Source organism: Myotis nattereri, assembly GCF_964212035.1.
Source record: "Myotis nattereri genome assembly, chromosome: 6".
Classification (NCBI taxonomy): Eukaryota; Metazoa; Chordata; class Mammalia; order Chiroptera; family Vespertilionidae; genus Myotis; species Myotis nattereri.
The window spans coordinates 45,268,723-45,373,402 of NC_138081.1; the positions used below are offsets into that span (position 1 = coordinate 45,268,723).

General features: G+C 44.8%; 2 protein-coding genes, 1 long non-coding RNA gene and 1 pseudogene across 6 annotated transcripts in view; 2 read left to right on the top strand and 2 right to left on the bottom strand.

Moving 5' to 3' along the window:
- LOC308521397 overlaps positions 1–1,962 on the bottom strand; it is a 51,345-nt gene extending 49,383 nt beyond the window's left edge. For both annotated transcript variants that reach the window (XR_013996173.1, XR_013996174.1), the window contains exon 1: positions 435–1,962. This is a non-coding gene — a long non-coding RNA (uncharacterized lncRNA). The remainder of the gene's footprint in view (positions 1–434) is intronic.
- Positions 1,963–3,706: 1,744 nt separating this feature from the next.
- Positions 3,707–4,163, bottom strand: LOC308521380 (cytochrome c oxidase subunit NDUFA4-like; the record flags this gene model as incomplete). Its single annotated transcript, XM_081094380.1, has 1 exon — positions 3,707–4,163. The coding sequence occupies one exon, from the start codon at positions 4,161–4,163 to the stop codon at positions 3,843–3,845; it is 321 nt and encodes a 106-aa protein (XP_080950506.1). The 3' UTR covers positions 3,707–3,842.
- Positions 4,164–32,712: 28,549 nt separating this feature from the next.
- Positions 32,713–33,230, top strand: LOC308521633 (ferritin light chain-like; annotated as a pseudogene). Its single transcript has one exon. The product of its transcript is annotated as a ferritin light chain-like (transcript).
- Positions 33,231–35,948: 2,718 nt separating this feature from the next.
- NT5E (5'-nucleotidase ecto) lies at positions 35,949–101,468 on the top strand. Of its 2 annotated transcripts, XM_081094408.1 has the most exons (9): positions 35,949–36,403; positions 64,707–64,929; positions 68,724–68,912; positions 88,619–88,816; positions 89,814–89,968; positions 91,774–91,879; positions 92,729–92,878; positions 94,248–94,448; positions 99,442–101,468. In XM_081094408.1, exons 1-9 carry the CDS (start codon positions 36,044–36,046, stop codon positions 99,603–99,605), a joined length of 1,746 nt encoding a protein of 581 aa, XP_080950534.1. In that variant the 5' UTR covers positions 35,949–36,043; the 3' UTR covers positions 99,606–101,468. The 2 variants fall into 2 exon arrangements, with proteins under 2 accessions (XP_080950534.1, XP_080950533.1); XM_081094407.1 differs by lacking the exon at positions 99,442–101,468 and having other exon boundaries at positions 94,248–94,793.
- The last annotated feature ends 3,212 nt before the right edge of the window (positions 101,469–104,680 follow it).

Below are 104,680 nucleotides of genomic sequence, written 5' to 3' on the forward strand. Positions count from 1 at the left end.
TTTGGCCCATAGCTGGCATTTAACAAATATTGGTGGAATATATAAGGGAGTGGATGGATGAATGAATGAATGAATGAATGAATAAATGGAACCTAGTCATGGGTATGGCTAAATCAAGCTGAATTCCAGGTTGAGGTGGAGCCAAGCATTCTTACAGAATACATAAAAATGGGCATGTCGGCACAAGGCATCTGGCTGCCCTAAAACTTCCTAGTCAGAGAAAATAAAGCCTATGTGGCCCAGAGGTTTCCTGTAGACTGGAATGTTCTCTAAACAAAGGAATAGACGCCATGCCTACGAAGGAAACACAACGCTGGAGCCAGGAGCCAGGGAAGGGAGATAGTGAGGAGACTGGATTCCAGAGCAGGCCCCACCCCAGCTGCCCTGGGTCCCCATGGACGGCTTTGGGACAGGACACAGAAACATGGCTTTACCTGAGAATCCTCAGTCAGGAAACATATGTCCCCAACTCCGAAAAGGCCCTATGCCTGTCTTCACTGAGCAGAAAGTCCCTCTTTTCTTGCGGCCTTGGGCTGGGCAGGAGGGAGCTGTCCTCACACTCCCATTTGCAGCCTCAATAACGTCATCTCCAACACTGGACACATAGAGAAATGCAAGAGACAGGTTTGCCAGAAAAGTAGAGTTTCATCCACTTGTCCGTATGTGTGTTTTCAGATGTTGTTCTTTCCCCTCTGCTGGGTATGAATGAATCACATCCTCAGGAAGTGGGAACCAGTGGAGTAAGCCAGCACTCTGGAACGTCTTAAAAACAAAGCCAGTTCGATTGACTCACTGGATTGATGCAGCTTTAACCAAACACTTGAGGTCTTGAAGCAGGCATGCTCTGTTAGTGATTCAAGATGGATTAGTTTGGTGCCCAGGGTTTGTCCAGGCAGAAGGCAGGCTGACCTTACTGAGAGCCCTTACTCAGTGGGGTTACTCATTTATCAGAATAAATGAAGAAATCCAAGGCACTCTGGGAACCCAGCTTTAAGAATAGCATAGCTAGTGTTACCCTTCAACCACTTTTCTTTTAAGGGGACTATATGAGACAGTACCAAAGAGCATTCTTTAGAGCAGGAGTCCTCAAACTTTTTAAACAGGGGGCCAGCTCACTGTCCCTCAGGCCGTTGGAGGGCCGGACTATAGTTTTAAAAAAAAACTATGAACAAATTCCTATGCACACTGCACATATCTTATTTTGAAGTAAAAAAACAAAACGGGAACAAATACAATATTTGTATTCGCATGTGGCCCGCAGGCCATAGTTGAAGGACTCCTGCTTTAGAGCATCTTTCATCAATACATCAGAAAAAGTAAAGCAATTTAGAACTCTGAATTCAAAGATAACTCCAAAAGAAAGAACATCCTAATCTTTTTACAGTCACACAATTGGCCCAGTGCTCTAGCCTTGATGGAATAATAGGGCATTATGGGGGAGGTGAGTCGAGCTGAGTTCAGGAAATTGGGTAAGGCCCATCTGTGCTATGCAAATAAATAGATGCAGGAGGAATTTTCATTTATCTTCCAAAATTGGAATGAACTCGAAGGCCTAAAAATGACGGGCAGATGACTTACACCCAGTTACTTCCCTCTGCTTTTGTTGGTCATACCCAAAAGATAACCTTCTGCAAACTTGAATGAAGGGGTCTCAGACACCAGGACGCAGGCGAGAGCTCATCGGTGCCCCCTACTTGATGGAAGGGAATCGTGGGTATGACTCCTCACCAGGCACAGAGAACACACCAGTTACAAGTGGAAATTTCATTTCTTTCTCTAAGCTAAAACAATACATCGCTCCAGACCGCAAGCCCTCAAATGTCATTCCAATCCATGTCCTGTCAGACCAATTTAAGCTGCGGCTATGAATTCTAAATAAACTGTGCTGATTTTGAGAGCCACAATGCTTTGCACAGAAAATGAAAGCCAGTTGTTATAGTTAAGGGAAACACACATCTTTGATTTAAACCAGAGGAAAGGTGGGACTAAAGCCAAGCTGTTTAAAATGTGAAAACTTCCTCTTTCTAAGGGTGGGTGCTTGTCTCAATAAGTTAATGCCTGATAAGCCTGTGCAAAGTCCAGGGTGAATGGCTGCCCCAGCTCCAAGCAGGTCAAGCCGGCCTTGATTCTGGCCTGGAGAACTCTGTGACCTGGGTGGGCCCTGCCCTTTAGAGACAACCTCCAATGTCCTCCTCTTTCTGGCCTTTCTCCACTTGAACGGTCCACACTAAAGCTCCTTTGTCCATCTGTTCTCTCTTCAGCGAGACGCTCCCTCACAGGGAAGCCACCGTCCTATTCAGTCCCTTTGTGTAGCCCAGCCGGTGTGGCTCAAAGATTGAGTGTCCACCTATGAACCAAGAGGTCACTGGTTTGATTCCTGGTCAGGGCGCATGCCCAGGTTGCAGGTTCCATCCCCAGTAGGGGACGTGCAGGAGGCAAGGGATGTGCAGGAGGCAGCCCATCAATGTTTCTCTCTCTCTCTCTCTCTCTCTTTCCCTTCTTCTCTCTCTCTAAAAATCAATACAACATAATTTTTTAAAATATACCTCACAGCAGGACTGACAGATGGCAGCTCTGAGGGGCAGGGAGCAGCTCTTACAGAGCCACGCTGGGCTCCCCTCACCCTCAGAGGGGTGCAGGTGAGCACAGCGAGACAAGACATGGCCTCTCCTCATGGTCTCCCGCCTCTAACCAGCAACCCAACAGGGGAACTGCCTTAAGCCATGTCCCAGATCACCTCAGCTTTGCCATTTCCAAAGAACCCAGATAACAATTTCCTAACCTCCTTGCTGGAAGGCTGATAGGGATGGCTAAGAAGAAAGCCTTACCCAGGGCCCTCCTTTCTCAGACATTGTTTTTTCATGTTGCTTATTTGATTTTAAAGTGATGCCTGCTTATCGTACAAAGTATAAAAGCTTTTTTCTAACTTTCTTTTTTTGCAAGTTACTAAATAGAAAATTTGGGCTTTTGCATAATAAATTACACTTATTTTCCTACACCATTGAAAACTTTTGAAACGTACTAGAGTTTTAAGTGTAGATGGAAAAGGGGGCTACATACTAAACCTAACAAGCTCAGGGGAGGCCTACATGGCAGGCTGTTGGGGTCCAGCCCCAGCAGATCCAGGGGTTCCCAAAGGTGTGGATGGAGTCGGCGAAGAAGGAATGACACAGAGGCAGCGTTCAGTTAACCAGCATGGTTGGGTTCTCTCGCCTGGTTCTAGCCAGTATCTCCAGCCAGGTTCTGTGTTTATTGTCTTGTTACATCTGTATTTATACCAGTTGATTTTAATCCTGTCAATTCTATTCCAAAGGTTAGGATGTTTCTTATCTCCATTCCACAGTTACTCTATTGTTCTATTAAGCTACAAGAAAGTAACTGAAGAAGATTATCCTAAGTAAAGATTATGTAGCTTAAGGGTGATTGTTCATAGTTAAAGTGATTAATTACCCACCTGGCACTTAGTTAAGGGGTTTCATTCCCTCCCTAACTCCAGGGAAAAATCCCCATCTGGGGAAACAACCTTTCTCGGAGAGGTGACCTTGGTTAAAACACATAGCGCTAAGAAGGGGAACAAACATATTAAGAACAGTATGCCATATATGCCAGATCCCTTGAAACATATGCTGTGCAGATGTTTCTTCCCTGCAGCAACTGTGTCAAGCAGTAAGGATGGACTGGCTTCTGGCAGCAGGCCTTAAAAACCCAGAGACCAACACAACCACACAGGGTGGTTTTATTTTTATTTTTTTTTTGAAGTTTCAGATATTTATTAATCGGTGTAAAGCCCAACACGATACTCCAACATGTCTTCGAGCATTTGGAGGGGAAATAGTTCCCCATTAAGTGGACAATGGTGCAGATGGCCTCTGGAAGACCTTCATTCTAAGCAGCTGTTCAGTGAAACATTTCATTAAGAAGTCTAGACCTTCTCTCTTCAGTTTGCTGTAACCTAAATTCATTGAGTAGAACTTGTATTGATCATTGGGACCCAGCTTGTTCCAGGATTCTGGGTTACTCTCTCTGTCCAAGCAGACATCTGGATTGAACAATGCCAGGTGCAAGATACACAGCGCTGCCCCAGTACTTTCGTCTCCAATAAATACAAAGTGGAGGTTCAAGCTTGGATACTTCTTGGCCTGACCAAGGATCTGATGGAGCATGATTTTGGCAGAGGGATCAGGCCCAGAAGCAGAGAAATACAAAAGAACAAGAGGCAGGACCGGGTAGTCTCTATGTAAAAATTCCTAACTAAATGTGGGTCATGGAGGGTAGTCCCATCCTAAGGCTGTAGATTCCTTGACAAAGGTCAGTATTTACCTTTAAAATCATGTATTGTCATTTCACAAATTAGAACAAACTCTCCAAAAATTTATATGGAACCAAAAAAGATCCCGAAATAGCCACAGCAATCTTGAGAAAGAAGAACAAAGTTGGAGGAATCACAAGACAAGATATCAAGTTATACTACAAAGCCACTGTACTCAAAACAGCCTGGTTCTGGCACAAGAACAGACACACAGATCAATGGAACAGAATAGAGAACCCAGAAATTGAGCCAAGCCATTATGCTCAATTAATATTTGACAAAAGAGGTAAAGTATACAATGGAGTAAAGGAATTCTCTTCAATAAATCGTGCTGGGAAAATTGAACAGGAACAAATAAAAAAATGAAATCAGACCACCAACGTACACCATACACAAGGATAAACTCAAAATGGATAAAACACTTAAATGTAAGTCATCAAATCATAAAAATCTTAGAAGAAACCATAGGCAGCAAAATCTCAGACATCTCTTGTAGCAATATGTTTACCAATACATCTCCTAGGGCAAATGAAAACTAATGAGAAAATAAACAAATGGGACTACTAGTACATCAAAATAAAATCTTCTGTACAGCAAAAAAAGAAAAAAAATCAACAAAATGACAAGAGAGCGCACTGCATGGGAGAACATATTAGCCAATGATACATCCAATAAGGGGTTAATTTTCAAAATATATAGGAAACTCATACGGCTGAACAAAAGGAAGACAAACTATCCACTCAAATAATGTGCAAAGGACCTAAATAGACACTTCTTCAGAGTGGACATACAGAAGGCCAAGGAGCACATGAAAAAAATGCTCAAAGTGTAGGAAGCATGCCTCTATGATTCATCTTCATAGAAAAGAAACAGCATGTGGCCAGGTCATTACTGAATTTCCCCGGAGCAAAGAGGTTGTTGCGGGTGGGGAGAAGGTATGAGCTATACACATGGCTGAGAGCCCATATCCTTGGAAGATTCCCTTCGACCAGTGGTTGGCAAACTGCGGCTCGCAAGCCACATGTGGTTCTTTGGCCCCTTGAGTGTGGCTCTTCCACAAAAGACCATGTGCGGGCAACAACATACAAACCTGACTTACCCAAACTTTCCAAGGAGATGCAAGGCCATTGTTCACATTAGTGTTTGTCAGTCATTGTCATGATTTAATTTTATGGATATTGTAAGGTAAATTGTAAGGAATTTAATTTTATCAATAAATAATATTGTTATTAAGTATGATATCAAGTTTTATTCAATGTACCTATAGTTTAACTAAGACTTAAAACTTTAAGTAAAGTTTATTAGGGAACATTGTGGAGTGAAAGAAGATGTAGTGTCGAGGATCGAGAAAGGTATGTTGAGATGGTTTGGACATATAGAGAGGATGAACGAAAGGAGATAGACGAAACAAGTATACACGACGAGTGTGGATGGGAGAGTTGGAAGGGGTCGACCTCAGCGAATGTACCTCAATCAGATTGAGGACGTTTTTAGCAAAGGCCAGCTTAGGAGTACCCTAATTAAGTTAATAACAATGTACCTACCTATATAGTTTAAGTTTAAAAAATTTGGCTCTCAAAAGAAATTTCAATCGTTGTACTGTTGGTATTTGGCTCTGTTGACTAATGAGTTTGCCGACCACTGGCTTAGACAAATGGAGGTGGGGGCGACTAGAAAAGGCCCCAGCCCATTTTTTTTAAGTAACCCAATGGGAGACAGCAAGACCTAGGCGACCTATTAGGAAATAGGTGGCCAAATAGTACTCAGCCGATGAGGAACTGGAGGAGGGTCTAAATAAATAGACTATGTCCCCTGCCCCACGTGTGTTCATGTACAATGGGCACCCGCTCTTGAGAGTGTTATTAAAAGTCTCATTTTCGCCATGTTTCTGTTTCCTAGTCCATCATTTGAAATTTGGACAGGTGAGCCATTTCTCACAAAAGTTAGTAATCATGTGAGAGTTGCACATCAAACCAACAATGAGGTATCACCTCACACCTGTCAGAATGGCTATCATAAAAAAAAATCAACAAACGACAAGTGCTGGAGAGGATGTGGAGAAAAAGGAACCCTCTTACACAGCTGGTGGGAATGCAGACTGGTGCAGTCACTGTGAAGAACAATATGGGGAGTTCCCTCAGAAAATTAAAAATGAGAATTACAATTTCACCCAGTAATCCCACTTCTAGGAATATATCCTAAGAAATCAGAAACACCAATCGGAAATAATATATGGACCCCTGTGTTCATAGCAGTGTACTAGGGCAACCCCTCTGCACCTGGAAATGCTTTGTATCGTATAATTGCTTATTGTATGTTTTCCCAACTAGAGCAGAGATTTTGTCTATCATTTATTTATTTTCAGCACCTAGAACATTTCCAGGAACCTAGTAGTTCAACAAATATTGTCTGAATGAAGGCAGGAAGAAAGCCTCCTAACCCTTCTTATAATCACTATTAAGTCATATGTGCCTCCAAGTTAGAGAGGCCAGGGAAATTTGAAACTGAAGCTCAAATGGGTCCATGTCATTTTGCCTTTCAGAAGTTTCAGATGCTTCTGTGCTTCTAACTGGCTTGGTATAAATGCTATAGTCAACCTCTTTAAAAGGTAGTGGGGAAGTATCCTTGATTTTCCCCTGCTTGCATGCTGACCCCATATGCCACCATTCCTGCTGTCATATTTTACCCCTCATGGGTGTCCCTTCCTTCAAGTCTCTGTTCACACTGTCCCCCTGCACTCTTCCCCACCCTCATCTCCCTCCTACTCACTTATCCTTTGAGGGCTTCCTCAGCGCTTATGTCTTCTATCAATTCTCTCCTGTCACCTTAACCCCTACCAGGTTTGGGAACATGTTCCAGGCCTTGAGACAAGGTCTGGGGAACTTAAATACCTGGGCAAGTTGTAAGGGTAGAGATTCGGGTATGCGGAATAAGGGCCCCTTAATCACTGAGGGGAGGAGGAATCACAGGGCAAGGGGTCAAAGAGATCCCAGTAGCAGGTTTGGTCTTCATCTTCTATTCTCATTTGTCTATTATTATTTTGACAGCATCTCTGTGTAATTTTTTAGTGGTTTCTTTAGAGATTATAAATGCATTTTTAACTTTTCACAATCTATCTATAAGCAATATTTTGTCACTTCAGTTAGAATAGAGAAACCTTAAAAACATAAAGTTCCCCTTACCTTGCCCCTTTTTATGTTAGAGGTATTTATTACATTTATGTATACTGGAAGCTTAATTAGACAATATTACGCTTTTGTTTTCAACCATAAGACATAATTTAAAAAACTCAAGAGGAGAAGAATAGTCTATTGTAATTACCCCAAGATTTACCAATTCTGTTGCTCTTTCTTTATTTTGATGTTCCAAGTTTCTTTCTGGTATTATTTCCCTTTCATTTGTAGAATTCCCTTTAGCAATTCTTTTAAAGTAGGCCTGGTGGGTACAAATTCTCTTAGCTTTTCTTCATCTGAGGATGTCTTTATTTTACTTTTATTTCCAAAAGATATTTTTGCTGTATACAGAATTCTGGGCTGACAGTTCTTTTCTTTCAAACCTTGAAAAATGTTGTTCTACTTCCTTTTGACCTCTACAGTTTTGTTTTATTTTTTTAATCCTCACCCAAGGAGGTGCTTAGAGAGAGAAAGGGTGGGGGTGGGGGAGAGAGAGAGAGAGAGAGAGAGAGAGAGAGAGAGAGAGAGAGAGAGAGAGACATCAATGTGAAAGTTGTGAGAAACATCAATCGGTTGCCTTCCATACATGCCCCAACTGGGGATTGAGCTCACAGCCTAGGTATGTGCCCTGACTAGGATTCGAACCAACAACCTTTCAGTGCATGGGATGACACTCCAACCAATGAAGCCACTCCTGGGGCTGACCTCTGCAGTTTCTAACGAGAGAATCATTGTCACCAAATCATTATTTTCCTAGAGACAATGCATTGTTTCTCTCTAGCTGTTTCAATAATTTTTCTTTGACATTGATGGTTTGGGAATTTGAGTATGATGTGTTTGGGCATGGATTTATTTGATTTTATCTTATTTGGGGTTTGCTCCACTTCTAAAATTTATAGTTATCTGTCTTTTTCCAAAGATGCAGTTTTCAACTATTATTTTTTCAGATTTTTTTCTAGCATCACATGCCTCTTCTCTCCAAATAATTTCCATTAATCTGGCATAATTTCCATTTTCTGTCATCTTCATTCTGCTATTGAGTCCTTCCAGTTAATTTTTCAATTTGGTTAATGTGTTTTTGGTTCTAAAATTTCCATTTGGTTCACCTTTATATCTTCTATTTTAACTTTCTATTTTAATCTTGTTTCAGAACTTATTTACAATTCTTCCTTTGAGAATTTTTATAATGTCTGTTTTAAAGTCTTTGTCAAATAATTCCAACATCTGTGCTCTATCTCATATTGGCATCTATTGATTATCTTTTGAGAATTTCGTAGCTCTTCAAATGCCAAGTAATTTTGGATTGTGTCCTGGAAATTTTGAATATCACTTTAGGAGACTTGGGGTCTTGTTTAAATCCCAGATAGAATGTTTGTATTTTTATCTTAGCAGGTCCTTGACCTGGTTAGGTTCAAGCAATAAGTTCCAGCTCACTTTTTGTGTGCTGTGGTAATAATGTCAGTTCAAGTTTCAAAGGCTTTAAATGGTGTTCAGAACTGTCCTGTGAGTGTGTCACCTATTGATTAATCTGAGACCTGGTAAGAGGTCTACCTGTTAGCTCAGTCCTCATAGTCTTTGGAATGCTAATTAGGAGCAGAGCAACCATGACAGGTTGGATTAGCCCAGATGTTTCCAAACAGTTTTATGGGATCCATTTCCTAATCTCTTCCTTCTCTCCTACTTCCCTAGTACTTTCTGGGTGCTTGGGCCTCCTTTAGTCAGCCCATCAGCCCCAAACCACTCACTTCAGTGATTAAGTCTCATCTGGGGTCCAAATGAGTAAAGAACAGGAAAGGGGGAGGATGGGAGCTTGGGGAGAGTTGTTTGGCTCTGACTCTTGGAACTGCAGCTACACCAAATGAAAAATGAAAAATTCCCTCCGAATTTTGGCTTCTGCAGTTTTCCATGCTAGCTCCTTTGCTGCCACTACCTCCAGCACAAGATCCTGAGGTGGAAGTGAATGGAGAAAAAGGAAAAGGGAGGGAAATACAAAACTCAGGATGATTCTCTCAATCTCTGAGCTTTAAGAGTTCTCATTTCTGCTCCTCAAGTCAAAACGAAAGGGATTTTTCTGGGTCTCTGTCGGTTTTATAGGATTGACTTCCAGATTTTGACTATGTTGAGATCAGGTTGGAGATACCTGAAGAAGAAAAAAATACGGTAAATTCCCTGCTAGCTTGGTGGCACTTCAAATTCTGATATTCTTTCCCAATCTGCCTACTACTGCAGTGGCGCCATCTTTTGAAGAAACTAGCTACTGGGTGGCAATTTGATTATTCAGTTCCTCAACCCTCAAGGGGGTAGCAATTCTTCCTGATTCTAGCCTTCCTTTTGTAAATTTCCCAGGAGCACAAAACAATCAGAATCCTGGAGGAGCTCTTCCCAGAGCATATCAATCAAAGAAAGCAGACCCAAATAGATCAAGAGATAAAACGCAATGTGTGTTGCGATGTGCTGCCCAGATCCCCACACTTTGAGACCAGAACATCCATTCCTCCAGCTACTAGGAGTTTTGATGATGGATGGCTCTCAGCTGAGTCCCTCTCTAGGAACTGCCCTGGACAGGCAAGCCGAAGACAGCGAACTTGCTCAAGGCCACACGGTATCCCTGCAGGCAGCTACGTCCAGTGACTGGTCAAGTGGAGGTGTAAAGCTGGGCAGTCTTCATGCGAGAAAGGACAGCTCTGAAGGGGCATCACAGCTCGAGAGTTCCCTGTGGAACCAAGTTTTTAACTCTGTCCTTTGTCCAGTGCTACCTCCTTCATTCCCCAGCAAGTGTGGATTGGAAAGCATTTTCCAATAAACCTCATGCACACAAATTGTCTCAGAGTTTGCTTCCCGGGGAACACACCCTAAAATAACAGGGTCTAAGCATGGCACTCTCCCTATGACAGGACTTGGTTCAGAAATGGGCAAATGACTCAATTCAGGGCACATGACTTGTTCTGGAAATTTTTCCTGGCACTCGAGAGAACCATAGGAAAAGATGGTCGCTCTTCCAAATTTTTTATAAACCTGAACAGGACTTCCATGGCTCCAATTGCTACTGTCAAGTATATTTTGACCCCCAAGAGCAGCCAGCCTTAAAACAAAGTTCATACTGTGATTAGCACAATGGTGAGATGGAAAGAACCTGAGTCCCTCATGACATCATCGGTCACAAGAGTAATGTGCCTTGAAGGCCACACCACTTTTAGATTCCTTATTATGTGAGCCAATAAACTTTATTATTTAAAGTGGTCTGGAGGTTTATTTTTTTTTTACTTGTTTCTGCTCCTTACAGCCAAAACATCTGATACAAATGTGTATCTACTGACTCTTCCTTCCTTCACTGCTCCTGGAAAAGACTTTCATAAACATTGGAAAGAGCTTGAAAAATCACAACCTAAACAATTGGTCAAAATATTAAACTGTGACTAAGTTTAAGTGGTTGATGTTTTTTTAATCTTTTTCCTTCCTTCCTTTCTATAGGGAACAGAAGATATATTTTTAACTTAAAAAAAACAGAGATCTGTAGAACAAATATATTTTATGTACAAAAATAAAACCACAGCAATATTTGTAACTTGGTTGAGAAAAATTACCTTAAAAATTCTATTTTTAAGATCCAAGTACAATCTAGGGCTAGGCCATGATCTGAAATTTGGTATAGTTGGAACTTCTGAAAACTCCCTCTGTAATAGACAGGTAAAGGCAGACACCTGGTCATTGCAAATGATATTTATATGCCTGTGGAGGAGGAAGAGAGAGATTTTTGCAAAATTACTTCAGAAGGAGAATGCCTGTTTAAAAAAAAACAAAAACCACATAGTTCCAAAAATGATTCAGTTTGCAATTTATAAAACAACTAATCCATTACAGCAATCCAAGAAAATGTTTCCTATCCCCAAACACATAGTGTCTTGACTCAAACTCTGAAGGTCAAAAGCCTATGATTTTGACAGACCAGTAAGGAAAGAGTTTTTAAGAAGCAAAGCACTCTTGCCCGTCCATAGAGAATGCCACATTGTCATGTTTGAAGGTCAAGGATATGGGAGCAGAACACGCTTCTCATTTTAACATATTGGGGGCAGATCACGAGCATTCGTGTGTTTTCATATTACACGTGTTTTACATAAATGTTAAAGGCACACCTTAAAATTAAATACCTATTGCATTTTGAAGTTATTTATTAGATGTTCTTACAAGCTAATATCTTCTTAAAGTATGATACTTTGTAAAGCGTTTTTTGTACTCATGCAATAGAAACTTATCTGGCCACTGGGTAAAGCTAGCAATAAAACTACTGGTGCACAATGGGTTCGCTATGAGAGACTCTCACATCTGCTGAATTAATCTTCTCCCCCAGCATTTGCCATTTCACACTTTTTTCTCAGGCATCTAAATGCAAAAGCTAATGGCTCCATATGTGTGGGTAACAGGCAAAACACAGGGCTGGATTTAGGGGACAAGCTTAAATCTCAGGTCTGCCCACCAACCAGCTGGATGGCATTGGGCAAATCACCTTCTCTCTCTGGGGCTCATTTCCTCATCTGCGAAATGATCCCTCCGTCTCCACGATTATAGGTTCCTGGGGAAATAAGAGGACCTGTGTAAATGCTGGGGACACTCGTGGCCATGACAGCCCAGTTTTTTGTCCTCTTCGCTCGCCCAACATTTCATAGCTCAGTCTTAGCTAGCCCTGTCTACAGCCTACAGTGGGTGAGTCTGTTATGGTCAAGCCGCAGGGGGAGAAGATTTCTTCACAGGTACTCAAGCCAGAAACAACAAATCCTCTTCCAAATCTGCATTCAACCCCTACTGTGCCTTTGGCGCCTTGAGAGTGAGCCCACATCATCACTGCAGATGAAAACTGAATCAAACACCCCTGCTCCTTTTCTGCTTCACATTTTAGAAATGACCCAGAGGTCGTGGTGTAGGAAACCCGACTGATTTTGTGGTAAACCTAGGTTAAGGGTGGTGGGAAATAGGGATTGAGTGAACCTGGAGTCCTTTGGAGGCTTACCCTTAGTTCACACCCAGGTCCTTGGGCTACAGCATCGAAGCCAACCATGACTCATAAGACCAGGGCTAGAAGGGCTGACTAAGAAATACAACACAACAAAGAAATAGTAACAGACACAAAGTACTCTGCAGGAAGTTTGGCCTAAGCATGTCAAAGATTCTGTAAGGAAGAACAGAGGGCCAAGGAGAGACTTCTATAAAGTCTGTGAAAGAAACAGCAGGCAGCCTGCCGGGTGTGGCTGAGTGGTTTAGGGTCAACCTATGAACCAGGAGGTCACAGTTTGATTCCCGGTCAGGGCAGATGCCTGGGTTGCTGGCTCGATCCCCAGTGTGGGATGTGCAGGAGGCAGCCAATCAGTGATTCTCTCTCATCATTGATGCTTCTATTTCTCTCTCCCTCTCTTTTCCTCTCTGAAATCAATAAAAATATTTTTTAAAATAAAAACAACAGCAGGCAAGTGTAATGCATTTACCTTGACTCTGACAACCTTCTGGAAACAATTTAGAAAATTTGCTTATTGACTGTGTGTTGGATGTCAATAAATGATGTTCCCTTGGTTATGGAAATATTAGGATTATTGAATAGGAAAGTGGAAAATGTCTTTGTGGCCTGGATGGTGTGCTCAGTGGTTAGAGCGTAGGCCTGCACACCAGAGATTCTCAGGTTTGATTCTCAATCAAAGGACACATATCTCAGTTGCAGGTTCGATCCCTGCCCTTGGTCAGGGTGCGTGTAGGAGGCAACCATTTGATGGGTCTCTCTCATGTTGATGTTTCTCTCTCTCCTCTCTCTCTCCATCTCCCCTCTTTTCCACTCTCTTTAAAAATCAATGGAAAAAATATCCTCACTCTTTGGATGAGGATTTTTTAAATGTCTTTATTTATGCATTATTTAGAATCATATGGAAGTGAAGTGTCATGATGCCAACATATTACTTGCAGATGGCTTATAAAACTAGTGTGCGTGTGTGTGTGCGCGCGCGCGCGCACATGTGCACACACACACACACACACTAATAGCTGGTGAGTCTAGAAGTACAGTATTTGTGTGTTAATTATTCTGTTCTTTCAACTTTCCTGGGGTTGGAATTTTTTAATTTAAGAATATGATCAGAGAATATGGCCTCCGGGGGTCTCACAGCTACAGGTCCTTGGGATGTTTCCCTTTTCCAGGAGCCACTTGGCTTCCTGGGCTGCTAGCAAAAATAATCACTGGCATCTGTCATGACCAACCACAGAAGTTACCATTGCTAAGAAAAGGTCCTGGGGGGAATATTTTCATCCCTATTTTACAAAGGAGAAAGCTAAAGTACATTCAAGTGAGCCAACTTGTGAGAAGTCACTGCAGCAGCCATATCGACATCCTCCCTAGACTCCTGCTTCTGTTTCCTTCACTCCAACAGCTCACCTGCACCCTTCCTCAGAGGACAGCCCTTGGCTATCAGCACCCCTTCACCTGGACACCATACTCGGAGAATTTATGTCCCTCCGAGTGACTCATAGCAATGGCCGCCTCATCCATAGCAGGAGACTAGGAATTCCTTCCATTTCAGTTTCATCCCAGAAGATAAATCCTCCTTTCATTGTGCCTTGTACTTGCAAAGCTCAACTGCTTATTCCTGAAATCAAACCATTCCCCTCCCAGCATCCTGATAGCCCCCACACATGCTTGTCATTTCATTCCCTGTCCTCTTGGTTGCCATGGATGAGCAATGCTCCAGGATAAAGGCCCATAATTACAGGCTGACACTGTATTCAGTTGACTCTTGCAGCCACCAGATGTCTAAACAGAGAACAGACAAACAGAGGCCTTAAGGTAGCACCTGGCTCTATACTTATTTAGCTCCTACGTGTTTCATGTGACATACTAGGTATGCACTTCATAGAAGAATTTGTTATGTTGACTAATTTTTAAATATCATTTGCTTGGCAAGGGCCTTGGAAGTTGTTCAAGTCTGCTTCTAGTGACAGGAAGCTCACACTTCAGCAAGATAGCTGGGTCCATATGGTGACCATCTAAAATTGTCACAAAGTTCTTCCTTAAGAGGAAAGCGTGTGATCATTGGTGCCTGAACTTTGTGGAATCTATTCTTGCTGTTCGGAGATTCCTTGTGCTTCCTTCAAAGATCTTGGCTGAATTTCAGAACTAAAATTGGCTGAATAACCATATACTCTCTGAGTTAAGTGCTTTTTTTTCGAGGAGGTAGCAATCAAAATAATGTAATAACTGGTATAGCCAAACTAAGCAGAATGGGTGCAGGCAGAAGTATATCAAAGAAGTACTCATATTCTGCTGTCAGCTGTGCAGGTATGAACCTGGATTGGGAGAGATCTGGGGGATCCCTTGGCACAGAGGAGCACTCGGGTGGGGTTTGTGGCAACAGTTATTTGTCATCAGATGCAGAGCATTTCTGTATTTTGACAATCATCACAGCCGTACCTCTGTGGACTGCCTGACCACCAGTTCTGGTGTTTTAATGGTAGGAGTAATAGAAAAAAATTACACTGAACTATGTAAAGGAGAGTGAGACAGAATAGATGGATGAAAGAAAGAAAAAAAAGAAAGAAAGAAAGAAAGAAAGAAAGAAAGAAAGAAAGAAAGAGGGAGGGAGGGAAGGAGGGAGGGAGGGAGGGAGGAAGGAAGGAAGGAAGGAAGGAAGGAAGGAAGGAAGGAAAGAAAGAAAGAAAGAAAGAAAGAAAGAAAGAAAGAAAGAAAGAAAGAAAGAAAGAGGGAGGGAGGGAGGGAGGGAGGGAGGGAGGGAGGGAGGGAGGAAGGAAGGAAGGAAAGAAAGAAAGAAAGAAAGAAAGAAAGAAAGAAAGAAAGAAAGAAAGAAAGAAAATATAGAGTATAAAAGAACCAACACATCACACACACACACACACACACACACACACACACACAATCAGAAAACAAGTGAAACTCTACATCCATGGCAACAAGAATTTGTGGTCAAACCCTTTTAGTACTCAGCTTTAAAACGTCAGTCCTCCCAAGTTATGTTTTAAAGACTTTCTGTGAAAAGGCTATTTTGGTGCTTTTTAGTTGCTGAGGTTCCTGGCCAGTGAGCCAGGCACTGACCTCAGGAAAATGTGAGAGATATTCAGCAAACAAGGAGGAAACTGGTCAAAACAGGGAAAGGAGCACTAAAGACAAGCAATAATATTATTCAGGAGAATGTCCAAGGGGTAAAAGCAACCCTGGGCAAGATAAGCAAGGTGAAACCCAGAGGTCCAAGAGGACACGGCGTTCCCTTCCAGGTTATCCAGGTAGTTTTCCGAGTCCTTCGGCCCTAAAATCATCCTTGATCAACAGAGTCTACGCTGACCAACACCAACACCTTACTCCTTAGTCAGCAGCTATATGAACAAAGCAGCACTGAGGGACCAAAAGGAAAAAGAACATTGACTTTGAGAGATAAACTTAATCAAGCTTCCCCACTTACTTTAATAAAGAGTTGTACTTTGTTACTCACTCAGAGGCAATTTGAAACCCATTCACAGTGAGAGATTAGAATGACCTTTCTGGTCTTGAAGTAGAAAATTGCTGCAAATTGCAGGTGGGGATTTCCAACCCATTAGTCAACACAGAAGGCAAACCCAGCCAAATGGAAAGCTCAAAAATTGCATGGAGTGAGAAAGTTAACTTTTTTCTTTCATGACTCTCCATCACACCATCCATTCGCATGGATCTAAGGTTTATATCTAACAGAACTTGTCACCAGAAATCTTCCTGATTTGATTATGATGCTTGTATGATAAGAAAAATAAAGTATCTGTTACAAAAGATATTTGTTTGTTTGTTTCAGATGACCTCAGAGGCAGGAAAAATAGCAAGTGCAGATAACAAAATCTGTACTTAGGGTGATCACATTAATAGAGATGAACCTAAAACAAACTTAACTGGCCAGTAGTTATATGTGTCAGTAGACAACCTGGAGAGGATAAGTGTAGGAAAAACAGTCAAGGAAATATGATGAAAAATGGGATTGCTTAACCTTCTAGCCTTCTCTTCCTTTCAGGAAAGTGAAATGAAGTTCATGCATGAGGAAGCAGATCAATTGTCAAATCAAAGCCAATTAAAGCCAGGGTGAGAAGAAGAAAGGGCAAGACCTTTCAACCTTGACCGTTCTAAGATGCAGAGGTTGTGCCAAGACTTACACAGATGGGCAAAAGCTGATACATAATTGACTTTTGGGGAAACTTTTCACAGCCCTGCTGATAATGAGATAATTGTACAGGAACTTGCCACAATATTTACTTTTGTTTCTGGGGGGTCCTTAGGGAAGAACATAACTGCTCTGATTTTTCACCACACCCAAGTCTTAACAGGAAGATATTCAGTGAATGCATAGTTGTTTCCAATAGTTTAATATATTCAAGTGCTCAGAACCTTTCATCACACTTTGTTTAGATAAGAGAGAACAGTAGAGTTAGTGACACAACTAACTTGGACTTTTTAAAAATATTTTCTCACAATTTTATTAATATGTTTTTACTGGTTTTTAGAGAGAGGGGAAGTGAGAGGGATAGAAATATCAATGAGAAAGAAACTTCATCAGTAGGCTGCCTCCTACATGCCCCCTACTGGGCATCAAGCCTGAAATCCTGGGCAAGTGCCCTGACTAGGAATCGAACTGGTGACCTCTTGGTTCCTGGGTTGATGCTCAACCATTGAGCCACACTGGCCAGGCCTAACTTGGACTTTAGAGAGGATGCTTCCTACAAGTTCAAGTGAATCAGCATACGCTTGGAAATTTAGGTTTAGATACTCAAATTGCCATGAAAATTATTAACATTTATAGATAATATTTATTCTATAGATACTACGTTAAGAAAACATCTGAATAATGAAAATCTGTTCCAGAAGTTCCGTATTCACTTTGAACTAGAAATAGCTTTTTTTCCCAAAGTATAGGTCCAGAAGAACTAGTCCAGGGCTCAGCAGCACTTGTTTGTTTTTCTTGAAGAAACATCAATAAGATTACATGAGCTAATAATTCCTCATTATTCCTCAAGTCCCCCAGCCCTGGAAAGTCCTTTCCCCTGATCCTTTGAGACAACGATGATCTCTCCTTGCCTGAATTTCTGCAGTACTTGTATTTATAACATAGTACTGCCTGTGTGAGACTATATTTATGTTTGTCTATGCTTATTTCTCTAGCTAAGCTGTAAGTTCATCAAGGACAAATACATGCTGCGTTCATCTTTGTATCTACCACAGTGCCCAGCACCATGCCTGATGCATAGAAGATGTCTATTGGATAATTGATTAATTAATGTTACTGGGGCTCCCAGACATAGGCCAAGGAGCAATAAAAAGCGAGGAGTTGGAAGACAAGAAAGGGGAAAAGGAAGGAGAAGGGGGGAGAGGAGGAGAAAAGCGGTGGGTGGCGGAGCCTGATGCAGTGCCTGGTATGCTATCTCAAGTCCATTTAGTGACGCCATGTACAGGAAGCCTAATCCAGTCCAAGGCAATCCCCTGACTCCAGAAAGTTATGACTCTAAAACAACCCAAGAAACACCTCTCTGATTGATATAAGTTAAAGGAGTTACATTACTCAAAACCTGCTCTCAGAACTTTTCAGATGTCTGTTGAAACAAGGCATTGCCTGTTTCTCAAATGCATGTCAATTGAGTAGAGTTTTCATGCCAGGCTTTATCAGCATGAGGGTTCAGGCTCATCCAGGCTATTGATTAGACCAGGAATCAGAGAATAATCCCACTTCTTTCTTTCCTGGAATAAGTGGGATTTAAGTCTTTGCTGAAGTGCTCCTGATACTGTATATGATTAAGTTGTCTGACTGGGTAATTTGAGAGGCCCTGCAAGAGCGACTGATGTGGTCCACCCACTCCTTTTGAAATTCTCACCTGCCAGAGATAAACCCAGACTTATTGGTTCTACAAAAATAAAATGCAACATCCTGGGAAACATAGAATACTTGTCGTGTTTTCAGGTGTAAGACAATTCCCTCAAGAAAGGTTCTTATGATCTGGCTATAATGAATTCTGATGAATTACATCTGAAAAGCCCTAATTCCTGAGATGTCTGGTACCATTGGCTTGACTTGGACCCAATCCTAACCCTTTAAGATCTTCAGTGCCTACCAGATTGTTGATTTGTCCTTCCATCCTTCTCCCAAACCCCCCCGCACTCCCCTACCCAACCCCACCCCTGCTTCCTAAGGTTTCCTGGAATTGCTAGGCTGCAAAAAGGGGAAGATGTGCTGCTTGTTTCTCTCATTTGATGTCCAGCATGCGGCCTGGCACCACTGCTACTGGCTTAGCTCACACCCGAGCTTCACAGAAAAACTATACAGACAAAAGCATTGCTATTACTTTTGATTTTGTAGTCCAGTGAGAGTGTAACCATGTCCCTCAAGTCTGCAGAGCCAAAATCCTTGGGTCCTAATCAGTTCTTGAGCAGTGGGAGGAAGGGGGATATGAAAGGATGCATGATATCAGAATGCGGTCAGGAGCCAGCCCCAGCTGTCATTATATCCTCAGAAAAGGGGTGGCAATTTTACACTGTATTTAGTGTCTTATAAAACTTATCTCTGTTAGATTTAATAAAAGGTTCAATTCATTTAAAAAGAGCAAGATTAATAAATAACATGATTCAAAGGACATTCATAACTAAATTAAGTGTTATGATTTAAAGCATGAAATTCTCCAGAATTTTACTGTGCACATGGATGACCAGTAGATCTTGTTAAAATGAGATTCTGGGGTGGGGCCTGAATTCTGCATTTCCGAGGATCCCCTAGCCAGCTCCATGCTGCTGGTCTTGGGAGCACACTTTTAAATAGGGCTCTACCCTGTAGTGGTTAAGAAAGAGTATGGACTTGAAAGATAGGACATCTCAAACCCTTACTCTTTAAGATTTAAGGGGTTGAATGAGGAATCAGAAAACCATGTGACTCTTTTCAAAGACAGCTATTGTGATCAAAACTGAACAGTAGACGTGGGAGGTGAGAGATAAACAAAAAAAGAGTAGAGTTTCTGTTTCTCTTCTGAACAAGTTTTAGTATAATTGCTTTTTGCTGGGAAAAAATATATATCTTTTTTTCCAAAGCTTCCAAAATAGCAGAAAAGAAAAAAGCTTCCCAAATGTGCTTCTCCATAGAAACAATAAGCATATGGGCAAAAAAATGGTCAAAGTCAACATCTTCAGAATTCTGGCAATTAATCAAAGGCTTGTAACACGCCAATTTTCCTTTGTTTCCTCAAGAAAAATAGCTAAATCTCTGTAATAAAAGAAAACATTTGAAATTTTAATTTGTCCCACTATAGTCTTAAAACCTAACAGTCTTATAATCATAGCAGCTGTTAGACCAGCAACCTAGAAGTCACTGAGGGTGGTGATACAGATTTGGCACTTTCCAAAATTTCTTTTCTCAAAGAATTGTCATTATGTGACCTGTTTGGCAGCTCCCTGGAGATATCCACTCGCAAGGTTTATGTTTATTTGACCTAACTCAGCACTTGCTCAGTACACTAGCCTTTTCCCCACCATGCTTGTCAAAAACAATTCATGGTCCAGCCGGCCTGGCTCAATGGCTGAGTGTCCATCTATGACCCAGGAGGTCATGGTTTGATTCCTGGACATGGCATATGCCCAGGCTATGGGCTCAATCCTCAGTGTGGAGCATGCAGGAGACAGCCAATCAATGATTCTCTCTCATTATTGATGTTTCTATCTCTCTCTCCCTCTCCCTTCCTCTCTGAAATAAATAAATAAATACATATATATATATTTTAATCCATGGCACCTTGGCCAAGTGGCTCAGTTGGCTAGAGTGTTGTCCCATACATCCAAAGGTTGTGGGTTTGATTCCCAGTCAGGGCACGTACCTATGTTGTGAGTTCAATCACTGGTTGGGGCATGTATGAGAGGCCATCGATTAATGTTTCTCTCTCACATCAATGTTTCTCTCTCTTTCTTCCTCTCTCTCTCTCTCGCAAATCAATAAAAATATATCCTCAGGTGAGGATTAAGAAAAAAAAACCAATCCATGGCAATTACTGCTGCCTAACATAGCAAGACCAGTTGGGTAACATAAGAAGCTGACCAAAAATATGTAAAAAGAAAAGCTGGTGAATAAGAAGTTCCTAGAGTACTTTGAAAAGCTCAACATACTCCTAGAAATTTTTTTTATTTTTTTTTATTGATTTCAGAGATGAAGGGAGAAATAGAAACATCAATGAAGAGAGAGAATCATTGATCGCTGCTTCCTGCATACCCCACACTGGGGGGTCGAGCCCGCTACCCTAGGCATGTGCCCTGACCGGTAATCAAATTGTGACCTCCTGGTTCATGGTCAACACTCAACCACTGAGCTATGCTGGCCGGACTATTCCTAGAAATTTTAAATGCCATGTGCATGTACAGAGCTCTGAGTATGCCCGGGAAATATCTGAGAAAGTCCTAATTTTTTCACCTCTGGCCAGCCTTGAGATTCTGCACAAGCATAAAGTGAAGGCGAGGGTAGAGTTGTAAATTGCCTGTCAACACATTGAATTATGTCCTAATATGCACAGAAAATCCCTCTGCAAAGTTTGGAAGACTTACTGGTTCAAGGCATTTAAAGACATGTCTGTCCAATCATTAACTGATTACTAAGTTAACTGAGCAAAGACTTTAGAAGCCATACATCACAAAGAATATTGACTGTGTAATGTTTATGTGTTTGTTTTCCCCCCACATCCCGCGTGGTTCAGGGTTCAGGATCTGGAAGAGGGGCCGCACACAAATGAGATACAAGACAAGAGACAATTTGGAAATATTGGGGGGGGGGGGGGGGCAGGCGGGCAAGTCCCATTCAATGGGAAGGACTTCCACTGGTGCTCAGGCCTCGCCAACCTTTTATTGGTTTGGGATACACCCATAGCCCTTAGGCAGGCAATTTCCAGTAACAGGCAGACTAGCCTATCAGCAAGGATTTACATAATAATAAATGGGGAAGTTGCTTCAGCTACCATTGTCTGGACGAACAGTGGGTGCACAGCCCTGACCTTTGCCAGGGCTTCAAGGGTCACCAGCCTTCCGGGTTCCTTGTCCATACCTCTCTGCTAGTGAAGACAATAGGTGGCTTCCCACAATTGACCTTGTAGAATTGGTTCAGGAAAGTCACTAAACAAACAAACAGCAACAATGATGATAACCACAATCACAAACAGAACAATAACAAGGTTGTCTGATTTTCAGAGTTGCTACATTATATTATTTTAAATGTAGTGTTACCAAAAAAAGATTATAAGACACACAAAGAAACAGGAAAGAATGGTCCCTTCTCAGGGGATAAAAAGCAGTTAATGAAAACTGTCTCTGAGGGGGCTCAAATGTTGGATTTATTAGACACAGACTTTAAATCAGCTATCATAAATACATTCATGAAACTAAAGAAAATCATGTCTAAGAAATTTAAAGAACATATGAGAACAATATCTCAGCAGATAGTAATACCAATAATGAGAAATTATTTAAAATAAATAAATAAAAGAACCAAACAGAAATTCTGAAGTTGAAAGGGACAATACTAAAAAGAAAAATCAATAGAAATAAATTGCAATTGTGACCATATATGCCATAAGTACAGAACCTAAAAATTCATGAAGTAAAAACTAACAGAATTGCAAGGAGAAACGGCCAATTCATCAATAACAATTAGAGACTTCTATATTTTACTTTCGATAATGGATAGAACAACTAGGAAGAAGATTAAAGAAGAAATAAAAGACCTGAACAGCACTATAAATTGACTAGACAAAATAGACATCTAAATAACATTCCACCCAACTGCTACAGAATATAAACTCTTTTTCAGGTTTATGCATAACATTCTCCAGGATAGGCAATTACCAGACCATAAAACAAACCTCCATAAATAAACAAAGATTTAAATTATACAAAGGGTGTTCTCCAACCATAATGAAATAAAATTAGAAATAAATAAATGAAGAAAATGTGGGGAAACTCACAAATATGTGGAAATTAAGCAAGCATTACAGCCTTATAGAAATCACACGAGAAATTAAAAATTACTCTGAGATGAATGAAAATGGAACATACCAAAAATGGGGTGTAGTAATGTTGTAATGTACCCCGCGAATCACAGAAGGACGCCTCAAGAAGTCGAATTAAAGAGTCACGTTTATTGCAATCCGGGACTATGAGGGGCCATTCCCAAATCTCATAACCCTAAGATGGTGGCAAAACCAGACTTATATAGGCAAAAATCACAAAGGTATTGATTACATCCCAGGGTTTGGAATGTGGCACCTGGCTCCCAAAAAAGCAGATTACAGAAGCAGAATTAAGCATGTTAATTACAGTTTCGGGTCTCGGGGTCACTGAATTGACAGAAATACATTATCTAGAGTCCTTGGGTAACCTGGGTTAAACTTAGGCATGTTATCTAAATTACAGTTTTGGGTCTCCGGATCACTGAGTTGTCAGGACAGTTTAGAGTAATTGTGCTGTCCTGGTCTCGGGACCACTGAGTCAGCTGGAACGCACCACCTGTGGCCACTAAAACAATTTAGGGTAATTGTGCTGTCCTCTTTCCCAGGTACAGAAGAATGTGCTCTCTAAGACCAGTATGATAACAATCAATGGAATAGTCATTCAACCGATAAGGCATTCAATCGAATGGGATGACTTATACAATTTAGAAAATCAAAGTAACCTGTCCATTGTTAAACAAAGCAAATGGGTACCATACTTCAGTAAAAGCTGCATTTAGAGGAAAATTTATAGTTGTAAATGATTGTATTAAGTCAACAACCTAATCTTTCAACTTAAGAAACTGGGAAAATAAGAGCAAACTAAACTTAAAGCAAGCAGAAAGAAGATAATGAAGAGTACAGTAGAAATAAAATACAGAATAGAAAAAAAATTGTTCATTGGTTTTTTTAAAAAATCCACAAAATTGACAAACTTTAGCTAGACTGATCAAGAAAAAAAAAAGACATATTAAATACTTAAATTTGGAATGAAAGGGGATATTACTACCAACCTTATAAAAATAAAAGCGTTATAAAGGAATACTATGAACAATTGCATGCTAACAAATTAGATATCTAGATGAAATAATACATTCCTAGTAAGGCACAAACTACTGAAACATATTCAAGGGGAAAAAAGAAAATCTAAATAGACCTATAAGAAATAAAGAGATGGAATTTATAATCCAAAATCTTCATTGGTCAGTTCTACCAAATGTTTAAAGAGGAATTAACAGCAAACTTCCACAAACTCTTCTATAAAATAAAAGGGGGAAGAAGACTTCTCAATTAAATCTAAAAGATTGATATCTCAACCAAAGACATGACAAAATAAGAAAACTACAAATATCCCTTATGAATATAGACATAAAAATTCTCAACAAAATGCTATCAAACAGAATCCAAAAATAATTATATGCCATGACCCAGTGGGTTTTATCACACTTTTTAAGGCCTGAGTTGACAGGCACAGTTAAAATATAACTCTTGGGAGGTTGGTTCTGGGTCAGATTGAAGTTTAAAGGACTGAGACAATAAAATCAGTTTGATCCTATGTTAGTAATTCTGATGAAAATGGGGTTGAGTTCCTCAGAGCATTCCTGACCTATTTAAGCTTCTCAACTGGGAAGCCTCTCAGCTAAGTGAAATCCAGGGTTCACAATTGTGGAAAAACACAAAAGCCAATGGAAGTGGTACAAATAGGTTAGTGATCAAAAGCAGGGTTGTTCTTAATCTACCAGCTCTATGATCTTGAGCAAGAAACTTACTAGTACACTCTCAAGTCCTCGGTTGCCCTTTCTGCAAAACGAAGACAACAAAAGTATTTACTTTATAGGGTTGTTGTAATCATTAAATGAGACTTAAAAGGTTGGTCTGCAATTCTAGGCACATGGAAAGGGTTTGATGGACGCTGGCTGCTACTGGCTGCCCTTGAAGATTTGGTAACTACCGGCATTCTGCAAAGGGAAGGGACAGCGTGAGCATGCTAATATCAGTCTTCCCTACCTTGTAAGTCTGGTGTTCTTTAATGGGAGTGAATGGGCCTCAGCTCTCCACAGAAATGACACTTGAGCTCCAGTTACTACCTACCACTTCCTCTGCCACCTCCCTGTCAATCATTCTAGGGGCCCGTTGTGGTTCCCCAGCGCTCCCACCGTCCTACAAGGAAGCACAGGCTTGCATCAGCCACCACCATGTCACCAATGGCAATCCCTCCAGAACCTGTTGTGCAAGCTTTGGAGAGCAGACTATTACATTGTTTCTTCTTACAAACAATGAGAAATTATACCACAGTGGAACCAAGAGTCTTGACAAAGGTCTCAGTGTGATCGTTCCAATCCACCCTGCTTCCCATTCAAAAGAGATAAAAATCTGTTCAATTTTGAGTCAGACCTGGCCATCCTGAACTAGACAAGTGCTTCTCATCTCTCCGTGCCTTATTATCCTCAACATTGAAAAGGCTGCTGTGAGAATTAAATGAAATGGTTAAGATAAAGACCAATGGCAAGCCCTGTGGTCTTCCTAAAATGCTTACCTTTCTTGTAATTTTTTAAAAGTATGTATTATTTGTATTGTTTTTCTTTAAAAACACAGCTATAAATATGTAGCTTTTTTTCCCACACAAATGGTTACACTCTTCCAAATTTCAGGATTTCTGATGGGAGGAAAAAAGAGGGCATTACAGAGCAAAAGGCAACTTTGCTTAGAAACATAAATTGGAGCATTACTAATTATAACAAAAACATGAGGAAAACTCTGGAGACATTGTGAAGAAATACAGCCTCAGGAACCTCATCCCTCTGGAAAGCAAGGGAGTGATTCAAAAGTAGCAATAAAAATGCAAAAGCATTTAGTAACCTTTGGAGTCCCAGTCCAAAGGTATCGCTGAGCCAGGAGGTGGCTGGTCTGTCCTTGGAACGAACACTGGATTCCTAACCCTGTCTCCAGGACAACTGGAATTCTCATTTTTCTGCAGGAGCTTTGGGGCAGCCAAACCTGTAAACTTCTTTTTAAATAATTACCGAGTCAATTACAGAGAATTTTACATTTGTTAGACAGCGCAGCCCACATGTGTTCTTGGGAGAGCACGGTACACTGTGATTATCTGGCTTCTAAAGAACTCATACAGCCCTACCCCATTTGGCTCAGTGGATAGAGAGTTGGCCTGCAAACTGAAAGGTCTGAGGTTTGATTCTGGTCAAGGCTTGTGGGCTCGATCCCAGTGGGGTACTTGTAGGAGGCAGCCGATCCATGATTCTCTCTCATCACGGATGTTTCTATCTCTCTCTCCCTCTTCCTTCCTCTCTGAAATCAATAAAAAAAATATATATATATTTTTTTTAAAAAGAACTCATACAATGTCCCACCAAGCACGATGATTTAAGCTTTCTGAAACCTCCCTGTCTGTACTGGGGGAAAGCCTAGAAGCAGTGCTGTCAAATATGTGATGTTCTTTTAAACATTGGAAGCATACTGTTGAAGAATTGGCAACCTCGAGCTTCCCCTTCAGGAGGCAACTGGTGGAAACTACCTTGTTTTGTTCCTTATATGCTTGCTGATGCCATCAGAGAAAAATGCTTACACCTTTTTTTTAGTCCTTGTTAAAAACTACAAAAACTGGATGTTTTTTGAATGACTTTTTAAATAAAGAAAAGAAGAAGAAAAATTGCCAAACAGAACTTTGTCTGAAAAGAAACACATCTCATTCTTCGCACAGGGAGAACTCCTGCCTCGCTGTGTCGTACATCTGTTTCTACTTTCATGAAGAAGGGCCCTCCTTGGGTCAGAGTCACCCTTGCTCGCTACACGGACGGGCACTGTTACAGAGCCCCCTCATGTAGCCCTGAACAAGTTTTTCCACGGCCACAGAGCCAACAGCCTCATCAGAAGCAGATCTCTGAAACGTGGCTTTTTTTTTTTTTAATTTTGGTCAAAAAATTGGAACATCATGGAGAGTACTCCTCTGCCACTCAGAAGAAGGAAATCTTTAAAAGTAGGTGGAATTATGAGCAGACGTACTCTCTTAGCAACTTTCAAATATGCAATACAGTTTTAACTATAGTCACTATGTTGTACATGACATCCTCACGACTTAGTTTACAGCTGCAAGCTTGTACCTTTTGACCCCCTTCACTCGTTTTGCCCAACCCCCCACCCTGCTCCCCTCTGGCAAGCCACCAACTCTTCTCTGCATTTGCCGGCTTGGTTTGTTGTTGTTTGCTTTTTTTAGAGTCCACATATAAGTGAGATCATACAATATTTTTATTTCTCTGCCTGACTTATTTCACTTAGCATAATGCCCTCAAGTTTCATCCATGTTATAAAGTTGCAAATGGCAAGACTCCATTCTTCTTATGACGGTATAATATTCCATTCACACTTAACGTTGTTCCCATATAGTGGCTATTGTAAATAATACTGCAATGAACATGGGGGTGCAAATATCTTTTTGAATCCATGTTTTCATTTTCTTTGGATAAATCCCACAGAAGTGGAATTATTGGGTCATACGATAATTCCACTTTTTAAATTTTTTCAGGACCCTTCAGGCTATTTCCATAGTGGCTGTACCAATTCACATTCCCACCAATAGAAGACAAGAGTTTTCTGTTCTTCACATCCTCACCAACACTTGTAATTTCTTGTCTTTTTTTATGATAGCCATTCCCACAAGTGTAAAGTGATATCTCATTGTGGTTTTGATTTGCATTTCCCTGATGATTATTGATGTTGAACATCTTTCCATGTGTCTGTTGTTCATCTGTAGAGCTCCTTTGGGAAAATGTCTGTTCAGGTCCTCCGCCCATTTTTTAATTAAGTTGTTTGGGTTTTTTGCTACTGAGTTTTATGAGCATTTTTAATTACAATTGAACTATCGTATTTTATCACATTTGCATAGACTTTAGCTATTTTTGTTTTTATACAGAAATCCAAATTCTTGCCATGCTGCAAGTTCACAATTTTGTACTGTGTAATAACTACATGTATCAGTACAAAATGAAACATAGAATTATGTTCTTTAAAATCAAGGTAAATCCATATATTTTCCAGTTTTTTGCATATTTTGAAATTTAAAAGACATTTAATACAAAAATCCCCAAATTTAGAAAATAAATATTTGGCAAAATATAAATATCATTAAAAAATGATCATAGCCCTGGCCAGTGTGGCTCAGTGGGTTGGAGCATTGTCCTGTGCACCAAAAGTCGTTGGTCTGATTCCCAGTCTACTCCTGGTCTGGGCACATACCCAGGTTGCAGATTTGATGCCTGGTTGGGGCAAGTGCAGGAGGCAACAGATCAATGTTTCTGTGTCACATAGATGTTTCTCTCTCTCTCCCTCTCCTTTCCTCTCTCTCGAAAATCAATAAAATAAAAATATTAAAAATGAGCATGTTACTAAAGAAAAGATTTGTTTGTGGCCCTGGCCATATAGCTCAGTTGGTTAGAGTGTCCTCCAGATTAACCAAGGTTGTGGGTTTGATCCCTGGTCAGAGTCAACCAATGAATGCATAAATAAGTAGAACAATAAAAATCTCCTCTCTCTCTCTCTCTCTCTCTCTCTCTCTCTCTCTCTCTCTCTCTGTCGTCTCTATCCTCTCTTTCTCTACGATCAGTGAATAAAAATTAAAAACCAAAAACAGAAAAAGAAAAGGTTCGTTCACACTTTCTGCCACTCTCTGGAATCTAGACATTTTGTCCGTGAAAGGTCCTGGCCTCCAGACAAACTTCTTATCAATTCTTTGGCTTCTTCTTATCAACCCAAACACAAATTTCCTTCTTGATCTTTAAACTCAGCTAGAAGAAAGAAAGAAAGAAGAAAGAAAGAAAGAAAGAAAGAAAGAAAGAAAGAAAGAAAGAAAGAAAGAAAGGGAATTATTGCTTTTAAAAGCAGTTTAAGTCACATAACATTTATAATTTCATTCACAGGCATTCTGGCTAAAAATCAGCAGGTACATGAAATCAAAATGGTCCATCCATGGTTTCCATCCCACAGCAGCTTAATGTGGCCTGGGTGGCATCCGGAGCACACCAACAGGAGGGCGGCTGGATGAGGCCAAGTGCTCGGCGTAGGATTCCCCCACCGCTAACCTTCACGTCCTCCTCTGTACCTTCCCTCTGCTGCCCAGGATCCCGAGGCTTTGCTCCCACTGTAAGGCTTCCCAGCTGAGAAAGCCTCTATCCTGTCAGAAAAAGCAAATTGGGAAAGGGAAGAATACGCCCTCTTCTGTAGTTTAAAAACATAAAAAGAAACTCTCTGTGCCTGGGCCAGCTGGCTAGCCTCAGGTCTTGTCTCTCCAATATCTTCTTCCCTTTGACCCAGGGACAAATCTGAACTCCTTACATGGGCCCATCATGTGGCTTCTGATCACCCCTTCAGCATCACATACATGTGCCTATACAGCAGGGTCTCAAATAATGTAGCTTTGCTCCATTTCATTTCGTTATAATGTTGGTGTATGTGCGTGAGGGGTGAGAGGGGGTGATGAGAATTAATTCCAGGCCGGGCCACTGTCTGTTGAGTTTGCAGGTTCTCCCCAAGTCTGTGTGGATTTCCTCTGGATACTCAGGTTCCCTCCTACATCCCAAAGATGAACTGGCATGGCTAAACTGTCCCAGTCTGAGTGAGTGTGAGTGCGGGTGTGCGTGGCCCTGCGATGGGATGGCGGTCTGTACAGGGTGGGTCTCACCTTGAGCCTGAGCTGAGCTGCCCAGATAAGTGGGCACAACCCTGAACTGGAATAAGTGGGTTGGGAAAGAATTATCTTACTTGTTTATATTAACCTCTTTTAAATGTATACAATGTATTGCTCACCTGGTTTAAATGTGTTGCTCACCTGGTTTGGCCTGTGGACTGATAGGTCCCAGGCTCAATCCTGGATAGGGGTCATGCAGGAGGCGGCTGATCAATGATTCTCTCTCATCATTGATGTTTCTCTCTCTCCCTCTCCCTTCCCCTCTAGAATCAATAAAAATGTATTAAAATATACATATATTACTAGTAAATGTGTTTTAGGTCATTATTTAGAAGTTTCATGATCATTTTGTAACCAGAAATATGCCAAAGGAACTTAAATGATTTTTTATGTCAATTAGCCTATGGTGAAATTGGTTTCATTATACATCACTTTGCTTAAAATCACAGTTTCAAGAACCTGGATGACGTCACACAGCTTTGTGATTGCTTCATTTTGTCTTCATCTATTACTTTCCTAGGGCTGCCATAACAAAATACCACAAACTGGGTGGCTTAAATAACAGAAATTTACTAGCTCAGGGGTCTGGGGGTTAGAAGAATGAGATTTCAACAGGATTAGTTCTAAGGGCTGTGATGAAAAATTTTGTTCCATGACCTTCTCCTAGTTTCTGATGGTTTGCTGGCAATCTTTAGCATTCCTTGATAGCTGCTTTCCAGTTACAGGATGTTCTCCCTGTGTGTGTCTTATTAAGGAACAAATTCAACTGAGTATAAAAATCACAGTGGCTTTATTCAAAGATTCATGATCCAGGCAGCATCCAATCTACCAGCTAAAAAGGAGCTCAAAGAGATACACAAAGCAAGAGATTTTATACCCAGAAGAAAGCAGGAATAAAGAAGTTGTCTTAGGGAAAAAAAAAAAAAAAAAGCAGATTGGTTACTGCAAGGTTACTTTCCTTAGAGGGGCTGGCAGGCATCTATCAGCAGATTGCCCATCTTATGCTGATCAGGTGTTCCTGATTGACTGGGCTAAGGCTGCATTTAAATTTATGTCTGTCTCTGTGTCCAATTTCCCTTGAGTCATACTGGATGAGGGCCCACTCTAATGATTTCATTTTATCTCGATTACCTCTGTAGAGACCCTATTTCCAAATAAGGCCACATTCTGAGGCACCGGGTGTTAGGACTGCAACATATCTTGTTGCTAGGACACAGTTCAACCCGTAAACACTTTGGCCTCCTCTACACGGTAAGAGCTTTAAGGACAGGTCTGTCCGGTAACCCATTTTAGCCCCGGAGCCTGACTGACTGTCCCCCAGATGCTAAGTGTTCAACAAATATTTGCTGAATGAACAAACAGGTGACGATCCCACCTTCTTTGGACTTTTCTCACATCAAATAAAATATGAACTGTGTACATACTACAGGCAAAGCACTAAATTATTTTATTTGTTATTCAATGATGTGAACAATTCTCCCTAATTCTAAAGCATGAGTGCTTGCATACTTGGGAAACAGACACCAATGTATGTTCAAGAATTTGAAGCAAAATTTAACTTTTAACCCAGCATGTTAAGGATTTCATGTGAAAGTAAGCACCTTGGAAGTGTTTCTGAAGAGCTAGGATATGAATATCTAGGGCTCATGGTAAATGGAAACTGCTGAGCAAAAGCAGTGCTTGAGTTGCTGCCTGCTCACCAGAGAACAAGGCTTTCGGAGTCTCCCCTTTGAGAGTCACAGCAGCTCTCAAGGTGACCCTCCACTATAAACCGGAGTAAGGACTTACCTAGTTTTCTGTGCACCTTTCTTTTTCTTCCTGGTGGTTGGTGGGATCCAACAGAATCATGTATTTGAATTCTTTGGACTTAGAACCCAGCAACATGGCTCCATCATGTGATGGCAGAAAGGGGCTTAGAAGGTAACAGTGATTACCAAACCTGCCCACTCAGGAGTGATATAGGTCCTCCTGCCTGCGAGAAGCATCACCATCTCACCTGGAGGGAGGGAGACCCAAATCCCATGTCACCTCTGATGAGGCTGGGAGGAGGGTGGGCCTCCACTGTGTGAAGGGGGCAAGGCCTGATTTGCGTGGGAGGGGAGATGCTGGGGCTACTTCTGCTGGGTGGTCGAGTGGCTGTGAGGGAGGCTGCAGGCTGAACTTCTGTCTGCCCCAGCGGTGGAGCTGGTGGGTCTGAGCTGAGGTAGCAGAGTGGATGAGTGGGCAAGAAGAACTGTCTCCACACACTCTGTACATTCTATGTGTCCCCAGTAACTCAGACCTAACCCTCTTTATTAGGTCTGGTTTATGAAAGGGGCAGATATACACTGATTTTTCTGCTGTGGCCACCAGGAGACTGTGGCAAAAGTGAGAGAGGCCGAAACCGGTTTGGCTCAGTGGATAGAGCGTCGGCCTGCGGACTGAAGGGTCCCAGGTTCGATTCCGGTCAAGGGCATGTACCTGGGTTGCGGGCATATCCCCAGTAGGAGATGTGCAGGAGGCAGCTGATCGATGTTTCTCTCTCATCAATGTTTCTGACTCTCTGTCTCTCTCCCTTCCTCTCTGTAAAAGATCAATAAAATATATTTAAAAAAAAAAAAAGTGAGAGAGGATGCCCAGCTTCTTGAGTCTCCTCAGAAATCCCCAGACCAAGAACTGCTCCTGTCAAATATGATAGATTGGCAAGAGGAAGGGCAGCAAGATATAAACATTGTGAGTAGGCAGAGAATTTGTGTGAAATATCATTTCACTAGAGGCCTGGTGCACGAAATTCGTACGGGGAGGGGGGGGGTGTCCCTCATCCTGGCCTGCACCCTCTCGCAATCCGGGACCCCTGGGTGGATATCCAACTGCCAGTTTAGGCCCTATCCCTGCAGTCGGACATCCCTCTTACAATGTGGGACCACTGGCTCCTAATTACTCGCCTGCCTGATCGCCCCTAACCACTCTGCATGCCTGCCTGATTGCCCCTAACTGCTCACCTGCCTGCCTCATCACCCCTAACCGCCTCTGCCTTGGCCCCTGCCACTACAGCTTCATCCGGAAGGATGTCTGGAATTATGTCCAGAAGGTCGTTTGGCTGTCTGGTCTAATTAGCATATGACGCTTTTATTATTATAGATGTGCCCTGAGCAGTGTGGCTCAGTTGGTTGGAGCATCATTCTCTACACCAAAAGGTGGTGGGTTCACTTCCCAGTCAGGGCACGTACCCAGGTTACAGGTTCGATCACCAGTTTGGTCATATGAGAGGGAACCAATCAATGTCTCTCTATCAAATCAATTAAGAAAAAGAAATAAAGGTAGTTACATGTATAAAAGAGGGGGAACCTGTTCAACTGTGAAATCTTGAACAATTAATTTAACATGTGGAACCTCAGTTTTATTACAATAAAAGTGGACTAATAACTTCTATCCCTTTATACTTTTGTGACCACTTAATAATTTAACAAGAGTGGAGAACCAGCTCTGGGATCAGCCAACACACAGGTGTTTGTTTTCCTACCTTACCTCCTTATTGCCGAACAACCATGAGCTCCCAAATTCGTCAGAATTATTCCATCGAGGTGGAGGCTGCGGTCAACCCCCCTGGCAACCAGGCATCTGCGGGCCTCCCACACCTACCTCTCTCTGGGCTTCTATTTCCACCCTGACGATGTGGCTCTGGAGGGCGTGGGCCACTTCCGAGTTGGCGGAGAAGCGAGAGGGCGCCCAGCGTCTCTTAAAGTTGCAAAACCAGGACAGTGGCTGCTTTCTCTTCCAGGACGTGTGGAAGCCTCCCCAAGATGAGTGGGCCAAACTCAGGACACCATGGAAGCCGCCCTGGCCTTGCAGAGGAACCCGAACCAGGCCCTGGTGGAGCCGCAGGCCCTGGTTCTACCTGTGCAGACCCTCTTCTCTGTGACTTCCTGGAGAACCACTTCCGGGATGAGGGGGTGAAACTCATCAAGAAGATGGGCGACACCTGACTCACCTCCACAAGCTGGCGGGCCCTCAGGGTGGGCTAAGGGAGTATCTCTTCAAAAGGCTCACCCTCAAGCAGGACTAGGAGTCTGTGGAGCCCAGAGGCCTTTGAGGGGGCCCTCTGAATTACCTGGTGTCTGGCTTTTACCTGAGCCTCTTCCCTAAACTCCTAGCCATTTTTTTAACCGCCCTGAGGCCCTCTCCCGTGCATTGGACCAAATGAAACAATAAAGCTTTTGGGGGAAAAAAAAAAATTTAACAAGAGTGTTGGAATTCAGTTGTATTCAAAATCTGCCTTCCACCTACAAGTTGAATGTTCTTGGATAAATTATTTAGCCAGGTTAAATAACATGTTAAGTGTTCTCATCAGTAAAAGAAAAATACACTGTGAACTGTGTAGCCCAAGCGTGGCAGGGTGCCTATGGGCAATTACAGTGAGTGCCCAGATTATTATGACCACCCCATCAGTACAATGAAAATGAAGTGAATTAGTTATGCAAATAATAATAATAATAAAACCTTGAGAGTATTTGCTTAGGAAGTTTTCAATATTCAGTATTTTGGGAAGTACTGATGGGGTGGTCATAATAATCTGGCCACTCAGTGTAGATTTCTCCTGCTCTCACCTCAAAGCAGGCCTCAGATTTTTAATTAAGTTTACCTAAATAAGTGTGTGTGTTTTAAAATAGCCTCATGACATCAGATTTGGCAATGATTTACCAGATATGACACTAAACCATAGGCAACAAAAGATAAAAATAGATAAATTGCACTTCATCAAAATATTAAAAAGTTTGGGTGCACTCTCCCTCTTGGGAACACGCCCGGCCTTCCCTCCCTTTGCCTTTCTCTCTCCTAAGCTCCAAGGGTCCTTCTTTTGCTTCTGTAACAAATTAAAAAGATAGTTGTACACCAGGTTCAAGTAGCACTATTTACAGTAGCCAAAAGGTGGATCAGCCAATGTCCATCGATGGATGAATGAACAAACAAGATATGATATATACATACAAAGGAAGGAAATTCTGCTCCCTCTCCTTCTCCCTCTCCCTCTTTCTCTCTCTCCCCACCCTTCCCACCCTCCCTCCCTTCTACCGATATATCAATCAATAAATAAAACTTTTAAAAAGACTGCTGTTTGAATTAAATAAATAAAAAGTAGGAACTTCTGACATGATACAACGTGAATGAATCTTGAGGACATCATGCAAAGTGAAGTAAGTCAGTTGCCACAGACAAATATTGTATGAGAAGCCTAAAGTACTCAGATTCATAGAGACAGAGTACAGTGGTGGTTGCCAAGGTCTGAGGGAAAGGGGGGATGGGGAGTTATTGTTTCATGGCTACCGAGTTTCAGTCTGGGAAGATGAAAGAGTTCTGGAGATGGATGGTGGTGAGGGTTGTAAAACAATGTGAATAAACTTAACGCTACCAAGTTGTCCACTTAAAAATGGTTGAAGTAGTAAATCTTATGTATATTTTATCCTAAGATGCTTTTTAAAAAATGCTTGATGCATGTGGACACGTGTAAGGACTACATCTGCTGTTCTGTAAAGCATACACGATGGGACACCTAGCAGGGGCGCCAAACTAATTCCCCCCTTCCCTTCCCAAAGTGGCTACATTATTTTCTAGTTATAGCTGCTATTCGATATTCTATTCATGTACAACTTAGTGACAGTCACTTACATACCCTGTGAAGTGACCACCACGATGTGGCTCGCACACCTCTGACCCTCTCCAGAGTTATTACACGATTACTGACGATACCCCCTATGCTGTACTGATTTTATAACTGGCAGTTTGCACTTCTCAATCCCCTTCACCTTTTCCACCCACCCACCCCAATCCGGCAACCCAAGCGGCTAGATTACTGATTGCACAAAGAAATCAATCTGTTCAACAGAGGGAAACACTGCCATTTTCAATTCTATTAGAACGATGACTACTTTATTGTAGGCATTCCTATTACCTTCCTTGCCAAAAGCTTTGGCTTAAAACGCGCGTTCGCCATCCTTAACACATTAAACCCTCAAAAATAGGGCAGACAGAGAAAGAATGCCTACAAAAGCAACAAAAGGCGGCATCCCTCCCTCACCGCTGCTCATTTCACTGCTCAGGGTTTGTTTTAGCTGCCAATAGCCGTCTACGCACCGCACCGCTGCAGTTGTATCATTACGGTTTTAATCACAAATAACCCCGGGCTGGATTCGAATGATTTCTTAGCTTCTGAGGTTCCACGTCTGAACAAAGTAGCCTCAGTGAGTTCTCACGGCGACTGGAAGGAGAGCGCTGGTTGTCCCAGAACCCGCTGTTTGTTCCCGCCGCCCCCAAAGCAAAGCGCTGCTCTCCGCTGCGCTCGCTCCCTCTTTGCTCTTCTCCCCCCACTCCCCACGTCGCCGTCTTTCTTGGCACCTCCTTTCTTCACCCTCTTTCCCTTCTTCCGGGGACCCGCTCGCACAGCCACAGGTCCAACACGAACCGTGCGATTTCTCTTTAGAAAAACTCGTGCCTCAAGGCGAGAATCCGCGAGGACGCGGCCGCAGGATGGACGCTCCCACTCCACCAGCAGCGGGACTGCGCGCCCGGGCTCTCGGGTCGGGTGGGGCCGGGATCGCGGCCGGGGATCGCTCCTCGCCCGGAACAGCCTCCCACTGTTACTGCGGGAGCGGGTGCCAGCCGCCAGCGCCGCCCGGGCGCCCGGGTGCCTGGGTCGGATCGGGTGACCGAGCGGGCGTGCGCCTGGCCGCGGGGCTGGGCTCCCGGCGGACAGAAGGCCCGCCCCGTCCCGCCCCGCCCCGCTCTCCAAAGAGCCGAACTCCTGCGCTCGCCCGCACTCCCGCCGCTCCGCGCCGCCCGCCCGGCTCGCCTGCTCCCGCGCCCACTCCACGCGCCGCAGCCATGTGTCCCCGAGCCGCAGCCATGTGTCCCCGAGCCGCACGGGCCCTGGCACCGCGACTCCTCGCGCTGGGCGCGCTGCTGTGGCCGGCGGCCGGCGCCTGGACACTCACCATCCTGCACACCAACGACGTGCACAGCCGGCTGGAGCAGACCAGCGAGGACTCCAGCAAGTGCATGCACCCCGACCGCTGCGTGGGCGGCGTGGCGCGGCTGTACACCCAGGTGCAGCGGCTGCGCCGCGCCGAGCCCCACGTGCTGCTGCTCGACGCCGGCGACCAGTACCAGGGCACCATCTGGTTCACCGTGTACAAGGGGGCGGAGGTGGCGCACTTCATGAACGCCCTGGGCTACGACGCCATGGTAAGCGGGTGGCCCCGGAGCCCCGGGAGGAGTGGGAACTGAGAGGGAAGCCGGGGTGGAGGAGGAGCCCGTGGCCTGGCACCGGGTGGCCAGCCAGCGCCTGGGCGCGAGGTAGGGAGAAAGGCCAGGGTGCCAAGTAGGTACAGACGCGGAAGTCTCTCGGATGATGCATCTAAACGTGTTGAAGTTGGCGCTCCCACCATGAGATGTGCGTAGTTAGGGGAGCAGGAACCAGCCCTGCCTATCAGAGGAATAAGCTGGGGCACGTCGGAGTTGGGCAGCCCTCAAGTAGACCTGTCACGCATCGCGCTCACTTGCTGCTCCCGCTGTCTTAGAATGCTTCATCTCGGTTTTACTGGAAGGAAAACTCAGGTCAAAGTCCTTGGGTACATGATCCTGGGCACCAGCTCCAAAGGAGGAGACCTGTTATGTATGGATTCCAGAGCCCTTTGACCCCAACTTGACCTTGATGAAGTTCCCAGCCTCAGGTTAGGTGCTCTGCTCAGCTACCTTAAGTGTTGCAAGCTGTTTACTGTCTCCGTGTTTCCGTTCTGGCAGCTAAAAAGTGGGGATAAGAACTCTATGTACCTCGCAGAGTTGCCTGACACGAAGTGCATGCAGCTTCTATACATGTTAGTTCTTCTTCTTACCAGACACTGCTGTGTAAATCTAAGAAACGAAAGAAATTTCCACAGAGGACCAGAATGCTGAAAACGCTGGGGTTTCAGAGGACTTCAATAAAACCAGTTTGGCAGCAGAGATTTAGGAAGCATCCAGCTTAAGAGATAAGGGACTCCTAGAACACGTGCAAGAGTTTAAGTCCAAGCTCCCAAGTTCTGTGTTAAAGATGCTGCCTTATTTGTTGTACTGAATTTTGGAGAAGGAGCAGAGAGGGTTACACAGGAATGAATAAGTATAACCAGTTTGCGTGTTTAAGCAAACCCCTCCCCCAAGTTTAACCCTGTGTACTACCCCTGAGGAAGGAAGTCTGTGGAGAACCTGGGAACCAGAACTTAGGAGCGTCAGAAGAGAAAGGACAGAGCAAGGGTCCAGGCCAGGGGTGGGCAAACTTTCTGACTCGAGGGCCACAATGGGTTCTTAAACTGGACCGGAGGGCCGGAACAAAAGCATGGATGGGGTGTTTGTGTGAACTAATATAAATTCAAAGTAAACATCATTACATAAAAGGGTACGGTCTTTTTTTTTTTTTTTTAGTTTTATTCATTTCAAACGGGCCGTAGCGGGCCGTAGTTTGCCCAGGGCTGGTCCAGGGCAATCTGTGAAGTCCTGGCTGGGGAAGGGCAGGAGAGGTGTGGGCGAGTCTGGGGAACAGAGGCCTAACAAGACACTTTGTATGAGAAGAGCACAGGGTCGGCAAAGCACAATGCTGGATTTTTTCCTGGAAACTTGGAAAAAGGAGGACAGGAAAAGGTGATAAGAGAGTACAGTTGTTTCGTTTTCTTCAACAAGAAAGCTCATTTGAGAGAGAGGAGAGAAGGGCAGATGGCTGGGTTGAAGGTTATCAGAACCTCTCAAAGCAGCAGCAATTCAAAGGGATCCCCAAGCCCCAGAGTTTATGGGGTGCTCAGCAGAAGAATGGTGGGTCCCAAGAACTCTGTGTGGCTTCACAGCCGGACCTGCCTGATGCTTAGTACACAGTAATGGCCAGATAAATATTTATCTAATTAAATTGTTATTAGCCTACTTCTCCATTTCCCCTCCAGAAGGGTAGAATAAACCTTACATGAGTTTGTTTTGATTTCACATATAAACCACAACTTTGTAAACTTTTCTTTCTGCGACACCCTTTTCTCCACAGTTGTGTAAACTCCTTTGGGGTGGTTGGGGTGGGGGGGGCGGGGAAGAATTCCTAGTTTTCTCTGATAATACTGTTTTCCTCTTTAAGTCACTGAGCTCCTGGTGTTAACCATCTTATCAAGTGTTTATGACAGGACTCTGGGCGAGGTGGGGGCCGTCTGCAAGTTCCAACCCATCACCACCAGGAATGCTTTGAATGCTTTTTAGAATGTTGGATGGAATTATTTTCTTTTAAGTTTCACTCAGAGTGACTGGACTGGGGCTTGAGGCTACGTACATAGTTGGCAGGGGGTGAAGGGGGCGAGGAGCTCCTAGGGGGCTGGCTGAAAGCCACCTTCCTGATAGCATCTCATCAGGACTTTGTGCAATTCTGGGGTTTGATGAGCACAATTTTTTGACCTGCATCAAATCCTAGTTCTTGCAATGCTTTAGCATGTGGCAAAACACTGCCCTGTTGTTGTTTTGCAGAGATGTTTCACTGTCCTTTTGTTTATACTACTCTCAGGAAATTATTGACGTTCCGCTATAAAGGTTTCCCTGCCCGTCTGCCCGCCTACCCACTGCCCACTTCTTGAATCTCAGGAAACTGGAGATTCCAGAGTGGAAAACAGTTGTGGAGGGACAATCTCCAGTTCTCTAAAAGCCGGACCTGGTTAGAGGAGCCACAAATAAGGACTCAGGGGTGTGGGTGGCAAAGAGGAAGCTGCTGGAACCCAGCTAAACCCCAGGAGTTCCCTCCAGCAGAGTCTCTGAGGAGGCGTAGACTTCCTAGACCTGCTGCAGCCGGGTGAGGGCTGCTGGAGCAGTTCTGAGAGGCCCACAGGTCCCAGGGTGAGACTGCAGGCCTCACAGACCCTGCTGGCAGACAGCTCTAGAGGCAGGACAGCAGAGCGGGGGAGGCCTGGTGTCCCTGGGCAGCAGGAGGACAACGTGGATGCACTCGCTCCCACCGTGAGGGGAGCGGGTTACTTTCTCGGGCCTCATGTTCCCTAACTGTAAAGCAGGAGGGATAACCCCACCCTGCACTGAACAAAGCAAGTGATAAGTAATTTGAACCTCCCCAGTGCTCAGCAGAGGTTCATTCCATGGGTTCTAAAAGAAAAAAAAAAGATTGAGAGGAAGGGAAGGCTTGGGTTTTACAGCCATCCCTTTGTCTGATTCTGACCACCTGGCACAGTCTACCTCCCTCTTCCATCCCTTCCACCATCTTTTCTAAGCCCCATTGTCTAAACTATCCTTAATGTTTACTCATTGAGCAGACTTATGAAATCCTCCCCGCCACCCAAGCACAAAGCCAAACGAATTCATCTCTTCAAGTGAGAGTCTCACCATTGAGGTGGGTGGGCTGTGAGGAAGGGCAGCCTCCTCTCTAGCTGCCCTTGCTTCCGAGGCCTGGCCCCTGAGCCCACTTTCTGCCCAAAAGACCGCGGCCTTAGCCTTAACGAATTGCTCCAGGGAGCCTGAGCCAGCAGCTGGGGTGGGGACCATTGCCCCTGTCTTTAACTCGCCGAGGGGACCGCTAGCCAGGTACCTATGTCACGCTTAGGCAACCATTCTAATGTGTGAGATGTTTATGTTTTGTTCCTGTGTGTACTTGCAGAACCTTTATTATTTGAGGTGCTTGTTTTTAAATTATGTTACTCAGCTCATTCTGGTCCTTACTTTTGTCCTAAACTGGTATGATCTGTCCCTGTCATTTTGAGTCTACCATGCACATACATATAACTGTGCATCATGCCCCACAGAGATCTCCCCACCACCCCACGCCCCAGTGATGGGTCCACAGAGATCACGAAAATTATGCTGTAATTCCACAAGCATGCTACTCCTAATAGCCTCCTGCCAGTTCCGCTGGGAGCATTTCTTTGGGCAGGATTGCTGACCACAGGCACGTATATGTTGACTTTGACTAAGGCTGCCACATTGCTTCCTGAGTGACTGGAGCCCCCTCCCCCTCCCCCTCTTCCCCACGAAGATGTGAAGCCCTATCCTTACCCATACCTTGTGGCATTGTCCCGCTTTCCAGCAGGTGTCAGGTGACATGCTTGCTTGATCTTGTATTTTTCTAATAAATAGTGAGTTTGATATATTTGTTGATTTTTGAGGGGGGCTTCCTCTTTCCTAATTGCATGTTCACATTATTTGCTCTTTTTTAAAATTGGGTTTGCTCTATTTTTCTTGATTTCCAGATGTTCTAGGTATTGATCTGTGATCATTTTTAACCATTTGTATGCCATACGCATCCATAGACGCAAGCGGTGGTCCTTTTTTAATTAAATTCAAATTATCGTGGCAGTTAATGGGTTAAACTTTGAAAATATTTTTGATTATGTTATGTCCATTAACTTTGTCTATAGTGTCTTTAATTGAACAGAAATTCTTCATTTGGTATAATCAAAGTAATCTTTCCTTTAGCCTTATAGTTTGTACTTTTGAAAGTTTACATGACTTTATCATTTGAAGCTTATCATCCCTGGTACTTATCACCAGAAATTCAGAGCTCAAATTAGATTATTATCTCTCTGCCTTTTGATGATAATAATCTATAATCTGGGGGTATGGCATCACCTCTCTGAGTCACTAGTTCCTTATCCTATATAATAAAAGGCTAATATGCAAATTGACCAAACAGCAAAACAACCAGTCACTATGATGCACACTGACCACCAGGGGGCAGATGCTCAATGCAGGAGCTGCCCCCTGGTGGTCAGTGTCCTCCCACAGGGGGAGCGCTGCTCAGCCAGAAGCCGGGCTCACAGCTGGCGAGTGCAGCGGCGGTGGCAAAAGCCTCTCCTGCCTCCGCAGCAGTACTAAGGACCCCTCGGGGGATGTCCCCCAGGGAGCGGGCCTAAGCCAGCAGTCGGACATCCCCTGAGGGGTCTTGGACTGCGAGAGGGTGCAGATCAGGCTGAGAGACACCCACCCCTGCAGTGCACAAATGTTGTGTACCAGGCCTCTAGTTCTATATAATAAAAGCCTAATATGCTAAGTGTCTGGTTGACCGGTCGGCCATTCGACCAATCAAAGCGTAATATGCTAATGATATGCTAAGGCCGTTCAGCCGCTCGCTATGACGTGTAGTGACCACCAAGGTGCAGACAGTTGACCAGTCAACGAGTGCTATGGCATGCACTGACCACCAGGGAGCAGAGAGTGGACCAGTCAACCAGTCACTATGACGTGCACTGACCATCAGGGGGCAGACACTCTGATCAGTAGGTTAGCTTGCTGCTGGGGTCCAGCTGATCAGGACTGAGCAAGATGGGCCTGACACGCCCTGGAGCCCTCCCAAAGTCCTTCCCCAGCTGGCCAACCTCCCACATCCCTCCCCAGCCTCAATTGTGCACAAGGGGGGGGGGGGGTCCCTCGGCCTGGCCTACACCCTCTCACAATCCGGGAACCCCACTGGTGCACGAATTCATGCACCAGGCTTCTAGTATGTAAAATAAAGGATTTGAAGCAGCTCATCTCTGAGGTTCCTCACATCTCTAAACAAATAGTGTCCTAAGATATGTTTTGATTCAGTTAAAGGGTAGGAAGATGAGGCAAAGGTGCAAAGACAGGAATCTGCAAGGTGGACCAGCCTGGACCATGGCGAGTGCCAGCAATCATGGGAGGTGAGGTACACAGCTTACAGGCATCTTGAAAAGTTTGGGATCACCTCTGTTGTCAGGGGATCCACTGGAGGTTTCTGAGGAGAGCCTGACAGTGGTCTAATAAAAAAGAAATGTTTGGTCTTTGTCCCCAGTTTCTGGGAGCGTCTTGTATATGCTAATAAGATGACTGGTGGCTGGGGACCCTTAGATAGTTTCAGAATGAGGGCTGGTGGCCAGAAAGACCAATCCATGGGTAGAGGTTTGAAATTTTCAGCTTCCCTACAACCTCCTGGGTTGGAGAGGGACCAGAGATTGAGCTAGCCACCAAGAGCCAATGATTTAATCAATTGTGCCTTTGTAATGAAACTTCCATTAAAAACCCCTAAGTGATGGAGTTCAAAGAGCTTCTGGGTCAGTGAACACGAGGTGTTGGAAGGGTGGTATGCCCAGAGAGGGCATGGAAACCCACACACCCCTCTTCTTCCCACCATACCTTGCCCCATGCATGTCTCCCATTTGGCTGTTCCTGAGTTGGATCCTCTATAATACACCAGTAATAGTAACTAGAGCACTCTCCTGAGTGTCATGAGTCATTCTAGTGAACTGCCAAACCTGTGGAGGTTTGATAGCTGATTGGTCAGTAGCACAGGTGGCCCAGGACAGGCAGCGAGCATCTGAAGTGGGGGCAGTCTTGTAGGCCTGAGCCCCTACCTTGTGGGATCTGATACCCACACCAGGTAGATAGTGTCAGGATTGAATTGTCAAACACCCCGTTGGTGTCTGCAGGGAATTGGTTACTGTGAGAAGAACCTCTCAGCGACATAGAAGAATCAGAGTTTGGGAAGATGAGCAGAGATGGATGGAAGGAGAAGAGGCCACAGAAGAGGCTGGGAGAAGAGGCAGGGCAGTAGTGTAGGTGTGAGATGCTGAGAACTGATTTCTATGGATGGGGAAAGAAAGGCTGAATTGGGGGGAGCCAGCCTCAATAGGCCGGCAGCATGGCCTGTGGCTAAAAGGATAAATTCCCCGGGTGATTCTGTCTAGAATCAAGTCCTCTCTCTGCCACTTAGAATCTATGGACTATGAGCAGGTCATTTAATCTCATGAACCCTCCCTTCCCACATGTGAAAGGTGGGTATGATGATAGTCATCATCCCAGAGGTTTAAAGGAGAGGATGACACATGTTAAGTGCTTTGCACCTTGCCGGCCCACAGTAAGGGGTCATGAAGTGCTGACCATGCTCACCTGCTCTCGGCAGGAGTGGCTCAGGAGAGGGTGTAATCAAGAGATGACTAAGAGGGTTCAAGCCAGGGGCAACGGGAGAGTCAGCAGACTTTGACACTACTGCACAGGGACACGGATTCTTCTACTTAAGCTTACCCCCTGGCAGCTAATGCCTGCTATTTGCAGCACAGGGATTTTCCTGGCCTTACTGGACATGATTGGACACCTGTGTGGCTGTGGCAGAGAGGGGCAGGATTTGAACACCCAGGTTTACAGCGGCCTCTTCCAGCTCATTAGTTGTGTGAGTTTGGGCAGTGGATTCCTCGTCTGTAAGATGAAGGAACTGGAGAAGGTGGTCTGTTGCATGTCATTCCTCAGCATCTCGGCCCCTGCCCAGCCCTCTGTCTTGCTTCTAATCTGCCAACATAACGTGGGACTCAATTTGACGCCCAGGTCTAAGTTTGCTTGACAACTCTCTTATTTCTCCCTCACGGTTACTTTCATGGCAGCTGTTTCCTTGTGGAGAGGTGGTTTGGGTCTTCTCCCATTGTTTCCAGATAAAGAGGGTCCCGGATATTGAATGGAGTGTTACTCTGTTGGTAATAGAAAATGATGGCCTAAGGCAGTGGTCGGCAAACTCATTAGTCAACAGAGCCAAATATCAACAGTACAACGATTGAAATTTCTTTTGAGAGCCAAATTTTTTAAACTTAAACTATATAGGTAAGTACATTGTTATTCACTTAATTAGGGTACTCCTAAACTGGCCTTTGCTAAAAACGTCCTCAATCTGATTGAGGTACGTTCGCTGAGGTCAACCCCTTCCAACTCTCCCATCCACACTCGTCTTGTACACTTGTTTCAGATAGACGAGTGTGGATGGGAGAGTTGGAAGGGGTCGACCTATGCGAATGTACCTCAAAACAATGTACCTCCCCCCGCGCTACATATCCCGTGGCTTGCCTGCGCCACGTCTCCCTGTCGCCCAACCGACGGACACCCCCACTTCTTCCAATGCCACTTCTTCAAAATAGACTCGCCCAGGCCGAATACCTACTTCTGCACATGGGCCACGAAGTTTCAATCGCACTGTACGTGCGCGCCCGCACGTGGTATTTTCTGGAAGAGCCACACTCAAGGGGCCAAAGAGCCGCATGTGGCTCTCGAGCCACAGTTTCCCGACCACTGGCCTAAGGAATAGAAGGAGGATGAGCCTAGGTCCCAGCCTGTTGTCCTTGCTGCTCATTGATTCATTCAGTCTGTGAATATTCAGTAAGCACGACCATGTGCCAGGCTCAGGGCTAAGTACTAAGAACAATGAACAAGACCTGCTAGGGTGAAGCTTACTGTTCCGTAGATGGAGGGGGCAGTGCCCACCTTTACCAAATAGAGGCTGGGTAGGGCCTGTGAAGGATGGGGGATAAGCAAAGCAAAGCGAGTCTGACACCTGTGCACAGGGATTGTGACAGTGAGCGTTCCCCGCCTCCCCAGAAAACTAATCCTACAGTCAAGAGAAGCCACCTTAGAGTCAAGTGCTTGCAAATAAAATTCTTACGAAGGAATGTGATATTCTCATATCAAGGAAGCTCTCAGAGTTACTTTCAATAAAGCCGGGAAGAACCGATTAGCAGTGTTAGCTTGGGAAGCCTGAAAGCAGTGGTACTTTTTTTAAAGGCAACGAAGGTTGGTAGTGTTTCTAAAGCTCAGACCTCAGGAGTTGCAAGTGTCTGGGGGTTGTGGGTGCCCAAGCCTCAGTGACGTGATGCTGCATGTGTGGTCTCGGCCCTTCGGCTTCCTCTGTTCCATTCTGAGTTCCACACCAGGGCTGGGCTGGGCGGGATTGACCTCAGGAAAGCGAAGGCAGCCCCGGCCAGGTGGTTCAGTTGGCTGGACCACCGTCCCATCCACCAAAAAGGTTGCGGGTGTGATCCTCGGTTGGGGCACGGAATGGAGACAACTGATAGATGTCTCTCTCTCTCTCTCTCTCTCTCTCTCTCTCTCTCTCTCTCTCTCTCTCAAAAACAAAACAAAAAAATCAATAAAAACATATCCTTGGGTGAGGATTTAAAAAAGAGAAAGCAGAAAGCAACGGCAACTTCTTAGCTTGTCCTTGTTGTAGCATCTGTGTTTGCTTAACTGAAAATGGGAAAGCCAGACAAATCACAAACCAAGTTGGCAGCCTTCCGTCCTTCGCTCACCAGTTCAGCTGTGTAAATCCCTCCCTCTGTTTTCCTCAACCGCATGACTAGAATTTGAAAATTCTCTTGACACTTCTTTCCCCTCGCTTGAGTAATTACTTCTACTAGTACACCATACATAATACAAACAGCTGGAGCCCTCTAGCCCCTCCGAGGTGTACTGAAACCTGCCTGAACCTCAGTTAGTTGAACAGGTAATTCTAAATATAACATTGACATGCATATGTTGCAGGTTATGGAGAGTTTGTAAAATTTTCCATCTGATACGGGAAATAGGAAATGTTATCTATTCAGTGCTTATTTGTTTATTCATTCAACAAACACTGAAGTGCAGATGAGCTGGGCAGAGCGCCTCCACTGTTTCTGCCGTTCCATCAGAAGCCACATTCACCTGCCAGGGCCAACGCCTTGGCTTAAGACTGGAGGATGGAACACACCCCAGAACGAAAAGTGGTTTCGATGCCAGAAATGTATCAGCCAAACCAAACATAGTTTGTAATCCTCCCCTCCTAAGGTTATTGTTGAGTCTTCCTGGGTGATGAGGAACTGAACCCTGACTCTCAGGTTACAGGGTAGACTGCAACCTCCAGTCCTTAGTGAGTGAGCTGGTGTGGAAATGACTAAATTCCTGTGTTGCAAATTTCTGACAAATGTCTTCTTGACATTATTACAATTGGTATCTGTGGATTAAACAAATTCTTTTCTACTGCAACATGCAAATTGCACTGCTCTTAAGTCAATTCTTCTTCATTTGTTTTTCTTCTGACATTGTGTTTAAGCCTCTTGTCTTCACTTGGGGCATTTTTGACTGCCTCAGCACTCGTGTTTTCATGGCCTCATCTGTTTACACAGGTGATATCATTTGCCTGTGGACTTCCCCCTGATGGCGCCATGGAGGTGATGTCACGCTCACACTCTGAGCCCCTGCGGTCCTTAGCGGGCAGGGTGTGCCTGCATCTTTGCCGGGCTGTCTCACACATGTTCCCACGTGTTTGAGGGATGCATGGATGGATGGATAGATGTGCTATGTCTTACTCTATCCCTGCCTGTCCTGTCAGCTTCCTGAGACTGTGGCCTCACACTTGGTACTCTCAGACCCTGGAAGAAATGAATTATTGAATAATACCTATCCCTTCCCAGTGTTTACATCAGCGGCAGTTCTGCAGAGTGGTTAAGGCCCTGGATGCTGAAACCTCACTACCCTTGTTCACTTCCTTGCTCTGCGCCATGCTAGTGATGTGAGCCCTATGCCTCAATTTCCCCATCTCTAAAAAGAACAAATAGCCTGGCCGACATGGCGCAGTGGTTGAGCATCAACCTATGAACCAGGAGGTCACGGTTTGATTCCTGGTCAGGGCACATGCCTGGGTTGCGGGCTCGATCCCCAGTGTGGGGTGTGCAGGAGGCAGCTGATAAATGATTCTCTGTCATCATTGGTTTCTATTTCTCTCTCTCTCTCCCTCTCCCCCTATTGCTCTGAAATCAATAAAATAAAATGGACAAATAATAGCATCTACCTCATTGCATCATAAGAATTAAAGGAATTAATTAAAGGAATTAAAGAATTAAACAGGACCTAGCCATGTAGCAGGAAAGTCTTAACTATTAATATTTCTTTTGTCGTGTTTTTTTGTCTTTTTTTTTTAAAAAAGAAACACCTTCTCTTTCTTGACATTCCCTTATGTCAAGTTCACTGGTGATTTTTACCAGTGAGTCTTCTGTAAACAAAGCTGAGGCTATGACATGCTCCCTTTCTAATTCAGATATAGGTGTCCTTTGACCAAATAGTTGGTCCCTTAGCAGATTTCCGACAGAAAGAGACTTTTAAAACGTTCCATGTTCTCCCTAACTGCAATCATGAAATCTAAATAAAGTTCACATGTGCACATACAAGACACACACGGAACAGTTCAAACTTTGTTTTTTAAAAAAGTACTTATTTCATTCACAAACTAGTGCCAATAAGATAGTAGTAGAAATTTAAATAAAAATACACGGAATGAAGAGAACCGGGCCAGTTGCCACGAGGAGCTACCGGGGGCTCAGGCCTTGAATTGTGATGCAGGTGACTAAGCTTCTTACCAGCTTCCAAGCAACTTGGTTTCCTCTCATTATAATGTTACAGAGAACCGGCATAAATCAAGCAGTGCTCAGCGAGTTTGGAGTCACACTTTACTCACCGCGATGGGCTTAGAGAAAATGAATTCAAATTCTAAGCAGAGCTACAAGCAGAACTTCCCTTTTTATTAAAGAGCCAGCCCTGTGTGTGCTTAGTGGTTATCTTGCTGGTGGCCTTGGAAACTACACAGTTCTACCCAATTAAAAAATGCACCTGGCAAGGCATTGAGAGTATGGGCATATCTAGTCTCTGGCCTACAAGGTCAGACAGCTAAGTTTATCTTCCTCAGTATTCAAGCAGGCTAGAGCAGGCTAGAAAGCAGAGTTATTTTTTTTAGAATAAGAGGCCGTCTAAAGAATAGCAGAGAATTCTAAACAGTAGTTTTACAAAATAGGGCTTAGCCTTCTCATTACAACTAAGTTATTGCTTAACTATTTTACCAAGTTTGTTTTTATGTCCTGCCTTCTTTTGAAAAGTTTTAATGACTCGCATACCAAATTACAGAGTAAAATGGAGGCCATTTAAAAGGAGCAGGGAAACCCTGGCTGGTGTGGTTCAGTTGGTTGAGCATTGTCCTCTGCACCGAAAGGTTGCTGGTTTGATTCCTGGTCAGGGCACATGCCCTAGTTTTGGGCTTGATCCCCAGTAGGGGGCATGCAGGAGGCAGTTAGTGGATGTTCTGCTCTCACATCAATGTTTCTCTCTTTCCCTCTCCCGTTCTCTGTCTCTCTCTCAAAAAAAAAAAAAAAGATCAATTTTTAAAAATCTTTAAAAGGAGAAGAGAAGTGAGTGATTCTGTTATCCATTCAGTTAACATCTGCTGGGCACTGGTCAGGCTCCCATCTGGTGTCACCAAGGGTACAGGGACAGTTGCTAGCACTCCCACCTCTGGGAGAAAGATGTGAGGACCGACAGCCACAGCGAGGACGAATGCTGTCAGAGACATGTGTGCCCCGCATGACTGACACACAGAGACCAGCATCTACAGTGGAACTGGCACGAAGGCTTCTCATGGAAGTCACGCTTGAGCTGTGTCTGAGGCAGCTCATTGCATGGGAGTAGTTTAGTGTTCCTGAAACTCAGAGCCCCTGAAGTTTGTCAGAAAAGAATGGGGCAGCTCAGGGAGACCAGGGAGGGGCTGTCCAGGGAGTCAGGACTGAAATTTTGGTGGGAGGTGGGAGGTGGGAAGCCCCGGAGAGACCTGAAGCAGGAAGCAGTTGGGTGTTTGGGGTAGGGCAGTCTGGCGGCCTGAGGTGAATGGCTGGGAAGTGTGTGAGCCTGGTGACCAGAGACCAGCTAGAAGGCTCTGGGAGGGGCCGGGTGAGCAGTGATGTGTCAGAGTGGGGCAGTGGAGTGCGGTGAAGGAGGAGGCCACTTGGGGGAAGAGGCAGGAGCAGAAGCAAGAGGACTTCAAGGCTGGTTGGCCAGGAGGGAGGGCCAAGGGGAGGAGGGAGAGCTGCCGGCGGTTTCGCTGCTTCTGCAGGTGTTTCTCAGTGGCGGTGGAGGCTCTTTCCCAGCCTCTGGGACCACATGCATCCCAACACATGTCTCATTCATAAGTTACCAGGAGTAAGTGCCCTTCTCCGGGGGCTCCGCCTGGCAGAGGGTTCGCTGGCCTGCACAGAGGGAGGAATGGGGAGCCTCGGGGAGGGGTGGGGGAGGGGACGCAGTCACCGCCATCTCACTCCCAGACAACTCCATCTAGTGCAGTGGTTCTCAACCTTCCTAATGCCGCGACCCTTTAATACAGTTCCTCATGTTGTGGTGACCCCCAACCATAAAATTATTTTCATTGCTACTTCATAAGTGTAATTTTGCTACTGTTATGAATCGTAATGTAAATATCTGATATGCAGGATGTATTTAGGTGACCCCTGTGAAAGGGTCGTTCGACCGCCAAAGAGGTCACGACCCACAGGTTGAGAACCGATGATCTAGTGTCTCCTCCAGGCCTCTGTCCCAGCAGCCCCCTCCTGGGCCCGTGCAGTTTCACTGTGTCTGTAACCCACCTGGCCTGGGTCAAGCCGGGCAGGCCTGAAATGAAGTGGGGCAGAGGGTGGAGGCCTTTCAGAACTTGGAAAAATCTAAATGTTCCAGTAAAACTCAGAATAAAAATTCTGCTGCAAGTCGAGGCAAACTAACCCAGGATGCTGCATCGGGAGCTGGTCCAAGCTGGGCCTCTGTGAGCGCTCCGCAGCCTCATTTACTTGGGGACACGTTTCCCAGTTGAGAATGCGGGCTCTGTCCTCAGTGAGGCCTCACAGGTTCTTGGCCTGTGAGGACTTTTCTGCTTTCAGGCTTGGCGGCTTGCTTGCCTTTTGTGGCCCAGTTTCCTGGTGAAATTATCATTCTGTGGCTTCTGTGGCCATTCATTAGAGGTTTTCAAAACAGAACTCTTCACTGGTTTGGTACCAAGGCCAGAGAGACTTGTGTCTTGTAGCCCACTTCCCATTGCAGCTCAGATGTGGGGACCCGGGCACAGAATCCCAGGTTCTTGGAAGAGGCTGTGGAGGGAACTGCCTGGGGTTGAGGACCAGCAACTCCAGCCTGGGGATTCATTCTCTCCTTCTTCCTCCTGCTCACCAACTGTTTATTGGCTTGTTCTTCTCCTGCTCGCCAACTATTTATTGGCTTGTTCGTTCATTCAGTAAATATTTATCGGTGATTTCCCCTGTGCTAGGTACATTTTAAATGGATTTTGGAGGCCAATTAATGGTTATGCCAGTGGCAAGCTCCAGCCTCGGTCCCCCCTGTGTTAGCCACCACCACCACTGACCCACTCTCACACCACATGCTTTGTTCCCTTCCTCTCACCCTGAGGAGTGTCCTCACTATTTCTTCTGTTTACCCGTTTATTCAATACCAATGGGGGCATTTGTTTATGGAGGAACGCAGGAAATGAATGAAATGGCAGCTCCTCCTAGGAGGAGTTTTAAAAAAACATGCAGACTGATAAGCTACAAGGAAGAGACTGAAGGAGATTATCCTACCCAGTAAAGATTATGGTCCTCCCAGCCTCGCTGCTTGCATTCCCTGGGACTGCCCTGTGTCGAGGAGCCACCATAGCTATGAACAGCACCCACCAGAAGAGCTGCTGCCAACTGAGGAGCAGCTGCTACCACAACCACCCGAGGAGCAACCACAGCCCGAGAAGCCACTGCCACCCAAGGAGCAGCCCCTGAACGACTCAACATCTAGATATGTCGGTGAGATCAAACATGGGTAGACAAAGAAACCTCCAAAGGAAAGAAAAGGAGGATTCGCCAGAAAAGCAGCTAAGTGAAACAGAAGCATTCAGCATGACAGAAAAAGAATTCAGATTAAGGGTCCTAGAATGCATAAACCGGATGGAGGAAAAAATCAACAACTTATGCAAGAAGCAAGAGGAAACAGATGAAAAAAATCAACAACTTATGTAAGAATCAAAAAGAAACGGATGAAAAAATCAACAAATTATGTAAGAACCAAGAAGAAATGAAGAGTGATATAGCTGCAATAAAAAACACCATTGAAAGTTTCAACAGTAGACTAGGAGAAGCGGAGGACCGAATTAGCGAATTAGAAGACAGGGAAGCAAAACACACCCAAACTGAACTGCAATTGGAGAAAAAAATTAAAGGACAGGAGGAGAGCCTAAGGGAGCTATGGGACAACATGAAATGAAACAACATACGAATAATAGGGGTGCCAGAACAACAGAAAGAGGAACAAGGGTTAGAAAACCTATTTGAAGAAATAATATCAGAAAACTTCCCTGAGGTGGGGAAGAAAAAAGTCACACAAGCACAGAGAGTCCCAAACAAGGTGAGCCCGAAAAGACCCACACCAAGACACATCATAATTATGATGGCAAATGTTCAGGACAAAGAGAGAATCTTAAAGGCTGCAAGAGAGAGACAGAAAGTTACATATAAGGGATTTCCCATTAGATTATCAAATGATTTCTCAACAGAAACACATCAGGCCAGAAAAGAATGGACAGAAATTTACAAAGTGATGCAAAACAAGGGACTGAATCCAAGAATACTCTATCCAGCAAGGCTATCATTCAAAATTGAAGGGGAAATAAGAAGCTTCACAGACAAAAAAAGGAGTTTATCACCACCAAGCCAGCCATGCAAGAAATGCTAAAGGGACTGGTGTAAAAAGAAGAAATAAAAAGCTCAGAAAGAAAACAGCCACACAAAAAAAGAAATGGCTACAAACAAGTACCTTTCAATAATAACTTTAAATGTAAATGGACTAAATGCTCCAATCAAAAGACATCGAGTGACTGAATGGATAAAAAACCATGACCCATATATTTGCTGTCTACAGGGGACCTACCTCAGAATAAGGGACTCACACAGACTGAAAGTGAAAGGATGGAAAAATATCTTTCAGGCAAATGGAAATGAAAAAAAAGCTGGGGTAGCAATACTTATAGCGGACAAAATAGACATTCAAGTGAAGGCCCTAACAAGAGATAAGGAAGGCCACTTCATAATACTAAAGGGATCAATACAACAAGAGGATATAACCCTGATAAACATATATGCATCCAATGCAGGAGCACCCAAATACATAAAACAAACTCCTGGAAGATATCAAGGGAGAGATCAACAACAATACAATCGTGGTAGGGGACTTTAATACACCTCTGACATCACTGGATAAATCCTCTAGACAAAGAATCAGCAAAGAAACAGCAATCCTAAATGACTCACTAGATCAGATGGACTTAATTAACATCTTCAGAACATTTCACCCGAAAGCCATGGAATATACAATCTTCTCAAGTACTCATGGGACATTTTCAAAAATAGACCACATATTGGGTCACAAGCAAAGTCTCCCCAAATTCAAGAAGATTGAAATCATACCAAGCATCTTCTCAGACCACAATGGTATGATATTAGAAATAAACTACAATAAAAACAACCCCAAATACTCAAACACTTGGAAGCTGAATAGCATGTTATTAAATATTGATTGGGTTACCAATGAGATCAAAGAAGAAATTAAAAACATCCTGGAAACTAATGACAATGAAAACACAACAATCTAAAACCTATGGGACACAATGAAAGCAGTCCTGAGAGGGAAGCTTATAGCTCTACAGGCCTATCTCAAAAAACAAGAAAAAATGGTAATAAATCATCTAGCTGTACATCTCAAAGAACTAGAAAGAGAGCAACAAGAAAAGCCCAGAGTGAGCAGAAGGAAGGCCATAATAAAGATTAGAGCAGAAATAAATGACATAGAGACCAAAAAAAACAATACATAAAATCAATGAAACCAAGAGCTGGTTCTTTGAAAGGATAAACAAGATTGATGAACCTCTAGCGAGGCTCACCAAGAAGCAAAGAGAGAGGGCACAAATAAACAAAATCAGAAATGATAGAGTCAAAATAACAACAGAACCCACAGAAATACAAATGATTGTTAAAAAATACTATGGACAACTCTACTCCAACAAACTAGACAACCTGGAGGAAATGGACGTATTCCTAGAAAAATACAACATTCCAAAACTCAATCAGGAAGAATCTAAAAATCTCAATAGACCAATAACTATGGAAGAAGTTGAAGCAGTCATCAAAAAGCTTCCAGCAAACAAAAGCCCAGGACCAGACGGCTTCACAGGGGAGTTTTACCAAACATTCAAGGAAGAACTAAAACCTATCCTCCTCAGACTACTACAAAAAATTCAAGAGGAAGGAACACTTCCAAGCTCATTCTATGAAGCCAGCATCACCCTAATACCAAAACCAGGTAAAGACAACACAATGAAAGAGAATTACAGGCCAATATCCCTCAGGAGCATAGATGCCAAAATCCTCAACAAAATCTTAGCAAATCAGATCCAGCAGTACATCAGAAAGATCATAAACCACGACCAAGTAGGATTTATCCCAGGGATGCAAGGATGGTACAGTATCCACAAATCAATAAACGTGATACATCACATAAACAAATTGAAAGAAAAAAACCACATGGTCATATCAATTGATGCAGAAAAAGCATTTGACAAAATTCAACACCCATTTTTTATAAAAACTCTCAGCAAGGTGGGAGTAGAAGGATCATACCTCAACATAATAAAAGCCGTATATGACAGGCCCACAACCAACATCATACTCAATGGACAAAAACTAATACCATTTCCCCTAAGAACAGGAACAAGACAGGGATGCCCACTCTCACCACTCCTGTTTGACATAGTACTGGAAGTATTAGCCATTGCAATTCGGCAAGAAGAAGAAATAAAAGGCATCCAAATTGGAAAAGAAGAAGGAAAACTGTCCTTATAATATCATGTCCTTATATGACATGATATTATACATAAAAAACCCTAAAGACTCCATCAAAAAACTATTAGACTTAATAAATGAATTTGGCAATGTAGCAGGATACAAAATTAATGCCAAGAAATCTATGGCACTTCTATACACCAATAGTGAACTTACAGAAAGAGAGACTAAAAAAGCAATCCCATTTACCATCGCACCAAAAAAATTAAGATACCTAGGAATAAACTTAACTAAAGAGGTAAAAGACCTCTACTCAGAAAACTACAGGACGTTGAAAAAAGAGATAGAGGAAGACATAAACAGATGGAAGAACGTACTATGTTTTTGGATTGGTAGAATCAACATCATTAAAATGTCCATACTACCCAAAGCAATCTATAAATTCAACGCACTTCCCATTAAAATACCAACAGCATATTTCACAGACCTAGAATGAACTCTCCAAAAATTCATCTGGAATAAAAAAAAGACCCCGAAGAGCTGCAGCGATCCTGAGAAAGAACTAAGTAGGTGGGATCTCAATACCAGGTATCAAGCTGACTTACAAAGCCACTGTTCTCAAAACTGCCTGGTACTGGCACAAGAACAGACATATAGATCAATGGAATAGAATAGAGAGCCCAGAAATCAACCCGAACCAATATGCTCAATTAATATTTGACAAAGGAGGCAAGAACATACAATGGAGTCAAGATAGTCTCTTCAATAAATGGTGTTGGGAAAATTGGAGAGATACATGCAGAAAAATGAAACTAGACCATCAACTTACACCATACACAAAAATAAACTCAAAATGAATAAAGGACTTAAATGTATGATGGGAAACCATAAAAATACTAGAAGAATCCAAAGGCAACAAAATCTCAGACATATGTGGAAGCAATTTCTTCACCGATACAGCTCCTAGGGCACTTGAAACTAAAGAGAAAATGAACAAATGGGACTACATCAAAATAAAAAGCTTCTGCACAGCAAAAGAAACCATCAACAAAACAACAAGAAAACCCACTGTGTGGGAAAACATATTTGCCAATGTATCACCGATAAGGGTTTAATCTGCAACATTTATAGGGAACTCATACAACTTAACAAAAGGAAGATAAACAATCCAATCAAAAAATGGGCAAAGGACCTAAATAGACACCTTTCAAAAGAGGACATTCAGAAAGCCAAGAGAAATATGAAAACATGCTCAAAGTCACTAATCATCCGAGAAATGCAAATCAAAACAACAGTGAGGTACCATCTCACACCTGTCAGAATGGCTATCATCAACAAATCGACAAACGACAAGTGCTGGAGAGGATGTGGAGAAAAAGGAACACTCGTGCACTGCTGGTGGGAATGCAGACTGGTGCAGCCACTATGGAAGACAGTATGGAGTTTCCTCAAAAAACTAAAAATGGAACTCCCATTTGACCCAGTGATCCCACTTATAGGAATATATCCCAAGAAACCAGAAACACCAATCAGAAAGGATATATGCACCCCTATGTTCATAGCAGCACAATTCACCATAGCTAAGATCTGGAAACAGCCTAAGTGCCCATCAGTAGATGAATGGATTAGAAAACTGTGGTACATCTACACGATGGAATACTATGCTGCTGTAAAAAAAGGAACTTTTACCATTTGCAACAGCATGGATGGAACTGGAGAGCATTATGCTAAGTGAAATAAGCCAGTCAATGAAGGAAAAATACCACATGATCTCACTCATTTCTGGATAATAAAGACCATTATAAACTTAGGAACAAAAATAGATACAGAGGCAGAGCTGACTCAAACAGACTGTCAAACTGGAGCGGGAAGGCCAGGGAGAGTAGGGAGGCAGGAGGGGGGGGAGGGGGAGGTAAGAGATAAACTGAAGGACTTGTATGCATGCATATAAGCATAACCAATGGACATAAGACACTGGGGGATAGGGGAGGCCAGGGGATTGTCAAGGGTGGGGAAAAAAGGGAGACATATGTAATACTTTAAGCAATAAAACAATTTAAAAAAAAACCATGCAAGTTGGCATATAGCCTCGAAGGACAGTGTGGTCGGCAGCAGACTGGCTGAGCAACGACTGAGTTCAGTTGCAGGACCCATCCACACCATTCCTGGCACAAACATGGCAAAGACAGAGGAGTCAGAAAGGATTCTTTCTTTCTTTCTTTCTTTTAATATATTTTTATTGTTTAAAGATTTACAGAAGTCTCCTTTTTCTCCTGATTGACCTCCCCCACTCCCACCCCTAAGGGCAAGCCCTCACTGCCCCAGTGACTGTGTCCATTGGTTATGCTAATATGCATGCATACAAGTCCTTGGATTGATCTCTAACCACCCCCCCCCCCCCGCCATCTGTCTCTGGATCTATTTTTGTTCATCAGTTTATGTTGATCATTATATCCCACATATGAGTGAGATCATGTGATAGTTATCTTTCTCCGACTGGCTTATTTCACTTCGCATAATGCTCTCCAGTTCCATCCATGCTGTTGCAAATGGTAAAAGTTCCTTCTTTTTTATGGCGGCATAGTATTCCATTGTGTAGATGGACCACATTTTTTTAACCCACTCATCTGCTGAGGGGCACTTAGGCTGTTTCCAAATCTTAGCTATTGTAAATTGTGCTGCTATGAACATAGGGCTGCATATATCCTTTCTGATTGGTGTTTCTGGTTTCTGGGGATTTAGTCCTAGAAGTGGGATTACTGGGTCAAATGGGAGTTCCATTTTTAATTTTTTGAGGAAACGCCATACTGTTCTCCACAGTGGCTGCACCAGTCTGCATTCCCACCAGCAGTGCACGAGTGTTCCTTTTTCTCTACATCCTCTCCAGCACTTGTCGTTTGTCGATTTGTTGATGATAGCCATTCTGACAGGTGTGAGATGGTACCTCATTGTTGTTTTGATTTGCATTTCTCGGATGATTAGTGACTTTGAGCATGTTTTCATATTTCTCTTGGCTTTCTGAATGTCCTCTTTTGAAAGGTGTCTCTTTAGGTCCTTTGCCCATTTTTTGATTGGATCGTTTATCTTCCTTTTGTTAAGTTGTATGAGTTCTCTGTAAATTTTGAAAATTAAACCCTTATCTGAAATAGCATTGGCAAATATGTTCTCCCAGGCAGTGGGCTTTCTTGTTGTTTTGTTGATGGTTTCTTTTGCTGTGCAGAAGCTTTTTATTTTGATGTAGTCCCATTTGTTTATTTTCTCCATAGTTCCCATTGCCCTAGGTGCTGTTTCAGTAAAGATATTGCTACAACATATGTCTGATATTTTGCTGCCTATGGAGTCTAAGATTTTTATGGTTTCCCGTCTTACATTTAAGTCCTTAGATTCTTTCTTTTTTATTCGAAAGTATTGCCTCCAGTATTTGTTACTCAGCTTTTATTGTTGCTAAAAGTCAATAGAGATTCCACATTTATAATTATTATCATAGTGTAAGCATGAAAAACAATTTCATCTCAAGTTGAACTAGTTGGTGTCTAGTTGATTGACAGTAGCTCCCTGCAGGGGCAGGCTTAGCAGGATTCTGAGGTTCAGTCCAAACTCAGTGGGAAAGACTGACTCAATCAATGCACCTGCCATGGACATTATATTTCTACTAGGGGCCCAGTGCACGAATTCATGCATCTTGAAAGGAACTGTGGGCCGCGAGGCTGCAGTGGGCACTGGGGCAGGTCTTGGCCCAGCCTCCTTGCCCCCACCTGACCCCTCCCACCACAATCCCCGGTCCCCTCTCTGCCGCAACCCCGCTCCTGCCACCGCCACTCTCATGTGCTGACGGCACCGGCCCCGCTCACAACCGCTAATGGCACAGAACAATTGGGGCCGGCGCCAGCAGTGGGTGCAAGCAGGGCTGGCACCATCAGCGGATGCAAGCAGTGGCTGCTGCCCCAATCACCCCTCAGGAGCAGGGGGAGGTGGAGAAGCCCTCAGGGGCAATCAGGGCCAGCAGCTGCCATTTGCACCCACTAACAGTGCTGAACAATCGGGGTCGGCACCAGGCACCGGCAGCAGGTGCCAGCTCCAGGTGGGACCATGGTATGCAGGAGCAAAGAATTTTCAGTAACCACCAGAGACTCGCCCCACCTTGGTCTGGCACCCCCACACACCTGCTCCACCATCCCACTGTGGCCAATGCCCACCATGTTCCGCTTGTGCCCCTGGTGGTCAGCGCATGTCATAGCAACTGGTTGTTCGGTTGTTTGGCTATTACACCGTTCGGTCTATTTGCATATTAGGATCATAGATAGATAGATAGATAGATAGATAGATAGATAGATAGAGATAGATAGAGATATATAGGTATACACACACACACACATATATATATAGACTCTGGTGTTGGAGATACTGCACGTGTGGTGCAGAGTGGCATTATGACATCATGCATTTGTTTGCATGCAGTACAATTTGGGTGGATATTAGGTACCTTTCATTTAATTTAGTATCCAAAAGATGATAACTGAATGTTAGGTTAAATTCTTTTTAGTGTATAGTGCATTGGATATAAATGATAGGAGATGTGATCACCTCATAATTATCTGAAAATTTGTCATGGACAACAGTGTGGTGATTGCAGAGGAAGAGAGTGGGAGGAGTAGAGGTGGAAGAGGACCTAAAGGGGATAAATGGTGGTGGGAAAAAAGAAAATTAAAATATATATATATATATATATATATATATATATATATATATATATAATCCTATATAATAAAAGCCTAATATGCTAAGTGTCTGGTTGACCAGTCAGCCAATCAACCAATGAAAGCATAATATGCTAATGATATGCTAAGGCCACTCAACTGCTTGCTATGACATGCACTGACCACCAGGGGACAGATGCTCCAAACAGTAGGTTAGCTTACTGCTGGGCCGATTGGGACTGAGTGAGATGGGCCAGACACGCCCTGGAGCCCTCCCTTGGTCCCTCCTCAACTAGCCAACCTCCTGCGTCCCTCCCCAGTCTCAATCATGCACCAGTGGGGTCCCTTGGCTGGCCAGCGCCATCTCGCAATCCAGGACCCCTTGGGGGACGTCAGAGAGCTGGTTTCAGCCTGATCCTGCAGGCCAGGCCAAGGGGTCCCACTGGTGCACAAATTTATGCACTGGGCCTCATACACACATACACACACACACACACACACACACACACACACATACTAGAGGCCCAGTGCATGAAAATATATATATATATATAAATTCCTCACTTTGGCCTGTGTCCAGAATTTGTAAGAATTTCAAACCAAAGTTTAGACACAAGCTTTTCCTCCTGACAGCAGGGTATTTTTTAAATATATTTTATTGATTTCAGAGAGGAAGGGAGAGGGAAAGAGAGATAGAATCATTGATTGGCTGCCTCCTGCATGCCCCCTACTGGGGATCAAGCCCCATAACCTGGGCATGTGCTCTTGACCAGAATCGAACCTGGGACCCTTCAGTCCACAGGCTGACACTCTATCCACTGAGCCAAACCAGCCAGGGCTTTAATAATCAAAACAAGAAATTTAGAGTCAGAAGTCTTAGAATATCTTCATCCTTTTATCACAATTCATATGGCCTCAGAAGCCTCTGGGCCTTACCCTTAGTCAACTGAGAGTTTTTCCAACACCGCTGGACTCCCACAGACCATCCCATCAAATGCAAATATTGACAACTACCACAGAAGGTGCTAAAAAACATCAGCCTGTATTCCACAGAGTTCATTTAACAACAACAGGATTTTCAGTCACAGCAGAAGCAGATTTCCTCTTGTCCTTCCATGCTCATTTGTTTTTAGCTTTAAACAGTAGACAGCATCTCAGGTGTGTGGGTGGTCCCATATCCTGGCCTGGGCTAGATGGAGAGTGTGGAAAGTTTCTTTCCTATAAAATCATCAGGTTTGTTTTTCAGTCATATTTTGGGCTCTTCCTGCACAAAGGAAGCAGTGAGGGTGAGAAGCTGGGTCTAGACCAGAAGCTCGCATTTTATTTCTATGGTTCTGGTATCCAAAAGAGGGTAAGTGAAACAAAGAAAAAAAGTGATTTTTCTTTGTTAAATGGCATTTAAATATATAAAATAAATATCAAAAATATAAGTCTTTGTTTTACTATGGTTGCAAGTATCAAAAAATTTCTGTATGTGACACAGCACCAGAGTTAAGTTAGGGTTTTTCAAAATGGTGACACGCCGAACTCAAAAGGTTCACCATCACTGGACTAGGCTCAACTTCCTTTACAGGAAAGTGCATTGGCATCTGCCATGGACAGAGGAAGGGGGAGCACAATGAAATTTAGTTTTTATAATAAAAATATACAAGGTTATCATTGGCTAGAATTAGTGAATGAATAGGATTATTGGACAAATGAACCCAATCGTAGAAATAAAATGTTTGGAGGGAAAAATAACAGAAGAGAGAAAAGGAGAATTTAAGAATATGATTTAGCGTCAGGAAAATCACTTGCCTGGTGTGAGGATTACAGCAAGGAGTGGCAAGTAACGGGTTAGAGCTGATCAGGATTAGTGGCTAGAGGCACGAGGGAAGCTGTGGGCAGAGCAGCAAAAAATTGGCAGGCACTCACATAAGGCAATTTTCAGAGGGCACAGAAAGGGCAGAGTACTCCTGCAGTATGAATCTTTTGAACTCTCTAGTGCTTGTGCTACAAATGCTCTATAAGAAGTAGAAGAACACGGGACAATGATCTGCTCTGTTTATTCTACCTTTTATTGTTCAAGTTCTTCAACACATTTCTTGAGCTGCTGCTGCATGTCAGCAGGGCAGGGGGAGCCCAGTGTGCCTGGGTGAGCGGCATGGTCCCCCTTCTGAAGAGCTTAGGCGTCATGACATTCTAATATGTGCCAAAGAAGAGAGACGAACAGGGGTCACGGTGGGGAAATGAAAATACGAGTTGCTAAAGAAAATAAGTATTTGCAAAGGGATTTTCTGCCTGAATTTTTGTAGGAAGAATTAGCTGTGTGTGGAAGAAAGAAATGTGTTGGAGATACTTCTGCTTATTCATTTATTCATTCGATGGTGTGTCTCTGCTCTGCTCCAGGGACTGTGCTGGGTATTAGGGAGGCCAGTGGGCAGGTGCAGGGTCGGCGAGGGCTGCACAGACGTGACCTTCAGGGCAGAGGAAGGACATCTAATTCAGACAAGGAATGCAACGAAGGGTTCTTGGGAAGTTGTCTTCCAGAAGGAGCATCAGACTTCAGGAGCCGAAACCATTGTTGAACAAGGCTCTTCTCTCCCACCCATCTATGTATAGATCACTCTCTCATCGTTTGTCATAGACAAAGGGACAAAGGTAAGTGAGGAGTGAGAAAAACTGCAAGCAGGATTTGGTTTTGAGTGCCCACTATATACGAGGCCTTATACACGCCCTTTACATCGAAGCATCAAGTTTTGAGAAGGTTGGAGTCCAACAGAAGGGGCTCTGGTCCCAGCTCCACTACATACAAATGGTGTGAATTGAACAATTCATGTAGTTCAGTGATTCTCAACCTTGGCTGCACATTAGAATCACCTGGGAATCTTTTTAAAATCCTGATTTCTGGGCCTCCTCCTCCGGAAATTCTGTTTCTTTGTGATGGGGTGGGGCCACAACATTAGTAACAAAGAAACAGCATTTCTGGAGGAGGAGGCCCAGAAATCAGGATTTTAAAAAGATTCCCAGGTGATTCTAATGTGCAGCCAAGGTTGAGAACCACTGATGTAGTGCCTCCAGATGTCAGGTTTTCTCACCTGCACAGTGAGCATAGATGTAATACCAACCTCACAGCAGGAAACCAGGTTTTCTGTGTGAAATCGCTTTGCGTAATGCGGGTGTGAGGCAAGTGCTTAGTAAATGCTGGCTCACTTTTATCATGACTTCTGTCTTGTTCATTCAGTGCCCTTCCAGAGGGAGCTGAGGTTTAGAAATGTGCCCAGGTCTCTGCTCATGAGCGGAGGAGTCAGCCCTGCCTGGTTGCCTTGCACGTCAGGGGGTGGGCGTCAGAAATGAGGCTGGAGGGTAGGATGAGACCAGATCTCAAAGAGCCTGGTGGTCCACAGTGCTCAGGGTGTTGAATTTGATCACAGACGGAGCGGAGCGCCTCTGTAGGACCAGAAGGTTAAGACTGACAAGGTCAGACTTGCCTCTTAGAGAGATTGTGCTGGCTGCAACATGCAGGAGGGTTTAGAAATGGAAATGGCTGCCGCCGAGAACCCAGTTAGGAAGCTGTTACATTAGTCCAGAGAGGAGGCGAGGCCTGAAGCAGGTAGCAGTGGGATGGAAATGAACCCACATTTAGAAGAAGGGGAGAGATACTGGTGGAATGCGAGTGGGGGGAGTGAGTGGGAAGGATTTGGCTGCTCCAGGGTTTCTGGCTTTATTGATATTGGCAGTTTGGGCAGAGAGGGAATAAATGAAAAATATAACATCAGTTTTGCTGCAGTCCAGCCATATAACACTGGTTGGTAAACTGCAAGGTGGCTGACATATTGGATCGTCTTTCATTAAGAACTATAGAGCTCTAACCGGTTTGGCTCAGTGGATAGAGCATCGGCCTGCAGACTGAAGGGTCCCAGGTTCAATTCCAGTCAAGAGCATGTACCTTGGTTGCAGGCATATCCCCAGTAGTGGGTGTGCAGGAGGCAGCTGATCGATGTTTCTCTCTCATCAATGTTTCTAACTATCCCTCTCCCTTCCTCTCTGTAAAAAATCAATAAAATATATATTTTTTAAAAGAACTATAGAAACATTCATTTTAAAAAACTTTACAGTTAAGCAAGATAGTTACTGAAATCTAACAGAGACATTTCAACATAGGAAGAAACCATGAGTAAGAGGTTACCCAAGACTGGGAGAAACTTGACTAGGTCAGCTTTTAAGAGGGAAGTAATTAGGTAAGAGGAAGAGGTAAAAATTAGTAGATTCTCAGAAATGGAGGAAAAAGCAAATTTAGAAATTCTGCGTTTAATTGGGGAGACAGGTAGGTGGGAAAGTGAGGACACTGTGTTGCTTTCTCTGTGTAGATGTGTACACTGTAGGACATAATACACAGTCGTGTGAGCAGATACACAGGGAGTGCCTGTGTGGCCAGCAAGGGGCTACAGGGTGGAGCAGGATGGAGATGGCAGGACCCCCACAAAGAGAATACTAGGAGGGGGGTGCTAATTTAGACTAAGGGTCACCAGCCAGTACTTCCAGGCCTGTTCCCAGATGACCTGCAAAGTAAAGCAAATCTGTTGTGGTATTTAGAAATTTTGAGACTCACTGGTTTGTTTGTTTGTTTGTTTGTTTGTTTGTTTATTTAAAATACTAGAGGCCCAGTGCATGAATTCGTGCATAGGTGGGGTCCAGCCCACCCACCCCAATGGGGGCTGATCGGGGGCGGGGCTGGCCAATGGGAGGAGCCACAGGTGGTTAGCTGTCCAGCCCCGCCCCCAATTGGGGCTAGGGGGCAATCAGGGGCGGGACTGGCCGGGGGAAGGGGCCACAGGAGGTTGGCCGGCCACAGTGGGAATCATAGCGACCGGTGATTCCAGTCATTCTGGCATTCCGGTTGCTGGCTTTTTAAATATAGAGATATTTACTATTGACTTCAGAGAGGAAGGGAGAAGGAGAGAGAAATAGAAACATCAATGATGAGAGAGAATCATTGATTGGCTGCCTCCTGCACTCCCCACACTGAGGATGGAGCCCACAACCCCAGCTTGTGCCCTGACCAGAAATCAAGCCATGACCTCTTGGTTCATAGGCTGACGCTCAACCACAGAGGCAAGCCAGCCGGGCTTAGAAATTTTGAGACTTACTGGGTTAAATACTAGGTTAGCAAAACTGCCTTGGCAACCAGAGCAGATAGGCAGGTGCCCAAAGGAGACAGACTAATTCCAGGAGCCAATGGAGAAAGGGGTGCAGGCTTTTCAGGGAAGGTGGCTGGCATGTTGTGTCCTGCTGGTATTATTCCAGGGGAAACTGCCAGGTATTAAGATGGTTGTTTTGTTATCCAATAGCTACTCCCAGAGCAGTAGGGAATGGGAGAGAGCAAAGAAGGTAGGAGGCAAGGTTTGCATTAAAAACTACCCCAGCTTGCCCAGCTGGCTTGGCTCAGTGGTTGACCATCAACCTATAAATGAGGAGGTCATGGTTCAATTCCTAGTCAGGGCACATGCTGGGCTGTGGACTTCATCCCAATGTGGGGTGTGCAGGAGGCAGCTAATCAATGATTCGCCCTCATCACTGATGTCTCTATCTCTCTCTCCCTTGCTCTTCCTCTCTGAAATCAATAACAATATATTTTAAAAAAAACTTCCCCACCTCTTCACAAAGCCCTGAGCTCAGAGAGGGCCCAGAAACCCGGCCGGGGCCCGGTCATTTCACCTGTTCTTTCTCAGACAGGAACCTGCCGGGAATGAAGCAGGGGGTAGCCCCGAGCAGACAGAAGAAAGAAACCAGGGCCACCCTGTAAAATGCGGAGCAGGCCTTCGCCTGCTTGTCTGTGGGGGTCTTCACTTCCCCAGAAAAATTAGAGGGCAAGAGTCCTTGGCAAGAGACTTTGTGGAATCGGGACCAAGGAGACGTGGGGCTGTGAGGAGGAGGAGGAGAGGCCTCTGGTCTCTGTCAACAGAACCTGCCAGGTGCCTTGGCTAAAGTCCCATAGATTTTAGTGGTTCCCTCTTGCAGATGGAGGCTGGGACCATTGGGTGGGTGGATTGGAACGTGGGTTTCTGAGCGAAAACAGAATTCAAAAGGCTGGGCAGCACCTGGTGAATGCAGGCCCTGCCCTAGATCTGGGTTGGCAGGACCATGGATGTCTAGCCAGCTTCCTGGAGACTCTTGTGTTGATGCTACCTCCAGTACCGTCGGTGGTGTGGGACCCAGGGAGCAGGGGTCAGCCCAGCCTGAGGACCTGGATGTCCCTGGCCCAACTCCAGGACAACTGCATAAACCTTGGGCGGGAGGAGGGCAGGGGCCCTGGGAGCAGCCTCCTGCAGCCCTGCCCGCGTGGGAGCCACTGGGCTAACGCGGTCTTCTTTAAAGTGTGCTTTTATTGGAAATTCCAGAGTACCTAATTCTTCTTCTCTTCTCTTTTTCTACTAGGCCCTGGGAAATCATGAATTTGATAATGGTGCCGAAGGTCTGATTGATCCACTCCTCAGAGAGGCCACATTTCCAATTCTGAGTGCAAACATCAAAGCGAAGGAGCCGCTAGCATCTCAAATAGAAAATCTTTATTTGCCGTATAAAATCCTTTCTGTTGATGGTGAATCGGTGGGAATTGTTGGATACACTTCAAGAGAAACTCCTGTTCTCTCAAAGCCAGGTACTTTCTACGTTTATAGCACTCCTGGCTTGAAAATAGAGGCACCAAATCAGAGCTTGGCACTATTTTGATGGACTGTAGGTAGAAGGAGGAACAAGGGGTGGTGTTGGGAAACAGTGTGCCTAGGATGGCATTGACAAAACCAGTCTGGTGGCTCCCACATCATTCTAGGTTACTTCTTAAGGACATTCGCTCTCCCATTCCGTGAACTTCCTTGATGACAGTGTCTCTGTGTAATTCACTGCATTTAAAATTGGAGGAGAAATCTACTTAAATCCAGGGCTAAACAGTGCAGAGTCATTTACTGGAGAATAAGAGCCACATAATCACTGCCCTCATCCCATGGGGTCAGGGTGCCTAGAGTGAGGGTACTACGCCATTTAGCTTATCTTTCCTTTTCTGGTCTGATTACTACATGTCTAGTTAACTCTCCTTTCTGCCTTTGCCTTGTTCGTCTTTTCTGGTTGGAATGACTTTGCTATATCTGGCTTTCTGGGAAATATGCATATATTCTTGAATGGTCTGATGATATCTGCATATATATATATATATATATATATATATATATATATCTTAGAAGACATATATCTGCCCATATCTTTATATACACTTATATACAAGCTTTTATGTATGACCCTAAAACCATTCAAGAAACATTTCTGAGCCACTTTTACAGGAAGGAACACTTTCACAGAAACACTACCAGTGAGAATTACATTTTTTCTAAATTCTTCAAATTAATTTTCTTTCCATATTTGAAGAAAAAAGGGAAACTAGGAGCTATCAGGAACAAGGATTTTCATCCAGAATTAATTGATACACCTGTCAGAATGGCCACCATCAATAAATCAGCAAACAACAGGAGTTGGCGAGGATGTGGAATAACAGGAACCCTCGTGCACTGCTAGTGGGAACGCAGACTGGTGCAGCCACTGTGCGAAACAGTATGGAGTTTCCTCAGAAAATTAAAAATGGAACTGCCTTATGACTCAGTGATTCCCCTTCTGGAAATATAACCGAAGAAACCTGAAACACGAATTTGAAAGAATATATGCACCCTATGTTCATAGCAGCTGTTTACTATAGCCAAGATTTGGAAGCAGCCCAAGTGTCCATCAGTAGATGAGTGAATAAAGACTCTGTGGTACATTTACACAATGGAATATTACTCAGCCAGAAAAAAAGAAGAAGGAAATCTTACCTTTTGTGATAGCATGGATGGGCCTAGAGAGTATTATGCTGAGTGAAATAAGCCAGTCAGAGAAAGACAAGTACCATGATTTCACTTAAACTAACAAAACAGAAACAGTCATAGATACAGAGAACAGACTGACAGCTGTCAGAGGGGAGGGGACTCAGTGGGGGGTGAAAAGGTGAAGGGATTAAGTAAAGAAAACAAAACTGACTGCCACGGACAACAGTGTGGTGATTACCAGAGGGAAAGGGGGTTGGGGGGAGGTAAAAGAGGGTGAAAGGGGGATAAATGGTGACGGAAGGAGACTTGACTTGGGGTAGTGAACACACAGTACAATATGCAGATGATGGACTATAGAATTGTACACCTGAAACCTATATCATTTTATTAACCAATGTCACCCCAATAAACCAGTAAACCTAAGATTTTAAAAAGAATGAACTGCTAAAGGACATATAATTATTTAACAATTAGGAAAGCAATATATTTATTGTTGCTGTTAAAATAGGTCCAGGCCATTGGAAACAACAAAAAGGTCAGCTGAACTCTACCCTGAGCAGCATGGGTCAAGATCCCCTGAGGGGAGGTGGGGACGGTCATGGACCCCAGGCCGCAGGCAGACAGCTGGCCCACGGGTGACCACACCTTTGCACACTGCATGGCACACAGTGTATAGATGCTGCTGAGGTCGTGTGGAGCCACAGGGTGGTGTACAATCACGGGCTTCTGAAATGTTTTAGAAGTGTCCCTCCAGCTCAGAAGGATGCGGTCCCAGCAGCAGGCCTAACGGGCTGTCTCAGCCACTCCCGTCACAGGGACGGGTTTCATTTCAGTCTTGCTGGTCTTTGAAGAGATGAACACTTTTACCCACTAGAGCTGTCAGGCTCCTGGGTTTTGAAAGTTCTTTACAAGATGTTATTCATGTTTCAGCAATTTCATTTTGGTGATGATTATTAGAAATTTTGCTTACAGGAGTCTCAGTGATGGCAAACCTTTTGAGCTCGGCGTGTCAGCATTTTGAAAAACCCTAACTTAACTCTGGTGCCGTGTCACATATAGAAATTTTTTGATATTTGCAACCATAGTAAAACAAAGATTTATATATATATATATATATATATATATATATATATATATATTAGTTAAGGTATTACAAATGTGTCCTCATCCCCCCTATTAACCCCCAACCTCCCCTCCCCCCCCCCCCGTCCCACACACTCATGCTCCCATCCCCCCGTTGTCCATGTCCATTGGTTTGGCTTATATACATGTATACAAGTCCTTCGGTTGATCTCTTCCCCTTACCCCCGCCCTCCCCTACTTTCCTTCTGGGGATTGATAGCCTGATCACTGTTTCTCAGTCTTTGGGTCTGTCCCTTTTCATCAGTCTATGTTGTTCTCTACAATCCACAAATGAGTGAGATCATGTGGTATTTAAAAGATTTATATTTTTGATGTTTTTTATATATTGAAATGCCATTTAACAAAGAAAAATCAACCAAAAAAATGAGTTCGCGTGTCACCTCTGACACGCGTGTCATAGGTTCGCCATCACTGGTCTAGATGATCTGGAGGACTCCTTTGTGACTGAGTGCTGGGTGTGACTCCAGGGCATTGTGTCCGTCTGTGTTTGCAATCACTCTGTGCCAATAAAGGCCATAAGACCTCAAGGCTTGCTGAGGCCTGGCTGCAGGGACAGAGCCTGGTGGTCTTGCCACACCTAGTAGCACATGCTGGCAGCCCACAGAGGGCCAGGCTGTGCAGTCTCACCCACACTTGCCGACAGGCAGTGGTCTGTCCCCACTGTGGGGGGAGAAGGCAGCCAGTGAAGATGAGCACTCTCAATACCCAGATGGGACTCCTGTCTATGCAGAGCTCAGTGACACTCTCATGCTGACCTTTAGCCAGTGAGCAGAACGAAGTTGTCAGCCCGCGTGTTAAGATTGGCATACAAGAACTAGTTGCTGACAGCGTTGTAAGTTTAAGACTGATTATCCTAAACTTGCAAACAAAGCCTTAGCATTTTCTGCATTGGTGTAAAGGAAGTCTACATATAAAAATAGAATAGAAAACAAAAATAGGCTTGCAGGTCTGAAGCCTCCTCATAATTTGAGCTTGAATTTTGAGCAGCATAATATCATCCGCAACCTTAAATGAATGCAACATTAAGTGAATGTAACTGAGAATCAATAACCTGGATGGGCAGAAAGGGGCTTTGGAGCGATTTTATATTTAATTTAAAAACTATGTGTTGGCACCCTCGCTAGTTTGGCTCAGTGGATAAAGCAGCAACCTGTGGACTGAAGAGTCCCAGATTCAATTCCGGTCAAGGGCACATGTCCAGGTTGCGGGCTTGATCCCCAGTAGGAGGCGTCAGGAGGCAGCTGATTGATGTTTCTGTCTATCTCTCCCTCTCCCTTCCTTTCTGAAATCAATAAAAATATTTTTTAAGAAAGTAAATAAATAAAATGTGTTGGCCTTAGTCATTTAAGAGCTTTAGCAGATTAAGAGGTTTTTACTTAGCATGTTAGTGTGTACAATAAGTAGTATAATAAAAACTATTAATACATACCCATTGTATTTGTTTTGTTCCTTTTAGGGCCAAATTTAGTATTTGAAGAGGAAATCCCTGCATTGCAACTGCAAGTGGATAAGCTAACGACCCTCAATGTGAACAAAATTATTGCACTGGGACACTCTGGTTTTGAAATGGATAAACTCATCGCTCAGAAAGTGAGGGGCGTGGACGTCGTGGTGGGAGGACACACCAACACGTTCCTTTACACAGGTAATTGCTTCAGAAGGGTTATACCAGCCAGGGGTCTACATAGCTTAGTCTCTTTTGCCTTTGCAACTGCTATTATTATTTTTACTACTGTTTAGCATATTACAGAAATTATATATGTAATATATTATACATATGTAATACACATTGAAAGGTAATAGGTGTAAATCTTACTCAGAGACATTACTAAGAACAGTTTATTGCTTTCATGATTGTCAGTTTCATTTATGTATATTGTAAATATACATTATATATATATATATATATACACATATATATACCTACACTAATAAAAGAGAAAAATGGTAATTGGCGTACAGCGCTACCCTTTTCATTGGCTAATCAGGGCTATATGCAAATTAACTGCCAACTAAGATGGTGGCTAATTTGCATATGTAGGCACAATGCAGGGAGGCGAAAGGGAAAGCAGGAAGAAGCCCCCTGCCACTGACAGTGACCGGAAACCCAGGGGTGAGCTAAGAGGTGGGGGGCAGGGCAAAGGCGGCCCTGGGGCCGCCTTTGCCCTGCCCCCCAGCCATGATCAGAGAATCAGGTGCCTTTGCCACCCTGGCCAGTGATAGCAGGAAGTAGGGGTGGAGCCAGCGATGGGAGCTGGGCACGGTCGAAGCTGGCAGTCCCGGGAGCTAGGGGTCCCTTGCCTGGGCCTAAAGTGGAGCCCACAATCGCGGGGCCGCTGCAGCTGCGGGTCCCCACTGCCCAGGCCGGACACCTCAGCCAGAGGCGTCCTGCAGGGGCAGTGGCGGAGCCCGTGCAATCGCGGCGCCCCCCGCTGCCACTGCGGGTCCCCGCTGCCCTGGCCGGATGCCTAGGCCAGAGGCGTTAGGCCTGGGCAGGGGCAGAGCCTGCAGCCGCGGGGAGCTGGGGATCCCCTGCCCAGGCCTGACACCTCTGTCTGAGGCGTCAGGCCTGGGCAAGGGGCCGATCCTGCGATTGGAGGGTGATGGGGGTCAACGCCTGAGGGCTCCCAGTATGTGAGAGGGGGCAGGCTGGGCTGAGGGACACTCCCCCACACACACACACCCAGTGCACGAATTTCATGCACCGGGCCCCTAGTATATATATAGCAAAAAGATTACTGAATCCCAACCAAAAGTCACTTTATATAAAAAAAGCAATAAGTCGTATGAAAATGTATAAGCATAAACAAGCTACTGTAAATAAGGCCTTCCCCGCTCAAAGGGGCAGGGCTTGCTTTGTAGGTTCACAGGTGCAGGAGCTGGAACCCTGGGTTCAAGTCCTGACTCCGCTGCATCCAGGCCTCTGAGAGTCCTGGAGCCACGCCGCCCCTGCCCCTCTGGAGAGTGTGAGCTCTCCCCCGCCTCCCTTCTTTCCCTCCCCTGCTCCCTCTCCCTTCTCCTTCCTCTTCTTCCCCTATCTCTTGCTCCTGCCCCCTCTACCTCAGTCCTCTCTCTCCCTCCCTTTATCTATGTAAGAAGCATCCAAAGCTGTGGAGAATTTTTGTGAGCATTTATTGGAGCCAAACAGGATATATGCCGGGGGCAAGATTTCAGATGCTCCTAAAAATAATTTTTGCAGTCTATTTTATGCACTTGAAATTAAAGAGAGGAAATGAGGAAGACTGAAGAAAACAAGGTGGCAGCTGGATTACAGAATAGTTGACAGGATTGTGTGCTCTCTCGAGGGTGAATACTCCACCCCAGGTGTCTTACTGCTGGCATTTCAGCGGTGTATTAACCTGAGTGCACAGGAGCAATGGGCAGAGCTGGCTTAAAACCTTCCACTAAAGAAGCTATAGGCCTGGGCTGTGACTACCCACCATGACCTGCCCAGTTAGGGATTTATGATCAGATCACCTGTGAGCTTACTTTCCGGAGAAAAGTTGCTTTTTCATCCACACCTTTCTTGCTCCTCTCCTTTTTCCTCCTCCCTCCCTTTCCCCTTCCTTCCTTCTCCCCTCCTTTCCCTTCTCTCCTTGGTGTTATATAGTTTTAGTTAGAAACTAACCTATAATGCCCCAAAATGTCTGGGCCTGGCTCGGTGCCCCACACCACCACTGCATGGAGCTTTAAAGTGTTTTCAAGCAAAGGAAGAAGAAGAGGCCTGGCTGCAGCGAGAAGGAAGGCCTTGGTGGGGAACAAGCCACTCCTGGAAGAGGTGGCTGCTTCGCACATCTCGGGGTAGCCTCTCCAGCGGAATAAAAGCAAAGATAGACTACACCCCAAAGAGCAGAAGGTGTTTCGAAGGGTTGTCACCGAGAAGAGTGTGGACAAGGAGCAAACGTCTCCTCAAGGTTCTGTCATCAAATAGACATGAGACAAATTAGAAATAGACAATAACCAAAATTACTACATGCATAACTATGGGAGCCGCCCACACGGGAGCCAGAGACTGAGGGCTGGAAGGTGGTATCTGTGACGTTCTGAGCTAAGGATGAGGGAAGGCGCCTGAGGCTCCAGCGGGGAGGAGGCCGTTGAAGACCAGGTGCTCAGCACTGGGAAGTCGCCCCTGCCCTGTAGAGAGGTGAGACGGACATTGTTTCTGGTGATAACTCCCACTCTGGGCAAGGCCCCCATTTACATTCTTTCAGGGAGAAGTAAACGTTCCTCTGGGCCTTAGGGTCTCGATCGCCTTCATCCGAAAGTGGCCCACAGGCCCGGGTGGCACCTCGCGGGGGGCTGTCTGACCCCCTCGGGTGAGCAGTGGGTGGAGGCTGCCCTCGGGTGGAATAGGCCAGTCAGAATGGTGACACCGTGAACTGCTGCACATGGTGGGGCTGGCTTTCCTGTGAGAAAAGAATGCCAGGATTTACAGGGGCTCACCCAAGGCCGGCTCACGTCTCTCCCTGTTGGCAGACACAGGCTAAAGAATTTCAAAGTGGGTTACACCCATCCGTGAGTGTGAAGGCAATGTGGTGGGTTAGAGAACAGTGGGTGGTGTCTTTTTTTCTAACAGATTAGACAATCAAACGTCACCCCTGTATTTAATTTTCTGCTGTTTAATGGAAAAAGATGTCCATATAAAGTGGTGAGAACAGCCCCAGGCACGTAGCAGGCAGTAAGTACATCCGTGTGGCGAGGACAGGGACAGACAGACAGGGATGTGAGCTTTCTCGGTGCGGGGAATGGTGCGATCAAACATCAGAGCGCCATGAAGCACCTTGGGAGAGTTACGGGGACCGACTGTGCCAAGACGGGAAAGTCCGGAGCGGCACTGCGTCAAGTGCTCTGTGTGTGCCGCTAACTGGGGGTTCGGCCCTGACTCGGTCTGATTTCCCTCTCTGTAGAGTGAGGGTGGGAATCACAGAACCTATCCTAAGGGTCACTGGGACGCCGGTGTGTAAGGGTGGGTGAGGGCAAGAGCCTCAGAACAGGGCCCGGCGCCCGTGTCTCAGTCCCGGCCCTGGTCTGTAGACAAGGCTCACGAAAGCCTTCCTGGAGCCTCTTCTGAGCTTTTCTCTGCAGCAGTGTCAGAGCCCCAGGACACATCGCGGGAGCTGGAGATGTGCTTCCCACACTTCCTGCTTAGAGCAGTGATTTCGAACTTTTTTGCTATAATCCATAGTAAGAACGGCATTGTGTGTGTGTGTGTCTGCGTGCGTGTGCATTCTCACACGTAAACACACAAACGCAAAGAAACTTTTATGGAGCACCCAGAATGCACTCTGATCTCTTCTGTTCTTCTGTTCCATTTTTCTAAGTGCCGGTTACAACCCTTAATCTCTTCATACTGTAGCCAGCCCATATTTTGGAAAACTCAGCTTTAAATGAGTTGTGACCAAGACAGAGCATGAACAATCTCAGGCTCGAACCTCTCCATTCGGATGCTGAAGTCACTCCCGGGTTCCTCGGGACTTACCTTAACTGATGCCCTCCTATAGCACCACTTCCATCCACAGCCTTGGTGAGGCCATCCGTTAGCGTGCCCTGCTGGGTCTGAAAAGGGTTGCTGGCTCCGCCTGGCTTCCCACGAATTCTGCAGCTGTCCTTTTGTTCTTGCCACTTTGTTCCAGCCCATGAAGTCCTGCAAAACACTGTGTGCCTTTTGCTAAGTAGCTGACTTTAATGATGAATGACTCGATGAAAGAAAGGTGTATGGGTAAAGGTATAAGCTGCTTATCCATAAATCTCAAGGGGGATAGTTACAGCCTCTGAAGAACACTGCCTCTGGAGTCTTAGTCATCCATTTCACGTTTTCTGATTGCGTGGCAAGATTAAACTTGCTCTTGCGAAAATTTTCAGTTTTGATACCCATCATTTTGAGGAATGAGCTGACAAAGGTAATAAGGGGATTCCAGGACACAGGAAGGGATGAGGCATATTTCCTTGTTTAAGTACATTTTTTCAGCTTTAAAAAAAAAACACACAAACCTCCACTGAATTGTTTGAATTGCATTAGCATAAAGTTAAGTTAAATATTATTAGTTAAAAAAATATAGTTAGGGGGGGTAGGGGGTAACGTGGGGAAAAGGACACATATGTAATATCTTAATCAATAAAAAATATATTTAAAAAAATAAAAATATATATATAGTTAAAAATAATGCATCCCTTGCTATTGTAAATCTTGTTGAGAATCATTTTAACACACATGCAGGACCTATCACACACACACACACCATCACACACACACACACACACACACCCTCACACACACACACACACCATCACACACACACCATCACACACACATACACCATCACACACACACACACACCATCACACACACACCATCACACACACACACACCATCACACACACACACACCATCACACACACACACCATCACACACACCATCACACACACCTGAAAGAGAATTTCACAAAGATCTGGATTGCACCCAGTATTTTTTCTGTTTTGTTACTTAATTTGTTTACTTAATTTGAAAACTCAGCTGCAGGATAGGGGGAGATTGAAGCCTGGAAGTCTCCGTTTGACCCCTTAAGGGATCAAATATATGGTGATGGAATGAGATTAGACTTTGGGTGGTGAATACACAATGCAGTGTACTAGTACATACGATGTGTTGTAGAATTGTACACTTGAAACTTAGATACCGTTATTAGCCAATGTCACCCCAATAAATGTAGTTAAAAAAATAAAATAATAAATTTTTTAAAACTCAGCTTTAAATGACAAAAACAGTACATAAACAGCCCCTCTGCAAATGTTGAGCATCAGTCTAGGTTCTATTGATTACAACCCCGGTGCACATGTCAGAATGAAGAGGAGAACGCTCCCCCCCCCCCAAAACCAGGCTTACAAAATGTTACAGCTGCAGGGACAAGGGCTGGGACGCACATATCTTCTCTGAAGAAATTAAGTCCCGGTTGTTGCCTTTGGAGAAAAAGGTAGCAAGGTGAGTGCAGGTTGAAAGCAGCAGCAGGTATTCCCGGGGACTCTGTCCTGTGTCAGCCCATGAAGGCGGACAACTCCTAAGGTGCTGTCTCTCGGCCTCCCACGACTCTGAGTTATTCTTGGGTTATACCAGCCAGCCTGGCTGGCTGTGGCCGTGGGTGAAAGTAGACATCAGTTTCTCTATCTGCAGAATAACAGGATTGATCCCTTCCATTCGAACACCCTGTTCCCCAGAAAGTCATCTGTGCAAAGAGGCTGATTGCTTATTTTCCAAAATCAGGGGAGATAAAACATTTTCTGGCAGAACACTATAGTTTCTTGAGGGTAGTGCAGTGAACGTACTTTTACCTCTAATTTCTTCGAGGCTTATCTGCAGGGGAATTTGTAAAGACCTTGTCAGGCTTTGGAAGCAGAGCTTGGGTCTTCCATGCCAGACGATCTCCAGGTTCTCTGTATTTAAAGTGTGTACTGCACACTCCCTTGCTCACCAACCCAACTGAAAGGAATGGTTGGTGGGAATCAGCTGTTAAGACCCCCCTCACTAGCACAAACACAGTACTTCCCACTGGACCACTGGATGTGACCACTACCTTGGGAATGCCTTCTCCAGCTAAATACTGATTTTTTCTAAAGAAACATATCAGGTTTACATGAATTTGTGGTTGTGTGTACCTCCTTATTAGTCTCCAGAAATTAGGTGTTGCTTCTGGAAAGAACACTGTTAGTGAGTGGAGGATAGTTCTGAGGTGTTTTCTGGGTCCCTCCGTCTGGTCTCACGGGAAAGTAGCCAGTGGGCCATTCCACCTTAGGGCTCAGGAGCTGAAGCATAACTTAGGTTAAGATGTTATCTCCAGCCTGCCAAAGGTCCAGGTCTTGTGACCATTACTCCGTGCCAGGCTACTGTCCCCTGCTGCCTCGGGGGCTGCTGATTATCCAGGAGAAAAGGTTAGGTCTCCGAGGGGTAAGGGTGTGGGGGAGGGGAATATGATTTCTAGAGCTAGGATTTGAAACTAAATGGAAGTCATAAGGAGCCTTGGTTTCAGAATGACTGTGTTTTTATGACTCTTGTTTTTATTTTTCATTTGTTTCATAAAGCCCTGTTCTGTAGTGTAAAAAGTGAATGGGAAGTCTGGTATCTGGGAGGGTACTGAGCCATGGGTAGGCTAGATCCTTCAGAAGAGAAGGAGGTATCACTCCTTGCCTGCTCTGTTTCCGTTGAGCAGCCTCTCCCAGCCCCATATAGATAAAGCAAAGACCTTAGGCCTGGCCCATGGACAGTGGACATCCACAAGACTGGTCAGGTGTTGGAGCTCTGTACAGGTTTGCTGAGTGAGTGAATGATGTGGTAGCCCATTCCATGTAGAGCTCCCTGATTTGATGCGCCTATAACCAGTCAGGGTTGAGTGCAGCCTGGATTGAATTTCAGGCCAGCTTCACCTAGACCAGTGATTTTCAACCAGTGTGCCACAAGAATTTAAAAAACATGCAATACCTGACTGTTTAGTCAGAGGCACTGAGCTCTTTTCCCTTAGGTTGTCAAAAAATGACAACAGCCAATACAACAATAGCTGTCCAGTGTGAATAAATCAAAGTTACACCTGTTTTTTGTCAGATTGGCAAAAACTATTATATATTTTTTTGGTGTAGTGCAGAATTCTAGTAATTACTTTATGTGTACCATTAAATGATAAAGGTTGAAATTGCTGTTCTACTTCCCAGACAAAAAAAGTTAAAGTCCATTACCACCAAACCAGCATTTCAAGGAATGTTAAAGGGCCTACTTTAAGAAGAAATCATCCTATCTAATAAAAGAGAAACATGGTAATTAGCGTACGTCCGCTACCCTTCCCATTGGCTAATCAGGGTGATATGCAAATTAACTGCCAGCCAAGATGGCGGCCGGCAGCCAGGCAGCTTGAAACTAACATGAGGCTTGCTTGCTTCAGTGACGGAGGAAACCAATGTTCCCCGCCTGTCTTGCCGGCCTCTGATTTTGCAGTTTGAAACATAGTTACAAATATAGAAGCTAAACAAAACCCAAGAAACCTGCTTTCAGCCCGCCGGGATCTCAGAGCTGGAGTTGATACAGTGCTTTGATTATAGAACACAAACAAACCAGATACCTGCTTTCAGCAGCAGAGGCCTCAGAGCTGGAGTCAGAGCTAAAGCTGGCCCAGAATAAAAAAGAAAAAAGGGAGCAGTTGGGAGCTTCAATCACCCACCAGCCTGAAAACAGCCCTCAGCCCCTCACCCAGGCTGGCCAGGCACCCCAGTGGGGACCCCCACCCTGAAGGGTGTGTGACCAGCTGCAAACAGCCATCATCCCCTCATCCAGGCTGGCCAGGCACCCCAATGGGGACCCCCACCCTGATCCAGAACACCCTTCAGGGCAAACCAGCCGGCCCCCACCCATGCACCAGGTCTCTATCCTATATAGTAAAAGGGTAATATGCCTCCCAGCACCAGGATCAGCAGAGCTGTGAGGCCTCCTGGCACCGGGATCAATGTGACAGGGGGCAGCGCCCTAACCCCCTGATCGCCCTGTGGCTCTGTGTGACAGGGGGCAGGGCCACAACCTCTCTATCCGCCCTGCTCTGTTTGTGACAGGGGAAGGTGCCCAAACCCCCTGATCAGCCCTGCTCTGTGCCTGATAGGGAGGAGCTCCCCAACCCCCTGATCGTCCTGCGGCTCTGTGTGTGACAGGGTGCGGCACCCCAACCCCCTGATCGTCCTGCGGCTCTGTGTGTGACAGGGTGCGGTGCCCCAACCCCCCCCCCATGGGCCCTGCCTGTGTGTGACAGTGGGCGGCGCCCCAGCCCCCTGATCAGCCCTGCTGTGTGCCTGATGGGGGGAGCTCCCCAACCCCCTGATCGCCCTGCAGCTCTGTGTGTGACAGGGGGCGGTGCCCCAACTCCTATCGGCCCTACTCTGTGAGTGACAGGGGGGAGCTCCCCAACCCCCTGATTGACCCTGCTCTGTGTGTGACAGGGTACGGAGCCCCAACCCCCCTGATGGGCCCTGCTCTGTGCGAGACAGGGGCAGCTCCCCATCGACCCTGCCTTGAGTGTGACAGGGGGCGGTGCCCCAACCCCCTAATCGGCCCTACCCTGAGCGTGACTGAGGGTGGCATCGCAACCTCCCAATCCGCCCTGCTCTGTGCATGACAGGGGGTGGCGCCCCAACTCTCCAATCAGCCCTGCTCTGAGCCCGAAGAGGGCTGCAACTAGGGATTGGGCCTGCCCTCTGCCACCCAGGAGCAGGTCTAAGCCAGCTGGTCGTTATCTCCCGAGGGGTCCCAGACTGCGAGAGGGCACAGGCCGGGCTGAGGGACACCCCCCCCCCCCCGAGTGCACAAATTTTTGTGCACCGGGCCTGTAGTATATAATAAAGGACTAATGCAAATTGTCCTTTTGGTAGTTCAACTGACTGGGAGTTAGACTGACCGGGAGTTGGACTGCTCGCTATGATGTGCGCTGACCACCAGTGGGCGATGCAGAATGAAAAAAAGCCCCAGCCAGCACCTGGGAAAAGGAAGGTCCCAATCAGCCCTGATCACTGGCCAGGCCAAGGGACTCTACCCATGCACAAATTTCATGCACCGGGCCCCTAGTCAATAATAACCTTAAATGTAAATGGACTAAATGCTCCAATCAAAATGGATAAGAAAACATGACGCATATAAATGCTGTCTACAAGAGACCCATATCAGAACTAAAGATGTACACAGATGAAAGTGAATTGATGGGGAAAAAATTCCATGCACATGGAAATGGGAAAAAATGTTAAGGTAAGGTAGCAATACTTATATCAGGCAAAATAGACTTAAACACAAAAGCAGTAAAAGAGACCAAGAAGGTCACTACATAATACTAAAGGCATTGATCCAACAAAAGGTTATAACCCTTGTAAACATATATGTACCCAACATAGGAGCACCTAAATATGTAAAGCAAATCTTGATGGACATTAAGAGAAAGATCAACAGCAATACAGACATAGTAGGGAACTTTAACACTCAGCTGACATCAATAGATAGATCTTCCAGACAAAAAAATAAAGAAACAGCAACCTTAAACAACACACTGGATTGGACGGATTTAATTGATATTTACAGAACATTTCATCCCAAAGCAGCAAAATATGCATTCTTCTCAAGTGCACCTGGAACATTCTCAAAGATAAACCACATGTTAGACCACAAAATAAGTTTTAAGAAATTCAAGAAGATTGAAATCATATAAGCATCTTCTCTGACCACAATGGTTTGAAACTAGAAATCAACAATAAAAAAAAAGTGAAAAACTTTCAAATACATGAAGACGAAATAACATGTTATTAAACACTGGGTTAACAATGAGATCAAGAAAGAAGTCAAAAGTTACTGAAGACATATGAAAATGAACATACAACCCAAAATCTATGGAATACAGGGAGAGCAGTCCTGAGAGGGAAGTTCATAGCATTACAGGCCTACCTCAAGAAGAAAGAGAAATCTCAAATAAACAATCTACACCTAAAAGAAATAGAAAAGGAACAACAAACAAAGCCCAGAGAAGCCCTGACCGATTTGGCTCAGTGGATAGAGCATCGGCCTGCGGACTGAAAGGTCCCAGGTTCGATTCTGGTCAAGGGCATGTACCTTGGTTGTGGGCACATCCCCAGTGGGAGGTGTGCAGGAGGTAGCTGATCGATGTTTCTCTCTCATTGATGTTTCTAACTCTCTATCCCTCTCCCTTCCTCTCTGTAAAAAATCAATAAAATATATTTAAAAAAAAAAAAAAAGCCCAGAGAAAGTAGAAGAAAGAATAAAGATCATGGCAGAAATAAATGACATAGCATCAGACTAAAGAAAAACAATACAAAGGATCAATGAAACCAAGAGCTGGTTCTTTGAAAAGATAAACAAGATTGAAGCAGACTCATCAAGAAACAAAGAGAAAGGACCCAAATAAATAAAATCAGAAATGAAAGAGATGTAACAACTGACACCACAGAATTACAAGGGATTGTAAGAAAATACTATAAACAACAATATGACAAGAAATTGGACAACCTGCGTGAAATGGATAAATTCGTAGCAACACACCATCTTTCAAAACTGAATCAGGAGGAATCAGAAAACCTGAATAGACCGACTACAACAAATGAAATTGAAGCAGTTATCAAAAAAACTCCCAGCAAACGAAAGTCTTGGACTGGATGGACTTACAGGTGAGTCTTACCAAACATTCCAAGAAGAACTAACACCTATTCTCTTCAAACTATTCCAAAAAATTCAAGAAGAGGGATGATTTCCAAGCTCTTTTTATGAGGTCGACATTATCCTAATTCCAAAACCAGATAAAAACTCTGGAAATAAAGAAAATTATAGACAAAGATCCCTGATGAACATAGATGCTAAAATCCTCAACAAAATACAGTGGGGCCTTGACTTACAAGTTTAATTCATTCTGAGACTGAGCTCGTTAAGGAGCTCGTTAACTCAGATTACTCTACCAACTCAATGCAAAAAATCGGCGGAGAGACAGCTGGTATCTCAAAAAACTTGTTAGTCGGGACACTCGTAAGTCAAGGCCCCACTGTATTAGCAAACTATATCTAGCAATACATTAAAAAGATCATACACCATGAACAAATGAGATTTATTCCAACGATGCAGGGTTGGTACAATATTCACAAATCAATAAATGTGATACATCACATAAACAAAATGAAGGCTAAAAATCACATAATCATATCAATAGATGCAGAAAAGGCATTTGATAAAGTCCAACACCCATTTATGATTAAAAAAAAAAACTCTCAACAAAGTGGGAGTAGAGGGATCATACCTCAACATAATAAAGGCCATATATAACAAACCTACAGCCAACATCATACTCAGTGGGCAAAAACTAAAAGATTTGCCCTCGTATCAGGAACAAGACAGAGACGTCTGCTTTTACCCCTCTTATTCAACACAATACTAGACATCCTAGCCACAGCACTCAGACAAGAAGAAATAAAAGGCATCCAAATTGGGAAGGAGGAAATAAAACTGTCATTATTCACAGATGACATGATATTGTACATAGAAAACCCTGAAGACTCCACCAAAAAAATAACAACTAGATCTAATAAATAAATTTGGCAAAGTAGCAAATACAAAATTTAATATTCAGAAACAGGTGGCATTTTTATACACCAGCTAGAGACCTGGTCCATGAAATTCATGCACTTGGGGTGGGGGGGTCCCTCAGCCAGGCCTGTGCCCTCTCACAGTCCGGTAGCCCTTGGAGAGCAGGCCTAAGCCCATAGTTGGACATCCTTAGCACTGCCGTGGAGACAGGAGAGGCTCCCACCACCACCGCTGTGCTCTCCAGCCATGAGCCTGGTTTCTGACTGAGCGACACTTTCATTTCTGATTTTATTTATTTGCTCCTGTGTTAAGTGTCTGCTCCCTTGGTGGTCAGTGCACATCATAGCGACTGGTCAATCAGTCAACTGTCTGCCCCCTGGTGGTCAGTGCATGTCATAGTGAGCGGTTGAGCAGCCTTAGCATATCATTAGCATGTTGCACTCTGATTGGTTGAACAGACAACGGGATGACTGGACACTTAGCATATTAGGCTTTTATTATATAAGATAATGAACTATCAGAAAGAGAAATTAAGAAAACAATCCCATTTACTATTGCAACAACAACAACAAAAAATAAAGTACTTAGGATAAATTTAACTAAGGAGGTAAAAAGATCTGTACATAGAAAATTATAGGACACTGAAGAAAGAAATTGAGAAAGATACAAAAAGTGGAAACATATACCATGTTCATGGATTGGAAGAATTAACATTAAAATTCCCATACTACCCAAAGTAATCTATAGATTCAATGCAATTCCTATTAAAATACCAATGGCATGTTTCACAGATTTAGAACAAATATTCCAAAAATTTATATAGAACCAAAAAGACCTCAAACCCAGCTGGTGTGGTTCAGTGGTTGAACATCAACCCACCGTTCAGTTCCCCATCAGGGCACATGCCTGGGTTGCAGGCTCAATCCCCAGTAAGGTGTGTGCAGTAGGCAACTGATCGATGATCTCTCTCATCATTGGTGTTTCTATCTCTCCCTCTCTCTTCCTCTCAAAAATCAATACAAGTATATTTAAAATTTTTAAAAATTAAAAATGGGACTGCCTTTTGACCCAGTGAAACCACTTCTGGGTATATACCCAAAGAAACCTGAAATACCAATTCAGAGGAGTATATGCACCCCTATATTCATTGCAACCTTATTTACAATAGCCAAGATTTGGAAGCCACCCAAATGCTCATCAGTAGATAAGTGGGTAAAAAAAGCTGTGTTACATTTACATAACGGAATACTATGCAGCTGTAAAAACGAAAAGAAAGCTTATCTTTTGTGACAGCATGTATGGATCTGGAGATTCTTATGCTAAGTGAAATAAGCCAGTCATAGAAAGACAAGTGCCATATATGGTCCAACTTATATGTGGAATATAATGAATAAAATAAACTGATGAACAAAATCGAAATGGAGGCATGGATGCATGGAACAGACTGACAGCTGTCAGAGGGAAGGGATTTTGGGGGACTGGATGAAAGAAGGTGAAGGGATTAAGCAAAAAGCCATGTATATATAACACATAGACACAGACAACAAACAGTGTGGTGATAGCCAGAAGGAGCCGGGTGGAGGTGGGCAAAGGGGGGTGGGGGGATGGGAACGAAAAGAGACTTTGCTTGGGGCGATGGGTGCACGATGCCGTGTGTGCAGATGGTGTTTTTTGAAACCTGTACCCCAATAAATTCAATTTTTAAAAAAAGAAAAGAAAATTGCTGCTGTAGACCATCCTCCTTGGGTGCCATGCTGAGTACTACCTGAAGATGCATAATTAATCTCTTTTCAACCTCCCAGTTGTCTTTGAAAGCCCAAGAGCAAGAATGTGAGGAGTAAATTGAACCATGTGCAGAAACGAGGAACACAGTCTGGATATGGACAATATCATGTGGCCCCTTGGGTTCCCTGAGGGACCATGGCAGTGGGCGCATCATGGTGGGGCACAGAGGTGGCCAGGGAGACCATGACTCGGCACTCTCGTTGACAACCACCTCTTACCTCTGCTGTGAAGGTGGGAGGGAGCCCTGGGCGTCCGGAGCTGCTCCTGTATAAGAGGCAGGGCACACGGCAGCTGGCCTCACTGCTGGGCGTGGAGGGCACCTGGGCCAGCAGTCTCCACACGGTGCCCTGAAGAGTGCCGGGCAGACCCTGAAGCCAGACTTCACTCACGCTTCACGACCTGAGCAGCCTGCTTCACGGCTCTCACTGCCACACAAGTTCTGTGTGCTAACCATGCTCAGAGCTTTAAAAAACAACAACGAAACCTGAAACCACTTTTGGCTTAAAACACCAATCAAACCTCTCTTTATAGAGTTAGGAAATACATGTGGACCCCAGGAACTCCACGTCTCTCCCACGATCACGAAACCAGATTGAAACTGAGCTTGGACCAAAACCCGTTCTCTTGACTCCCAGCTCCTGATTCGCTTTGGGAGCCCAAACGAGCTTTAGTTGAGGAAATGTAATTGTGGGGAGTTGGTGTGGGCACACAGGCATTGCCCCTCTCTACAAATGGGTTTCACCACAGAAAAGGCATCAAAATCTTGTCTGATCTATGGAAAAGTGTTGGCTAAATTACTTCAGCTTAGTCATTCAACAAACATTTATCCACCACCTAACCTGCTATGTGCTAGGCAAATTCCAGAGATACCGCGGCCCTTAATAAACTGCACAGTGCTTGTGGAGTTTATTCAGGGACTTTACACATGAGGGAGACACGTCAGGGCAACGTGGCAGGTGCTCAGGGGTCACAGAGACAGGGCAGGATGGATAAGGACACGGGAGTGTCCTGCCCCAGATAAGGGAAAGGTGACTTGCAAACTTGCCTGGGGAGGGGTGACAGCCTGTGCCAGGAACCAGCATGCCTGGGGAGCAGGAGAGGGTCAACCGACAGCCTGGGATTCAGGAAGCAACCTCTTTTGGCCTAGGTCTCAGGCAGTGGTCACATTGTGGAATAGTCTCTCCTGCACACTGACCTTGATCCGATTCTTCTTACCAGTGTGCAAATCAGTCAAACGTCACATTTTAGGGGAGGAAGAGACTTTCCTCTCTCTCTCTTTTTTTAATTGTTTTATTGCTTAAAGTATTACAAAGAGTATTACATTTGTCTCCTTTTTTCCCCCGCCCTTGACAATCCCCTGGCCTCCCCAACCCCCCAGTGTCTATGTCCATTGGTTATGCTTATATGCATGCATACAAGTCCTTCAGTTGAAAGAGACTTTTCTTTTACCTTCAAGGTTATTTCAACTGCTCTAATAATTAAATTATGGGACAGATTAACAAGAGAAAATAACCAAATTTAACTAAGATACATACACATGGGAACCCCACATACATGAGAGAGTCAGCGACCCCACATACATGAAAGGTTCAGAGACAGCAAGGAAACATGGGGAGACAGGACATTCTGAGTTAAGGATGACCTAAGGCGCCTGTGGGGGAGGAGGTCAGTCTCAGGATGATAGGAGTGTTCTCATGAGGAAATGACATTTGGGCTAAGGTCAGAAAGATGTCCAAGAGTTAGCTTGATACCTGATTACCTCTAATCTTTTTGAGCAATTGCCTAAGCCAGCTTCACTTGTTGCATTAACTTCTTTAATCCTCCCAACAACCCGGCAAGGCAGGTATTGTTATTTTCTTCATTTCACGGATGAACAAACTAAAGCACAATGATGTAATTCTCCTGTAGGTCTCTAGCTCCAGGTCTTAGTCCTTCGTGGAAGGCTGTGGAGGTGGGTGTGGTCTAGGAATGAAAGGACCGACTGCTGATGTGCAGGGCTGTTGGTCTAGTCTAGATGAAGCTGGTAAAGAGAGAAAGAGCCACGTCATGAAGATACAATAGTTTATGATATTCACGCCAAAAATTGCATTGTTTTGCCTATGGCCAGCAGGAAATATTTTAAAGCAGGGAGCACATTTTATTTATTTTATTTTTTTAATATATTTTTTATTGATTTTTTACAGAGAGGAAGGGAGAGGGATAGAGAGTTAGAAACATCGATGAGAGAGAGACATCGATCAGCTGCCTCCTGCACACACCCCCACTGGGGATGCGCCCAAAACCAAGGTACATGCCCTTGACCGGAATCGAACCTGGGACCCTTCAGTCCGCAGGCCGACGCTCTGTCCACTGAGCCAAACCAGTTAGGGCAGGAGCACACTTTAAAGCGGAAAGGTCACTCAGGCTGCCGTAGCCAGGCATCCGATAACGGCGACCTTGCCCGAGGAGATGTAGAGAAGCAGACAGATAAAACAGTGTCTGCTGGAAGAGAGCACCTCCAGGTAATTTAAAAGAAAGACTGAAGCAATGATGTGAAATATGCTAATTACCAATTATTTTTATCCAGTCCTTCATAGCAGTTTGGAAGTTCTTAAACCGATTCCCATAGATATGAAAAACCATAGTATGCAGATGATGTGTTGTAGAATGGTGCACCTGACATCTGTATAATTTTGTTAACCAGAGTCACCCCAACAAATTCAATAAAAAGAAAAAAAAATAATATGGATTGCATTAAAATATTCTATAATTTTCCCTGGCTGGTGTGACTCAGGTGGTTAGAGTGCTGTCCTGTCCACCAAAAGGTTGGGGGTTCGATTCCGGGTCAGGGCACATACCTAGGTTGCAAGTTCTGTTCCCAGTTGGGGCAAGTACTGGAAGACAACTGATCGATGTCTCTCTCTCTCTCCGTCTCTCTCTCTTTCTCTCTTCCTTTCCCTCTCTCTAAAATCAATAAGCATGTTCTTGGGTGATGATTTTTTTTAATATATTTTTTATTGATTAAGATATTACATATGTGTCCTTATCCCCACGTTACCCTCTACCCCCCCACCCCCCACTCATGCCCTCCCCCCTCCCTCCCCCCCCCCCGCCCCCCGTTGTCCATGTCCATTGGTTAGGCCTATATGCTTGCATATAAGTCCTTTGGTTGATCTTTCCCCTTCCCCCCCACCCTCCCCTACCTTCCCTCCAAGGCCCGACAGTCCAATCAATGCCTCTCCGTCTCTGGGTCAGTCCTTGTTCATCAGTTTATGTTGTTCATTATATTCCACAAATGAGTGAGATCATGTGGTATTTATCCACTCTCCAGTTCCATCCATGCTGTGACAAATGGTAAGAGTTCCTTGATTTTTAAAAAAACACCTATAGCCCTATCGGGTTTGGCTCAATAGATGGAGCATTGGGCTGCGGACTGAAGGGTCCCAGGTTCGATTCCAGTCAAGGGCACGTGCCCGGGTTGTGGGCTCAATCCCCAGGAAGGGCCCTGCAGGGGGCAGCCAATCAATGATTCTCTCTCATCATTGATGTTTCTTTCTCTCTCTCTCTCTCCCTCTCCCTTCCTCTCTCTGAAATCAATAAAAATGTTTTTTTAAAACCACCTGTAATTCACTCAGCCCATTGGAAACCATGTGAACGTCCTGCTCCCTGGCAGCCGGGTCACCATGACCCACCTTCTCAGCCCCTTCTGGCCTTGACACCATCGGGGTCCTGAGGGGCTGCTGTGGCCAGGGCTCCCGGGCGGGACACTCCCTGTTAGGGCCTCTCAGGCACCCACTCTGTGCTAGGAAATGCCCCCTGACCAACTCTAAATGCCAGCCCACAACTTCTGCCTCTCCAAGTTTGACTCCCAGATTACTTCCTTGCCGCGTGGCTGGAATAGAGTTCTGGTGAATAACTTGGGCCAAGATGACGAGCTGGGTTTCTAAAGACAGATGTGTGGAGTGGATATTTTGGGTATGAACGTCTTTGGCAGAACATGGAATGGTGTGGAAATGTGGAGTCCGGGGTTGTTTTCTCTGCCTGTGGTTTTCAGGGGTCCCAAGTAGGGGGAGGGGGGCAGAGAGGGCTCCGCCGTGGCGGCAGGGATTCGCCACAGAGGAAGTGGCCTCCCGGTACCTGATTGAGTCCAAGTAAGACACCGAGGACACGTCTCTTCTAAGAAAAGGAGCATCATGGGCTTTCAGGATTGGAGAGCGTTCCCTGCCGGATGGGAGCTGGGATTTGTAGCTCCCGTGTGTAGAGAACGTGCTGACCTGATGGGGCATCTGACCATCCTCAGATTTCTAACGCTTACATTCTGTTCAAGTTCAGATATTTCTATGGAAGGCAGAAAAATACAGGCTAACCCTTCTCTTGGGTTTCCAGGGAACTGCCAGTCCTTTCCGAAACGCATTTAGTGCTCTTTCCTCCTGGACGGGTGTTTTGCGCCACCTTGTGGATATGTTGGGAACTGCGCCTCCCCAAGCTTCTCGGGGCTCAGAGAACCACCTACTGTAACCCACCCCAGCTGAGAAGGTGGGAGGGGCCTGCCACACCCCCTGACCCCCTAAAAGCAGGTTCCAGGCTTGCCCACAGAACAGAATGAGCATGATGAGAATGTTAAACTTCCCTGCTACTGTGCACTGCTCCAGATCATCCACAACTGCCACAGCCCATAAAACTGTACACTGCAGGTGGAGATGGGACAAGGCCTGCACGGCTCCTCAAGTCAGGTGCTTTCCTAAGAATAAAGTGCTAAGGCCTTCTTTTTCTTTTTTTTTCTTTTTTTCCAGAAAATGGGGAATGAAGGTTGGCAGCAGCCCTTCCTGCTTGTGAGTGCTGGCCTTTGCAGCACTTCTCTGTGGGTACTGAGCTGGAGGGGGTGCCCTTCGCACAGGAGCAGAGCAGGGGCGGGTTTCCATCACATGCACTGCATCTCGTCTTAGGTGTAAAGACAAGCCCAGAAACAGCATAGGGCCCGAGGGGCCGCCCGGGCTTGCACTTGGCTCGGTGAGGGGCCTTTGGCAACCAGCTCTTGCTGGTCATAGGAGAACAGAACACTGGGCTGTGTCGGGTGAGGAGAGAACAGAGTTTCAGTGCCTCACAGCCTGCTTTTCAATGTGCCCTTCGCATACCAGCCTTGGGACCTTGGACATGAGTCTAAGTCTTAAGACAATCAGTCTGCTACTCTATAAATCAGGGATAAAAATAGGACCTGCCTCGTGAGATTCTTGGAGGATTAAATGAGATATAGCCCCGGCTTGGCTCTTGCCTGACTCCCGTAACCTGTCCGTATGAGTAAGCAATACCTGCTGAAGTTCCCTGGACCCCTAACATCTGGTAGGAAGGAGGGAGGTGATAGGACCAGTGGCAGGTCGAGGGTATCTGTTCTATCAGAACAACCCAAACTAGGTCATTGTCGCCGAGGAGGTAGCTATGAACTGCAGCGTGCCTGAAGGAGGGGTGCAGCCACAGAACTGAAACGTGCTGGTGATGCGAGGCTCCCTGTATCCCGGGCTCCCCACCCTCATGCAGACACGTGCCCAGGAGGCACAGTGGGGTGATGAGTGGCTCCCACGGCTCTCTCAGGGGTCCCCTTTGAGACGGAAATCAGCCAAACTTCCATGTGAGGTCTGGTGGACAGGTAGTGTGCGTGCTGGTCAGCCAGAGGGTGAATGTGGCTCTTCCGAAAGCCATCTGAGGGGACCCAGGATTTAGCAGCAAAACCTGAAGGCAGCCCTTTGTCATTTCTGTTCTCGTTCATTAACAGTCCTAAGGTCTGGAGCAGCCGTGGGCAAACTACTAGTTGAATAAAACTAAAAAAAAAAAAAAAAAGACCGTACCCTTTTATGTAATGATGTTTACTTTAAATTTATATTAGTTCACACAAACACTCCATCCATGCTTTTGTTCCGGCCCTCCGGTCCAGTTTAAGAACCCATTGTGGCCCTCGAGTCAAAAAGTTTGCCCACCCCTGGTCTGGAGTGTATGTCTAGCGTGTCTAGAGGTTGCCATCACCTCACAAGAAGGAAATATGCGTTTATTATCTACCATGTGCCAGGCACTGGGCCAGGGAGTTCAGACATTGAATCCGCACAGCAGCCCTGTGAAGTAGGAGTTCTTTCACCCTTTTACGGGTGTGGAAGCTACAGTGCAGTGAAGTGGGTAGTGAGAATGGGGCTGGGTCAGGAGGGAGGGCGGATCATCCTAGCGGTATTGCATCTTTCTGTCCCCACAGCACCAGGCACAGTGCCTGGCCTCAGGAAGAGCTTAGCAAATGCCTGCTGAGGGGAGAATGGAAGGATCTGTGTGGCAAAGGGGCGTTCGGACACATGGCAGGTGCCCCACGGGCTCTGAAAGACCAGCTGTGTGGAGCAGCAGCTGGCAAGTCATCAATTCAGAATTCACTGCCCTCGGGTCAGTGGCCTGCTGGCCCGTAGCCAGCCGTGTACAAGGGCTGACTTGATCAGCTTTGGCCCTTTTATTTTAGGCACCCCGCCTTCCAAAGAGGTGCCGGCTGGGAACTACCCATTCATCGTCACCTCCGACGACGGACGGAAGGTTCCTGTGGTCCAGGCCTATGCTTTTGGCAAATACTTAGGCTATTTAAAGGTTGAGTTTGATGCAAAAGGAAATGTCATCACGTCCCATGGAAATCCCATTCTTCTCAACAGCAGCATTCCTGAAGGTACGTGAAACTCGGGGCCATGTCCCACTAACCCCAAAATTAGGTGGCTGGATTTTTCCTCCCTTTTTTTGTTATTATTTCAGGACAAGACTATAATATTTTGTAGAATTGGGCTTCTCCTGAATTTATCATTTTTGTGGATAAAGAGATTTAAAACACCCAAATGCCACAAATCCCTGTTTGCTTTTTTGAGTCCTTTTAGCATCAGACACTGTCCTGCCTCTTGGCCTTTTCAAGCTTGGCCCTGGCGTGGGAAAGCCACTCTCAGCTCACGTCCAGAGGACCGCTGACGACTGAAGCAAAGGGGTTCTGACCGGGCAGAGCAGGGCTCCAGCCCTGCCCCGCCCGGCAGCAGTGTGCCTGGGGCCAGTCGCCCCAGCTCAGGGGCTTCAGCTGCATTTATCAAATGGAGGAGTGTCTTTCTTCCTTTTTGGTCTGGGACTCAGAGTAAAAAATACATCTTATGTCATCCATTTTCATCCAGTACACACAGATACACTCCTACACCTCTCACCTGCCGCCTGCTGCTTAGCGTGATCAGGTCAGGGAAGGGGGGCCTTGAGGGGCCACAGTGCCCTGAAGGGCAATGGTCCCCACACAGACCTCCCAACAGCCAGAGGGAGGGGCCGGCCACGCAGACGGCAGAACCTCAGCAGCCTGTGTACTTGCCCCTGGGCCTTCATCACCCACCAGCACCGCCAGCGCCATCCCAGGCGGGCCAGCCGGGACTCAGAGGTGATGAACTGATGGTCGGAGACGCCGCACGTCTTCAAATAAAGGTTCATTCCAGGTCTTAGTACCAGGAAACAGAATAGAGGCTCCTAAGGAAATTGCATAGTCAAAACCACAATGTACATAAGCACGGTAAAGCAGTGCAGACTCACACAGGGTGCAGAATGGTGTTGGATTCCTTCCTCAAAATGGAGGCCAGTGTGGGATCGGCTTTAACTACAGACTCATTTTTGTTGTTGTTGTTATTTGTCTATTTTTCTTCCAGATCCGACCATAAAAGCAGACATTAACAAATGGCGGGTCAAACTAGACAATTACTCCTCCCAGGAGCTGGGGAAAACCGTCGTCTACCTGAACGGCTCCAGTCAGTCATGCCGCTTTCAGGAGTGCAACATGGGCAACCTGATCTGTGATGCCATGGTGAGTGGCCCACGGGGTGCAGGGCCCAGGCTAGCGGAGGGGAAGAGGGAGACGGAGCGGGGGAGGGAAGATGCAGGGCGACAACCTGGTGGTTATAGAACTGAGCATTTAAAACAAAATCAGGGCCCAGACAAGAGCTGGGCAGGATTCACACTGAGCACCTTGGGGAGGCGTGTGAGCAAGACCAGCTGGCCATCGCTTGGATCTGCAAGGACTGAAGCCTTTACTGTAAGGTGTTCAGTGTTGGCCTGAATTTTGGGTGTTGCTTTTCCTGTAAGATGATCAGAATACGCAAACTCTGCTCCTCTGAGGATGCAGACACAGTAGGTAAAACACATCTGCTTGGGCCTAACGTGGAGACTGCCTTTCCCGGGTCTGTCCTCTTGGCTCCAGAGAATGAGGGCTGGTGGGACCGGAACCTCCTGCACAAGCAGAGGGTGACAACACACACTCACGATGATGACAACCACTCCTGAGGCTGAGCAAGGTGACCCTGCAAAGCACCGCTCTGCCCACCCCTCTGGGGGCTTTGCTGGGCCAAGGTCTCCCCCGTCAGAGGCAAAGCCCACACCCACGGGGCCGCTTCTCGGCCTGTGCTCTGCACATGCCTGGGACGCAGCCACGCTCAGTAAATGTCTGCCATGTAAGTGAGTGTTCACGCTCTCCACGGTAAAACCACGGCTGCGAGGGAAGTGGCTGGAGATTCGCCAGGATGTGTGATGTTTCGAGGAAGGGCCCGAAGGAAACACCCTGGGCCGTAAGCTGTGCCGCACCAGCACGGCCAAGGGTGGCCCTGAGAGGGGACAGTGAAGGATTGAGAAAAGACAAATAAGAAAAGAAAGCTGGGTCTCAGTGGGACGCTGCCCTCTCTGATGGAGAGACAGCACCACAGACTACAAGCCGTGTCTTTATTTCATAGCAGATTCCACGAGGCAAAGTAAGGGTGCGGTCAAGATGTTTACAACATTCTCGTGGGTTTCAATCCTACTCAACTACATGCACCTGAACTCTATCAAGCCCACATCACTCAAACACGTGGGGCCACGTGTTCAGACCATAGGTTCAAGCTTACAACTACAGCTGTTGGCTATAATTGTGCTGGGAGGGCTCTGCCCTCCAGGCTGGGACTTGCACGTGGCCATGAGAGGACTGTGCTCTCTCCTTAGTCCGAGGCTTGAGCCTGTCCAAACACTGTGGCCGCTCTCCACAGTAAGCAATGCTTACCTCTCCGCTAAGAGACTGGGGCCGGAGTAAGAAAACTCTCCGTTTTGCACTATTTTTTTTTCCAAACGAGAATATATTCATTTTATTTCTTGTAACTAAACATATATTTTGTAAAAGAAGAGTAAGAATGCAACTGATTCTCCCCAGTTTCAGGAGGCTGTCCTTGCGCCTTCAAAATAGCTGGTTGGGAATTGCCTGGGGACCTGGACGTGGAGGCCAGGGTCCTGTGGGCCTGAGGCCTGGAGTCAAAAGGCTTTCAGGTTCCGCCTTCAGGAGCCAGTGTGGGGCCGGGCCTGGAGGGACAGCCCCGTAGGCCAGTCCCGAACGGAGGCCTGGCCTGACTCAGAGCCGGTTCGCTGAGGCCCATGGAGAGCACGGGGTCTTAGGAGAGGGCCTCGGAGCTTGAGATGGGTTACCATGTCTGATTTGTCTTCTCATTCTGATGACTCTTGAGAGCTCTCTGGGAACACGGGAGCGGGGAGAAGCAGCTTCATGTCCTCAGGAGAGCCAACCACATTCCTGGACGGGATTTCAAGGAGGAACACCCAGAATAACTCACGTAAACTCTGCTACCGTTGCAGATTAACAACAACCTCAGACACTTGGATGAAATGTCCTGGAACCACGTGTCCATGTGCATTTTAAACGGCGGTGGCATCCGGTCTCCCATTGACGAGCGGAACAATGGTATGCTCCCCAGGCTCGGGCCCTGGGCTCGGGGTGGCCGCGCCCACGGGCAGACTCAGCCCTGCAGCCTGCCACGCACCACAGTGTCAGTGCGAGCCAACTGCCACTCAGTCCTGCCTAGCCCAGAGAGTGCGCGCACACACACACACTCACACAGACGTGTTTTCTCAGGTGTGTTTGCATGTGGAGGCAGCAGACTGAGGTTTGTGGACTCCAAGCTTGATCTAAGCTTCTGACTCACAACGTTAAATGGGAATTTTGCTGATTCATGCAAGGTATTGGCAGCCTGCACGCTGATATCTGGAAAGAGAAAGGCAACACTGTTCTGTACTGGGAAACATACCACTGGATTCAATCCTTTCCGTGCACTTACAGACATCCAGGGTTACATTACACGGTGAACTACACCAGCCAGACAGCTGCTCAGACACTCAGGCTGTCTTGCCTGATACACTCTCATAACCAGCCCATTTTGGTGTAAGCCCCAAGCTGGTCGCGTTGTCTCAGTCGGGGGCAGGCAGCAGGGAAATGCTGTCTGCCTGGAGGACCTAAGCAATGCTTAACACTCACCACAGACCCAGCCTCACGCCAGGAGGTCCAGGCTAGGCACAGGCGACGGGAGCCACAGCCGGTCACCAGCTCCTGCCAACTTGCTCAGGGGGGAGGGCACGGCCAAGGGCCTCTTGAATCCACTCCCACCTGCGCTGCGTCAGGAGCCACTTAGACTCCGGGTGCTGACCTAATCGCCTCCCATCCCCCTGGTCTCCCCCGCCAGCCCTAAAGGAAGCTGGTCTGGGGAATGCTTGTTCTCAAGATACCTCCTTCTTCCTCCTCTGTGACCACCCTCAGGCACGATCACGTGGGAGAACCTGGCGGCCGTCTTACCCTTCGGAGGCACCTTTGACCTGGTCCAAGTAAAGGGCTCCACCCTGAAGAAGGCCTTCGAGCACAGCGTGCACCGCTACGGCCAGTCCACTGGCGAGTTCCTGCAGGTGGGCGGTAAGTCCCTCCCGGGTGAGGTGGGATTCCAGCTGGTGGCCTTCGCTCCTCTTCACCAGGACCTCTGTGGCCAGGCCTGTTCAGGTTTTCCATAGTCCAACCCTGGTGCACAGTCTTTTAAAGGATGCGGACTCGCAGACCACCGAGATGAGGTCAGCGCCAAAGCTCCGAGGCCCAGCACTGAGCAGTATTGATGGGACAGCAGGTGGGCCCTATGCAGGCGCAGGCCCTCCTAACTCGAACGGGCCAGCTGCCTTGAAGTCGTTTCTATTAAAATCTTAGTTGTTCAAACATTCAGTACTCTTTATAAAATAAAATAAAGTCCTTCCTGTGTTCTAGTCATAACCACCTGGAACCCTGCAGAGGTTCAGAGGCGTGCAGCGTCCAATCAGTTATTAACACGGACGATTTCCGGGAGGGGCAGCCTGCTGCGTAGACACACCTGATTATTGAAGCAAGGGGTTCGAATTGGGCGGAACATTTGTTCTGGCCGGGCTCCAGCCCTGGCCTCACCCTATAGTGGTCTGGTTCCACGGTGACCTGGGCAAGTCCTCAACATCTCCGAATGCAGAGGAAACCTGCCTGCCCTGCTCATCCCACGAATTCCAGTGAACATCGAATGAAAATAAATTCTTCTGAAATTGCCAAGGACTTCTGAAACGCTTTTGTCAATAATTCCACAGCCCCGTGCATTAACCTTTACATTTACATTCTTACTTGATCCTGAAAGGATAGCCTGGCCTCGTTTTGGGGTTTTTTTACTGTAGATGGTGGCCCCGCTCGATGGGTGTGACTGTGGCGCTCTCCCTCTGCAGAACGCTTGGGACTGAGGGGCTGCAGAAGGTGGGGGGCCTGGGCTCAGGCCTGCTGCCTGAGGGGTAACACACACATTCTGCGTTTTTCCAGGAGAGAGTGGGGGGAACAGTGGGTTTTGATGCTCCAGCCCAGTGCTGGGGAGTCGTATGTCCTGTGGAAGTCACTCAAGTCCAAATTATCACCATTTTGTACTCGTCAGCATTGTAACAAATGGCCTGCCCCTCTCATCTATTTCTCATTTGCCAAAGCTGCTGAGCCAATTCATTTGGGATTTTGGAAAGATGTAGTTTCTCTCACAGAGCCAGTCCTTGCCCATTCTGAGCCAGAGCCCGTTTTCCTCCAGTGGTTCTCGGGCCTCCCAGAAGGACTCACCCTAACCAGGAAGGGTAGCTGCAATGTCACCTCAACTCCTGCTGAAATTTCACTCACGCTCAAACTCAATGAAAACCAAGCCCAGGGCCCCAGCTCCAGGTTTTGGCCAATATCTTTTTCTCAGGAAACAGAAATTTCCCTTTGGGTCCAGTGAAAACATACAGACTCACTTCTTTCCTAGGAATCCACGTGGTGTATGATCTTTCCCGAAAACCTGGGGACAGAGTGGTCAAACTAGATGTTCTCTGCACCCGGTGCCGAGTGCCCCGTTACGAGCCTCTCAGAACGGATGAGGTGTATCAGGTGGTCCTCCCGAGCTTCCTTGCCAGCGGTGGAGATGGATTCCAGATGTTAAAAGAAGAGGTACTAGAACATAACTCAGGTAAGCACAGGTGCCTGGTCCTCTCCACATCCCACAGGTACTCAGGAACAACAGTGCTGGTCCAAAGGGGGGAGCTACTCACGATGCCAGAGCGGCGAAGGCAGAGACCAGCTCCCTCCCGTGTGTGGGAACGTGTGCCTGTCCCTTCCCAGCACCCATACCCAGCCATCCACACCAGGGAAAATGCATTTATAAATAAAAACTGTTTTTAGAACTCTTTTATGTACTTATAAACAGCTATTTAAATTTTGAAAAATGAATTTTTTCATTTACAGAAAAAACATACCTCTAGAACAGCCGTGGGCAAACTACGGCCCGTGGGCCGGATCCGGCCCGTTTGAAATGAATAAAATTAAAAAAAAAAAAAAAAAAGACCGTACCCTTTTATGTAATGATGTTTACTTTGAATTTATATTAGTTCACACAAACACTCCATCCATGCTTTTGTTCCGGCCCTCCGGTCCAGTTTAAGAACCCATTGTGGCCCTCGAGTCAAAAAGTTTGCCCACCCCTGGTCTAGAACTTTAGGTTGGCCGTGGAAAATCATCATAGTACATCATCTCAGCTTTCTACAAGAAGCTTTTAGTGTGAATGGGTCAAGGGGTGCGTGGGAGATGACCCGCCCTTTCAGCCCAGCGCGTTGGTGGAGCACGTTATGGGATCCACACTTGAGCCAGTCAGTATTTCTGTCAGCATTTAGGGCCATTAGACACCAGCCTTTTAAAAAGCCTTTTGAGAACCACATCATGTGCATGAAGTCCACCGAGAGAATACACTGCCCCTTCCTCTTCTCCAGGCAGAAATCAGTGTGCTTGCAAGACACGGGCACAGCTCCCCTGAATCTTCGGGGTGCAGCGCAGCCAGCTTCCTCCGCAGCCCTGCCAGGGCAGACCGCCATTCCAGCTGCTGGTTCCAAGGAGGTAGAGAGCAGTCAGGGCAGAGGAGGCAGCCCTCCCCGGGGAAAGGCACTGGCGACTTCTGTGCACTCCACGCCAGAAGATGGAAAGGCAAGCTTAACAAGGTGTTCTCTTCAGTGCCACGAGGCAGAGGCTGACGGCTGGGCAGCACCAAGCCCACCCTGGCCGATGGGTGTTAGAGAAGAGGAACTCAACCAGAGGCTGAGGGGGCCTGGGCCCTAAGGGTTCTCAACCCTGGCTACACATCAGAGCCACTAGGGAGCATTTTAACTGCCAGTACCTTGGCCCCAACTTTAAGAGATTCTAATTTAATTGAGTAGGGAAAAAAGTCTCTTCCAGTGATTCTAATGTATTCCCAGGGGTGAGAACCAGAGAGGAGGTCTTTTTTAAGTATTAGAGTGTGTGTGTGTTTTATTGAGATTGTATTGACATATAACATTAGTTTCAGGTGTACAACGTAATGACATGATCTTTGTATACATTGTGAAAGCACCCAAGTCTAGTTAACATCCATCACCGTACATAGTTACAAAAAATACATATTTTTCTTGTGATGAGGATTTTAAGGTCTACTCTCGTAGCAATGCGGTATTGATATAGTCACCATACTGAGCTTTACATTCCCAACACTTTATAATTGGAAGTTTGTACTTTTTAATCCCCTTCACCCATTTCTCCCACCCCTCATTACCCTGCCTCTGGTAACCACCAATATGTTCTCAGTATCTGTTAGGTTGGTTTTGTTGTTGTTGAATTCCACATATAAGTAAAATCATATGATATTTGTCTTTTTTTGCTTATTTCATGTAGCATAATGCCCTCAAGATCCATCTGTGTTGTCCCAAATGGCAAGATTTCTTTTTTTTTTTTTTCCTTATGGCTGAATAGTGTGTATACACAGCATGGGGCAAAAGTAAGTTTACAGTTGTGATGCTTTGAAACACAGAATTTATTCTTATATTCTTATTATATTGTTTTCCATATGAACAACTGTAAAGCTACTTTTGCCCCACCTATATATATATATGTATGTCACAATTTCTTTATCCATTCATCCACTGATGGATACTTAGGTTGCTTCTTTATCTTAGCTACTGAAAATAATACTGCAGTGTACATGGGGGTGCATATATTTTATGTAGTATTTTCATATTCTTTGGATAAATACTCATGAGTAGAATTGCTGGATCATATGGTAGCTCCATTTTTAATTTTTTGAGGGACCTCCATAAGGTTTGCCATAGTGGCTGTGTGCATTTGTATTCCTACCAACAATGCACATCGTCACCAACACTCCTTGTCTTTTTTATGACAGCCATTTTAATAGGTGTGAGGGGATACCTCACTGTGGTTTTGATTTTCATTTCCATGATGATTAGTGATGTTGAGCATCTTTTCTTTCTTGTTTTTATTAAATCTTTATTGTTCAGATTATTACAGTTGTTCCTTTTAACCCCCATAGCTCCCTTTCACCCAGTTCCCACCCTACCTCCTGCCCTTACCCACCCCCCCACTGTCCTCGTCCATAGGTGTACGATTTTTGTCCAGTCTCTTCCCGAACCCCCCACACCGCCTTCCCCTCGAGAATTGTCAGTCCACTCGCTTTCTATGCCCCTGATTCTATTCTATTCACCAGTTTATTCTGTTTGTCAGATTTTTTATTCACTTGATTTTTAGATTCACTTGTTGATAGATATGTATTTGTTGTCCCTTTGTTGTTCATAATTTTTATCTTTACCTTTTTCTTCTTCATCATCTTCTTAAAGAATACCCTTCAGTATTTCATATAATACTGGTTTGGTGGTGATGAACTCCTTTAGCTTTTTCTTATCTGTGAAGCTCTTTATCTGACCTTCACTTCTGAATGATAGCTTTGCTGGATAAAGTAATCTTGGTTGTAGGTTTTTGCTATTCATCACTTTGAATATTTCTTGCCACTCTCTTCTGGCCTGCATGGTTTCTGTTGAGAAATCAGCTGACAGTCGTATGGGTACTCCCTTGTAGGTAACTGAGTGTCTTCTCTTGCTGCTTTTAAGATTCTCTCTTTGTCTTTTGCCCTTGGCATTTTAATTATGATGTGTCTTGGTGTGGTCCTCTTTAGATTCCTTTTGTTTGGGGTTCTCTGCACTTCCTGGACTTGGAAGTCTTATATCTTTCACCAGGTAGGGGAAGTTTTCTGTCGTTATTTCTTCAAATAGGTTTTCAATATCTTGCTCGCTCTCTTCTTCTGGCACCCCTATAATTCGGATGTTGATACTATTCAAATTGTCCCAGAGGCTCCTTACACTATCTTCATATTTTTGGATTCTTTTTTCCTTTTGCTTTTCCGGTTGGGTGTTTTTTGCTTCTTTGTATTTCAAATCTTTGACTTGATTCTTGAGATCCTCTAGTCTGCTGTTGGATCTCTGTATATTATTCTTTATTTCAGTCAGTGTATACTTAATTTCTAATCGGTCCTTTTTCATATCCTTGAGGGTCTCGCTATATTTCTCGGAAGTTTTTAGAAGATTCTTGAGTAACCTTATAACCATGGTTTTGAACTCTATATCCAGTAGTTTGCTTTCATCTATTTCTTTCATTTGTGACTTATTTCTTTGTCTCCGTATTTTGGCTGCTTCCCTATGTTGATAGAGTGGCTTTGTGTGCTAGGTGTCCTATAGGGCCCAGTGGCTCAGCCTCACTAAGTACCTGAGGTGGATACTCTTGGTGCACCCCTTTGTGGGATGTGTGCACAGTCTTGTTGTAGTTAAGCCTTGATTGCTGTTGGTATCCCTGGGAAGAATTGACCTCCAGGCCAATTGGCTGTGAGGACCAGTTGTGTCTACAATGGGAGAACTGCTGTGCTGGAGACACCCTTATGGGGCAGGACTTGCTTCAGTGGGGCTTTGGCACTCACTGAGTCTGCCCAGGTTTTTAGGTAGAGAAAAGCCAGGCCATTCATATGCAAAAGCCTCTGCGCAGGGCTTGGGTGGGGTTGTAAATTGGGTGGGGAGGGATCTCAAGGAATCACCAGGGCGGAGCAAACCGCAATGGCTGCCAGTCTGCTCTGCCTCGGAGAGGTCCCCGGATCTGTGTCCCGTGGCCCGTGCAGGAACAATGACTGCTGCAAGCATCTCTGGGAGAAAGCCACCCTCATGTTCCTGCCCAATGCCAGACAGTCCAGTTTCTCTCCTATGAGTTGGGTCCCCAAATGCTTACCCGGAACTGGAGGGAGCTTGTATCTCCCTCCCAACTGAAAAAGACAACAGCGTACCCAGCTGCCAGCCCCTTTCACGCACGCCTCCATACCTCCACACTTCCACACCTCTGCACCTCCTACTGGACTCAATTTGCTTTTCTCTTTCCTTCTAGTTGTATAATTTCCACTCAGCCAGCATTCCTGTGGTTCTGGATGATATTCATTTTGTCTTTTAGTTGTAGTTTTAATGTGGTTGTGCGCGGCAGCAAATTCAGGTGTTTACCTATGCCGCCATCTTGGTTCTCCTGAGCATCTTTTCTATGTCTGTTGGCCATCTGTGCGACTTTTGTGGAAAAATGTCTATTCAAATCCTCTGCCCAATTTTAACCAGATTTTTTTCTACTGACTTGTATGACTTCTATATATTTTTTTACTACAAGCCTCTTATCAGATACATGATTTATAGAGTGGTATTTTTTAAATAAATTTTGCTGGGTTCCTAAGGGTTTGTTGTAGTAGGCAATTAGTATTTCTTTATTAGCTCTCCTTTTGGAAATGAAGCCCTGTTGCCTCTCCAGCAATTATGTGGAAATGATTCTGGAGCAGGCAAGCAAAAGGAAGCCACTGTATGTCTCAACTCGTTTCTCCTGCCCAGTTCCCCAAGTGCTTTAAAGGCAATGATGTCCACAACCTTTCCCCTGAGTTGCATTCACACCTGGAACACGAAAAGGCACGTGTGATCAGCACTCTTCTATTCTTCTGGAACATTTTACCTCTACAACAAAAGGACTGTTCCCCCAATTACAATTACAAAGGACTTGAGAGAAATGCATTGGTTGTCTCCTCTCTGACTATTGATACCTTTCCTGTCACTAAAATAATGTCCATGTTTTCCTAGGTGACCAAGATATCAACGTGGTTTCTCAATACATCTCAAAAATGAAAGTCATTTATCCAGCAGTTGAAGGTCGGATCACGTTTTCTGCAGGAAGCCGTTACCATGGAAACTTTTATCTAATATTCCTCTCAATTTTGGCAGCTATCCTTGTTTTATACCAATAGCCAAAAAACTCTCCTTGTCATTAGTGTGTGAAACTGCCTTTTAAGAACTTTCTTTATAATGGCACAGACCGTCTTCGCAGGCTCCTAGAAGCTGAGCTTAGAAGATCGTAAATAAAGACATTGACATCATCACTCAGGATCAACAACTTAGTGAACACACAGGAAAAGAATTTAAAATGAGCCCTGAGAGAGGAAGACCACCGTCTTCGGTTTGCATATGCATATTTTAAGCTGTTCAGAATACTTAATGAACTCCTCTCTTCATGGATAACAAATTTCTGCTTTATTTCTGGTCTCTTCTTTTTCCTTTTTAGCTCCTGTTATAGCAAGTTGCATGGACTAAATAAGAGCATCATTCTTTCTTGTGCCTCCTACATTCCTTTGATGAGTCAAGGAACAAATGATGCAGCAGATAATGGGACCAGCCAGGTCAAGGGGCGGGAAGAAAGGGAAGGGAAGGAAGGGCACCCAGGACCAATTTCCATTGCAGAAGAGAGCTAAAGGACATAGGTTTCTTACATAGATATTTCCTGAGAGTAGCAGCATAGTGCCTGGCACATGGCATTAACTGTTTACGAGATTCCATCGGTTCTACTTCTGTGCTCTTTCCTTTCTTCTTAATTTTAAGGTGTCATGAGAAGAGAACCTTCTTAGACCAGGTGTCATTCTAAACCTCCCCAGCAAGTGCCAATACTGTGCTTATTCTAGTCACACCACAAACACACACACACTCCCCCGTCATGGCACACCTTGAGGGGAGACAAGGGTTGATTTTTAAAAATGGTGTACAACAGCAGTTTGAAGTCAGCTCTGCCTCCAACCTGGAACAGTCACTCTGAAGTCATTCTCAAGTCTACTAGTAGATATGAGAGCTCCTACCTGGGCGTGGGCCCCTCTGAGTGGGTGCTCAGGAAATACCCAGACTGAAGAGATGATTTTTGCCCAAAGGTGGTTGTGGGAACATGTGAACCTGCTCAGTGTTGCATGATCCAATGAGAAAGGGAAATCTTCACCTTAGAAAACAGTGAGCACCTAAGAAAGAAAGAGCACCTACAATGACCACAAAATAAAACTAAACAGAAACTTGTATGGACCATAAGGGAGTATGGGAGAAGTTTCTGGGGTGCTACAGTTTTCCATGTCTATCTGGTTGGTGACAGGCTTGTCCAGTGTGTGAAATCCATTGAACTGTATGTTTGTGATTTATACACATTTCCAAATATATTTATGTGTATATAAAAAAGTTAAAAATAGTGAGCAAACAGTAGCTAGAGGTTTGGAGAGGGAATATGTTTATTTCTTAATGTTTACAAATATTAAGTACCCTTGACATAGAATATACTTGTCATAACATCTGTATAAAGGTTGTGGCAGTAAAATAATGTCCTCAGTTCTATGTATATACACATTCACTATAAATAATGTCAGTAAGATTGTAGGGAGCCCTAGCTGGTTTGGCTCAGCGGATAGAGTGTCAGCCTACGGACTTAAGGGTTCTAGGTTCAATTCTGGTCAAGGGCACATACTTGGGTTGCGGGCTCGATTCCCAGTAGGGGGCGTGCAGGAGACAGCCGATCAATGATTCTCATCATTGATGTTTCTATCCCTCTCTCCTTCTCCTTTCCTCTGTGAAATCAATAAGGATAAAAACAAAAAAGATTGTAGGGAAAATTAGAAGTGCATTTGGGGTATATTTTTTATGCTTGGACTTGTAAAATAGAATAAATTCTACTAGAGCACGAACTTTAAAGAACATTTTTATAACTTTTCTAAATATGTGTGCATGTGTTGTGCAATGTTTTAAGAAATGACCTCAAAAAACTTTGTAATTGCAGATTCCAAACAATAAAATTGAAGATAGGCTCTTTGTCTTTGGTAGTTATTTCTTCTTTCTAGTGAACACCTATAACCCAAGACAATAAGAAAATTTATTTCTGACTAACAGAAAACTGACAATTTACTGATATCATTTCCCTTGATCATAGGCCACTTGCTATCAATAACCCTCCCTGTCCCCCTTCTCACCCCAAAAATGGAAAGAAAAATACATGTAATTTTTAGGGAGACAAGAAGAGTAAGTAAAGAATATTTTAAGTAAGACTACTACACTTTCTGGCTTTCATATGTAGAAACTGTTTTGAGGCCTGTAATGGTTTCCTAGAAATAAAAAAGGTCCACATTAGTGTTGGGGATTTTAATTGATTTATCTGAACTGGTTGTGCATTTAAGAATCTTTAAGCGTACAGATGACACAATAGACTTTAATCAATCCGACACATTAAATCCATTTGGTGGCAGAGCGCCTTCAGCAACTTGAGACAGTGAGCTGGCTTTCTAGAAGAAAGCTTAGGCGGCCAACAGCTGTCCTTTAGAAAAAGTTGCTCCCTCGGGGAGTATGCAGTCCCATGGATGTTTGGCTAAGTTTGCCTAAATTAGGAAAGGTCCGGGATTCATTTCATGGGGCTACTGTAACGAAGTACCACAAACTGGGTGGTTTAAACAGCAGATAATCATCTCAGTTCTGGAGGTTTCGAGTCTCAGATCAAGCTGACAGGGGTGGTTCCGTCTAAGGTTTTGAGAATCTATTGCACATAAATTAAAACGACTGTTGAGCAATTCAACAGTCTGCAGTTTAGTAGTCCCATTCTCTAGTCCAGGGGTCGCCAATCTTTCGGACCTCAAGGACCACCAGTGATCCACGGACCACAGTTGGCGACCGCTGCAAGCATGTCAAACTCAAAGGCTAACACGGACTGAATAAACAAGGTTTAAGTTTATGTGGGCCACAAAAAAACAAAAGCTTCAATTTTCATAGAAACATAGGTTTATTTTGATCGAGACATGCTGAATACAAAGGGCTGAAATAACTGAGTAATTGTTAACAATAGAACATTTTAATAAAAATTAATTCTTTTCTTGAATATCAACTTACCAGACACTGACTAACTGCACAAATTAATAAGCATAACTCAAATAAACCTATTTTTTTTGTTCTCCGAAAGCAAAATATTTCCTGTTGCACACACCAAACAAGTCAGTACAAGACTAATGATGTGGAAATCGGCTGCTAGAATATTCGCTGCTAGTATTAGTGGAGAGAGATGGTGTGCCTGCGCGTAAGGCGCATTAGGGAAATGAATGCAACACAATTATAGTAATCAGTCATTAGCGAACATTGTAGTTCATTATTAATAATGTATATCAAGATATTGTAAAAATTAAGTTACAAAATTTTTATTAGAATGTTTCTTACATACCATCTTGATCACATTATATTGGCTGGGCCGCAAAAATATTTGTTGTAGGCCACATGCAGCCCGTGGGCCGCGAGTTTATCCCTCTGGTGTTCGCCTGCCACCCTAAACTTATTTGTGTCTTGTCTGTGTCCACACAGACGCATCTCTTATGCACTTAACTTCTTTTAACTATTCAATCTGCATGGCTGATTTCTCACCCCCTTCGGTTCTTTTCTTCAGTGTCCCACCCAACATTATTTAAAACTGTAACCCTGTACCCATACCACTCTATTTCCTTTCTCAGTTTATTTTCCTCTGAACACTTACTTTATAACATATTATACTGTTTCTTCACTTATTATTTATTGTGCCTCCCTCAGTTTGAATGTACGCTTATAAATGCACAAATATATCCCTAACATCTAAAACTGGCACATGGTGAAGGTTAAATACACATTTGTTGAATTGAATGAATCGCACATAAGTCTTTCTCTCAGACCCCTGTGCCACCCCCTTCACTTAGATGAAAAGCCACAGTCCTTTTCTCCAGGATCATCTCCTCCAGAGAAAACAAAGAATATAATTTCACCACCTACAAACACAAACACCCTTTTCATTGTGCAGAGCAGTTTGACTCCTGTTATTCTAACCCTTCTAAAACCAAAAGACCAATTAACTTTTCCCCAAAAAGGATGGCTGACTTTTTCCAAAGATTAAATTCTGTAGCCTCCTTACCCTACTCCCTAAAATAAAGATGATTACAATTTTTCCAACAGTATCTCTTTTCCCTTCTCCCTTTTTTTCTCCATCAGGGATTAGCAAACTACAGCCTATGGGCTAAACCCTGCCTGCCACTGCTGGATGAAAATAAGGTTTTATTGGAATACAGCCATATCCATTACTTGGAATGAAACAATATGTTGAAATAAAAACACAATTTTTCACTGGATTTAACCATCTTCTAGGGGCCCAGAGGCCTCAGGTTAAAGATGTCTCCTCTATGTACCCAGCACTGTTAAAGATATTCTTAAATACATGAGAGAGACCATACACTGACATGAAGTACAATATAGTGGACAAGCAAGATTTGTTTGCTCAGTCATTATTATTCTAATGCTGACTATACCTGAAATTACAACTTATGTATAACATTAGTTTGCTAAGAAGAGTGGCAAAATAGACTTGTTTATATTCTATTGTAAAATATAATGGTTTTTGCCCTAGCTGGTTTGGCTCAGTGGATAGATCATTGGCCTGCAGACAGAAGGGTCCCAGGTTGGATTCCAGTCAAGGGCACATGCCCGGGTTGCGGGCTCCATCCCCAGGGAGGGGTGTGCAGGAGGCAGCCAATCAATGATTCTCTCTCATCATTGATGTTTCTGTCTCTCCCTCTCCCTTCCTCTCTGAAATCAATAAAAAATATATTTTTAAAAAATTTAATGGTTTTTAATAAGTCAATAAATGGTTATTTAAGTGCTATCTTTCAACCATTTATCAGAATCTTCTGATATCTATAACTAAATGATCATACTTGTAACATAATCTTCTGACCTTTATGAATTTCAAAGTGCTTTCCATATGTTTAATTTCATTTTATCCCCCTAATCAGAAATACCAATAACACACTTGAAAAATGTGAAAGCTCATACAGTAGAGGACACTCTTTATATAAAGATGGATAGAAAGGAAAGTGCAAAGTAAAATATTTGCAATATACCAGGGGAACATACTGTTTATAGGGATCCAGAAAGTGACTACTTTTGGAAATAAAAGCTCCTTTCATGGGGAAACACTGACAAGATCATGAAAACTAGAGAGACAGATCTAAGTCTAAGCTCA

Bases quoted from the DNA above. Each gene is read 5' to 3' on its own strand.
- NT5E (XM_081094407.1), top strand. From the start codon at position 36,044: ATGTGTCCCCGAGCCGCAGCCATGTGTCCCCGAGCCGCACGGGCCCTG. The intron at 64,930-68,723 runs GTACTTTCTACG...TGTTCCTTTTAG, and splicing joins TCCTGTTCTCTCAAAGCCAG to GGCCAAATTTAGTATTTGAA. The intron at 91,880-92,728 runs GTATGCTCCCCA...GACCACCCTCAG, and splicing joins CATTGACGAGCGGAACAATG to GCACGATCACGTGGGAGAAC.